Raw genomic sequence first — 144,179 nt, 5'->3', positions numbered from 1 at the left:
GTCGTGTAAAAATGTTGATATATTCTAGAATTTTTTATTTATTTTTGAAGTTGAAATATATGTTTTTATGTCTTCTAATGAAAAGCAGTACCAAGCGAGCAAAATTTACATAATTAAATTTCCTTGGAACACGAATGACAATATTAGTGAAATTCTAAATATTTTAAACGATTTATCTATTTATACTATTATTTTAAAGTAATTTTTTGCATTTGAGATCTCACGTTAAAAGTTATAGTGGTTAAAGCCAATGATACATTTGATGAAATTTTATATATATTTTATGATATAACTAAAAACGAATTTTATACTAATAATATTAGATTTATATGTTATATTAACAAATATATTGTTTAAAATAAAATAATTCTTATATATTATGTTGTTATCTGAAAATAATATTATAGCAACATGATAATTCTTATAGAGTAAAAACTCTATAAATTAATAATGTTGAGACTATAGTATTTTATTAATTTATAGAGTTATTAATTTACAAAAAATATTTTCATTTTTAGATTTTTCTATATTAAAATATATGTTTTATACATTAAGAAAAATATTTGATTCAAGTGTATATACATTAGTTAAAAGTTACAATCTTATTATTTTTATTATATTATTTGGTGTATAGAAATATGTTTCATAGAATTTAAATGTGGTTGTAGATATAATTTTACTAAATCTCATCAAAAGATATGAAGTTTTTAAGAAATTATAAAGATTACTCCAAAATTTCCTTGGTTGGGGATTCTAGTCTTATGCCGATCCTCCGCTTCCATGCCGTGATGATGATAGGTCAACATAGAGAACCCAAGCAGCATGTGGATTTGGTATGCTAATTTCGAGCTCTGGTGCTAGCTCTATTAGGAAGTCGACGAGCACCTGAGATTTGGCGCACGTTCTATTTTTGTATTCGATGTCGTATTCGCTAAGCTCGACTGCCCATTTGGCCATCCTTCCCGATTGGCTTGGACTATGGAGTTTGTTCCGTAGTGGTTGCGTCGTCATTACTGCTATTGAGTGCGACTGGGAGTATGGAGGGAGCTTTCTTGCCGAGATCACAACCGCCATCACCAGTTTTTCCAGGGTCGGGTATCTTAATTCGGCATCGTCCAAGGTTTTGCTGATGTAGAAGATCAGTTTCTGCTCCCCACATTCTTCTCTGACCAAGACACCGCTTACTGCCGATCCAGTGATTGAAACGTATAGGTATAACGTCTCCCCTTCCTCCGGTCTAGCGAGGAACATTGGTGTGGTCAGATATTCCTTGAGTTCAGTGAAAGCTTTCTCACAAGCCTCGTTCCAGACGAAGCGTTTGTTTGCTCAGAGCAGTTGGTAGAATGGAAGGCATTTTCAGTCGATCTTGAAATGAACATGTTGAGTGCTGCGATTCGGCCCGTTAGTCACTGAACTTCTCTTGTGTTTTTTGGTGACATTAACTCTAAAATTGCCGCGATCTTCCTCGGGTTTGATTCTATTCCTCTATTAGTGACGATGTAACCCAAGAATTCTCTCAACGGTACTATGAAAATACATTTTCCAGGTTCAACTTCATGTCGTATTTGTTCAGGACCGCAAAGCACCGTTGTAGGTTGTCGACGTGGTTCTCTGCTCTGAATGATTTCACTAGCATGTCCTCGATGTATACCTCCATCGTGTTTTCCAGTTTTTCTGAGAACATGTAGTTGAACAGGCGCTGGCATGTTGCTCTGGCATTTTAAGACCGAACGGCATGACTTTGTAGCAATAGATTCCCCTATCGATTATGAATGATGTCTTCTCCCGGTCCTCTGGCTGCATTAATATTTGGTTATATATGGCGAAGACGTCCTTGAATGAAAGACTCAGTTCCGACCGTTGCTTCAACGATGCGATATTTCTTTCGCTGCCTATCCCGACACACCGTTCCGGATGTCGGGGATCGATGTTGACTTGCTCGATTGTTTCCCTCGGGGGTTCTTCTGTCGTTGCTCGGTTTGCGTTTCTCTGCTTATGATTGCATGGCATGTTTCCCTAACTTCTCCCCCGTTAGGTTCTATCATTGAGCAAGTGATATACCTTGGATTTGACCCGTTTTTATCCATGGTATATAAGTATTTTACTATATATATATATCTATGTTTTCTACTCTTCTAGGTATGTTTTCAGGTTCAGGTGCATTTCGGAGTAAAGCTATGACTGTGGAGCATCTTGGAGCTTAAAAGACATTTCACCCGAGCTGACCACGTAGAGGTCGACGAGAGGAAGAACAATCGATCGATGCGCATCAGTGCTGACGATCGATATCAGGAAATGCCTCGACAGATGAAGATTAATATCAATTGATGTACACAAGTACCATCGATCGATGTCGAGACACCAGACACGCGACATTTGGATTCAGCAGACTTAAAAACCAAGGCCAAGCCAGATTACCAAAATGCCCTGACGAGTTTTTAACCTAGTAGAATATATACTGCCTAAGTGTTTTGACGTCATGAGAGCTTTTTCTAGACCTAGTATTGTTACAAGTTTCATTTGGGAGAGAAGATCACTTGTGATTGGAACTCCTTGTTTCCATTTCTTTTCATCTATACTATGAGTTTCTATTCCTTTATTGTTATGAATTGCTTTGCTATGTCTGAGTAGTTTAATTATTAGATCCAGGGTTCAGATAGGTTTGTGAGATTATCCCCAAACTATAGATCTGTCTTGTTGTGATATTCATGATAGATTTGTATTCATTGCTTGTTTTAGCCTTGCTAACTAGAACTTGATCATAGGATTGCATACTCAAGCACCCTTGTTATCCCATCCTGACATCTATCTATCAATATTAGGACTGCTAGAGAGGGGTAACCGCCAATTTAGTATCTTAATAGGGCATATCATACTCGCGCATAGGCCTGGCTAGAACCCGTCGATCGATGTCTTCAATTGAAATTCGATCGAAGTTGGCAAAGGTGTATCGGTCGACGTCTTAATAGACCATCGATCGACACTCTCTCGTTGTCGGCATACTAACCGTTGGGACACGAGATCTAGTCTGTTAACCAGTAGTACATGCAACAGCTGATCACTGAGTTAAGCGATTGAGCTCTAACATATCATGCATGCAACAGTTAGGCATCTATAGGTATTATAATCTCCAACACCTGAATAGTGGCCCTGCAACTAATATCATTTCCAACCAAGTTACATTTATTATTTACTCGCGTGTTACTATTACTATTTCATTTAAACATTTACAACCTTTAGAATTAATAAACACTAGATTTAATTATTCCCTAGCTCCTTGTGGATTCGATCCCTAAGTACTACATCTGAACCTCTTTTGATGAGAGTAACACTCCTTAAGATAATTTGAGTGGTATCAGCAAGCCCGTGCGACGCCTTGGCTCCCTTGATGGGTGTATGTTCCGATCACCGTAGCGAACTTCAGTTATTGGTGATATGAACACGGGACCGCTTCCTTTGCGTGGAGCCACAGGGTTCCCAGGATGACGTTGTAGACATCCAGTTTATCAATGATAATAAACATTGCAATTTTCGTTACCCCTCCGACTAGAGATGGCAATCACGGATCTGGACCGCGGGCCTGGCCCGTAAAGGACTGTCGCGGAACGGTATTGGGACGAGGTTTTCTAGGCCCACAAATTTGAGGGCCTCGCGGGACGGGTCTTTGCGGGACTGGGTCTTTTGCGGGATGGGCTTTTTGCGGGACTGGGCCTTTTACATGGATCCGCATTTTTTTCTTTATTTCTTATTTTACCTAAAAAACGAGAAAGAGAGTGAGAAGAAAGCGATTCTTGTGATTTTTCCCCCATAAAACATGAGTTCCGGCGATGATGATTCGAGCTCCAGTGATGATGATTTGAGCACCGGCGATGACGACTCCAGCTCCAGCGATGACGATTCAAATTCTTGTGGTGTTTTGATTTGGTTTTCTCTTTTTATTACACACAACTATGAATTGCTTTATTACAATGTCCACTACTGTGAAGTGGTGTTTTTCTTAAATTAAATTTGTTTAGGAGAAAAGTTAGTTGTACATCACGTCACTTGTATAATTTGCAAAGTAATTCACGAATTTTTTTGCAATCTAAATAATTAAAAAGAGTGATGGTTTGATGAAGAGATACAACACTTGAGCCAAATTATTACAAATACAACAACTCAATCAGATTCAAACTTAACAAAAGCTTATGCTTATAACAAAAGAAGACTTTTAGCTCAAAAACGCAAGCACAAACGGAGATTTGTGGCATTGATTTTGATAAGGTTTTAGTGAAGCTTAATGAATTCTCTACAACTCTCTTACACAACTCTTCTAATTGAGCATTCATAAAAGAAACTGTAACAGGCGGTTTAATAAGGAGGCATCCCGCGGGACGGCCCGCGAAGGCCTATATATTTTGCGGTACGGGTTTAGGCTGGCATTTTAAAGACCACAGTCCCCGCGGGACAGGCCCGCTGTGACCCGCTTGACGACTAACCCGCCGCGGTACGGGACGGAACGGGATGGGTAAATTTGTTTGACATCTCTACCTCCGACCCACGTTGGACAATTTTATTAATCATATCGACATGGAGGTCTCTCCGGCGAAACTCGTCAATGGTCGTACCTTTGGTTTATATTTGTATCCCCGGAGTTCCATCTTTTGGAGGGTTTCCCTGAAGATCAGATTGACTGAGCTTCCGGTGTCCACCAATACTCTTTAGACCTCGCAGTCCGCGATCATTATTTCGACGACCAGAGGATCGTTGTGAGAAAAGTTAACATCGTTCGCGTCCGACGCTTCGAAGGTCATCGCGCCAATTCTAGGTAAGGGAGGTCTAAATATATGTGGATCTCTTCGAGCCCATGTGTTCCATCGGTTTGTGGTATCGCCCTTTCTTTGGTAAGCGCGGATATATCCGACGGAATCGTTGCATGCTGCAAGTCCTCCTATGGTTACGTTTATTCTCCTGTGTAGGTGCAGTGGAGGGGGGGGGGTCAATTTCTTTGTCGCGTCTTCTCTTTTTGATCTTTAGGTTGCCGGTTTGACTGGAGCCTCCTGGCGGGTAATGTTGCTTCAGATTCCATGGCGAGTAGACGTCGGGTCCCGGTATATCATAGTCCTTCATTTTGATTTTGCCTCTTTGATATTTTCCAACGAGAAGTTTTTTTAGGTGCCTACATTACGTCGTTTCATGCATGACGCATTGATGGTATCAGCAGAATTGTTGTCAATGTGAATGAGGGGTATCATCGTGATAGTTGGGAGGTCTGGTTATTGGCATATCTTATCCGATGTATCAATTTCTTGCCCTGTTACCATGGCGTCGCCTTTTGGGATTTTGGCTGTTGCTCCTACCTCGCGGCGTGCGGCCTTGCTGACCGTCCGACGTGCTGGTCGGTATGCACGTTTGTGATGGAGTCGGGTCGGTCGTAGGGCGCCGCCGAGCTAGGAGGTCTCGGAGGTGTTTTTCCGAACATGCGGACTTAACAATTTTAAAAATAAATACATTAACAATTCAAATACTATTAAAGTAATTTATTATTCATACGTTCAAAATATTTAATAATAAATTAATAACAAATGCTTTTTTATAGAATTTTTTTCATTATAACATAAATACTTTAGTACGTAAACTAAACTAGAAAACACTCATGTGTTTTGAAATATTTTATTAATCAACTAAATAAGGAATTCTTTATGTATGAAAAAAAATTGCATAATAAATTATCTTTTATTTGCATAAAATAAATTTGAAAACACTCATATATACATAAAATTATATACAAAAAATAAATAAATAAATATATATATATATATATAAGGATTTATCTAGCTTTTACAAATATATGATGTAAATAATTTACAAATAACAAAATATAAAGTATTTTATATAATGCTAATTATCAAATCAATTAAATTCGTTTTTTATTTATGATTAATTATATAGTAATTTTTAATTATTTATTAAGGCTAATTAGGACTTTATAACATATATAAAATGTTTTTTAGATAATGATTATTGTCGATGAAATTTCTTTTTAATTTATGATAATTATAATATTAACAAATGTGATTATTCATTAAAAGTAGCATCAACTTTAATCAATTTAACTTTTAACGTCGAATGCAAAAAAATAACTTTGCAATACTTATTTAGATTTTACAATAATTTATTTTATTTATTTATTTTATTCAGTTAAGTATATGTTAGAAAAAATAGCAAAATTATAATAAAAGTGAATGAGGACAATATGTCTGATTTTTTTTTTCGTCTATTTTGCCATATCGCTTGATTGATGAAAAATGTTAAGACTATTTGATGTGTGTCACGATGATAACGTAAATTCTAAGAAAAATGTCAAGTCGATTAACTTATTAAAAGCAAAGTTGCTAGACCTATGGAATGTAAGTGAGACCGCACGAGTTGTGCCATAAAGAGGAAAGACACGAGACCAATTATAAAATTTAAGGGTAAGATACATAGAATGTAGTCCAAAAGCTTGAAATAATAGTATTAAAATGAGGACTTACTACTTTTTGAATCCTTGCAATGCTTGAAATCATGTAAGGTAGTACTAAAGTTCCAAATCATTTCTATTTGTGTAACTGCAAGTACTCGGAGGTGTTACAAAAAAAGTACTCGGTAACTTTACAGATCGATATATCATTGTCATTGATGACAATAAATACAGTTTATTTATTTCTTATATTAAACTTAGGTAGGTGTCTATATTTTCAATTTGATTTTTACAGTATATTATTAAGAATCTGTAGCAAATTTGAACGTAAATAATTATTCACTGCAGAAGACTCGTTGTCAAAAAGACTCGTTGTGGAAGGATAAATGGTATTCAGAATTCAAAATAATTTTTTTTATGGTTATACTTAAAACAAAATGTTGATTTATTTTTGCTCAGCAGGTATTTCTACTTAATTATACCCAGTCACTAAATATTTGAATATTTTAAAAACGTGGGAGTATGTTTTGGATCTAATCGGTTATTATAAATGATTCATCCACCTTTTACACTATTATAGCACATCTAATTTTCTTATTTTTTATTTTTACATTTCAAAGTTGAGGCTGATTTTTTTTTGTTGAACCTTCTGTCCAGTACGTATTACGTACAGTAAATAAGATACTCAACAGTTAATTTTGTATTTTATAAGAAAAAGAGCTCTTTCGTTAGAGTTTAATTTTTGTAGGTCATCATTAATTCCTTCAAGCTTGTAATAAGAAAAAACATTCTAAGCGCATATAATTAAATATTACTTTATTCTTTATTTTAGTTCAATATGATAAAGCAGTTGCAAAGCTGAAAAGTTGATCGACAATTTCACATTTTGTCTTTGTCATCATTATCTCAAGCATGCGTTGGTCTTTCATTTTCGGTACCATTATTTTCCAGTTATTTGGATTTGTTACTTACATTTTATGACTATCATTATCATTAGTTATCATGTTAGAAATGTAAATTAATTGTAGAATTTATTAAATAAAATATAATTAGATTTGATTTAATTATATTAGATATTCAGCATTAAGTTAAGAACATAGAAGTTTTATTCACAGAAATCAATTTAAATATTATTTATATTCTATGATAGAATGACCTAAAATATTCATACACACGCAATTCAGCACGAGAGATAGAGTTTTGACTGCTTATGGTTCTTGCTGAATTCATCACACTTTTAAGGTTTTTTAGTTTCTTTTTCTTGCAATCGTCTTTGATCAATCAATAAAGTTTTTCAAATTATTCACCATTGAATTCGAGCACGGTACGTGTCGAGTTCAGATTAAATAATTGACGCATTCTATAGAGATTGAACTCACATCCACGTATCAGATGCATGCGTAATTTAGCCTTTTGAAAAGAAAACAATTGGCATAATCTGTGGAGATTTATAAATCAACGCCAAGAAAATCAAAGTTGACATGAGGCGATACCAGTGGCACACAGACCACCCCGCCAATAACAGATCTCGCCACTGTGATGACCATGATGAAAGACATGATGGAGCTCCTTGCACAACAAGATGCCGCAAACAAAATAATGTACGATTGATCGCCTTGATGTCATAGGCACCAATGTCATGCTACTTGCTGCGGAAAACAATGAGCCCGAAACAACGAGAAGGTGACTCTTTCAAACAAATAACCCTATGGATTAGGGAGCCGATAAAACAAAAATTGGAAAATGGTCGTCCTCCAGAGCATGATTAAGGACATCATCTCAAAGATCCATAAAGTAACAAGTTCGACTCTTGAAAAGGAGCGTATCTTCGCCGTAACGCAAAAAAAAATCCTTTCAGAAAGACGATCACTGGCATCAAAGTTCGTCATACAGACAAGTTGAGAATTAGATCCTTCTTAGGAGATTCTAATCTTAGCGGTCACATGACCACATTCAACATAGCCATGGGATGAACACACTTTAACGATGAGGAGAAGGGTGCCATATTTTGTTAGCTGTATGTGGAAAGTCTCAACTGAGTCGCTATGACATGGTTTTTCAAACTCTCTGAGAATTATGTAGACTGCTTTCGTGATCTATCCACAAAGTTCCTCAAGCACTACTCCATGTTCGCCCGGCAAGGAATTTCAGCGACCGATCAATGGAAGATGTCGCAAGTGCAAAGGAAAAACTCCAAGAATTTATTAAAAAACTTAAAAGATTGGTTTCCAAGATACACGTTCCAAACGCTACAGTCGTGAAAGCTTTGCGAAAAACACTCTGGATACACTCTCCCTTTAAAGCAAAGTTGTACGTCAATAAAACTATAACATTGGATGATTTACTTCATCGTGCCAACTGCTTCATCACCATGGAGAAAGACAAGCACATTTATATAGTAAGGCATAATACCATGAAGATGCTGGCCTCGAAGGTGGCATATACTTATCAAGAACCTCAAAAACATTCTTCTGACGAAAAGCATGACAAGAAAAATACGATTGTGTACTCCATCGTCGAGAATGATCTCATTGACTCAGCTGCAACCGCACCAGACAGACCATTAAATGTTTGAGATATACTGGTAGACCGATTGGCTCCTCAGACCTATGACAAAACTAAGTTCTACAATTTTCATACGGCAAAAATACATGATACCAAACAATCAAGGTTACTCCATGATACACTCATGACGGCGTTCAACAAAGAAATATTAACGCCCAACCGTAACAAAAGCTTGTCAAAAATAAGAAAAGCTTGAAAAAGCAGATATAAAAATTGCAATAAGTCCCAAGGCCATCCCAAGTGGATCAACCCAAAGATCAAGATGTATCCGCTCCACCTCGGCGTGATGACCCGGCTTTGGATGAATAAAGATCACAGATCACTCGGCGTATCAATGTAATCATCATCCTCGTCATCAGAAGAGAGTTCATGCACCCAAAATCTGCATGATAAACTCAAAAGAAAATTGGCAAAGACAGAGCCAGTTTTGTGAACAACAATCACTATCACCCAGTTCAGTCGGCTAACACTACCGAGGTTCTCATAAAACTCAACACGAACAACTGGGACGCATCAGTCAGCCAACCTGAAAATTTTGATAGTCGCCAAAAACTAGGCATGAATGATCAGAATAATTCTCTTACTAATCTCGGCACAAGCGATCTTCGCCAAAACATTAAACATTAGCACAAATGGTCAATACACCTCTGAGACCACATATTTGAGGGAATAGCTTAACCACTCAAAACTTGAGGATTTGAGAGAGAAAATCAGTCAAGGCAAATGAAGCAAGAAAGAGCAGTCCAAAAATCCTCGCCGTATAAATTTGATCTTTGAAGGATCATATGCAAAGAATCAGTGAGGTTGGTAAAGGAGTACCAGGAAAGGAAACAACAACAACAAAAAAAGTACTCTACCAATCCAGAGGATTGCTTCCAGCCGCATTCTCCGAAGTGTACACCACCGACATCGATACGACGCATAACAATCCTCTAATGGTGGAACCAGTGCCGTGAGAAGAGTTTTAGGGACCTAAGGCAAGTTCTAAAAATAAACTTCTTTACAACTGTAATAAAAATAATTTTTTAATATGATATATTATTTTCACCAAATACACAAGTCTAATACTGTAAAAAAATAAGTTTATAACAAGAATATATTATATAGAAAAAAATACATGAATTCAGAAAATGAGTTAATTAATTTTCGTAGAAATGTTTTTTTCTTAAATAAGTTTAAACCACTAGACTATAAATTATTTTAAATTTTAGAACCCTAAAAATAGTCATATTAATCGGGGGTCTGAGGCAAATGCCTTTTTCAATACACTGTAGGCACGCCTCTGAAACTCACAATCAGCACCTGCGAGGCACTCAAGTTTTGATTGAGTCTGGAAGCTCGGTCGATCCTTTGATCAGTCAATAAACGTCGTAAAATAACTTATCATTAAATTCTAGTGTACTTTCATTACATATTGAATTAAGATAAAACAATTAAGTAAAATTTTATTGGTTGGTTTGGCTATGGTACCAACCAATTATGTATGAAAGTATATATTCAATTTAATATATCTATATATACTATAGGAAATAATATAAAGTGGAGAAATAAGATCATAAAGATAAACATTTACAGGTTGGTTAGGCCTGGTTCAATGCAAATGAGATGAGGCAACCAACTCCACAAGACCATAGTAGTGATGAACCTCAAGTCTTAAGCTTGAGTAATATCTGCATGATAGACGGGTCATGGACATCTACTTCACAGTTCAGCGGGTGTGGATGGGCGTGGATGGATAACTTGGGGAAGGTTCAACTCATGGGGACACAAAATTATAGTCGAAGAGAGTCTCCTCTTCACTCAGAAGTAGAAGTATTGAGATGGGCGATGGAGAGCATGATGAAATATTCGACATGTCAGAGCTTTGGAACAGACTGCAAAGACTTGATCACCATACTTAAGGAGCCACAAGATTGGCCAAGTTTTGCAACAAAACTGGAGAGGATAGAGACTTTGCAGTTATGTTTCCCAGACTTCAAGATTACTCACATTCTATGAGCACAAAATCAGATTTCTGACTCTTTAGCTAGGATGGCAAGATCTTTCCATAGAGAGCTTCACGTTGTTGGTTGTTTTATTATGGTCTGGTTGCCCGGACTACCTCAAGTTTGGGTAATAGAATGACCTTTCGTTATTAAAAAAATGGTTGGTTAGGCTTTTGTCAAACATAAGAAATCTCTCTCTCATTTCCATAAGGTATATTTCTTTTTTCTTTATTTACTAAAACTCATATTTCTTAATAAATGGTAATTTGAAGTACGAAAAGTTAGAAGACTACCTATATAATTTTTTCTTGTAAAATGAGTTTTAATTTTTTGTAACATTCCGATTTGTAGTATATCTGAAAGGTTTAATAAAATTTATTAGGTTACAAGTGTCATCAAAGTGTACTTACCATTTCGATCACACATTCAAAAATAACTTTAAAATTAAGTATTCATGAGTTGGAGTAGTGAAAGGATGCATGACCTATCGAAAAGTGATTCACAATATCGTGTGACTAAGTGTAAAGTACGGGAAAAATCATGTGGTGATTGCATGGTCAGTAAAACAAGACGTTTGAGCTCTACAAAAAATTAATGCACCGTCCGTCACACGAAATCTAGTCCACATGCCGAGTGAGCGAGCGTGGGAGGTCCATTAGCCATGGGCGGCCATGGCGTCACAAGTGGTATTAAATCCCAATCCAGACGAGTGTTGAATCATGTTTGGGTTCACATTAACAAGGATAACAATCTTGTAACATTCTTTGTAGCATGGGAGGCCCATTAGCCATGAATATGTTGCGTTCTTTGAGAGAGGGTGAGTTGTAACATTCGAGTTTTGGTATTTTTGAAATGCTTAATAGAATTAATTTATCTACCTATGTCATCAAAGTGTACTTACATTTTTTAACACATATCCATAAAAAAATTTAAAGTTAAGTGTGCTTGAGCTGGATTAGTAGAATCATGAGTGACATATTATGAAGTGATTTGCGATACCGTGCAAATAAAGTCAAAGCACATAGAATCCACATAGAATGGGATCCACAAACCGAGTAAGCGGGCATGGGAAGTCCATTAGTCATGGACAGTCGGAAGCGTTACAAAATTGTTAATCTTTCCGTAAGTTTTATCGCTACCCGATATACTAGTAATTTTGGACAATAATTGCACTTTTGTTCTCATTTCACCTTTCACTCTAAAATGAAGTTTAGAATAAAAAATCAATTTCACTTTATAATAGAGTAATAAATAAAATTACTTTAAAAATTAGTAATTCATTTATTTATTTATACATTACTCTATTTTCTAATTTAAATAAAGTAAAATTGAAATTTAACTTACTTAGAATCATTTTATTTTAAAGGGACATCAGATCTGGCCGAACAACGTAGTGAAAAAAATAAAGTAACACATTGAAAATAATTTAATTTTATAATAGAATTTTTCTATTAAAGAAGTAAAGATAAATATAGAGATGATTAAAATAGTCTAAAATTTTCTATTTTTAGAAAGATACATTAGAATAAATTCATCTTTATAATATTTTTTTATATTTTAATGAAAAATATAGAAATGAAAGTAGAAATGGGTGGAAATCGCCTAATTGGTTATATATGGAAGTCTCTCTCTATGTCCATCATATCATACATATAATACAAATTTTAATCGTGACTGGTTGGTGTTCCCAAGATCTCATAGGATCCCACTCTCCTTTTGATCGTGTCCCACTCTCCTTTTGATCGTTTGTCTTTCGGTTCTTTATACGATCTTTGCTCTGTACAAAAGAAGCGCAAAATAATGTTGATTAGCTAGAAAATGTTGGATATTGAATGACAAATAGGAAGTTTGGATGTCTGGTTTATTGGTTTTAGGTTTGGATCATGTTTTAATAGTGCCAATGAAAAACTAGGCATGGGCATTTCGGGTATCGGTTCGGTTTGGGTATTTCGAGTTTCGGGTTTCGGGTAGTTCGGATAGGGACTAAAGTATCCATTTAGTACTTGACCTATTTTCGGTTCAGATAGTTTCGGTTCGGATAGTAAATGTAGGAACCGGAAAATATCCAAAAAAGTTCGGTTCTCATTTGGATCCGGTTCGGATAGTTCGGGTAATTCGGATAATTTGGATAAAATATCGGTTATTTAGAGTAAAATATCAAATAATTAGGATGATTTAGATAAAAATTTCAGATATTTCGGATAAAACTATCCTGATAGTTTCGGATACTTTCGGGTAGTTCAGATATTTTATAATAATTTAGTTATCCTCAACTATTTTCAGATACTTTTAATAGAATTTTAAATTAAAAAAATATATTTAGTTATGTTATATTTATATATAATTAATATTTTTATATATTCAGGTATCCGTTCGGTTTTCAGTTCGGTTCCGATTCGGTTCGGTTATTTCGGATATAAAAATATAGCAACCGTTCGGGTATTTGAGGATATTGGTCCGGTTCCGGTTTCGGGTATTTCGGTTCGGTTCCGGTTCGGTTCTTCGGTTCCGGTTATTTTGCCTAGGCCTAGAAAAAATTATGTAACATTTTATGTTTTCAATCCGTCTCCTATGTATGTGCGCTGTTTTATAATTTTTGTCTCCAATATATTTTTTTTACTTGTATGTCTTCCAAAAGTTTAGAAAAAATTGAAATGAAACGTTATATATACTGTGTTTGTTATTATTCCACATTTAACATGGACATCACCACCATCATCACCACCACCACCAGTTATTTCATTGACATCACCACCACTACCATGTAACATTGACATAACCACGGCCGCCGTTTGATAACGAGCATTTGGAAATGTTGCATGGATACATTATTGAAAATCAACTCTGGCCACAAGGGTGTCGAATACCGTGAATCAGAAAGAGACTATACTATTTATAGATGTTATATTCTATTATTTTGTATTGGTTATTTGTGTATGTGATAAAAGATCAGAGAAGATGACCGATTATTATTTTTCTCTATTATACATATAAAATAGATATGTAGCATGATATGTGTTATGTTTCTTGTCACTCCACCTGTAACATTAGCACTACCATAATTGTTTCATCGCTGCAACGTGTCCTCTCCTCTTTCACTTCACCACCCATAGTCTCTTCACCTTCTTTAAAAGTTCCAATGTAATATTTTTTGTTCTATTCTATTTGACTAATGTATAATAGAAATTTGATTTTACCGTAAATAAAACATGTATTATGTTCTGAAGTTGTATCATTAATATAATATTGGTTTATACGTTAACCACAGCACACCGGTAGAAGTGATTTATAAACTCAATTTTATCATTTTGTTAACCACACCCAAACAAATAATTTTAATTCACAAGTCTATTATATTTTCCATTTGTATATAGTGTAGTTTAATATTATAAAATATTATATGGGGTTAGCGTTTAGGATTGGAGTAATGTTTAGTATTTAGGGTTTGTGGATGAGATTATAATCTTATAGTACTTCAGTGATATGGAATACAACGGTGCATAAATATGTTGTTTAATAAAATAAACCGTTTATTGTAACATTTTTATATTTTAAATAACTCATCTCACTGCCTATAATAAATATAAATGAGGTAAATATCATGTTGACGTGGCTGACTCTTCTTTGTTCATATGGAATAGTTTTGAGTTTCCACACCATATGTTCTATGGGCACGTCAGTTCTTCCTGCATATGGTTACCAAGTAATTACAAAAGCAATATGTAAAATCATATGATTTTTGGCATAAAAGTTAGATTATACATTGCATCAAAGTTAATGACAATTACTTAATTTCTACTGCTAGATTGGTTAGTATGCAAATAAGCTCAAAAATAAATTCCCTTGGTTACAAGAGAAAAGGAAATTCTCTTTTTAGTATATCCTTCGTGTTTTATGGATATTGAAAGATATGTTAACTTTGTAAATATGCCGAATCGTGATGTAAATGAATAACGAAAAAAACATTTGATAGTCTAGTGACATAGGAACTTTGGACTGGTAAGCAATCTGAGTTGGAATATAAGCCCTACGCGGATCTAAACTCGTCGTTTACTGTTTATTTAAACTAAAAAAAATTATGAATAATGAGAAAAACGAAATAGACGAAGTTCATGAATCTGACATATATCCCCTCGTGATTTAATCTAACTCGTATGATTTGATTTGTCGTACGCCTCTCATATGGCATAAAACAATTGACTAAAACTCTGACCACCACAGGAATAATGACAATAGTGTATAATTTTTTATTATTAGTGATGTGTAGGGCAATCTAAACGAAACATTTATACGTGTTATTTCGTAATCGTATAGATAGTCCATAAGTTAAAGACTATTATTTGTGGGGGTTTAGTGGTCAACTTCGAATTGCAGTCAATAGTCATCGGTATAAATCTAGCAGACGTTTTAACATTATAAAACTTTGTGACTGACTGACTGTTGTTAAAACCCAAGAGAAAAAGTATTATAAAAAAAAGTTGGCTTATGATACTATCTTATCGATAGAACGATGAAATTCATGTATCTAAGTTGGCTTAGAATAAAAGACTGTTGAATCACTATAACGAAGGTGTTAGAAAAATAAAATTTGATGATGTAAATTATGTGGGTGTTGAAAATATTCAACATGTTGAATAAGAAGAAAGTGAATCCACCGATGACACATGTCACTTTTTTGAAAATTTTTGATTTTTTGATTTTCTCTTACTTAGGGGGTGATTGGTAGTTGCTGTAGGTGATGTCCACAGCCCTATTTATTTCTACAGCACCAAATTCAGAGCAATCAAGCTTTAAATTATTTTTTAAAACCACAGCTCTTAAAATAACCTACAGCTGTACAAGTGCTCTGCAGAGCCAAATATCCAAAGCAATTTTTTAGTGCTTTCAATAAAATTCTACAGCAATAAATTCTAAAGCCACAGCAAAAAATCTACAGATTTTTTTCTACAACAAAATTTTTAAAGCTACAGCCATTACCAATCAGACCCTTATTTAAAACCAATATTCACATTATAAATTAAATACTTTATTTTTATATTTTATACGATAATTTATCATTTAATTTTTTCTATAAATAGAAATTAGATTTATTTAATTTGGATATATAAAAGTAATTATTAATTAGTAAATAGGATGTGTGTTGAATGTGTGTTGAATGATTACATAGAAGAAAGAGAAGATGAGGTGAAGTGTTAAAAGATAAAGTGGAGGGTGTTGAATCTGAAAACCATTGTACATGGTCGTACATGTCATTATTCTTGTGGTGGTCAGAGTTTTAGAGCAATTATAAATAATCTCTGACAAAACTATTTGGATTTTACAGAGATCAAGGGGCATAATGTAGCATCCCCGTTTTGCAGTCTGAACTGGATCAGTCCAAGGTCGGACTGATCAGACGGGACAGACATGTTGGACATGTCATCGGGATAGTACTAGTCAGGTTAAGACGATACTGTCTGTCCAAACATAGCAGTTGAGCTTGTCGGACTAAGATGGACGGATTCAGACAAGGCAGCTGGACTTGTCTTCCGAGATCAGTTAGTCTATGTAAGGACTGACTGGATATACGTTCTGTTGGGGAACATGTACTGAACTGAACGTGTACTGGAAAGCTAAGGAAACTGATGGGAACGGTTATCCGAGGCGGTTACTGAGTGGTTACTGGAGCGGTTAGTAAGCAGTTAGCGAAGCGGTTACAAGGCGGTTACCGGAACGGTTACTAAGCAGTTTCGGAACAGTTTACCAGGCCGGTTAGAGGAGCAGTTCCTATACGCCTAACCGACTGGGACGGTTGAGACATAAACCGCTAAGGCTGTTATAGAGCAGTTGGAACTGCAGGGAGTTATGGAGAAACCGACAAGGCAGTTGGCCGAGGGAGAAAACCGTCCAGGACGGTTACGGACTGAAGGGGCGCGGGAGCGGTTGTGGACTGACGGTTTTGGAGTGGAAACCGTCCAACCACTGATTTAATCTGATTTTCGGGAATCAGAAAGGGTACATCTTTTCTGGACACGGTTCCGAGAGAGAATATACAGAGAAAAATAGAGAGAAGCACCGAGAGGGATGAAGTGCACGGAGAAGGGCTGATCGGGTCCTAATCTGACTGTCCGGCTATAGAGCGATGGTGCGTGCGGCGTAGTCTGAGTCGTTGAAGGCAAGCCGTGTACTGAATGATGGAACGGGTCGGGTTACTGAGGTATACGGCGGATACTGACCGTGGGACCGTGCGCAAGCCACATAATAGAGTCTGTCGGCTTAGTCTGTGCAGATCGGCGCCGTGTACTGGTGGTTCGTGTTCAATCGGCAGACCGTCTGGATACTGAGCGATGAATGGATTTTGATCGAGATATGCGGGTCTGAGTTTGATCACGGGACAGTGGGACCAAGTCTGGGCGTAAACCGTACCAGTTCTAGTACGGACTGGGTAGAATGGGATATGTAGCGATCTAGTCGCGGACGTACAGGAGCGAGTGAAGTGGAACAAAGGACTGGAGGAACGATGTGGTAACGTACTGATGAGGATCGTCTGGCATGGGGCACGAGTTTGCTGATGCGTATGGTTACTGACTAGATAAAGGCCGGTAAGGCTGAGTTTGGACGGACTGATCTAGGCTTGATCAGTGACTGGTTCTGGAACACTAGCAAGACTGGCGTACTATCTGTACTGGATGGCTGGTCGGAGACCAAGCCGTTTCGTCTGTTTACTTGTCACGTGGGGATGGTTGGCTGAGTGACTAAGGAACAAGGGGATTCGGTTAAATATCTGATCGAGCTGGCTGGATAAGAAGGATGGGAAGCATGAAGATAGCAAGGCAGGAGTGTATGGATGGTCAAGTAGACAACCAAGGAAGTAAGGTACATGTTTATAATACTGTCAGTCTTAGTGAATTGCTAGGATGCCGGATAGATTTAGCGAACACTGTGAACTGAACTGAACCTCATAGAGGAAAATTAGATAAAAATCCTAAGTGTTGGGAGAAATCGGGCCTCGACCTTATTTGGTCGAGGGAAGCGAACTGGGGTCGTACTGGCGGTAAGGAAAACTGGGTCAGGGCCTTTCAAGTGGTATCAGAGCGATTACGGTTCTAGGACAGATTTTGAAGGATGATACAAGATTTGTCTAGACCGAACAGACGCGGAAAATGCTAAGGGCGAGTATTGGAGAACTGATGAGAGACTTGATCTTGGGAGTGATCAAGTCGGACTTACACTTTGTATGGGCAAATGTAAGTTAGAAGTCTAACTGGAAAGAAGCTGGAGCTAAGATCATTGGTGAATGATCATATTGCTGGAATGAAGTCTGAGTTAAGATCTTTTGGAGACTGATTCGATTGCTTAAGGTGTTCTGGATAACTCAAGGGAGTTATCCAATAAATATTTTCTAAGTATTGGAAACAACCGAGAGGTTTATTTAAGTCAATGGATCCGAATTCTGAAGTGAAGAAACGGGAAAGATTGACGATGTGTATTCTGAAGCTGACTGGAGTTAGGATTGAATCAAGTGGCTCGAGGAAGACAAGGAGTTAATGAGTTTAACTCAGTATGGACATGATGTCCATAACTGAATCTGGAAAGAAGACTTCAGCGGAAAGGTTCAAGGCAGAATAGCCAAGTGGATGAGCTGAAGGTTGTGAACGGAAACAAAGTTGGACGGGTGGTCCGAGGATTGAGATGGAATCTCAATGAACTGGCTAAGCGATAGATGGATTGCTAAGAGATAACCTGAAAGAGTCAGAGAATCGGAAAACTGAATTGGACAATTCGTCCATGGAAGAGCCTAAGGACAAATGGCTAAGGCACTGATGCTGGAATGTGAGGTACGGAGACTTATATTCGAATGGAACATATGTTGAGAATGCTTAGACGGATCCTAAGATTTTCAAGGTAAAGGACAAGCTGGTATGGGAAAATCAAACTGGAAGTTTCATAAAAAGATTTTTGGAAAATCTGAGTAAGACTTACACTTAGAAAGTGGTGAGTGTACGTAAGTATGGATATAAGAACTGGACAAGGGAATTGTTAAGGTTGACTAAGCTTGATTTTCCTAGTAGGATTGTGCGGTCCGAGAGTTGAGATCATCGGAACAAGAGATTGGAAGTCAGGTGTACTCGCCAAAGACTTGTTAAGTGATCAAGAAACTACTCGGAGGTACAAGATGCTATAGATGATGAGTTGTGGTCAGAGTTTCAAAAAGTAGTAAATGATCGGTTCTTACCAGGAGCGTCTACATCAGGCAATGTACTTAGGGGCTGTGATGCTTGCTAAGGCTTGCTGGATTTTTGATGATGGCTCGAAGATTTAGGACGATCATCTGAGTTTAGATTATTGATTCCTTTCATGCGAGAGTCTAGATCAGTCTAGGTTCTTATGGCTGAGATGCTCATTTAGACTTAGCTGGATTGCTGGACGGCTGCTCGATGACTTGGAATGATAATGCCAGACCAGACTAAGTTTCTGTTTAACTAGACAAGTGGGAATGCTGAAACATTAGTGTTAGTGTTGATGATATGTCCTTAGGAACCGAGTGGGTTTGCTAAGGCATAACTGTACTGATACTGTCGGTTCTGGCGTCTATGGAAACCGAGAGTTTCCAAGGCGTGACTGTCTGTCATCGTGTGTTCTGTCTTGACGTCTGTGAGAACCAAAGGGTTACCAAGACGTAACTGTTATCGCATCGGTGGGAACCATATTAGCTCGCCATCGCGTGTCTGTATTATAGTCTGCGGAAACCCAATCTGATGTCTGTGGGAGATGTACCTTCCAAGACATAACTGTACTGTCACTGGAACTCAAGGAGTTCACTACTGTGGGTTTTCGATCGCGATGAAATCATGGATGGGAACAAGTGAGAGATTGCCATCACATGTCTGTAGGACGTCTGTCTGTTTAGTATAATGAACTGATGTTATTGAGAACTGTTGAGTTTTCTAAGACATAACTGTGACTGAGTCAATGGGAACTAGATGAATTTACATTTTCGAAATGTGAACCGGGAAGGACTGAGAGTCCGAAAGGAAAAACTGTGCAAAGGATCAAGTGTAGGGTCCGGTAAGAAATGTCTGTAAGGATCAAAAATGATCCGGAGGTGTCAATAAAAATCAGTAAAGATTTGAAAAGAACAGTTGTCGATCATAAGTGGTCAGGGACTGGTTAGAATCAGGGAGTGATCCGAGGAAACCACTGTTAGGACCAAGATAAGATTCATGCATTCTGAAAAGATTAAGTTCCTAGTATTCGGAGTTAGGCCATGCTAAGGAACACTGGAGTGCGAAAATCAAACAGTCAAGTCAGGATGGACAGAGACTCGTTTGGACTGAGTCCTAGAAGGACTAAGGTTAGGTTAGTGAATGACTGTGACTGGTTAAAGAAAACACTGGAAAACTTAGCTAAGGTAGTGAGTTTAAACTTCGAGAATTGAGGTAAACTAGTCAACACTGTTGGGAGTTATGTTCTCACCAAAGTGTGTGCCCAAACACCCAGAGATTTCTCGGAAGTTAGAACTACTATGCTTAGTGAGTTGGTACACTGAACATAGTCTGTTAATAAAAAAAAATGGCAAAGAGACCGGATCGAATAATATATATCTGAGATCAAATCAAAATGTGATTGTGATCAGGAAGTCTGGAACACAGTAATGGTCGAGTGACCGAAAGTTTGAGAATACAGTTAAGGCATGAGTGTCATCTGTTGGGATTCATTCCAAGTGGGGGAGACTGATCTGATTGGGTAGAACAAAGTTCTATTAACTGCTGAATTCGAGGACGAATTCATTCCAAGTGGGGGAGACTTGTAGCATCCCCGTTTTGCAGTCTGAACTGGATCAGTCCAAGGTCGGACTGATCAGACGGGACAGACATGTTGGACATGTCATCGGGATAGTACTAGTCAGGTTAAGACGATACTGTCTGTCCGAACATAGCAGTTGAGCTTGTCGGACTAAGATGGACGGATTCAGACAAGGCAGCTGGACTTGTCTTCCGAGATCAGTTAGTCTATGTAAGGACTGACTGGATATACGTTCTGTTGGGGAACATGTACTGAACTGAACGTGTACTGGAAAGCTAAGGAAACTGATGGGAACGGTTATCCGAGGCGGTTACTGAGTGGTTACTGGAGCGGTTAGTAAGCAGTTAGCGAAGCGGTTACAAGGCGGTTACCGGAACGGTTACTAAGCAGTTTCGGAACAGTTTACCAGGCCGGTTAGAGGAGCAGTTCCTATACGCCTAACCGACTGGGACGGTTGAGACATAAACCGCTAAGGCTGTTATAGAGCAGTTGGAACTGCAGGGAGTTATGGAGAAACCGACAAGGCAGTTGGCCGAGGGAGAAAACCGTCCAGGACGGTTACGGACTGAAGGGGCGCGGGAGCGGTTGTGGACTGACGGTTTTGGAGTGGAAACCGTCCAACCACTGATTTAATCTGATTTTCGGGAATCAGAAAGGGTACATCTTTTCTGGACACGGTTCCGAGAGAGAATATACAGAGAAAAATAGAGAGAAGCACCGAGAGGGATGAAGTGCACGGAGAAGGGCTGATCGGGTCCTAATCTGACTGTCCGGCTATAGAGCGATGGTGCGTGCGGCGTAGTCTGAGTCGTTGAAGGCAAGCCGTGTACTGAATGATGGAACGGGTCGGGTTACTGAGGTATACGGCGGATACTGACCGTGGGACCGTGCGCAAGCCACATAATAGAGTCTGTCGGCTTAGTCTGTGCAGATCGGCGCCGTGTACTGGTGGTTCGTGTTCAATCGGCAGACCGTCTGGATACTGAGCGATGAATGGATTTTGATCGAGATATGCGGGTCTGAGTTTGATCACGGGACAGTGGGACCAAGTCTGGGCGTAAACCGTACCAGTTCTAGTACGGACTGGGTAGAATGGGATATGTAGCGATCTAGTCGCGGACGTACAGGAGCGAGTGAAGTGGAACAAAGGACTGGAGGAACGATGTGGTAACGTACTGATGAGGATCGTCTGGCATGGGGCACGAGTTTGCTGATGCGTATGGTTACTGACTAGATAAAGGCCGGTAAGGCTGAGTTTGGACGGACTGATCTAGGCTTGATCAGTGACTGGTTCTGGAACACTAGCAAGACTGGCGTACTATCTGTACTGGATGGCTGGTCGGAGACCAAGCCGTTTCGTCTGTTTACTTGTCACGTGGGGATGGTTGGCTGAGTGACTAAGGAACAAGAGGATTCGGTTAAATATCTGATCGAGCTGGCTGGATAAGAAGGATGGGAAGCATGAAGATAGCAAGGCAGGAGTGTATGGATGGTCAAGTAGACAACCAAGGAAGTAAGGTACATGTTTATAATACTGTCAGTCTTAGTGAATTGCTAGGATGCCGGATAGATTTAGCGAACACTGTGAACTGAACTGAACCTCATAGAGGAAAATTAGATAAAAATCCTAAGTGTTGGGAGAAATCGGGCCTCGACCTTATTTGGTCGAGGGAAGCGAACTGGGGTCGTACTGGCGGTAAGGAAAACTGGGTCAGGGCCTTTCAAGTGGTATCAGAGCGATTACGGTTCTAGGACAGATTTTGAAGGATGATACAAGATTTGTCTAGACCGAACAGACGCGGAAAATGCTAAGGGCGAGTATTGGAGAACTGATGAGAGACTTGATCTTGGGAGTGATCAAGTCGGACTTACACTTTGTATGGGCAAATGTAAGTTAGAAGTCTAACTGGAAAGAAGCTGGAGCTAAGATCATTGGTGAATGATCATATTGCTGGAATGAAGTCTGAGTTAAGATCTTTTGGAGACTGATTCGATTGCTTAAGGTGTTCTGGATAACTCAAGGGAGTTATCCAATAAATTTTTTCTAAGTATTGGAAACAACCGAGAGGTTTATTTAAGTCAATGGATCCGAATTCTGAAGTGAAGAAATGGGAAAGATTGACGATGTGTATTCTGAAGCTGACTGGAGTTAGGATTGAATCAAGTGGCTCGAGGAAGACAAGGAGTTAATGAGTTTAACTCAGTATGGACATGATGTCCATAACTGAATCTGGAAAGAAGACTTCAGCGGAAAGGTTCAAGGCAGAATAGCCAAGTGGATGAGCTGAAGGTTGTGAACGGAAACAAAGTTGGACGGGTGGTCCGAGGATTGAGATGGAATCTCAATGAACTGGCTAAGCGATAGATGGATTGCTAAGAGATAACCTGAAAGAGTCAGAGAATCGGAAAACTGAATTGGACAATTCGTCCATGGAAGAGCCTAAGGACAAATGGCTAAGGCACTGATGCTGGAATGTGAGGTACGGAGACTTATATTCGAATGGAACATATGTTGAGAATGCTTAGACGGATCCTAAGATTTTCAAGGTAAAGGACAAGCTGGTATGGGAAAATCAAACTGGAAGTTTCATAAAAAGATTTTTGGAAAATCTGAGTAAGACTTACACTTAGAAAGTGGTGAGTGTACGCAAGTATGGATATAAGAACTGGACAAGGGAATTGTTAAGGTTGACTAAGCTTGATTTTCCTAGTAGGATTGTGCGGTCCGAGAGTTGAGATCATCGGAACAAGAGATTGGAAGTCAGGTGTACTCGCCAAAGACTTGTTAAGTGATCAAGAAACTACTCGGAGGTACAAGATGCTATAGATGATGAGTTGTGGTCAGAGTTTCAAAAAGTAGTAAATGATCGGTTCTTACCAGGAGCGTCTACATCAGGCAATGTACTTAGGGGCTGTGATGCTTGCTAAGGCTTGCTGGATTTTTGATGATGGCTCGAAGATTTAGGACGATCATCTGAGTTTAGATTATTGATTCCTTTCATGCGAGAGTCTAGATCAGTCTAGGTTCTTATGGCTGAGATGCTCATTTAGACTTAGCTGGATTGCTGGACGGCTGCTCGATGACTTGGAATGATAATGCCAGACCAGACTAAGTTTCTGTTTAACTAGACAAGTGGGAATGCTGAAACATTAGTGTTAGTGTTGATGATATGTCCTTAGGAACCGAGTGGGTTTGCTAAGGCATAACTGTACTGATACTGTCGGTTCTGGTGTCTATGGAAACCGAGAGTTTCCAAGGCGTGACTGTCTGTCATCGTGTGTTCTGTCTTGACGTCTGTGAGAACCAAAGGGTTACCAAGACGTAACTGTTATCGCATCGGTGGGAACCATATTAGCTCGCCATCGCGTGTCTGTATTATAGTCTGCGGAAACCCAATCTGATGTCTGTGGGAGATGTACCTTCCAAGACATAACTGTACTGTCACTGGAACTCAAGGAGTTCACTACTGTGGGTTTTCGATCGCGATGAAAGCATGGATGGGAACTAGTGAGAGATTGCCATCACATGTCTGTAGGACGTCTGTCTGTTTAGTATAATGAACTGATGTTATTGAGAACTGTTGAGTTTTCTAAGACATAACTGTGACTGAGTCAATGGGAACTAGATGAGTTTACATTTTCGAAATGTGAACCGGGAAGGACTGAGAGTCCGAAAGGAAAAACTGTGCAAAGGATCAAGTGTAGGGTCCGGTAAGAAATGTCTGTAAGGATCAAAAATGATCCGGAGGTGTCAATAAAAATCAGTAAAGATTTGAAAAGAACAGTTGTCGATCATAAGTGGTCAGGGACTGGTTAGAATCAGGGAGTGATCCGAGGAAACCACTGTTAGGACCAAGATAAGATTCATGCATTCTGAAAAGATTAAGTTCCTAGTATTCGGAGTTAGGCCATGCTAAGGAACACTGGAGTGCGAAAATCAAACAGTCAAGTCAGGATGGACAGAGACTCGTTTGGACTGAGTCCTAGAAGGACTAAGGTTAGGTTAGTGAATGACTGTGACTGGTTAAAGAAAACACTGGAAAACTTAGCTAAGGTAGTGAGTTTAAACTTCGAGAATTGAGGTAAACTAGTCAACACTGTTGGGAGTTATGTTCTCACCAAAGTGTGTGCCCAAACACCCAGAGATTTCTCGGAAGTTAGAACTACTATGCTTAGTGAGTTGGTACACTGAACATAGTCTGTTAATAAAAAAAAATGGCAAAGAGACCGGATCGAATAATATATATCTGAGATCAAATCAAAATGTGATTGTGATCAGGAAGTCTGGAACACAGTAATGGTCGAGTGACCGAAAGTTTGAGAATACAGTTAAGGCATGAGTGTCATCTGTTGGGATTCATTCCAAGTGGGGGAGACTGATCTGATTGGGTAGAACAAAGTTCTATTAACTGCTGAATTCGAGGACGAATTCATTCCAAGTGGGGGAGACTTGTAGCATCCCCGTTTTGCAGTCTGAACTGGATCAGTCCAAGGTCGGACTGATCAGACGGGACAGACATGTTGGACATGTCATCGGGATAGTACTAGTCAGGTTAAGACGATAATGTCTGTCCGAACATAGCAGTTGAGCTTGTCGGACTAAGATGGACGGATTCAGACAAGGCAGCTGGACTTGTCTTCCGAGATCAGTTAGTCTATGTAAGGACTGACTGGATATACGTTCTGTTGGGGAACATGTACTGAACTGAACGTGTACTGGAAAGCTAAGGAAACTGATGGGAACGGTTATCCGAGGCGGTTACTGAGTGGTTACTGGAGCGGTTAGTAAGCAGTTAGCGAAGCGGTTACAAGGCGGTTACCGGAACGGTTACTAAGCAGTTTCGGAACAGTTTACCAGGCCGGTTAGAGGAGCAGTTCCTATACGCCTAACCGACTGGGACGGTTGAGACATAAACCGCTAAGGCTGTTATAGAGCAGTTGGAACTGCAGGGAGTTATGGAGAAACCGACAAGGCAGTTGGCCGAGGGAGAAAACCGTCTAGGACGGTTACGGACTGAAGGGGCGCGGGAGCGGTTGTGGACTGACGGTTTTGGAGTGGAAACCGTCCAACCACTGATTTAATCTGATTTTCGGGAATCAGAAAGGGCACATCTTTTCTGGACACGGTTCCGAGAGAGAATATACAGAGAAAAATAGAGAGAAGCACCGAGAGGGATGAAGTGCACGGAGAAGGGCTGATCGGGTCCTAATCTGACTGTCCGGCTATAGAGCGATGGTGCGTGCGGCGTAGTCTGAGTCGTTGAAGGCAAGCCGTGTACTGAATGATGGAACGGGTCGGGTTACTGAGGTATACGGCGGATACTGACCGTGGGACCGTGCGTAAGCCACAGAATAGAGTCTGTCGGCTTAGTCTGTGCAGATCGGCGCCGTGTACTGGTGGTTCGTGTTCAATCGGCAGACCGTCTGGATACTGAGCGATGAATGGATTTTGATCGAGATATGCGGGTCTGAGTTTGATCACGGGACAGTGGGACCAAGTCTGGGCGTAAACCATACCAGTTCTAGTACGGACTGGGTAGAATGGGATATGTAGCGATCTAGTCGCGGACGTACAGGAGCGAGTGAAGTGGAACAAAGGACTGGAGGAACGATGTGGTAACGTACTGATGAGGATCGTCTGGCATGGGGCACGAGTTTGCTGATGCGTATGGTTACTGACTAGATAAAGGCCGGTAAGGCCGAGTTTGGACGGACTGATCTAGGCTTGATCAGTGACTGGTTCTGGAACACTAGCAAGACTGTCGTACTATCTGTACTGGATGGCTGGTCGGAGACCAAGCTGTTTCTTCTGTTTACTTGTCACGTGGGGATGGTTGGCTGAGTGACTAAGGAACAAGGGGATTCGGTTAAATATCTGATCGAGCTGACTGGATAAGAAGGATGGGAAGCATGAAGATAGCAAGGCAGGAGTGTATGGATGGTCAAGTAGACAACCAAGGAAGTAAGGTACATGTTTATAATACTGTCAGTCTTAGTGAATTGCTAGGATGCCGGATAGATTTAGCGAACACTGTGAACTGAACTGAACCTCATAGAGGAAAATTAGATAAAAATCCTAAGTGTTGGGAGAAATCAGGCCTCGACCTTATTTGGTCGAGGGAAGCGAACTGGGGTCGTACTGGCGGTAAGGAAAACTGGGTTAGGGCCTTTCACATAACCCGAAAATGTAAATATAAATTATCACATTGAGAATTTTACTTAGACATAAACAATATGTAATAGATTTGGAATATTGTCCATTTACTGTCAATTAATTTTAATTTGGAAAGTTATAACATTTAACATGGTATCAAAACCCCTAAATTTAATTCTAAAAAAAATTTTAGTACATCGATCTGCACTCTTATAATTGCTCTCAGATCCAATAATAATAATATGCAAGATTAATGATTAAAAGAGCTATTATTTCGAAAGAATGTATAAAGATTATGTAGAGATTAAACCTTAATGTTTAAAAAGTTTGTGAATATAATTTTTTTTTTTTTGCGAAAGATGCATGGGTCCAAAGCCGCCATCCGCCCCAATGTCAAGGTTTAAAAACACTTTGCAAAAACATGGCCATGGTGGTACATTTTTTAAAAAAAGCTGGTGCGCTGTTGATGTAAACTTCTTGTTATTTATAGAATATTTGTTAATTTAATTTGTGGAATTTTTTTGGGAGTAACAAGATTCTATAAATAAAATAAGAAGATATCATTTTTTGTTACCCCAATAAATCAATTAGGCCGCCTGACTTGTGTCGAATAATGCATACTTCATTTTTTACGATAAAAGGTGTTTATTATTGCAAGATCGAGATTTATTCTTCAGTATTTTGTAATAATGCTGCATATCACTATCCATATTCAAATATGATAGAAAATGCATGTTTGAGTATTGATGGTTGTTTCCTTCTTCTTCTTCTTTTTTTTTGTTAAAGAAGATAACGTAGTAAAAAGTATAATTTTTTTTACTAAATAATTATTTCTTGCATATTTTTAAGTAGGATTTTACATATTTTCATTCTTTTTCACTAGTTATAATTAGTTCATTTATTTTATTTTCTAAATAACCCAACATCATTTATTACAGAAATACAAAACATAATTTATCTTTTAGAGAAATTTCATTAATTATTTTTACCATAATTTTATTTTACATGTTAACTATGAAAATTTGACATATTTGAATAAATTATTCTATTTGTGACAATAATTCAAAATGGTTAAGAAAGATTTATTTAAAAAAAAAAATCTTTATAAAATTAGTTAGATATGGATATTCTCTTATACGATTGGGTAAGTGTTGTCTTTTCGGATATTAGGTTTTTGAGTTTTGAAATTAGGCTCCGTTACGATATTATAAATTTTCTGGTGGGTTTCTAGTTGGGTCATCCTATGTTTAGGTAAATTCAGTTCTGATGTGTAGAAACCTAAAAATATCAAAAATAACCTATGTGTCTAAAATGAGTTAGGATATTTGTACAAAAAGTAACTATATTGTCTGATTCAGTTTGAGTATTTTGTATCCAAACTAAAAATAACTTGAATAACAAAATAACCAACGCAATCATATTATCTTATTCGATTCGGGTGATTATAATGTATAGGCGTCTAAAATATTCAAATAACCAATATACAATTAATTTTATGGTGACACATATAAAATATATAACACTAATTGTTGAAAACAAATACTCTCTATGTTTCACAAAGTGTGTCATTTTATGTTATTTGTATGTTTTACAAAAGGTGTCATTCTACATTTTCATGCAACATTATACATTAAATTTATCTTTTACCGTTTTGAATAGCCAATATATTTTTATTTAAACCATTTTAATTTAATTAAGCATACATTAAATAAATACATTATAGTTTGTTACTCCCACTGAATACAAATATATGATGTTTATGGTTTTCCACACATATTAAAAAACAATAGATATACTCTTTTGGTTATTACTTTTTGATTTTATCAATAAAGTTTCACTATTCATAATTTCGTTTTTAATTTATGTTTCTTTTTAAAGATAAATAAATTAATTATATCATAAAATATCATACATTTGTATACAAGATAAAAAGGTAGAATATCATATATTTGTATACAGAGGATGTATACAATTTTTTTTAATCTCCGTGAAATGTGTTGAAACACCCACACGGATGTGATGATCAATTTATAGTAGACATTTGCCAGCAGACACATTTGCACTCCATACCTTATTTCCCTCCAATTTTCTTCGTCCCATCATTACCATTTTCCCTCCTATTCTATGGTATCCTACTTTTTTAGTATATTGAGCTAATTTGTTCTTATTTAAATCCAAGAAAGGTAAAAGGCGTGTATGAAACACTATGGCCTTTATTGGTAATATGCGGAATGACATTAAAAACCGCAATTCCACAAGAATTTATCAATCAATTTTTTTTTTTGAAATACAACATAAAACACAAAGACGCGGATTTTGTGTTTCGCTGACAATAATACAAAATAAATTCCATTAGTTGAAAAGGTGAGGTTTTAGTAAATTTTTTGTGGAATCAACTTTTTCATATTGTTTAATTATATGAAAATAATATTTTAAAATATTAACTAAATATTATAAATTATGAATAATTATGGAATACACAATACTAATATATAACTTCATTTTAAAATATATGTTAATGTATTATTATTAACTAGTGTTACTCCCGTGCTAAAGCACGGATCAAATTTATTGTATTTTAAATTTAAAAAATGTGTGGTCTCTTTTATAATTAAATAGAGCAATTTATATAAAATGTTAACTTTCTGTAACATTCACCCTCTGTAACGTGAATATACTTTATCTTCTTTAAATTAAATTATTAATTGCAATAATTTATAGGGGTTAAAATCAGATATTTTTACTTCTAGTATTTCCAAGTACTCTATATTTTTCTCATTACCATTTTTTGTTGTGGCTGTTAATTTTCATCCAATCAAAAAGTTTTGAAATTTTTTATTTGCCTCTTTTTCCCAAACGTTATCAAAATCATCACTCATATATAATTTCCTATGAATATAGAGAAAAATCGAATGGATTAGTAAAAATCGACAATATGTTTATAATAGAATAAAAGTGCTTATTGTTACCTCATGTTTCTGACGTAAATTGCTCAATAGTATTCAAGATGCTTACTGAATTCTTTCTTTACATTTTCTTATTGGTTATAGCAATGTTCTCTAGCTCCAAATTTTGTCGATGATTCTTGAAATCCTTTAAGAAGCAAGCATAGTAACAATTTCTTGTCAATTGCTTTCCAATACGTTTTCTGCTTTGGTAGCAAATTGATAAAAAATTTCCTAAAGATAAGTCACAAATCAGATATGAAAATCAGTTTATAGATAAAAGAAGTAGAAAAATAATTTGTCACCTTCATTTACTGATAAATGGTGAGAAACTGGCGTCCCTGTTAATTAAAGGATTTCAAAAATCATCGTGAGAATGTAATAACTGTCACAAAAAGATGTTAGAAGCAATGGAAAAGTACAGTGGTAATTAAATCATTTCTAAAAAGATTATTTCAGAAATGATAAGCATAAAAACCATGAGAATATAGACAAAAAGGGATATCAATAAAAAGATTGAGAAATTCTTGTCTATTTTGATCGTTTAAAAAGTTGCAGAGCCACCATATGTGAACCTATGAGAACATGAAGAAAAAGGAAGAGCAATCTGGTGGAGTTTGAGAATAACTTAGTCGATTGATATATTTATTTTTTGACATCAGTCGATTGCTATTTATACAGAGAAAAAACAGTTTGATAATGAAGAAGAAAATTGAAACCTGGGATGAAAATTCCGAAATAATTGGAATTTAAGTAGTTAGAGTTGCAGAAAAAATAGGGAATGAAATAAAAGAATTTAATCGACAAACTTTTGTTAAGCAATGCCATGTGTCAGAAATTTAGTGGTGAGGTGACTTATTCTTTAGTATATAAGGAATGTATTTGGAATAAGATGAATAGTTAAGATAAAATAAATGTTTTGGTTAGATTTAATTGGTATTTTTATCATAAAATTATATTTAGTTATTTATAGCTATTAATTTTCAATAGATTAAATAATGTATTAGTTCTTTTTTAAATAATCTATATTCCGTAATTTCGTAAAGTTTATCCAATTGTTTAGAAAACTATTCCCAACTTTTTCAGCAGATTTCAAAATTTTCAGAAGCTTAATTAATTTTCTGCGGCTGAATTATCTTTTTCCGCGATTCTGTGATTAACCATTATTACCAATCGAAACCTAGCTTTTACTTTTAGTTTTAGCGTGGTGAAACAATAGTTTGTTTAACACTTCTTAACAAAATAAAATTAGAATGATACAAAAAGAATCTAATATCAATACTTTGTTTAAATGCTGTTACCTCCATTAATTAGCATTCTGATTATGAACAAATGTTTAATTGTGCAAACCATAAAATTTCCGGCTTGTTTCTTAGAGATTTTTAATTATCATGGAAGTTCTAATAGAAGACTGAGTTTAACTCTTAATTTTTTTTAAACCATTAATTTTTTTCTTTCTAAACCTAAATTGTTTACTTACCCAAAATTCGCTTACGGTTGCAAATAAAACATAATGTGGGCCTTGGCTATTTTTTACTAACATAAATATAAATGTAAAGTCTACCATTAAACACATTTTTTTTTCTCAAATAACTGTGTAAGGAAAGAATGTGTAATGCAAAAAAAATCATTGGGTACAAAAAAAATATGTGAGTATCTTTTTTGTCAAAAATAGGTATTTATTTCTTTGTATTTGGTGTGACCATTGTATTTATATATTTTGAATTGTATAGATATCGTCGATTCCAATATATAAATACATGTAGCTATATAATGACTTCTTATTTATATTATTTTATATACAAATTTGTTTTTGATTAAATTTTTAATGTGCCTGATCAAATTTTGTCAAATTTGTTTTAATAAGATATATTGCTAGAAGACATGTGTAAGTGTGATAAAAAGGATCATAAATTACTAAAAATTAAAATTATACTAATACTTATTATGAAATTGATATTTGTAATGAAAATGTTTAAATACATTATTTTATAAATTTAAGACATAATTCTCAAACCATAAAATATATAGTTTGTTAATATAGACGGAAAAGATCAAACTTTGAAATCTAAATGTTTTGTCGGACATTAAATTGAGGTAGAATGAAATTAAACTAATAATTAAAAAATTATATCATGATTATGTGAGTACCAAAAGTTAGACAATTATTCATGATTATGTGAGTACCAAAAATTTAGACAATTATTGAGAGAAACAAAAAAATATAAAACACACATGAGTCTAGAGTCGCCCAAGAGAAAAGTAAGGAGCAGCCACGACCGGAGTCTTTGTTCGCACTTGGGTCAACGTTTTCGAGAAGATAGGGAGAGACGAGAGAGTGAGACATTCTTGTGGACTATATATACTACCTTGCAACAACTAGTAATTAATCTAATAAATTTTTATAGTGTATAAACATACGATGGCTTATGGTTCTGAAATTCTGTTTGGGTGCACGGTGCACTATGACTTAAACAGTATGGTCTATAAAGCTAAAAGTGTAGTTAAGTAACATACAATATAAACTCAATAAAATAATATTCAATAAATTAAAAATTGAGATAAATTAATTTTCAAATTAAAATATAATATAATTTGATAATATAAAAATAACACTCTTAGAAGAAATTAGGTAAATATATGATTTCAATAAAATTATAATTAACAATTACCATATATATTCCTCATCAACCCTATATTTCGTAAGTGAAATTCTCATATTTTAAGGACACTGATGGAACCAGAAGCAACAACCCTTATTGAAAGTATCCCGTTAAGTCAATCTTCTACGTTAGACAGAAACGTATGTTATTTTACACAGTCAGAAAATATACGATTAAAACTGAATATTAATTAGAATATCTCTATCTAGCAAGGCTGGTCTTAGGCAAAATCGGATGAAAATTCACCTAGTCCCTAACTATTTTGAAAAATATTACATAGACATATGCCCCCAAATTTATAGAAAAACCTTTAAAGTTTAAATTTTTAATTGAAATCTTAATTAAATCGCCTATAGTCTCTGAAATCTCTAGGCCGTCCTTACTATCCAGACAGACACTAGTTTTCAGGCCTGATAGACCCTTCGGGTACACACATGGAAAATAAAATGTTCCCCAAGGGTAGGATATTTTTTTGGCAAATTATTCAGGTTGTTTACCAGTCAGGAAGAATCTTCAATCAAGAGGAATAGAATGTGATTTCATTGTCAAAGATATAGAGCAAAAGAAGAATCAATAAATCATGTTTTCTTTGAATGTGCATCCGTTGTTCAGATCTAGATGTTATCAAGGATACCCACACACCCATGTAGCTTCTTTTTGCGTTCAGTTTTCATGAACATGGATTATTAATTTTGGAGGATTACGTCGCACTTAAAGATGCATAATTTGCCTGGATTCTTTAGTACATCTGGAAAGAGCAAAACGACAAGCTTTTAAATAGAATTGATAGAGATCCAAGATACATGATAACTTGCGGAAACAGAATTAACATTGTGAAGGAAGCCAAATCTCATTAGGGTAGAGTGGAACCCAACCATTCAACGAATCAGAGAAAGTTTCAACGAATGTAGGAACTTTCGCGATCTCACATGTATCCAAGACTCAAAACACAAAGTCATACAGTCTTGCACGTGGAGTTAGATGTCAACCAACCTACTTCGTTTTCATCGACATTCAGTCCTATATTTAGTTAGCAAAGTCTTAACCTAGTCTTTTTATGCTGGTAACCAAAAATACCACCTTCAAAGCTTACATAAATTTTTATAAAAATTTAAAATAATGTTTGTTTTATTTTTATTTTAATAGTTTAGGGTTATTTTGTAAAAGTACATTGAAAACACATTTATATTATAAATTGTTTTATACATAAAAATAAAAAATAATAAGAAAGAGATTAAAATACATCTATCAAATTTAATAAATATATAATATTAAAATACTTTTATATTAAATATAAAAATTATTATAAATATATAAATCTATTTTAAATTATTATATTAATAAAATATCATAATTTTAACACTTATAAAACATTTACTGTATGTTATTATATAGGGTACTCTCAAATGATTTGAATTAGATTTTGTATAAAACGTATTGTTGATGGGATACAAGATTACGGGTGCCAGTTTTATATTTATTCAGAATAAAATAATTTTTGTTAATCAAGTTTATGTTAATATGCTTAAGTTATAGATATTTAAAGACGCCATTATATAATAACATACAGTAAAAAAAAAGACGCCATTGATATTATATTTTGCATTTTTTTTTCAAATTGAGTTTGTGAATATTAGTTAGATTTTACTTTGCATATATTATTTGATATTACATACTTTAATCATGAAACATCAAATCAAAGTATTTGTTGATTTGTCAGATCGAATTTGAAGGAATTAAAGGTAAATTGACTCCTCAAAAAGTGGCGGATCAAGCATATTATCAAACAAGCCACCTTGTAAATTTGGTAGTTTATATTCCATACGAAAACATGCAGATTTAGATTGTAGTACTCGGATATTTAATAACTAGCCAAAAAGAATCCATTAGAGTGTTTATTTGATTGTGTTTTTGATTAGATTATCTTACATAATATCAGTATCATCGTGTAATATTTTTGAACTTTGATTAGATATGATGCGTCTGGTCATCCGTAAACCTCTTACGTGAGATGGAAACACGAATTTTTATGATTTTTCTTTTTTGCGTTTTGGATTATGACTTTCAATTTAGGATGATCTTTGTTTTATTACAAGAACAAAATCTTTGACTGATGTGTGATGTTACATGCATTACAAGTGAGATTAGATTTGAGGAATTTGTATCATTAATATGAATTTAAGGAAAAAAATCACCTCGAATAATTTTTTCTTCTCCTCGAATAGTTAGGTAGTTATGCATACTTAATCTTATATGTTTGGCTTAACGAGCAATAGAGACGATGAACTTTTCAAATTCGGCATCTTGAAGATGACTACAAGTCTAGGAGCGATAGTAATAGTTTCTTTTTTTCAACAACTATTCATTCGATGTGGTTGCGATTCGAACGGTGTCGTGTATTAGACTCCTTACTTGTAGACCTTCCTCGTTATTTCCAATTAAAATATTTGGAAAAGAGAAAAAATAAACCAATTGAAGTGCATAGATAGAGAGACCCAAAAGGAAAATGCCAAATGAATCAATCTCATAAAGAAAAGTAGATGGTAGGGGTCCACTATAGATGTGCTCACATACATGCTCCACGAACTGCTGTTCCTTTTTAATTTAATTTAATTTTTATCTATTTGGATGAATAATTTTATACATCTTATCTATGAGACTATGGACATCATCGCAGATACTTATTTACATTTATTTATTCATTTCTCTTCTTTTGCGCCTATAAATAGCAACCCTCTCTCATTCTCTCAAGTACTCTGACATCAAAACAATCAAACAACTAGCTACTTCAACCAAATACTTTCAAAGAAGAGAGAGAGAGATGGAGAAGAACATTAAGTTTCCAGTTGTAGACTTGTCCAAGCTCATTGGTGAAGAGAGAGACCAAACCATGGCTTTGATCAACGATGCTTGTGAGAATTGGGGCTTCTTTGAGGTACAAGCATATATATTATTATATCTAGCTTTTTGAGTTTGTGTACTTAATTGGTAATACGGATCTTTTTGTTTGGTGGTTAACTTGATTTTCCAGATAGTGAACCATGGTTTACCACATGATTTGATGGACAACGTCGAGAAGATGACAAAGGAACATTACAAGATATCAATGGAACAAAAGTTCAACGACATGCTCAAATCCAAAGGTTTGGAAAATCTTGAGCGAGAAGTTGAGGATGTTGATTGGGAAAGCACTTTCTACCTTCGTCATCTCCCTCAGTCCAATCTCTACGACATTCCTGATATGTCTGATGAATACCGGTACATATATATTTTTTCTTCATAAAATCAACTTTAAATCATATGTTATGGTAACCAAAATATATCATATGTTATATCCCCTTTAAAAGGGCCACTCTGCCTCTTTTACCTATATTAAAAAGATTTTTGTGATATTTTATTTCTAAACAAAATAACTATACTTTGTTAGCTAGTAAAAACAGTTTTAGGGAATTTGTTTCACTTTAGAACCTCTAATCCTTTTTGTGTAATGAAAATAAAGTTGAGAAGAAACGTCTAAAAATTTAACACACTTATTTAAAAAAGGCATACTGAAATGTTTTTATTTTGCAGGACGGCCATGAAAGATTTTGGTAAGAGATTGGAGAATCTTGCTGAGGATTTGTTGGATCTATTGTGTGAGAATTTAGGGTTAGAGAAAGGGTACTTGAAGAAAGTGTTTCATGGAACAAAAGGTCCAACCTTTGGGACTAAGGTGAGCAACTATCCAGCTTGTCCTAAGCCAGAGATGATAAAAGGTCTTAGGGCCCACACTGATGCAGGAGGCATCATCTTGTTGTTTCAAGATGACAAGGTCAGTGGTCTCCAGCTTCTTAAAGATGGTGACTGGATTGATGTTCCTCCACTCAACCACTCTATTGTCATCAATCTTGGTGACCAACTTGAGGTATGAATATGTTCACACCACATTTTCAAAAAATCTTTTGTTAAAAAATCCAATGTTCGGTATTGAGTATTGGTTTGGTTCGGGTTTGATGTAACTGGAGAAAATAATTAGTAAATGTTATAACAGAGATTATTAAACTAGAAGAGCAACGTTTCCAACCTCAAATGGCTTTGGCACATTTATTTGTATTGTTCTCAAATGGTTTCTTCGGAAAAGGCTAAGGTTTAACTGGAAAATATTTTCCTTATTGAATGTAGGTGATAACTAACGGCAGGTACAAGAGTGTGATGCACCGTGTGGTGACTCAGAAAGAAGGAAACAGAATGTCAATTGCATCTTTCTACAACCCGGGAAGCGATGCTGAGATCTCTCCAGCTTCATCGCTTGCCTGTAAAGAAACCGAGTACCCGAGTTTTGTTTTTGATGACTACATGAAGCTCTATGCTGGGGTCAAGTTTCAGCCTAAGGAGCCACGCTTCGAGGCAATGAAGAATGCTAATGCAGTTACAGAATTGAACCCAACAGCAGCCGTAGAGACTTTCTAAAAACAAAGTGGAGTTTGAGCGAAAGCAAAGAAACAAAAATGTGTTTTGTGTTGTGTGTTTACGTCAATAAGTTAAAGACTGATATTATTGTTGATATAATTAAGATGTCTGGCGGTTAATTGTTGGTCAATGGTGTTTAAAGTGTGGGGTGTTTATTTATGTTTATGGAAGATGATAATAATAAAAATAAATAATATGATAACTGTTCTAAGAGATCTAATGTGTTTAACATCAAAACAAGTGAAACTCTCTGTTTCATAAATCAGAAGCTTAACATCAATGAATCTAAATAAGGTTTGTCCTCACAACAGAAACTAAAACAAAACAAGATTGTTTGAAAATTTTACAAAACAAGTGCCCTCAAAAATTCATCACTTTTCAGGTGAAAATCATTCGCACAATCATCATATCCAACATAAGTTACAAATGGTTAAATCTTCCCACATTTTTGAGGTTAATTTTGTAATCATAAACCATTTATTATTCGAGAATTGGTTTCCGTTTCATAGCACATGACATCAAATCTCTAGTTAACCTATTAGAGCCAGGTTACCAAAATGGAAAAGTAGAACTTTGTATGAAGGAGATGACAAAATGTATTTATGAAACGTTCTCTTATCATTCACGGTTACAGAGTTCAAATGTACAGGACTGAAAACCTTAGCTTACAGGACATGTCCTGCATAAGTCAGACGAACAATCAAAGGCTACAAATGAATTTGACAGCTCAATTAAATTTCTTTACTGGATCTGTTATTCAAAAACATTTCTAACAAATTTTAGCCCATTTTAATAATAGGCTCACAAAACATCATAATTAATTATTATTGAGCTGAAAAAGTCACAGGCCCATCACTGAAACGAACGGAGTAACATATCATTTAGGACATACAAGCTTTTACGTGTAGGGTCATCAAATACCAAACAAGTTTCTGCAGCTTTAACGTGGTTCCGTTGTGGGTCACCACGTGTAGGAATCCACTTGGTAAACATATTTTATCTGAATGATAATAATCTAGTACGAAAAGGTCGTGAATTGGATCACTCACGGATTGTTCACGAATGGTTGTCGCCACGAGCATGATTAATGAAGGATTGTTAGTGTGAAATTTTTATCGAAATATAAGAAACCGTTTTTTGAGTTTGAAATAAAGAACCTAAAAATCAACTCTTAAATAAGAAAAGTAATGTTTCGCCTTTTGCACAGTTGCTTCAGTTCATATTACCCAACTAAATCGAAAAAAGAAAAATATCATTTAAATTATCGACTTTCAAAAATTTCAAAGTTTGTTGAAATAATTCATCAATTTATCGTAAACAAAAATTTTTTTTCAAATTTTATTGACAAACTAATTTAATCATAAATTTTCGTTGACCATAAAATAGTTTAGTCGTAACGTTAATTAGCACTTATAGTTGAACAACAGTCTATTATGACTTTTAAAATTGATGTTTTTTTGGCACAAATATAAATCAACACTTTTCCAAAACATTAGATTATAAATATTGAAAAATATATTTTGAATAACTCAACATTAACAAAATAAAATTATAAATAAGAAATAATTCAAACAAAAAATATAAACGCTTTTAATTTCGCAATAGAAAATTTTCTATAATTTTCATTTATATTATAAATATTTTTTTAATATATCATTAATTGAATATCGAGTTATAAAGATCTTTTAATTGAGTATCTAGTTATAAGAAAAAGTTATCGGTTGATAAATTCTTCATGATTCTTTATGTCTATAAATGTGTTACAAGATTCTTTCTCCATTTAATGCAAAATAAGATTTACCGAAAACTGTTATGATCCAAAATGTTGCTACATCAATGGAATCATGAATAATCCATTTATCATTAATTTTATTCTTCTGAAAATTAAAAATATATAATACTCTTTATGTATCACAGTAAGTGAGTTTTAAGATTTTTGCACACCGATTAAGAAATTACAAAAATTTATTCAATCTTTTTTATTTGTATAAAAATAACAATAAATATAAATAATTCAATCAATAAAAAAATCATACTGCAAAATAAAAATAGTTAAAAACATAAATTGCATTTACTTTTTACATGGGAACTTAAAAACATCACTTAAAATGAAATAATTTTTTTCTTTTAAAACACCATTTAAAGTGATACGGAGGGAGTAATATTTTACACACAAAATAAAAAATTTGCCAATAAAACTATGAAACACAATCCAATTAGAACTATATGAATAGGCACTAAACGTGACATAATTATCGTAAACGTTATCATAAATAATTATAAATTTCTTGATAGTTACTTAATAAATAATTATTAAACTAATGATATATTAACTAACTATTTTGTAATATAAATTAAAATATAAACTTTATTTTGAAGAAAATAGTGAAAAGTTATATTTTATTTATTATATATTCATATTTATAAGTGTTATATTGGGCTTTTGGCAAAAATGACTCAAAGTCAAACACAAAACTAATCCATGATTTTTTTTTTTGAATTCTCATTAGCCCTATTAACCCCCAAAAGTTTGAATTATTCACGAAAATACCATTATTTTTGAATTTATTTTTTAAAAAATTGTTGTTTTACTCAATCATCCTCGTCTTCCTCTTTTATTTACAACATTGCCACTGTTATCAATATATCAACCACCATGAACAAACAATTTCAAGCTCTAAATGCACCTAAAATCAACATCTACATTTTCATATTCTTATTTCTTACACATACAAACAATTTCCCTTTCACTTCCTCTTTTATTTCATCTCAAAATCCCAACTTTTTATTTCAAAATTTATAAGCTTACTAGAGTTACTCAAGTTCATGATTCTTAGTCAAGAACGAGTAAGTAACTTTCATTAAGAAATGATATGTGCTTAGAGAAGCTAAACATGAACCTCATTGGATCTAACAATGATTTTTGAATATTTTTTTCCAGATATATTTGCTAGAAGACTTTCGTGTAAGTATTCTACAATTAGAAAACTTATACGGAAGTCTTCTGGTCAATGTAGGTGTTAGTTTTGCAATCAATTTTATGTCTATTTTTTGGAGACGACTTCTCTGGAAGTCTTCTAGGATAAATATGTTAGTTTTGCAATTAACCCGTAAGTCTTCTAGGATAAATATTGCGTCAGAAATTTGACCAACTAACATATTTATCTTAGAAGACATCTCTGGTATTTTTAAGATTTTTTCAAAAACAAAAGTAAAACAATATTTACAAAAGAAAACTTCCCAAAAAGTCTGATGTAGAGTAGACTTTTCTGGAAGTCTTCCTTTGTAAATTTTTAATTGCAAAACGACCTAAATGAAAGACTTCGTATCTTTTGAACGACTTTTGTGAAAGTTTTCTACGTCAATGTTTAATAAAATTTCATTTTCTCTAAAATTATAATGACTTTTTAATATTTTCTTGTTAATTCATGTATATTAGTCAATAATGGGGCTCCTGAATGAAATTAATAACTTAATTGGTTATAATTATGAGGTTACCAACATTCATGATAATTAATATTTCTGGTTTATTCCAGAAGACTTACGTGCAAGTCTTCTACGTTAGTTTTTGTAAATTTGTTAAGTAACTTAAAGATATATTTTTTAACTTTCAAACGTGTTAAGTAACTTCAAGAATATTAAGTCATATGGTTTAATGTGTCTTCTTAAATCATAAGATATACTTTTTAACTTTCATGAAATTTAATTGTTCAATTTTCATTTACAATTTGAGCTATCCGTTTAAATTTAAATTTTCGCTTAAAATTTAAGTCTTCCGAAGATTTACCAGAAGACTTCGAGTGAAAGTGTTATATGTTCTTATCTTATGTAATTTTTGATCTTTTATGAATTAAAAACTATGTTTTTGAGATGTCTTCTCCCTTACTTTAGTAAATTTGACTAATTTTTTGTGTTATGTGTTTTGCTATTGAAATTGTATATAACTTCAATAACGTCAGGATAATATTGTACACATGAACATATTTACCAACTTTTCATTAAAACCTCTTCAAATTTGTAAAATAATCCACAACTAAAAGAGCACACTTACAAATTACAACACAATTCATAAACAAAACTATTACACTTGAATTTAGAAATCATTCCTCCACATAGATAAGTTTTGACTCCACTTGACATACACATCATAAACTTTGATAGTCCTCGTGTTCAGGTTTCAGGTTTTTGAAGACTCCGTGGAAGACTTATAGAAAGCCTTCCACGAAGATTTCCTAGAAGATTTCGTGGAAGACTTCCAGGAAGTCTACCTCAAATTTAAAACTTTCATCTGTTTCAACACACTCAGATCTGTTTACCAGAAGATTGGACAGCTCCTCCACTTTGATAGCTCCAGATCTGAAATTAAATCAAAGATTCTGGACATAATTTGGAAAAAAAAATAAGAGTTTTAAGTAACAAAAGGTTACCAAATTAAGAAAAAATCATAAATGGAGACTTAATAAAACGCCCAGATCTGTTTTCCTGGAAAACATGCATATTCAAAAGCATTCAAATGGCTTCAAAACATAGAAAAACTTGAAAATAAGGTAAGAGCATTAAACAACAAAAGAGTTTTCTAAAAGTAAAAGTTTTAAGCAACAAAAAGTTATCAAATGAAGAAAATCATACACAAAGACTTACCAAGATGCTCAAATCTGTTATGAAAGTGGAGACATGGAGAAATACTCCACCAGAAAACTTAGGCCATTAAATTTTAAAAGACTTCTGAAAAGATCTCCGAGAAGACTTAGCCCATTAAATCTTGGAAGTCTTCCATGTCTTTCTCAGATCTAAAAAACTACATATCCAAAAGCATTCAAATGACTTCAAAACATAGAAAAACTTCAAAATAAAGTAAGAGCTTAAAATAACAAAAGAATTTTTCGAAATATAAGAGATTTAAGCAACAAGAGGGTACCAAATGAAAAAAAAATATGATTTATAAATCTACCTTTAAAAGAGTGTAAGATGAGAACCATAAAATGAAAAACCTGCAAAAACAAAATAAATCAATGAGAAAGGCATGAGATAAAAATGAGAAATTAATATAAAGCTTGATGTGTTTATTAGTTCAAAGAGATTAGAGAGAATTTGGATAGTTTTAGAATGAAAAACATTACATTTTTGTTGCAGCCCTTTGAGAAGAACAGAGAGAATGTGTAAATTTTCTTTATATAAGGAGACAAAAATTCTAATAAGGTTAAATATTTTTGATTCGCCTAGAATGAAGTCTTCTATACATTATCTGTTGGAAGACTTAAGTCACCTGAACCCTAAACTTAAAATAACTAAGTAAGTAGAAACAAACACTTCATAAAACCTAAAATCAAATTTAAAAGTGTTTTTTTTAACTCTGATTTATTATGATATTACAATTATGAGAAAGATTACATAGACGAATCGACAACCGATAATACTACTTGCCTTATGAGGATCTACGCCTAACTGCATCACCTGAGCCGTCCAACGAAGACCTATGCCTGACCAGATTTATTTGCACCATGTTGAAGATCCCTTGTAAGTCTTTCTTCCATAGTCTGCATAATTGTTTAATAAATTGCTTTATCCAAGAATTGAAACCTGGACCTCCTATAATGCGCAATCTGCAAGAAATTGCATAGTCTGGGATTTGAACCCCATACTTGGATATAGAAGTTTTTAAACCTTAACCACTAGGCTACGGTGCTTTCACAATTTAAAAGTGTTTAATATATACAAAACTAAGCATAAGTTCAAATTTAATTTTTCAAAAAAAAAAGTTAAGTTTCCAAAATATAACCCTAAAAATACAGAAAATACTACAACATATGTTACCAAGCCCTAAATCAAAGAATACCATAACACACTACATTCACTCATCTATGTTGAAAACAATTCAATTTTACTAGATCTTAATTTATATCATTTACAAATATTTATAATTACATGATTCAATTTTACCCCATCAAAATATGTTTTATAAAATTTATAAAGTATTTTTAAAATCTACAATATGAGGAAGTTTTCTCGCAGAAGCCTTCTTGCAGATAAACTTACAGAACCACATAAAGACTTCCCGGGTGATATTCGTAAAAATGAATTCTGATTTTTTAGTTTGGTCATAAGGGTCTCATTATAATTTCACAAGGTTTTTGGGTTACTTTTGCATTCGATTGAAGTTGAGTTTGATTTTAAGTTTAAAATCAAGTTTTGAGTCATTTTTGGCAAATATCCATGTTATATTTGTGCCAAAAATATTGATTTATATTTGTGTAAAAAATAAAATCAACTTTGAAAGCTATTTTAGGCATATTGTAAGTCAACTTTAACTATTGACTAATGTTATGACCAAAATAGTATGATCAACGAAATTTTATGATTAAATATGGCTTGTCAACAAAAATCGAGTATTTGTTTTTGTTTACGAAAAAGTTGATGTTTTATTTCAACCAAAATTAAAAAATTGATGATTAAATGACATTTTCCAATTTCAAAATCAAATTAATTTAAAAGTAGGGTTTGCCAACGCTGTAAAGTTCTGCAAAAATAGTTTGCCAATGCAATGCCAAAACAAAAGTTAAAATAAGATAGTTCTTTTTAACGTACGGATAATTATGCTATTGTAATCTATAAAGAATATTACATACACGAAAATTTTACTTTCAACAATTTTATCAGCCCTATAAAAATTCATGTATCACTGCATTATTATGAACCGTCCTATGAGACTTCTTATAACTTTTGTACTCTATAATATGCATAATTTCCATTCTCTGAAGTTTGAATCCCATACCTTATAGCGAAGAAACATTAATGAATGTTTAGTTAAGCCGTTAGACTAAAAAAAACTTTCAAAAGACAAGATTGTTTATCAATAAAAAATTCTATGGAAACAAGATACAATAGTGGTAACGGGTAGCCGAGTGTCAAAACCTATTTTAACCCCACTAACGTTTCAAAATTTCAATAAATATTTTGATTGTAAAGAAGTCTATCTTCATCTTAATTGTATATTTTACATTTCTATAATTTTTAGGATAAGAATTTATTCTAGAGCATATATTTGCATAAATAACCGGTTATTTACTGTTCTCATTGAAAATATTAACTCCATTTTAAATCCCAATCAAAGTTACAGTTTGAATAAATATAATTTTGTTTTGTACAGTATATATCACTAGGATAAACCCGCCCTACGGGCAGACGAGTAAATACATTAAATTTTTTAAAATATTTAATTTATTTTTAACTAAAAGTAGCATTAACTTATCTAAGCAGATTGAAACCCAAGGATAATGGAAAGAAAGTTTTATGTTTTATTTACAGAGTTTAGCATTTGTATTTGTTTTTGTTTGTCTTATGTTTCTGTAAAGCATTTTTTTAGCTGAATAGTTGATGTAATTTATTCAGTTATTAAAATTTTATGGGCATTTAGTGTGTCTCTTTTGAAAGATGATTTGTATTTCTTCTTTTCAATTATTAACTGATGGTATTTATTTTAACGTTTCAATATCGACACTATTAAAACAGAAGTCATGATTTAGTTCATGTGTGATTTTTTTTTTTAATTTGGACAACCTTTAGAAAGTTGTTTAAATTATGTTTTCTTTAAATATTTCAGTTATTTGAATATTCTATAACAAACAAATCAAATATATATTGCTATATTTTCTCTCAAATTGTATCTGAATAAAAATATTTTCATATCCTTTTTACAATATAAAACATATTTCATTTTTCATTAAAATAAAGCTTTTAAATATTTAATCAATTTCGAATTTGTGTAAAATAAATGTATATTTCATTTTTCACTTAAACAAAAATTTAATTTTTTAATTAATTTCGTGTTTATTTGAAAACTAAATATATATTTCATTTTAACTAAAAACAAACTTTTAAAATATCTAATTACGATACTAATTTAATATAATAATTTTCAATTAAATTTTTGATCCTTAATCAATAAGATTTTTTAATTTAGAATTTTATATCACATGATTTAATATAGGGCAAATCTCCAAAATAGCACCTTTCTAAGTTTATATCACAAAAATAGCACTCAAAAACTAAAATAACCAAAATAGCATTTTATCTTTTGAAAAATTTAAAATTTTTTATTTTTCAAAATTTGAAATCTTATCCCCAAAACCTCACTTCTCAACTCTAAACCCTAAAACCTAAACTCTAAACCCTAAACCCTAAATTATAAACCCTAAACCCCACCCCTTGAGTGCTATTTTTGTGACTTTTGGACTTGAGTGCTAGTTTGGAAACAAAAACTTGATTTAGTGCTATTTTGATCTTTTTCTCTTTAATATATGCTATCACTGAAAATCCAAAACATATAAATTAAGTTACTGCTTGTGAACTATAAAAAATAGCTACCATATTAAAACCATATTTAATATGGTTTGGTTCGGTTTATATACCGTCAGTTTTCGTTTATTCGGTTTTATACCAAAAAACTGTAAATATATTTATCTTTTAAAATATTTTTTGAATTTTACTTTATAAGATTATATATCGGCTTTAAATATAGTTATAACATGGCGATATTTTGGTTTTTAAATAATTTATTTTTCATTTTACTATATAAATAATCAGTAAACATATTTAGTTAATAACTGTAATAGTTTTATAGAATAAAAGTAAGAAATATCAGTAATCCATAATACTATTAAACAAAAAAGTAAAAAATATGTTTTTTTTTAATTTTATAAAAAAAAATTGAACTTAAAATAAAATATTAAATAACAAAAATAAACATTTAAGTAGGAAGAGCATACCAATAAAATAAATTAGGTATATATTATTTATTATATTATATAATTTACATATACTTATACTATTATATTTTAATTGATCGGTTTATTCGGTTTATTCGGTTTGATCGGTTTATATACCAAACCATATCCATATACCGCGGTTTCTTAAAAATGACATCCATTCGGTATATTCGGTACTACCAAATCCAAACCATTTTTTCTATTTCGGTTCGGTTCGGTTTTAATTGGTTCGGTTTTACCGGATTGAACACCCCTAGTTCTTAGTGTGTTTGTTTATCCAAATCCGAACCGAATCCTCAAAGATCTGAATCGAATACGAAATCCCAAAGAGACCCGAAAACGAACCCAAGCGACCCCCCCTAATCACTATTATATATCTTATATGTGTCATCATAGGTTACAGAGCTATGTGTTATCATATAATTAATCATATTTTATAGGTACCATCAAATAATTTTTTTTATAATTAATAATATTTTATAGGTACAATCATATAAATAATCACATATATTATATTTTTAAATTTCAAAGTGAAATATAAAAACCATAATTTAAGCTTGTGTTTGAAATTGGGCTTTGTATTGTATTTTTCTTATATATATTGAAAACATTTTTAAAATGGTTATTGGAAAATATGTTAGTAAAAATCAAATTTTGAATATATGTATATGTTTGAATGAATTTTTGATATAAATCAATTTTAAATTATTATTTTGATTTAAATATGTATATCAAGTAACATAAACTCATTACTTTTTAATATAATGTAATGGACTTCTAATTTTTTTAATAGCATTATTTTTTTTCCTAACTTAATGCTATCCATGTTTCCAAACAACACTATTTTATTTTTGAACTGCTATCTATGTTGTCAAACAAAATTTAAACTCTTCTACTTTAATAAGATAGATTTATTATCATATTCTAAAAAGATTATCAAAATTTTCAAAATTAAGCATTAAATGTAATTATCCATGTCACATTTAATATAAACCATGTCACATTTATTTAGTGAAAATGATGGTAAAGATGACATGTGTCAAAATTACTTTGCAAATAATATCTTGGATTGAATGTTATGTAACAATTTAAGTAGGTAACTTGGTGACTAATTAATTCAGTTCCAATTTAAAAAGACACCAGTTGGCATTAACATTCACAACACAACCCGAACAAGATTTGATTTGTTCTCATGAGAAGTTATAACTCTTTTCTCTAGCTCAAAAGGCCAACTTTTGAACAAAGCAATCACGAGAAACCTTTGAATATCTCTTACTTTGGATCCGTTCCTTGTTCACTTGGTTTCTTCTTTAACTTCCAAAACACAACTCGTATCATAACCTCTCTGGTGCTTTTCCATCTTCTCGTGTCTTTTTCCCCGGAAAATTTTCTCCCTCCTTTGTTGATTTTTCCCGGAAACTTTCCTTGTTCTTCTATCTTCTAGGAAAAAAGAAAGATGAAACCCATTTGTTTCCTTCTCTGTTTCTGTTTCCTTCCTGTAAAAGTCTCCTCCTTTTGACATAATCTTTCTTGGTTTAAATTATTAAAAACCTCTCTTTGAACATTTCTTTTCCCTGTTTCTGTTTTTGTTTATTTCCGAGAAAATTAATGAAACGGCGGCTATATTATCGGGAGATCCTATCGAATCCATGTTTCTGAATCAGTTCATGCACTTCTTGAAATCTATTCACACTTTCAGAAGGAAAACCCTAGTTTAACAAAACCCTAGATCCTCTGCTTTCAAAACCCTTCCTTGTCTTCCAAGCAAACTCTCCTCTGATTTTTCAACATGCCTGGTTCATGTTTCAACCCGTTTCGACGGTCTCCAAGATCCAAGTTCCCTGCAGAGGCTTCCTTCCCGGCCTTATCCGCTAAACCGTCTTCATCGAAAACAAACCGGTATGCAGAAAGTGAGACGATGGAGAAGAAGAGATTCGACAGTATGGAGTCTTGGTCGATGATTCTTGAGTCCGAGAACGTGGAGACATGGGAAGCGTCTAAAGGCCAAAGAGAGGAATGGACCGCTGATCTTTCGCAGCTCTTTATCGGAAACAAGTTTGCTTCCGGAGCGCACAGCAGAATCTACAGAGGGATCTACAAACAAAGAGCCGTCGCTGTGAAGATGGTGAGGATCCCTACACACAAGGAAGAGACAAGGGCTAAGCTCGAACAGCAGTTTAAGTCCGAGGTTGCTCTGCTTTCTCGTCTCTTTCACCCTAACATCGTCCAGGTCAAAAATCTCTCTATCTTTTTACCAAAGTCTAAACATGTTTTTATTAGATAAAGTAAGATCTTGGTTAGAAAGAAAAAAAAACAGAACAAAGATCTTGTCTTTAGAACATATAAGTCTCTAACCACTAGTTTATTTTAATACATAGTTTATTGCGGCGTGCAAGAAACCTCCTGTATACTGCATAATAACTGAGTACATGTCCCAAGGGAATCTCCGAATGTATCTAAACAAGAAAGAGCCGTACTCGCTATCTATCGAAACTGTACTAAGGCTGGCTCTAGACATCTCTAGAGGAATGGAGTATCTTCACTCACAGGGTGTTATCCACAGAGACCTTAAGTCCAACAATTTGCTTTTGAATGATGAAATGAGAGTTAAAGTTGCAGATTTTGGGACTTCTTGTCTTGAGACGCAATGCAGAGAGGCCAAGGGTAATATGGGAACTTATCGATGGATGGCTCCAGAGATGATCAAGGAGAAGCCTTATACTAGAAAAGTGGATGTTTATAGCTTTGGGATCGTTCTATGGGAACTCACCACTGCCTTGCTTCCGTTCCAAGGCATGACTCCAGTGCAAGCCGCATTCGCAGTCGCTGAAAAGGTCAAGTCTCTGAACATCTTGTTATCATTTTGTGAAAGAACATTGAGATTGTGTCATGTGTGTAGTGTTTGCTTGGGATACAAGTCATACTTGAATATGTTACGTGCATGAGACACTAAATATTTATCTATTAATATGAGCAGAACGAGAGACCGCCATTGCCGGCGAGCTGTCAACCAGCACTAGCTCACCTGATCAAGAGGTGTTGGTCGGAGAACCCCTCGAAGCGGCCGGACTTCTCAAACATCGTGGCGGTACTAGAGAAGTACGACGAGTGTGTCAAAGAAGGGCTGCCTCTGACATCACACGCAAGCCTTACGAAGACTAAAAACGCTATTCTTGATCGCCTTAAAGGCTGCGTATCATCCATCAGCTCAACATCGTCCTCCTCCTCTGAACCTGAAAATGCCTAGTAATTTAAAGTTGTTTAAGTACCATAAACCACTCTCATTGTAAAGATTACTGTTCTTCTTCTTCTTTTTCTTTCATTAGTTATTTTATTTCATTATTCATCTACGCGATGTTATGATTCGGGTTCCTCGTAATTTTAATTAAACTGGATATTTACAGTTTGTGTTCATAATTTTTGTAGGTTTTTTCTATTTTCATTCTTCAAATCTCAATGTGTACTTCTTTCTAACATCATCATCACCGGAAAAACTCCAAAATCTTCTTCATCTGCCGAAACTATCTCCTTGTAAACCTCATATTGCTTTGTATGTTATACTCACATTAGATTATCCGTCAGAGACGGTATATGTGCTAAAGCTAGCTTAATTAATAGGTTCAAATCATCTTTAACCGGGTTCATCTCTAATCAATAAATCATCTTAATATTCTTCACCGAGTTCCGAACTCAACACGAAGACTTCTTCTTTCATTACGTGCCGAGTTTAGATTAATCAAAAAGTTTTCGGGGAGGGAATCAATTAATCAAAACACATGATCACGTAAGGCTCGTTTGTACATCTAGAAGATGCATCCATATGGTTCATCTATATGTTTTATCCAGATGAAACATCTGGATGTTGTTCGTTTTTTCATTTCATCCATGCATCTAAATGAATTATCTGAATGCAGCTATGTTCCTTTGCTTTTTATTTTTTAACTTACATGTGCATCCAGGTGGATTTTTAATAAAATGACTAAAATATATTTTTTTATGTTTCGGCGGAAAAATAGCAGTATAACATTTTTACGGTTTTGGCGGAAAATATTTTTGCTGTTTTTTAGAAAAAATGTGTTTTTGATGAAAAAGTGCATTTTTGTGATTTTGGCGGAAAATACGTTTTTATGGATTTGGCGAAAAATAAGTTCTTGCGGTTTTGGCGGGAAAAGTACGTTTTGCGGTTTAGGTAGAAAATGTGTTTTTGACGAAAAAGTGCGTTTTGAGGGTTTGACGGGAAAAGTTTTTTTTCGCGATTTTGGCGGAAAAATACATTTTTGAGATTTTTGCGGAAAATGTGGATTTTTGATTGACGGTAAAAGTGCATTTTTGCTTTTTTGGCAGAAAATATTTTTTGCGGTTTCGGCGGGAAAATATGTTTTCCAGTTTTGGCGCGAAAATACCTTTTCCAGTTTTAGCTAAAAAATATATTTTCTAGTTTTGGCGGAAAAATGCGTATTCCGGTTTTGGCGGAAAATACGTTTTCCAGTTTTGGTGGAAAAATACGTTTTTCCGGTTTTGGCGGGAAAATGTGTTTTCCTGTTTCGGCGAGAATGCGTTTTCCGGTTTTCGTGAGAAAATTGTGTTTTCCGGTTTTGGCGAGAAAATGCATTTTCTGGTTTTAGAAGGAAAATTGTGTTTTTCTGGTTTTGACGAGAAAATGCTTTTTGGGGTTTTGGTCGGAAAATGCTCTTTTGGGGTTTGGCGGAAATATGCGTTTTTGGGTTTTGGCTGGAAAATACATTTTCCGGTTTTGGCCGAAAAGTGTGGTTTTACTGGTTTGGCTGTATAGTGTGTGTTTTATGGAAATGTGCATTATACGCTTTTTGAGGAAAAACACATTTTGCGGTTTTGGCGAAAAAATGTGTTTTCAGTTTTTGCGAGAAAAATATATTTTTTGGTTATGACAAAAAAATGTATTTGCAAAATAATAGGATTTACGGTTTAAAAATAATATTTTGATTTTAAAAGGTCATTTTTGTCATTTATCATTTTGAACTAAACTAGATGCATCTACATCTAGATGCACGATCAAGACTCACCTTTATTTGGGTATGAATTTGAGAAGAGTTTTTAAAAATTCAGCTGGATGATCCATCTGGATGTAGCATTGTAATGCACAAAACGAACATCGATTTGCATCTTCATCCGGATGGATCACACGAACATCACCTAACTATATGCACAATGTTATGCGCGACTGACATCAAACGTGGACTAATCCAGATTGGTACATAGTGGTAGATAACGCTAACCAAAATGGCCTTTCAAGCAACTGTCATCAATTGGACTGGGAGAGAGAAAAAATGGAAGAAGTCATCATCAACCTCATCACACCCTTCTACAACTCGCCTCCGCCACTCAAAGGCAGATAAAAAGCAATATCATTTACTTGCGCTGAGGATTTGATGATTTGATGATTTAATGACGAGATGTTATCCCGACGGAATAAAGTTTCTTCTCTCCCCAATGACAATAAATTTTCAGATCATGAACTAAGATATGACCTATTTCGAGCTGTGTTTTTCTTTTGGGCTGGTTTAAAACACAATCTTGATTAATGATGAAAAAAAATCTTGATTAATAATGTTACATTTTTAAATAAAGTTAATATATGCGATACCTCACAATTAGTGTTAGATATACTACATATGTTTTTACGCATATTGAGTTGGGGATCTTGTTAGAGTAGATGCACCCAGAAACCCATGTAATTTGTCATATAACATTGTTTCTTTTTAATATTTTTAATGACTATAATACCCTTATCTCTATCTCTCTCTTCTCTATTTTATGTGTTCTAATCTCTTTATCTCTCTTACAAATTCTTTAAATCATCTTCTAATTCAACATAAATCTTTATTTTTTTATTCTGATTCTTTTGACACCCATAATGCTAATCTTATTATCTCATCCCAATTCCAATGTTTCCAATTTCGAATCATAATCAACATTTAGATAATATATACGTTAGTAGATATTTTATTATTTACCTGCTATTATTTAAATTTTAATGGATTCTTAATCTATACATGAAGTGTTAGCTGTTACAAATAGATTTGGAGCTATTTAATAGATAACTAATTAATTGTTAATAGTTTCATTAACTGATATATGATTTGTTAGTCGATACATTTGTTTGATACATAGATTGTTAGATGATACTGAAATTATTAGCGGATATGTTAGTTGGTATGTAGATTGTTACATGCTATGTAAATATTTAGCTGCTAGATCTAGAGTTACTTGTTTTCGACAAAGTATAAGGGCATTTTCGTCTGCACAGTGTCAAAAAATTACTCATTTTTGGGTTATCTATAATTATGGGCATTCAGCAAATTTGGACCTTAATTGGGGATATTCCACACATTGTCTCATCTTATTATTTATTATCACTTTTTGGGTTAAAAGATGCGAATTAAAATCCAATAGATAACGCAACATTATCGTTAAAAATAGGATTGGTTACACATTCTTATGTGAAGTTTGATTTTTCTCTTTTGGGTTTTTATTAGGTTTTTATAAAACAAAAAATGTGAAAACAAGGATTCATGGTTTCTTATATAACTTGAACTTCTAACATCACTTGAAGCTATAAAGAAACTCTAACAAAAGAAAAAGAATAACACTTTTTAGGATAAAAAGAAAAATAGAAAACCAATTCAAGAATTGAAGAACATATCAAACACCCACAATGTATCCTGCCAACTAAGATAAAAATGCACTGCATCACCTCGTCAGTTTGACGAATTCGTCATAGCTGACCCAACCATCACAATCAACATAAAATGTTTTGAAATAACGAGCATCCTCATCGGTTTCTTTTTGCCAAATAATTTTCAACTTATATTTTTGATAGTCCGCTGCAATTATGAAACCATTCTGGTTTACATCGAACGGCCAAAAAATTCGAAAAATATCTTTCTTTTCCTTCCATGACACTGCTTCTGTGGCAAACTTTTCCACCATACCTCATCTTCTATATTAATACTGACACACAAAAAAAACAGTACGTTATTAAATTATGGAAACTTCACTATCGAATGACAAAAATGTTCTAAATCATGGTGAAATTTCCCTGTAAAGGCATCAAAATTTTTGTTCTTCAGTTTTAAAGCATATAATTATAAAGAGTTCAGAATTCCTCACTTTTCGTCGTTTTCGATGAATTTGACGAACTCATCAAAGCTGATCTGACCATCATTATCAACATCAGCCGCCTTGATGATCTTACGAACTTGTTTATCGGTTGCTTTGTCCACAATCTTACGAGCTTGTTTATCGGTTGTTGACATCACATATCGAAGCTCATGGTTAGTTATGAAACCATTATGATCTAAATCGTGAATCCTAAACTTTTCCTTAAGCTTTTGAATTTTCAGTTGTTTCAACATAACTGTGGAAATCTTTTCGAGCATCGCAGCATCATTAGCCCTGACAAAAAGGAAAACGAAAATCTTATTAAATTAGTAGAAACTTCACCATTGAATCACATATATATTAAGAAAGATAAAAAATATTCTGGTTCATTGAGCCAAAAGAGACAGACAAGTAACAAACCAGGTACGAGAGTCTTCTCCAGTTATGGTTGCTACACATGTCAAAGCTTCTATCCATCTCTGCTTCTTTTCCTCTGTTGCACCTTGACAGGTTGTCTTAAATGTGATCCCAAAATCTCCCTTCTGTTTCCTTACATCCGACGGATCAACGTCGTAGAAAATCGGCATCACAATCTGCCCCGAAGATTCTTTGCACTTCAAGATTTCAAGCAGTTCATCTAAACAGCATCTCGAAGAAGCATAATTCTTCGAGATCAAAACGAGGGAAGCCTTTGCTTCTCTAATGGCTTGTATGAGTTTAGATCCAATCTGCTGGCATCTCTCCATCTCCTGATCCTTGAACATAGTGATTTTTTTCCTTTCAAAGACAATGTGTAAATGACTAAGGATTCCTTTACGAACATCTGGCCCATGGAAGCTCGGGAAGACAACGTGAGGCAAGGAAGAAGAAGCCGCCATGACAGAGATAGAGCAAAAGAGAGTTTGAAGAAAGTATAACAGTGGTTGATGAAACAACAAGTCCCTTGTTCATATATATAAGCGAAAAAACGTAAAGAGAAGAGGAAATGTCAAAGAAATGAGACTGTACTGGAAACTACTGGCTTATTTCTAGGAAGTCGTCGGGGACTCGTAAAAGTTTGTAAAAATTAAAACTAAGCATAATTAAATAAAGTTACAGTTTTGGTTCTAAGAGGTAAAATTCCTGTTTTGGAATCCTACCTCGTGCGATCCCTATTGAACTCGGTCTGTAAACTGACAACTGGTTTTTATATAGATATTTTGTCGGTACACTTGTTAAAGATTCTGACTAATAGTTACAATCTTAAATGTCTCAAAGGAAAACATATCTGAGATCGATCGATCTCCATTTTATGTTCTTGTATATCAAGTGTATTTTCCAAAATATATCATAACAAACTAAGTTCACATTTTTTTTTTTTGTTCATTTAGTTGTATCTCTACAAACTTATGAACGTGAATTGTTTGAGGTTAGAAGAGAAGAGCGAATGTCAAAAGGATTATTGAATGAGACCGTACTGGAAACCACGATTCCTCGGCGACTCAAAAAGTTTTTTTTTGGGTGAAATGTTAAAAAAACTCATAAAGACTCATAAGAGTTTTGTTTCTGGTGTACGTAGGCCTAGGCAAAATAACCGGAACCGAAGAACCGAATCGGAACCGAACCGAAATACCCGAAACCGGAACCGGACTAATATCCTCAAATATCCAAACGGTTCCTATATTTTTATATTTGAAATAACTAAACCGAACCGGACCAATACCCTCAAATATCCAAACGGTTCCTATATTTTTATATTTGAAATAACTAAACCGAACCGGAACCGAACCGAGAATCGAACGGGTACCCGAATATAAAAAATATTAAGTATATATACATATAACATAACTAAATATATATTTTTAATTTAAAATTCTATTAAAATTATCTGAAAATAGTTGAGAATAAATAAATTATTATAAAGTATCCGAACTTTTGCTCCAAAAAAAGTATCCGAACTACCCAAAATATCCGAAACTACCCGAAAATATCTGAAACTACTCGGATAGTTTTATCCAAAATATCCAAAGTAATCCGAAATATCCAATTTTTTTTATCTAAATCATCCTAAATATTTGATATTTTACCCTAAATAACCGATATTTTATCCAAATTATCTGAATTACCCGAACTATCCGAACTTGAACCGATCCAAATGAGAACCAGATTTTTTCCGGGTATTTTCTGATTCCTACATTTATTATCCAAACCGAATCGAACCCAAAACTATCTGAACCAAACCGAACAGAAAATAAGTCAAGTATTAAATGGATCTTCTAGCACCCCATCCGAACTACCCGAAACCCGAAATACCTGAACCGAACCGATACCCGAAATGCCCAGACCTAGGTGGAATTGTTAAAAACTCAAAGACTCATAAGAGTTTGTTTTCTTATAGCCGCCGAGGACCACTGGTTTGTTTTTATTGGTAAATATTCAGGATATGAAATTTTATTATTCATTTTGGTATAATTTATATATTTAACATATACAGAAAATGTATGGTCAACAAAATCGTAGACAAAAAAGTTGACGAAAAATTGTGGACGAGAAAACTTAGACAAAAAGAAATTATGATGGAAAAGTGATTGTTGTGAAACTATTGTATTGAAAGATTAAGTTCAATAAATTATGAATTATGCTTAATCTTGTGATTTGTGAATTTATGGTAATTTCATATGTGAATACAGTTTTCATGGTAATTTATGGACATGAAATGGTAGACATATTTTTGAATGTAAATATAACTAGATTTTGATCCGTATTTTAAAAGCGCATATTTGATTGTTGGATAAAAAATATTAGTTAATATTAATTACTATTTTGAATTATCATCTATTTATTCAGGCTATAAAAAAAGTACATATGTGTATCTTTGGTTTTATTCAGTGTTTTTATATCTGATCCGGTTCAGCGGTTAAGACGGTAAATCCATGGATTATATAAATCCATATATAATCCAGTTCGAGTTTAATGAAAAATCTATTAGTTAAAAATCAAATGAAACCTGGTAAAAATCTTAAAAACAGTCATTAACCCGTGACACAAACAGGTTGGCCCAGTAAAAGACTCAAAAAAATCTGATAATATACTAAAAATTCTGATTGAAATTTTATAGTCTCTTAAATATTACATAAAATCAAATGAATTATTATTTTAGTCTTTAGTGAAATTTTTACTATTCAAACTAATGAACAAAACTATATTAGAGAAAACCAAAATTTATTTATATATCAGTATTAGTTTAATTTTGTTATAAATATTTATGAGGAATATGTTTAAAGATGCCAGATCGTATTAGATATATTCTAAACTATTTGTTTGTTACTATTGTGAATATCTAAAACTTAAATCTACGATTTTTTTCGAAAAAAATTAAGATATGTTAACAACCTAATTAAAATATTTTTTTGGTTAAAAAGTTAAGATCTAGAGACATTAATGTTTGTTCTTATAAATAAGATCACCGTGATTTGTTTTCTATAAATAAGATCAATGTAATGTATCTGATATAAATGAGCCTTGAATGATCTCTTCCTTTAATTAAAATCTTATCATATGCTAAATGATAGGGCAAGTTGTTTTTAATATTTAGATTGTAGTTGTATTAAATATATTATATAATATTTAAAAAAATTCTACCTAGAAATAAGTTGGATGCAACTTTTGTGATTTTGTTTTAATAGTATTGATTTATAAGTGTATTTCTGTTTTAATAATATAGATATTTTAAAAATTCGTCTACCAAAAAAAGTCTTAAAATTCATAAAGAAGCCACTGGAAATGAAATTATAGCTGAAAAAATATAGGAAGAAGACGAACTAGAAAGATTTTAATCAAGGTGCTAAACCGTATAGACTTTTCATTTGGTTTAACAACTAAACTGAATTTTTTATTCAATTGGTCGTACATATTCCGTGTTTTCTTTGTTAAGAATGTAAATATCGTTTTATGAAACAAAATTTGAGGTTTACAAAATATAGGATTTTTAAAATTGGTTCCATGAAAGAAAAAAAAGTAAAATACATGGAAACAAAGATAATCTATAATTTATCCATTCAGCTTGGGAACGACCAAACGAACATGACTAGAGATAGCGATACAAACTTGGAAGACCCGGATGAGAGATTGTACAGAAACAGGCAAACAAGGAGACTCAAAATCACGTGAATGAAGAAGACAAAACAAACAAGAAGTGATTTCCTCCAGCTGTCTGAATATACATCATTCCTCTGAAGTAGCAGAAAAGACCGTTTAAAGACTGTTCTCAAGGTCCAAGCTGGGACACCGGTATGAACCTAAGGTCCAATACAAGACGGGAACAACAAAACCATGGGAGCTTAATAGCTCTCAACTTTCTCTACCGGACTTGTCCCCTAAGCGGTGAAGAGGAAGGGGGAACATCACTCCGAAGCCGTATTTTCTCCTCTTGAAGCCAAGTGAAATCCAAAACATCTTAAAACCGAGATGACTCCACTTCCTATGGCAGCAAGACCGGCAATAAAACCCCATTCTACAAGCAACGCCAATCTGAGAAAGGTGGGGAAGAAGCTAACATTGCAGACGTCCACCAAATAACTAATTAATATTCAAACGATCAGTATATCCTGTTTACAAAATGATAAAATATATTTGTCATTTGTAAATCATTCCAAATAACTAATATATTCACATAAAATTAGCTTATGAAATATCGCTATATCCTAAAAAAATTACATTAGTTAACCAAACATAAACAACTATTTTGAAAGGCCTTTTTCTTTTGTTACACAAAAGCCTAATTACCCGTTTCGTGCGCCTATTAGAGATTAATTGATATTTCCCGTTTTTTGGAACATTTTTTTTTGTTTTTGTTTTTCCAAAAATTAATTTTCATCCAATCAATATTTTTTTTTAAAAATGATAAACTAATTTTTAATCAGTTATCTATTTCTAAACAAAAGAAAAAAAAATCCATTTTTAAGTTTTGTTGCTTGAAAATAATTTTATATTTATTTCTTATTACCAATATTCAAAAAGCTATCAATCATGTTATCAAAAGATTGGCGATATAAATTGATAGTTGAAATACAAAAGATAAAGATATTTTAGAGGTTATTATCCATATAAATTCCCTAAATTCTTTTGGTAGAAAAAACTTATTCTCATAATTATTTTTGTTTATGACATATAATATATAAAACTATAGAAGTGTCAATACGTATACACTGAGAATATGAGAATATATCAGGCCAAGAGATAAGCTGTGGGAAATATGAGATTATATTAGGCTAATATTTCTTAACATATGTGCTCAAAATGTAACTTAGAGATATGTTGAGAAGATATTTGGTCATTCACAAGAAACCATAAGCAGAAAATTTTATGAACTGTTGAATGTTCTCGAAAATATGATGGTTCATTTGCTTAAAATTTATCTAGATGAGTTCATGCAATCTTTCATAGAGTTTCAACAATTTCTCTCGCTTCTTTAAAGTCGACAGGAACGGTAGCTCATCCAAGATTACAATACAAAAACATTACTAGCCTTACTTTTTTTCTTTTTGACAAACATTACTAACCTTACTTTAAAGAGTTTATCAGTGCAATCGATAGAACACATGTTCATGTCATTATTGTAAGAAAAGATTCAACAAATATGGAATAAAACCGACTTGAGTATGAATATTTAGCTATACATATTGTTTACATATGCATATAGTTATTCCGAGATCATCTTATGAGGCAAAAGTTCTAGCACTAACAATGAAGAGACCTCATCAATTTTTAACTGCACATTTCAAAAAGTATTATATATGGTATTCTAGTTATCCTCGTCGACTTAGATTTCTTACTCCATATATAGAGAAAGATATCATCCTGTCCGTCGACAGCTGAATGTTTCGATCTGGTTCGATTCATGATCACATCTGCGAACGTTTTTCCTAAACCACCTGGTAGTTATAAAAAATATTTAACAAACGAGATTTTTCATTACGATATGTTATTGAACAGACTTTTAGTATGTGGGATAGAAAATGACAGATTCTAAGAGAGAATCAAAGATACAACATACATATTCAGATAAGAGTTATTGCAACGATGGCTCTACATAGTTTTATTAAGCTATCAAATTTCAAAGATGTTAATTTTGATTTGAGATCAAATTTCTGCATATGTATAGAGTTTACAGTAATTTTATTTCGTATTTACAGTTTTTGATAACATTTTTTTCAGAATAAACATTTTACTTTAATAATATTTTTATTTTATTAATTTTATAAGTAAAGACTAAAAACTAAAAAAAAAAAAAAACTAACAACGTTTTCTAAAAACTAAAATTTACTGAAAAATCAAAAACTACAATTTAAAAAGTAAGAAAACAATCATCACCTTATATGCACCAACTTTCCTAACAAATCGAGTCGTGGAACCACAGAAAAAAAAATAGTTTGTTTAAACTTTAACCATATACAAAATACAAATGAAGCACCGATGCTACTGCATACGTAGATAGTAAGATACAACTTCAAACCTATTTGTATCAAATGACAAGACTTTAAAGAAAAAACTTCTACTTTGGACAACCTTCAAGAGGATTTACAATGCCAGAAAACAAATCTTAATCCAATTTCAAATTTATTGTCCCTAGAACTGATACAGATAAAAGGATAAACCAGAGTTCTTGGAGAATCTGAAGAGAAGTTTTGGGCAGTGGACACTATGAGTTACCGATCATTTGCCCTAATCTAGAGAAGAGAGCTTGTTGTTCCTCGAAGCTAAGGTTCGTCAATATCTACAATGAAACGACATCACATGATTGAATTGATTCGTTGCAAAACGTAATTAAGTCCAAATGTAAATAGACAAGTTAAACTACCTGGTCCAGTATTTTGTCAACCGAAACGCTTTGGGAGACGATAAATGACTGGAGATATATGTAAGCAAATACTGCCATTACCATCTGTGACATTAAAAAAAGATAAAGTCTGAATATGGATGCTCAAAGATGGGGGTAAAAAAAATGAAATCAAGTAAATAGTATGTATGCCCTGTTTGGTTTTGCATTTTTTCACATTTTAGCATTTTCAAATGAACCCATAGCCTTCAAATTTTTTCAATTTTACCACAAGTTTGATACCACATTTCAAATTTACTCTTTAAAAATAACTATTTCATAAATACTTTAAATTTGTGATAAAAGATTAAATTAGCTCTCTCAAGCAATTTCTCATACTAGTTTCACTAGAGTTACCTGGCAGTCCATTCTATCAGTGATTCCACCATGTCCTGGAATACTATCACCAAAGTCCTGCGATTACATTTTTTATGAATCAAAGGTTTTGTTAGAAGTTAGATGTGTATCTTAACACATAAGCGAAGCTTAGCTCAAATTTGGCTGGTTGTTGAATACAAACCTTGATTTTGAATGCTCTTTTAAACCCGCTAGCGAAAAACCCTCCGAAAGGTGCTATGATTGATGCGAACAAACCGAGGCATAAAGCATGCCATTGAACAGGAAGGACCTCCATTTCCTTCCAAGGAAACTGCAAAAGTGTAGTAAAAAGTTCAGAAAGTTTCCAGAAAGTCTGAACCACTGATAACAGTTATAATATGTCTTCTTGAACATGGGTGAGTTTCTTGCAAGCAATGCAACATTATACTAAAGCTTACCCATCCTGGAATCCACGCAGGTAGAGTAAAAGGTTCGGGTTTGAACAATGGATCAGCATCACATTGTAGCCAGCCGGTGGACAAATCCTGCAGAATGATTCACAGATCTACTATAAGCTCCCTCAACGATCAGGTTTAAGATAAGTGTCAATTTCGTTTCTTAAAGACTCACCTGACGAGGGCATGTCAACCATGGGAAACGACCCAAAACATTTGCCAGCTGAAACATTACACGAACAGAACATATTGAGGCAGAGGTTTGATGAAGATACAATGAAATGAATAGGGCCAGAGGTAACCAATACTCACAACAAATGCAGAGATGATGGTTGTGACAGAGGCTCCGATGAAGCCCTCCCATGTTTTCTTTGGAGATAGCTTTATCAAGGGCGTTCTTCCGAAGAAGAAACCGAAAATGTAAGCAAAGATGTCGTTGATTATAATTAAAGACGCTGGAAGAAGAAACCTGTAATTCAAAAGTAGAAACTGATCAATCAAGAAGACAATTACAATTTTAACAAAGAAGAAAAGTAAATCAGATTGGGGCCAAAATGTGAAAGTGTAGGAAGCAAGGTGGTCAAGATTATTATATGCTGAAATTGTTAAAAACGTACCAGAAGATTCCTTCGAATATGTTGGCGACAGTGAAGGAGGACTGAGTAAAGACGACTATCAAAATCATGTGGGTCCATGCATATTGGCCAAACTGGTACTTGTACATCTTCTTCTTCAATGTTAGAATGAACCACATGAAACCTGCAATTCATTATAATTATACATTAAAGCAGAGACTCCATAAGCAAGGGATTAAGACCCATTTTCGCAGATAATTAAAAACCAAAAAGAAACAAAATGATGGAGCAAGAGAGTAACCTATAATATACAAGAAGTAACAGATAGCCATATGGTATTTGATTAAGCCGGTGACAAGCCTGTAGAGGAACTGGTCAGCAGTCACAGTATTAGCTAACCGTTGACTAAGGATCCTGCCATACACGAAAAGCATGGCAGTGAAAAAGAAGTGCCTGCAGGAAAACAAACAAAGCAAGACGGGTTAAGAACAACATTATACATCTTCTGAGCCAATAGTCTAATAACTGTACCAGTTCAGCTGTTTGATCCCAGGGAGACATTTATCCTCAGGTGCTTTCCTCAGCAGATTAAAGAGCTCTTTGGCCATGAAGATCTGGATAACAAGCACCATGGCAGTGATATAAAGATGTCCCATATAGACAACCATGACGAAACCCGCAATCATCCATAGTGTAGAGTAAGTCCGGATCATGAAAGATTTGTACTTGTTTCGATCATTAACAAGCAGAGGGCTTGCATTCACTTTGTCCCCATCAAGAACCTAACCAAATACCACAAACCAAGACAAAAAAAAACTCATCAAACTTACTTTTAATTTTTTTTTTTTGCATTGATGAGCTAATTTACCATGAGTGTAAATAAAAAACACAGAGATTTCATCAAATTGGCTACGTTCACAAGTAAAAGAGAGATCTTTATTATTGGAAGCAACTTTTCAGAAGGTTACAAGAACACAAGATATATAAAATAGTAACGGACTCGTGGGGAGAGACCTTAGTAAATGTGACTAAGCTAAACACCGCAGCATATATAACAGATGTCCAACTAACTAATGCAACCGAGTCATAACAGATTCAAAGAGCATATGCAACAGTTAGTTATAACTGAAAAAAAGGAAAAGAAAGGAACCTCAGTGGAGGAGCGTTTTCGATGCCTAAGCCTTTGTACTGGTGTTGAAGGGGAGCTGCTGGTAACGTTACTCTCTTCTTCCATAGTGGCTTTTGTGTAAAATTATTGATTTCTTCCGAATTGAATCTAAGAGGAGAACATCTGTTTCCCAAAGAGCTTAACCATCAGATTCGAAGATGACACAAACTAAGGAACAGTTCAACGCATGCAACCAGGGTTCGATTAGACTCAGATTCCAATACAAGAGAGGATTTAATCACGAGATAACTTAATACTATACAGGAGTGAAGAGATTCGAAGTGTGGAAAGAGACGAATTCGAATTCAAAAAGCTGAATGTTTCGCGCATACCTCTTTCGCGAGACTCCCCCCCCAAGGTTTTGAATAGGCGGAGATCGGAGAAGCGCACAGCGACGAGAACGATGAGATTTGCAGAGAAGCGAAAGATAGAATAAAATAAAATAAAAAGGAGAGAATATTGTGGAGAGGAAAAGCAAAGCAAAGCGAAGCCAAGCAGAAAAAAAAATATCAGCAAGAGATCTTTTTTTATTCCTTTCTCTCGGAGAGAGAGAGAGTAAACACAAAGGCAACAAAAAATATCATTTTGATTTTTAATTATTGAACGTAACAAAACTAAAGAACTATTATTTTCTTACATTTTGGAATTTATTTTTGTTTTGGTCATACATCTGAAATTCTATTTTGTTGGCTTTTTCTATAATTTGATCCATGTAAATGAAAAGAAGATTTCAAATTATATAAGAAACCTAGTTGTAATCTTCTATCCACTTCTCTACCATTCCTCAGTCCTAACTGTTTTAAGCTTTTTAGTTTTTTTTTTTAATAACATATTATATTCAACATATATATAGGTTGGTCAAACTACAACTGTCTCTATAACTCCATATTATTGGTTGGGCTGTTATTCTCAAAATCCTGCCAGGATCTCTTTTGCTATTCAACAACCATTCATTGAAAGAAAGCCACTGGTAAATTTCATCCGTGGACACAAATGTGATAAGAGATTGATGTAGATAGATATTTAGAATAATTATTTAGTGTTTTATTTATTATTTGAATAATTATCTTTAATGTTTTAGGGTTTTATGATTTCTTATATATAGCCGTCTAGGCTTAAGTTTGTATTCAGTTTATGATTTGAATTAATAAAAGTTAAGAGATTTCTCTTTTGTTCCTTGTTTTCGGTAGATCATTGGTGATCTCAACGAATTTAAGAAGACATTGATCTTAGGCATTCTTAGACTAAATAAGATCTTTGTGATTATCCTAGTTTTCCGGGTATTCTAAGAATCAACGGATCTCTAGTTCTATCTTATAAGGCTTCCGCTACATCAGGTGGTATCAGAGCTGCGTTTCTTTGATTTCTCAATTGAAGACGATTCTGGATGTCATGGTGAGTATAAGCATCTATTCTATCCTGGACGAAAGTCTTTTTGTTGTGAGAGAAGAGAACCATGAGATCTATCGAGAGATCTATGGTGATCCAATCTATGATATATATGAAGACGATGTCCTTCATATTGACTTTATTTTCAAAGAGGGTTCCATTGAAATTTCGCGTGCAAAGTTAGGGCAAAATCGTATTGGTGAAGATTTTCTGCAGATTCTTAATTATCTGTCAGGTGCAAATTTTGTGCGAAAACGGATTTGTGAAGATTCAAGTTACAAACAGATCAGTGCAAAAATCGTGCAAAACATGCTATTGAAGATTCGAGGAAGAGTTTTTCTTGGACAACGTTTTGAATTCGAAGACTACGATCAAGATTCGAGGACGAATCTTTTCCAACCCGGAGAGAATGATGTAGATAGATATTTAGAATAAATATCTTAATTATTTAGTGTTTTATTTATTATTTGGATAATTATCTTTAATATTTTAGGGTTTTATGATTTCTTATATATAGTCGTCTAGGCTTAAGTTTGTATTCAGTTTATGATTTGAATTAATAAAAGTTAAGAGATTTCTCTTTTGTTCCTTGTTTTCGGTAGATCATAGGTGATCTCAACGAATTTAAGAAGACATTGATCTTAGGCATTCTTAGACTAAATAAGATCTTTGTGATTATCCTAGTTTTGGTTTCTTAATCAAAACTCAATCTGGAATCATGGAGAGTTTGTTCGTGGAAAGTGAACAAATTGTTTACATTGAGATTATTGGTGATCCAGTTTATGATATCTACTATGAGGATAACATAAACTTCATCAACGATCAGTTATCAAGAGACGTGGCCGTGAATCAAAGTCAAAGCATGATATCAAGAGAAGATGTCCACGTGTGCAGCCATTCCAAGCCAATTGAAGAAGGTGTGTTCGTAAGGAGCATGGACATATCAGGGGTTTTGTCTCTTTATCATAACGAATACATGAAGATAAAATTTCAGATCCTTGTGATGTGTTTTGCTACGGTAGATGTGAAGATCAAATTGATGGTGCAAATTGAAGGCTTGCTTAGAGATCAAGCTTTTAGATACAAGGGTGAGTTTGTGAAATTGATATGTACTCTGTCGGCGGCTGTTGCATGGGACAGTGATATGGCGCAGGGACATGTTCTTACGTCTTGTTATATTATTATGGAGAGTGCACGTATTCCACAATTCTTCATGGCACGTCTGATACACCGTTATACAAAAGTCAATATTGATGAAGTATGTCAAGACTGCTTACCTGCGAGTCAAGAATTTTGTTATTGGATGGCTGGAAAATACATATTATTTGAAGACCACGGTTAAGATTCGAGGACGAATCTTTCCAACCCGGAGAGAATGATGGAGAGAGAATATTTAGGAATATTCTAATATTTTAATTATTTAAAGTTTTATTTATTATTAGGATAATTATCTTTATGTGTTAGGGTTTTTATGTTTTCTTATATATAGTCTTTGAGGCTAAGGTTTTATGCAGATTATTGATATTGATATTTTATAAAAGAGAGGTTTGAAACCCTTTATTTCCTTGTTACGGCTAGAACTCGAGAGTTCTCAACGAATCAAGAAGACTTTGATCCTAGGTATTCTCAGACTAAATAGGATTCATTGTGTTATCATAGCTTCCGCTACATCAGGTGGTATCAGAGCTGCGTCTCTTTGGTTTTTCAATCGAAGAACGATTCTGGATGTCATGGTGAGTATAAGCATCTATTCTATCCAGGACGAAAGTCCTTTTGTTGTGAGAGAAGAGAACCATGAGATCTATCGAGAGATCTATGGTGATCCAATCTATGATATATATGAAGACGATGTTCTTCATACTGACTTTATTTTCAAAGAGGGTTCCATTGAAATTTTGCGTGCAAAGTTAGGGCAAAATCGTATTGGTGAAGATTTTCTGCAGAATCTTAATAATCTGTCAGGTGCAAATTTTGTGCGAAAACGGATTTGTGAAGATTCAAGTTACAAACAAATCAGTGCAAAAATCGTGCAAAACATGCTATTGAAGATTCGAGGAAGAGTTTTTCTTGGAAAACGTTTTGGATTCGAAGACTACGATCAAGATTCGAGGACGAATCTTTTCCAACCCGGAGAGAATGATGTAGATAGATATTTAGAATAATTATTTAGTGTTTTATTTATTATTTGAATAATTATCTTTAATGTTTTAGGGTTTTATGATTTCTTATATATAGCCGTCTAGGCTTAAGTTTGTATTCAGTTTATGATTTGAATTAATAAAAGTTAAGAGATTTCTCTTTTGTTCCTTGTTTTCGGTAGATCATTGGTGATCTCAACGAATTTAAGAAGACATTGATCTTAGGCATTCTTAGACTAAATAAGATCTTTGTGATTATCCTAGTTTTCCGGGTATTCTAAGAATCAACGGATCTCTAGTTCTATCTTATAAGGCTTCCGCTACATCAGAGATTTACTTCCTCAGTGATTTGCTACATGGTTTAATTTATACAGTGTTGTCTTTGTTATTCCACAGCGTTTTCTGCAAACAAAAAATCGTAAAAAAAAATAATAATAATAAAAAATTGTTTGATTTGTTATGATTTTCTATACATAAATTAAACGTGTTAAAAAAAATACATAAATTAAACAACTCAGTTGCTAGAGACTAGAGTTATAGTTCATTAGTTTGCATGGGAAAGAAAAACGTGCAAGTAAAAGTAGGTGGTTTTGGTATTTACTGATCTACTAGAAAAAATTGAGATTGTTTTTTGCTAAATTGTAAATATCATATAATGAAGGAAAGATCTTACAAGGTAATATCTTAGTTCTGAACCATCTTGGCAAAAAAGAAGAAAAAACAAGATGGTACATATAATTGAGACTATCCTAGGTCCCTTATCTCATCCACATGCTCATAAGGGGTCTAAATCTCTTTCTCAGCCTTCTTGCTGAGATGATGTTCTTTATCTCTTTGTCAATGCCTCGGAAAACGGTTGAGGGCGTGATGGATACCTGGTTGTGCACAAGGTTGTTTCTCTGCTTCCAAAGGTGGAATATGACTGATTGAGTTGCTAGCTTCCTGAGGAGGTTTAGGCTGCAGGAATGGGCGCTTCTGATCCAAGACAGCAATTCCGACCAGTTGGTGATCGTTGCTGTAGGGGATAAACAACGGTGGAAAACTTCCCTCCAGACATCCCGACTGTACCGGCAAGTTAAGAGAAGGTGGTCCCTTGTTTCGTCGTGACAGGAGCAGAACGGGCATGCTGGTGATATTTGCATTCCCCAAGCCGCAAGCCGGGACCTAGTAGGAAGTCGATCATAATTCGCTATCCACATTGTGAAGCTGAGCTTGGGGATGGCCCCTTTGAACCATACCACATCCAACCAATCTTTCACTTCCTCTCTAGGCCTTAGCGTTTCCCAGGTTTCTGAAGACCTGAAAGTGTGGAGAGAAATATCACTAGCAACCCATTCATATTCATCAACAGCATTATCATTTAGTGGCAAAGTTATGGAAGTGAGATAGATATGCAAATCGACTTCCTGTTGAGATCGGGGATGAGGAAGGGCCCAGGACGAGTCTCTGATTGCGTCAGCAACGACCGCTTCCTTACGAACTCGCAAGCACCTAGGTCCTGCGGGACCAATGTGAGTGATGAGCTGGCCGAAGGGAGTCCAGACGTCGTACCAGAAGCTTGCTTCCCTGCCATTTCCAAGTCTCGTTCTGATGAAGCGTAGCGCGATCGGTCGTAAGTCAAGAAGCTTCTTCCACATCCAAGAGTCCGAGGCCGACGCCGTGATCGTCCAGAAGGAATGCTCGTTAAGATGGATGTTCCAGTGCCAATCAGCCCATAAAGAAGGTGATTTGGATAATAAAATCCAAATAAACTTTAGGCAAAGTACATGATTCCAGGTTATAAAACTCCTAAGCCCAAGACCACCTTCCTCTTTGGGGAGACAAACTGTAGTCCAAGCTATTTTTGCAATGGCCCTCTTGTCAATGCTTCCAGCCCATAAAAACTTGGAGCAGAGCGATTCGATGAGTTTAATACAACCTTTGGGCAGGATGAAAGCGGACATCCAGAAATTTACCGTGCCAAAAATGACCGTCTTGAGGAGTTGAAGTCTGCCCGCAAAGGATAGTAACTTTACAGCCCATGACTGGAAGCTAGCAGTGAGCTTAGTCATCAGCGGGACGTATTCTGATATTTTCAACTTCCTACACATGAGAGGGAGGCCAAGATATCGAATCGGGAGTTGACCAGTGGGGAAACCGTAGCTAGTGATGGCCGCGGTTTCAGTATGGTCAATAGCCGAGGTAAACAGCTCAGTTTTAGTGGCATTCATGTGGAGACCAGACCACGAAGCGAAGTCGTCTAGGCACTCTGAGATGCCATGGAGGCTGTTACTAGTTCCGTCAAAGAAGATCATAACATCATCGGCAAACATGAGGTGAGAGATCTTAAGTTCCTCCGTTCTAGGATGATAACCGATATGGCCTGCTTCATATCTGGATAAGAGCAAGCGGGACAAGCATTCCATGGCAAGAACAAACAGGTAAGGAGAGAGAGGGTCCCCCTGCCGGATTCCTTTAGAACTCGTGAAGAAACCACCAGCAACACCATTTACCAAGACTGAGAAGGAGGCGGTGGACAAGCATTCCGCAATTAACATGATGTAGGTCTCTGGCACGGCCAGCGCACGCAGAGAGGCTAGTATGAAGTCCCAGCGAACGCTATCAAATGCTTTCCTTAAATCAACCTTAAGCATACCTCTCGGGGATACGGTTTGTGAGCTGTAGCCATTGACAAGGTCCGTTGCAAGGAGGACGTTTTCCGCGAGCAGACGTCCTGGGAGGAAAGCCGATTGTGCCTTTGAGATCATCAAAGGAAGAATCTCCTTCAACCTAGAAGCCAGCAGCTTGGATATGACTTTGTAGACCGTGTTCAGACAAGAGATTGGCCGGAAATCAGATGGTAGAGATGCATTCGTCTTCTTCGGTATGAGAACCATATTTGTCGTGTTCCATTGTTTCAGGAGCCTTCCTGATTGAAAGAATTCTAGAACAGCTTCAGTAATCTCCGGGCCAATGATAGGCCACGTTGAAGTGAAAAACTCGGCCGAGTAACCATCTGGCCCTCCCGTTTTATTTGACGGGAGTGAGAAGAATGCTTCCCTAACATCAGCTGCAGTGAACTCTTTTTGGAACCCATAGATTTGTTCTGGAGAGCATTTGAAATCGAAGAGGATATTTAAGTCGCTCTGCTCAAACATTTGCGGAGAAACAGGGGCGCCAAGAAGATCAGAGAAATAATCGACACAAAGTTTTTGAACTCCTGCTTGCGATTCCACCCTCTCCCCTGACTCTGAAAAGAGAAAATGGATGTGGTTCATGGCCTGTCTCGTCGAAGCATATCGATGGAACAGAGTTGAGTTTCCATCGCCAAAGGAGAGCCAGTTTATCCTGGATCTCTGGAAGAAGAAGGAAGCTTCAGCAGCCGAAAGTTCCTCCCATTCCTCTAAGGCTTTTAGCTCAGAAGCAGCGTTAGGTGTAGATGGAGCCAGAAGCATCACAGATTGTGCTTGAATCAATTTATCTTGCGCCTGAGCCGTTTTTTTCTCTATGCCCGAGTAGTTGTGCTTGCTGAACTCTCTGATGGTGTTCTTGAGTATTTTGAGCTTTCTGGAAACCCTAAACATGGCTGATCCTGTAACATTAAACGAGAACCAACTAGTAAAAACCGTCACAAGGAAATCAGAGTTTTTAAGAAGAAAGTTGTAAAATTTGAATGGTTTTTTTGCTCTTATCCTGTCGGGTTGGAGACATATGGAGATAACTGCATGGTCGGAGAAGACTGGGCTTCCAAAGAGAGCCACCGAGGATGGGAAGGCGTTGTACCAGTCATCGTTAACCAGGCATCTGTCAAGCTTCTTTGCCAGCGGGTCTAACTTTCGTTTGTTCCACCAGGTGAAAGTAGTGCCTCTGTAGTTTAGGTCTTCTAGGTTTGCATCGAGAAGGCATTGGTTCAGCTCCCTAATTCTCTTGTCCATGTTTAGGGAAGGCGGCACGGAGTGCTCAGAAGGGTCTCTGATTTGATTAAAATCACCGATGATCAACCACGGTTTCCTGTCCAAGCCGTGTGCAGCTTCAGTAGCTGTGATCTCATTCCACAACGAGGAGCGCAAGACAGGGTCGTTAGAGGCATAGATAACAGAGATGAAGACCTTAGTCTGAGCATCGGATGGCCAGGTGACTTCAGCAAAAATCATCTGGAGGGACTTAGATAGAATAGTAACCAAAATAGACGGATGCCAAACCATCCAGATTTTTCCCAGTGGCGAGAAGCCGTAGTTGTCTTCTGCAGACCAGCCTGGAAACAGTTGAGAAACAAATTTATTCATCTTGGGTTCTTTGACGTGTGTCTCAAGAATACCACCAAAAAGAGGAGAGTTCCTCCTACACCATTTATTTAATCCGCTGCGGTGACTAAATTTATTTAGCCCGCGTACATTCCAGCAAAAAATGTCCTTCGACATAATACTAATTGGGTTTGGGGCCCCTGCCCCTGTTATCCTTCAGGCCTGAAAATTTCTTTTTGTTCCTGACCAGCTGAAAATCCGGTTCAAACCGAGAGAGTTCACCTTCCTCTAACTCTGAATCAGAGGTGTCAACATCCGAAGAGTCTGGCTGGATGTCAGAGTTTGAGGATTTCGAGGCGCGAGAAGAACTTCTTGGACGCGTTGACTGGAGGTAGGCTGGAGTAGCACTTGATTCACCCTGGACTTGATCTTTTGCAGTGCCCAAAAGGGAGATATGGCCTGTCACTGTAAGGGCCTGATCTGATTGATGAGGCACTAGGGAAGCTTTTGCGGGATCAGTGGTCGGCTCAGCAACTCTCCACTGCCGCTTTTCCTTGGATTTACCTCTTCGAGTCTTCTTCCCTTTAGGCTCGTGCTTGCGGATTGTCGGGCAGTTTACAAGGTTGTGATTTTTCGAGTTACAATGAGTGCAAAGCAAAGGAATTTTCTGCACAGACGGACATCTCTTAGTAACATGCCCAATCTCTTTGCACAGATCGCAGACCGGCGGCATCCAAGGACTAGAGACCAAGACCCTGCTGATTTCACCGGATTCAAACTGAACGTTCACTGCTTCAGGTAATGGGACCCGGGGATCTATGATAGTCCACACTTTAGCAACCTCCAGGTTCGTTTTGTTTTTCGTCATAGGATGAAGGTATTTTGGGTCACCCACAAGACCAGCTATGCGTTCCAGTCCGTCCTCGTTGAAGAACTGAAAAGGAACTTTCCTCAACTCTAGCCAGATCGGTGCTGACGTTAGCTCTGGCTTCGCAGGCACCACTCCAGGCTCCCATTTGTCGACAAACATGGTCTGACCTTCAATCTGCCATAGCCTCTGATTTATGACCCTGGCTCTAGTCGCTGCGTTTGGTATTCGAAAGAGGAAAGCGAACCCTTCCATCTTGGAAACAGCGATGTCCCGGTAGTGTTTGCTCCAGATCCCATTCACTATGTTATGAAGAGTGCCCTGAGATGGAGGATCCGAATAGAACTGGCCAAGCACAAACGGTTCCCACGATTTCATGTTCTTTTCAATAACTGAGTTTGGTATTTCGATACAAGCTTCACCCGAAGGAAGCGTAAAAGCTTCTCCTTTTTTGGATAGTCTCTTCCCCAGACCTTTGGCGAGGTTGCACCAATCGTTTGCTGGGGTAATTTTGGGGGCAGGGTTCAGGTTCACAGCCTTCGGATCCTTTTTGCCATCCTCAACTGGGGTCTCCTTTGCCACATTCTGGACACCATCAGCGACCGACTGAATGGCTGTCGTTTCAAGGGGGTTTGGAACCACTGAGATTTGGTTCTCAGGTGTTTCAGGGACAGGATGCGAGCTCAAAGACACAGTCTTGGCATCAGCATTGTCTGAGTGCGTGGTCCCGGTAGGGCCAGAGGCAGGTCTTTCTTCCTTGTCCGACATCGAGGGGCTCTGAGGCATACCATCAGTGCTCGACTTCCATGAATTAGACGGAGGAACTTGGGTGGTTGATGGAGGATCCGACACAGTCGCGTCGATCACAGCCAAACAGGGGGGGGAATCTGGGCGGGCCAGACCCAGATCTGGGCCGTCGTGAGATTGAGATTGTTTAGAATTTTTAGAATTGAGATTGTTTAGAATTGAGATTGTTTAGAATTTTTCACTAACTGAGATTGAAGGGTGATGTTTGATCACAGCCAAAAAATTGAGATTGTTTAGAATTTTTCACTAACTCAGGGCCATCATGAGTTATACGGATGAAGGGTGATGTTTTAAAATTTAGGCACACCTAAAATTTGTTTAGTAGTCCATTATAATCCTTTTGATGAAGTCATATTATAAGCAAGTGAATGAGTGATCGTTCTTTTTCAATTGATGGTGATGAGGAGAAAGATAAACGTCTTTGCGTCTTGCGATGTGATATCGGCTATTGTAGAAACGATGAAAAAATGATAAGAGAAGATCGAGAGAAGGAACTTGATCAAGCTAACATGCGTTAAACTTGGTATCAGTCTGGATATTCAAGTGGGTCTGGCTGTTCAGACTCACAGAAGAAGGCGTCATCGAGTTACGAGTTTGAACATGATCAAATATCATATACAAAATTGCGTGCACATGGCCTTACACCAAGGGATGATGTGAGGTTGTGAAAAGGAAAAGGAGATACATTAAAGCCAATTTTAGCAGCGCACCCTCATTATGCATTACACTGAGAATTGATTCTTGTATGCCACTCCCATTTACTATGTTATCACTTAGCCTAGCCAATACACAAAAAGGATGTTTACAGAATATTGAGTTCATATATTCTACCAAGGATCCGCTAGAAACTCAAGACTACCTATACTTTAGTTGTAGATACTGATAGAAGATATGGAATGATTTAAATCTATAGCTTCTTGGTTTATATTGCACAATTCAGTAAAGTCGGAATTTTTTAATAGATCCTATTGGCTATCCAGTCAGTCAGAGATATGAAATTTTGTAGATAATTCACGAGACCAGCTTTATCAGTTCCTTATTTTTTATGTTTTTCAAGTCACAGTTAACTCAAGTTGACGTGAGAGGAATGGGGGAAGACATGATAATCATCTATAAGCCCTCAATACGACTCATACAAACCATAGACTAACAAGTACGTAATAGGATGGGAGGTGGAGCATAAGAAAGTGCTATAGATGCATATGGTTTCCTTTCGAAATGATCCAAAGATATATAGATCTTTCAAATTATCAATAAATTTTTTATAACACAGTCCAAAAACAAAAGATGCAACGTTTAGAAACAAGTTTTTTCTCTTTACAAACATGATCTTGGATGTGGAAAAAGTTACTCAAGTATAGAGACAGAGCAGAAAAAAATTCTACAAAGTGGAAGTACATAATGGTCACAAGGCATCTTTCTGGTTTGACAACTGGACATAACAAGGCTGTTTAATGGATATTACAGGCAGGAGCGGAGTGATCGATATGGGTACACCAATCAACACAACAGTAACGTAAGTATGGTCCATCAGATGAAGGCGGAGACACAGGGATGATCAGTTGCAAGAATTGAGCAACTCCTTGTAGCTAAAAATCAAGAGCATGACCAATTGGTAGAAGACAAAGAGCTATGGAAAGCTAAAGGAGACACCTACAAACCAAGATTTCGTACAAAAGAAACATGGAACCCATCTACGGGTTCATCACATCACTGGAGGTTCAATGGCATAGAAGTATATGGTTTGCTCATGCAATTCCTCGTGACGTTCTGCATTTGGCGTGCAGTCCACAATCGACCAGAAGCATGTGACAGAATGGGCAAGTGGAATGCTGGTTTCAGCACCGTCTGTGGTTTCTGGCAAGACCCGGTATAGAGACGAGAGATTTTTACTTTTTGCTTTTTGATTTAATTTTTAGAATTTTGAATTTTTAAATTTTTAGATTTTCTAAAATTTTATGAATTAGTTATTATTTTTAAATATATCTACTATTTAAAAAATTGACTTACAAGTTATTTTTTTAAATCTTACAATTACTAAAAGAAAATACCTCAGTTTTTAATAAAATAGTACCGATATACTATTAACAATGTATGTTAGTTTAAAATAAAGTAAATGTTAAACAATTAAATTAATTTTATTGATAAGTTTATAAAAAATGTTCTTGATATAAATTTATATTTATATTTTTACAAGTCTAATTATATCTAATTATAAACCACTGGTCTAGTGGTCTTCACTAGAGGAGGAGTCACCATGTTGGTCTAGGCTAAGGATTAATTCCCTTCTAGTACGAGATTATTAACCCCGCATGTGGTTACCGCCAATTAACATGGGGTGAGATCGACGGTCCTCCAGGATTCCTTCAGCGGCAGTATTATTAGGCGTTAGTCAGGCTCTTTAAGATTTCTGGATATCTAGATCATCAAAAAAAATTAATTGTCAATGTTCTTCTTTCTCATTGAACACAAATAATTGGTGAATTATATGTAAATTAGTTTCTATTATATTTTTCATAAATATATGGATTTTGTTATACACGTTGGTGAATAGATGTAAATGTAAGGAGGAGGGTGATCATGGATAAATATGAGAAAAATTGCTATTACATAAAAATCTCTAAAAAAAATACAATAATACAAAAACCAACGTAAATTGCTAAACTAAGAAAACACAGCTTTTGGTTTATGTTTAGAATTAGGTAGTTATTACAAAAACTAGTTTCCCTAAATTTTAGAAATTTTTTTTTTTTTTAAATTTGATTGGAAGATAAAATAGTTTCAAAAAAAAACATTTTAAAATTTAGTAACAATCAACACCTTATTATATTCATGCTCCTTCTCATTCAGAATATCTAGACTTCTCTCACGCGCAACCCTGCTAGGAGATGATTTTACTATAAACTGGAGGGAAATCATGGCTTTCATCATGGACTCTACAGGCGATCATCTCGTAACGGTCATTAGCAAGTATGTATGTCTTCCAAGTCAAGGTTCATACCATCTGGCGGGAACGAAATCCTAAGAGATATGACACTCAGGACAGCCACAACGGAACAACTCATTCGTTAGATCGACAAACATGCCAGGAATCGCCTCATTTCTTTGTAGCACCATCAGAAAGGAAAATTTGTTAGCAGCAAGACCTTGAGCTGGCCTGTCTGTTCAGATTTAACCCTCTGTTTTCTTGCCTCTGGTCTGTAGTTTTGCTGTTACTAGAAAGTAGAAAAAAAATGATGAAACAAGTTGTACAAAAACATTTTTTTTATTACAAACTAATTTACATTCTATCCAAAAAGAAACAAGTTTTGAATTAATTTAATTTTACAATTATAAAAAAAGGTTCAGGAAGCAAATCAAAATTTTGTTCTAGCTGGAAAAATCGATCATATTAAAAGTTCGTATAGGTACGAAAATTGTGATACCGGTCTAGGTTTCTTGTTTGGAACTATAGACTATGGCCATGTTTGTTTGCTCACCCAGGTGATCCAGCTGAACTTTTAAAAACTCATCTCAAATTCTCATCCAAATGAAGGTGAGTCTTGATGGTGCATCTGGATGCAGATGCATCTAGTTTATTCCAAAATAATAAATGACAAAAATGATTTTTAAAATCAAAATATTATTTTCAAACCGTAAATTCTATTTTTTGCATATACATTTTTTTGCTATAGCCAAAAATGCATTTTCTCGCAAAAACTGAAAAATACACTTTCCTGCCAAAACCACAAGATGCGTTTTTCCGCAAAAAATCTAAAACGCACATTTTCATAAAAACAATTTTCGGCCAAACCAGTAAAACCACACTTTTCGACCAAAACCGAGAAAACACATTTTTCCGTCAAAACAAAAAAAAAATGTATTTTCCCGCCAAAACCCAAAAAATGCATATTCCGCTAAAACTCCAAAAAGCATTTTCTCGCCAAAACCGGAAAAACACATTTTTTCGCCAAAACCAGAAAAAAGTATTTTCTCGCCAAAACCGGAAAACACAATTTTCCCGCCAAAACCGAAAAAATGGAATTTTTCCACCAAAACCGGAAAAACGCATTTTCCCGCCAAAACTAGAAAATACAATTTTCCCTCCAAAACCGGAAAAATGCATATTCCCGCCAAAATCGGAAAAATGTATTTTCCCACCGAAACCGCAAAAATGTTTTTTTGGCCAAAATCGCAAAAAAAAAACTTTTCTCGCCAAAATCGTGGAAAAAAACTTTTCCCGTCAAAAACACTTTTCCTGCCAAAACCGCAAACACACACTTTTCCCGTCCAAACCACAAAAACATATTTTTCCGTCAAACCCATAAAGCGTATTTTTCCGCCAAAACCACAAAAATACACTTTTTCGCCAAAAATACATTTTTCCTCAAAAATCACAAAAATAATTTCCGCCAAAACCGTAAAAATGCTATTTTCGGCCGAAACGTAAAAAGTTATATTTTAGTCATTTTATTAACAAGTCCACATACATGGAGATGGATGTTAAAAATGAAAAGCAAACGAACATAATTGTATTCAAATGATTCATCTGGATGCATGGACGAAATGAAAAAACGAACAACACCTAGATGGAGCATCTGAATAAGACATCTAGATGGATCAACTGGATGCATCTTCGAGATGTACAAACGAATATGGCCTATGAGATATTGATATAGTTTTTACACATAGATACTGTTTAATATATCCAATCAACCAACAAAATCGTAGAACTGTTTGCTTGTGGTTTTCCTGGAAATTCTACCCAGAATGTTTGCTGCTACTAAAAACCAAAAAAGTTTAGTTGACTTTCAATTGACAATTCTTGTTATTTCAGTATTTAAATAAAAAACAAATTAACATATATTTTTATTCAGTTTTATTTTATTTATATTAAAAATTAAAAAAGAACTATGAAGTCTTCGTTTTCTTACTAGTAAATGAATAGTACTCATCAATTTTTGACGTAATGAAAAAATAATTACATTAAAAAAATATTGTGGTATATAAATATGTTAAAAATGGTAGTTGTAAGTGGTTTTCACTGTGGAAGTCTTCTATGCGGTTTTCTTATATGTATGGAGACCAAAAGTATCAACTTTGAATAGTTTGTATTCCTTAGCTTTCATCAAAGCGCTTTCCAGAAAAAAAATTGTATTCCCTAACTTTCATAAAGACTCTTTCTAAAAACATTTTTTTATTAAAGACAACTGTTTAGAATTTAGTAAAGAAAATGTGAACTGATAATTTCAACAACTGATTTCCAGTTTCATTCTATAAAGAGATAATATAATACTACTAATATTTAGAAAAAAACATATAAGTTGTATAAAATAAAATTTTAGTTATTATTATTTTCTATCAGTTTGTGATATAATTTTGTTAGAAATGAAATGACTACAGTATTTGGATATCCCAAAATAAATAGAGAAGAAGCCAAATGATCTCAGAATTGCTGGACACATGGCCTTACCTGTCAGGGTCTGTTTAATTCAATACATTGTCTCCCGAATATTATAATATTATTTTAGTAGCTAGCCGTTATTTATAATAAACTATGGCCTTGAATGAGAACTGCGGGTAAACAAGACGCACCCTACGGTCAAAAATTATGTCACCATTCACCTTGTTTTGTTTGATATTAATTGTTGCATATAAAAATAATTAAAATAAGAAATGTGACTGTAGCGGGATTGTTTTATGTCTGTACCGCACGTTGAGACAAAACTTGAGTAATAACGTGTGGTTTGTGATACTGTTGTCAACCAGTATATTAAAATTATTGTTTATTGTTATTAGTTAATTAAAAATGTAAAGAAAATATATGCAATAAACCTTTCTTATTTTCTATTTCACCTTTTAGACAATATTTAAAAAGTTAATAAATGATTGTGTTTTGCAACTTCACCAGTTTAATGTTTAAGAATAAAATAATTCATTACGGATTAAGGATGTATATTTCTATGTGTGTTTTAGTTTATAACTTTTTATAATTTATATCTTAAAAATCTCTCTTAAGAAATTAAAATACAATAAATTATTGGCTATAAAACTCAGAAATAACATATTTATATTTTAGATATATAAACTATTTTTTAAAAATAATATATATATATATATTAAAAATTATATTAGTATTACTCATTTTGTTGTTTATAAAATATAAATATATTATGTATCCCGCAGTTACACTATTCATTACACAAGTCGCCATTCACATTTTGTTTTAAACCGCTTCTTTTAGACGAACCGCACTTGTCCCGCAATATACGTTTTTCTAACACAAACCGCACACAAACCGCACCGCACTAGCTAATCCGCTTGTCCCGCCCCGCTCAACCCGCTGTTACCATTCGGAGCCTATATGATCTGACAAAGAAAATTAAATAATCTGACACGTAATTTTGTTTTACTTAAAATGTTTTTTCTTAATCCATCCATTTTGAAATGATATAATCCTCTTTCAGCAAGAATGATTAAAACGTCAGTTTAGCAAAATCGGAATGATGCATAATTAGAAAACTTAGCTTGACCCTGTGGCCTGTGGGCCTGTCCAAGGATGACACGTTTAAATCCGTAACTAAACCAACAATTTTGAAAACCTTACTACAAAATTGATTTAAAATATAAAAGGTTTATACTTATACCACACTTTTTTCCTTATATGGAAATAGTTTATAGTAACAGTAATACTTATGGATAAAGTTTTTGAACTAAAGTGGTTGTTTTTTTTTTTTTTGTCAACAAAGTGGTTGTTTTATAACACTCTCAACTGATCTTAAATATCGTTTATGTCTTCAGCTGAATCCCTACGGTAATTTATCATATATAGGAAAAAAAAATAGACGTGTTATGTATGATACACATTATAGCTCTCAACTCACAAGATTAGTGAACATGGCAGACAACAATCAAATTAATCTTCGTTGTTATAAATTTTCGAAAATCGTGAGTTAAAAAAAACGCTAAATCTTTTCTATTTCAGTTGTCTTCACTTTTCATTTAAATTAATTTTAATTGTTTGTTTTTCTTATCATAATATTTGTGTTTAATACTATGTATCTTCTGTTCATGTAATAAGTGTTACACTCCGACTAAAAGACTTAGTGTGGTCAAATTTCTCTTTTCAGATTAGCTGATTTGAAACTGAAAGCGTGTTGCCCTAAAAGTAGTTATCCTAGTTTTTTTTACTCGAACGTGGTGTCATATGTAACTACAAATGGAATTCAGTGTGATTGTTCCTTCCATACAGAAGTAGTATAAGGGTTTAAGTGGAACAATGCCCTAGTCCTATATTAGCATTTGACTATGTTTTGGTTAATTGGTTTAAGACATTTGCTAATCTTCATTGCCAATGTTACTAATATAGTAATGCAGGTGAAGCGAGTTTTCTTCATTTGTGGTATCTTTACGCTGGATTTTGTAGAATGCTGGTTGTTAGTAGCTAAAGATATTTAAAGATATGTTAAAAAAAAGATATTTAAAGATTGGAACTTCCGATTTAATTTCTCTTGAAATTGTATTATTATGTGCTTCTTTTTTTGAGAAATTATATTATGCTGTTGTTGTTTTCAACTCTTTTAATTCCACTTATTTTAGAGTTAGAAGGAACAAGTTAATCTTCTTAATTCACATTGCTTTACTTTTCTGGAACGTTGTATCATAAACTTCACATAGACTTCTCTCTTAGAATTCACATTTCACGTTGATGTTTTGCCTCCTATAAGTTTGCATTTTTAGACATATTAATGCGCTTAGATTGCGATTTTCGTGTTCTTCTGTGTTTTCTTATTTTTAAACAGACAGAGGAACTCTTCCCCAAATATCTCACGAGGAAGCGCTTTATTTAGAATATATGGTGATAATACTAGAGATGGTGTAGTAACAGCTAGTCTAAGCTTTTCTTACAATGCACAGAGCGTTTTGTATAATGAGTTAAAGAAATTCATTTGTAGCTTAAAACAGAGGAATGCTTACCAACAACATGTGTTAATTAGTACTCTACAATGAATTATATTTGAAGATATGTTATATATATATATATATATAACGTAATATACGTTGCAACAGACATGCATCCAAGTTTTTGTTCCGTGGCCACGACTTTTTTGAAATCACCAGTTGTGATTCCGTGTCCTTTTGAGTTATTAAACAATTTTTGATTGAATTATCGATAGACGCGTTTTGTAGGTCTGTGACGGGTTATTATATTTTGAGAGAGAATCTTTGGGGACATGCATCCAAGCTATATAGTTAAGTCGGTGACGGTGGCTCTATCTATGGCCGCGTAATTAAAGGTCAGTCTCTTGTCTCCTCTGTATTTTCCTCGACGTGCCAACTTGTCATTAATCAATACAAATAATACATAAACAAATAGAAAGATACGACTTCTGAAATCATTTCTGACTGTTTTTATAAAGAAGCACATGGAGATCTTAGATGTCACAACTAGTGAGGTGGGTCTCTCTTGTCCCATGTTCTAACATTATTCTTTCTCTCCCTCTTAAAACTTTTCAATTTTCATGTTTTGAGTTTTCAAACTTTTGAAAACAAAGAACAATGTTGTTGTTACCTTCTCTTCGTCCCTTCTTCTTCCTCTTCATCTTGTTCTCCGCTTGTTTCTTGCATACAAGAGCTCAAGAAGGCCAAGGTGATATAAGTAGTGACAATATCAAGGTTGACCCGAGTCTCAAGTTCGAGAACCCGAGTCTTCGTCAAGCCTACATTGCTCTTCAATCATGGAAACAAGCTATTTTCTCTGACCCTTTTAACTTCACAGCTAACTGGAATGGCTCGGATGTTTGCTCTTACAATGGTGTCTACTGTGCTCCTTCCCCTTCTCGTCCGAAGACCCGAGTCGTTGCGGGTATTGATCTTAACCATGCCGATATGGCTGGTTATTTACCTCCTGAGCTCGGTCTTCTCACTGATCTTGCTCTCTTCCATCTCAACTCGAACCGGTTCTGTGGAACAGTCCCTACCACGTTTAAACGCATGAAGCTTCTCTACGAGCTTGATTTGAGTAACAACCGTTTTGTAGGGAAGTTCCCTATAGTTGTCTTGTCCTTGCCTTCCCTTAAGTTCTTGGATCTCCGTTACAACGAGTTTGAAGGTGTTATACCGTCCAAGCTTTTCGATAAAGAGCTTGACGCCATATTCTTGAACCATAACCGGTTTCGGTTTGGGATACCGGAAAACATGGGAAACTCTCCGGTTTCCGCTTTGGTTCTTGCTGATAACGATCTTGGAGGTTGCATACCGGGAAGTATTGGTCTAATGGGGAAGACCCTTAACGAGATCATCCTCTCTAATGATAACTTAACCGGTTGCTTACCACCACAGATTGGAAATCTTAAGAATGTGACGGTTTTCGACGTCAGCTTTAACCGGTTAAGCGGTCCGTTACCGTCCAGCGTTGGAAACATGAAGAGCTTGGAGCAGCTCAATGTTGCTAACAATAGGTTCACTGGAGTTATCCCAAGCAGCATTTGTCAGCTCTCAAACCTTGAGAACTTCACTTACTCTTCCAACTTCTTCACCGGTGATGCTCCGAGATGTGCGGCTCTTTCGGGAGACAACGTGGCGGTTAATGGATCGATGAACTGTATCGCCGGTAAAGAACGTCAAAGATCAGCTAAAGAGTGTTCTTCTCCAGCCTCACGCCCTGTTGATTGCAACAAATTTGGATGCAATAATATTTTCTCTCCTCCTCCGTCTTTTAGGATGTCGCCCACCGTCCGAGTACTTCCTCCACCACCTCCGTCTTCCAAGATGTCGCCTACTTTTAGAGCAACACCGCCACCGCCTCCGTCTTCTAAGATGTCGCCTACTTTTAGAGCAACACCTCCACCGCCTTCTTCTAAGATGTCGCCTTCTGTCAAGGCCTATCCTCCTCCCCCGCCTAAGTATGAGCCATCTCCGCCTCCTCCACCTTCTTCCGGAATGTCGCCTACTGTTAGAGCATACCCTCCACCACCACCACCATCTCCTCCTCCGCCATATATTTACTCATCCCCACCACCACCACCACCATCACCTCCGCCACCATCTCCTCCTCCACCATATATCTACTCATCTCCACCACCTCCTCCACCATCTCCAACCTACGTCTATTCATCTCCACCACCTCCACCTGTAGAATACTATCCACCCACAACGCAAAGTCCACCACCACAATATTGGCAAACTCCTTCACCAAGTGAACCCTATCCATCACCTTCACCACCTTACTATCAATACAACTCTCCTCCGCCACCGCCTACTTCCTACACCGTTCAATCTCCACCGCCACCACCACCCGTTGACTGCCCACCAGTAACAAATTCTCCCCCTCCACCACCGGTCTACTATACACCGGTAATACAAAGCCCGCCACCTCCACCACCGGTTTACTACACGCCGGTAACACATAGCCCTCCACCACCACCACCAATGTACTATCCCCCGGTAACACAAAGTCCTCCTCCTCCACCACCGGTGTACTATCCGCCAGTAGCAAGCCCTCCTCCACCACCGGTATACTATCCGCCCGTAACACAAAGTCCACCACCGCCACCACCTGTGTATTATCCTCCAGTAACACAAAGTCCACCACCACCTCCACCCGTGTATTATCCCCCGGTAACACAAAGTCCACCACCACCACCACCACCACCGGTATATTATCCTCCGGTAACACAAAGTCCTCCACCGCCACCACCAGTTTACTATCCACCAGTAACACAAAGTCCTCCACCTCCACCGCCGGTTGAGTACCATCCTCCAGCAACTCCAAACCACTCTCGACCACCACCACCACATAAGGGATGCAAAGACGGTCCAAGTAACGAACATCACTACCAAACACCAACACCACCTTCTCCACCGCCTCCATCTTACGACGACACGCCTCTACCGCCAATTCACGGTGTCTCTTACGCCTCTCCTCCTCCACCATCAATCCCATACTACTAAGTTTAAACAATGCATTAACTAGTAGTCAACGCAGACGCTAGTCACAATGATCAAATTCTTTTGGCTTCATACCTATTTGTGTGTTTTTGGTTGATAAGAGACATTTGAGTTATTCTTTTTCCCCATGAATATTTTGTTCTTTATATTTCTTGATTAAATAGAGAATGGAGTATATATTTTCGGTTTTATAATTGGTTACCCATCATATATGTATTTTCTTCGATAAATGTTCAGTATAAATAAAAATTCATTTCACAAAAACCTTTTATTGCTTAATAAAATTGGGGAATTTTCGTGTTTACCACATTGTTAATATCATTATTCATGTTTACCACCACTAAAGAGATATTTTCAAAAATATATTATTCATTAAAAAGCAATATACTCTTATACCTTTGCTCCATATGTATATAATAAATAATAATTTAAATAAAAATAAAATATTTTTTTCAAAAAAACTTTTATTATTTTTCAAAAAAACTTTTTATTTTTTTTCAAATTTTCTTTTTGAAATTCGAAAATTATTTTTGAAACTATTTTTATTTTTTATTTTTTATTTTTTATTTTTTATTTTTGAATTTAGATATTTATTTATATATTTATTATAATCCTAAAACTTTACCCTAAAACCCTCAACTTTAAACTCTAAGGCCTCGATTGGTAGAGCTGATTGCAAAGTAGTAGCAGTATGCTACAAAATCAATATGCTTTCATAAATGGAATTAATATTGTGATTGGTAGAGCTGTAAATGATTTATATATAAAATTAATAAATTATATAATTAGTTTTTTTGAATAATATAAATATGTTACATTTATAACAAATATATTTTAATTTCTATATTTTTATCGAAAATAATAAATTCTATTATATTTAATTATATTTTAAATGCAAAATAATTTTATTGAATTAATTTTTAAAAAAATATTTTTAAAATTTTCATATTTTATTTTAAAATTTAAAATTTTATTTATAAATTTTTAAAATTATGTTAAAAATAAATTAAAATTTAATATTTAATATATTCAAAAAAAATATTATTTCTTTTGTTTTTTAGTTTAATTTTTTAAACTAAACTTATAAGAAAATTGAATTTGATTTTTTTTAATTATAAATTTTGGATATAAATATCATTTGTGATATTATTATAAAAAATACAACAATTTTATTTAATTATTTTAAGATTTTATATATTTTAAATACAAATGCTCTACCAAAAGCTTCATATGAAAACATTGAATAGAGAGTATTTGGAGAGCATTTGCATCATCTAAACGCTATTCTAAATGCTTTTTAAAAAAATGTTGATTGGATAATGAGGAGCATAAAGCTTATGCTAATGCTCTGTCAATCAAGCCATAAGTCTAGATTAGTTAATCTAAGATTATAAATGACATTTTCCTTCTTTCAAAGTAAAAATAATTAAAATAAACATGAAAAGTGGTATTATGAATATGGTATTTTTGGCAATTTTCACTAAAATTTTAAAATCTTCGAAACTAAAAAGAGGAAATGTTATGATTTTTTATAATGGAAAGAAAAACGACTCTTTCTTTTATCTTTGAGTCCTGGCCCAGATGACAACATATAAAAAATATCAAAAATGAAATAAACATTTTCTAATGGTTAATATTTAAAGTTTAAATTATATTTCAGATAAAAATTAATTTTTTTATTTTGGTGTATCTTTACTTTTTGATTAAAAATTTGAAATATGTTTTAGACTCATTGATAAAGACATATTTAAAAATATTAAATAAATTTTCTTATATTAACTTATTATAAAAACATAAAATTGAAATATGATAGAGGTATGTTTGAACAATCATAATTTTTTGTTCACACCTTTTGGAAATGATATAAATAGAAATTAATATATATTAACTATGTAATATTTGATAGAAAAAGCTTGGAAATAAATAATTAAAATACTTTAAAGACTCAAAACATGATTGGATATATTTAAGGGCAAAAATAGGTTGAATATTTTTGATACATTTATAAAGTTTTCTATTGCAATATGTGAATATTTATTTTTATAAAATGAGTTCTCGTGCAACATCGCATGAATTCCTTATTTAGTGTAAATAATAAAATATAGTTAAAATATAATTATTTTGGGTAAACTTTATAAGTTTTTAAAATAGCAAGCATTATTAAAAATAATAGTAAGTATTAATAATAGAATATACCTAAAATATTCTATTTTGAAAATAAAACTGAGGGAAGCCATTGAAGTAAAATACAAACTCATTTTAAAGAAAATGAATGTATGTAATATTTTTCATAGTTTTTAATAGCATAATTATCCATCGTTTAAAATTGTTTATATCATTAAATAGAGAAAGTATAGATAAAAAGAAGAAAGTTGGTGCCGTTTTTTTTTAATTAAAAAGTTGGTGCAGTTTTTTTTAATTAAAAAGTTGGTGCAGTTTATAATCGGTTACTGTACCTACATTTCAAAATAATGTTGCTCTCAAAGCTCTACAAGATATCGAAAGATCACAAGAAAAGAGAAGAGGAAAAACTCCATAAACACTCAAACGAAATCTCTTATTAATGCTCGTTTAATTAAAAATAAATAAATAAGTTTTCTAGTCTGCAAAGTTGCAGGGAAGATAGAAAATATGTGTTATCAAAAGAGCTTTAGTCATATAGGTTTAGACTGGAGAGAATGTTGAATTCGGTGGATCATTGCCAATTCTTGCGGATGTCGAATGTGTAGTTGATTTCCAAGTAGCACTTATTATCGTCATCAATAAACTGATATAAACAATAAACTAAATAAGAAATCTTAACATTTATTAACAAAGCAAAACATAATTGCATTGGAACATATTAAGATGTATTTTCCTGATTTTTTGTTCATGTGTATGAAACATATACCTTAGTTCTTGCAGAATAGGATCCTCTAGCGAAAATACCAGACGGTGTTATTTCTTCAGGCATCACATGTTGGTATGGCTCAGCTTGAGGACTAAACGTCCCAAGCATTGCTTTCGTACTATCCACTATCCAAAAGAAAGAGACACCAAAACATCAAAATAGAACATTAAAAAACATTTTTAACACTACCTAAGACACAAGAAGAAAGACAAAAATACCCTTGACACCGGTTTTCCAGACGGTGTTGTTATAGCGAAGGCCCGAAACAATATTGTTGGTGACACGGAAGTTAAAGACAAGTGTGTACTTAGATCCTTCCTTTATGGTGAACCAAGGACCTTTAGGGTTAGGCAATCCATCATCGGGTATCGTTAATACCATGTCTTCTCTGTTTGGAGACCTAACTGTTAAGTCTAGTATCTTTACTACTGGATCCGGTGTCTCTGCATTTCATTTTTTTTGTTAATTGTGTGTTGACATAACAATTTTAGTGACATAACAATATATATATATATATACATATATGTTACACAACTGAAATTATATAGTTATGGACTTTATGCCACGTATTTAGCGTTAACTGAGACTATAGTGTAAGCCAAAATGTCATGTGAAATTATATGATACTTTTTTTTAACATAGAAATTATATGATACTTTATTGCAGCTACCATTAAATCATATATATGTTGCGTTTTAATCATAAGATATAAACCGGATTTTGGATTTGGTTTACCTCCTACATCTTCCAAATCCACCACGCCGATTAGCTGTTCCTTCCATCTCCTCAAGCTTTCATCATCCTAACAAATTTTGGCAGAAAATATAAGATATTAACATTAGCATAAACATTACGCTTTTATTATCTGATCAACAGTTATTAGAAAAGTATTTACAGTATGCTAATGTTCTCAATGCTCACATATGAAGTTTTTGATAGAGCATTTGCATATAAAATATATAAAAATTAAAATAAATATATATATATATATATAATTTTAATATATTTTATTATAATATAAAAATCTGTTATATCCAACAGTAAAGTAAATGTTAAAAAAAGAATTGTAATTAAATATTTTTAACTTTTTTTTAAAGAATAATATTTCACATTTAAAATATAATTTTATGATTATTTTATACATGAATCATTTACTGTTTTACCAATCACACTATTAAATACATAAATGAAAGCATATAGCTTCTACAGTATGCTGCTACTGATTTATCATTAAATCTACCGATCAAGACCATAGCATGAAATGAAATATTTAAATGTACCCTGTTCATACATTAATATGCCAGGAATCTAACCTTTTTAATTAGTAATAACCAAATCGTTATCCAATTATTATGTATAAACTTGTATTAATTTAGATCTTCGTCTATCAATAACTTGAAAAATAACAGACCTTGTCTTTCTCAAGCTGTTCTTTGAGAGCGATCATGGGACCGAGTTGGGGCTTCTTCTCTTCGTCTTCGTCATCATCTTCTGTCGGAGAAAAAGAGCTATCACTGTTCTTTCTGCTTAGCCCCATTTCTTTGTCTGATGTCTGTCCTGAAGCTTCCCCTCCCTTCTTCTCATCTTCCAACTCCATTATTGATTCTTCCAACCAAAACAAAACAGACAAAAAACACACAAGATCACCTTCTTGATCTAATAAGATCTTAGATAATGCCAACCTTTTGGTTTGAGTAAAATGCAAATATGGCTCTAGAGAGAAGAGAGAGGAAAAGGAAGAGTTTTGGTGCTTTTTGTTGAGGTATGTTTATATATGGAGCTTGAAGAAATGGTCATGTGGTGATCCTATAATTTTGTAAATATCACTCTGAAATTCAAAATTTGCTAAATATGTACAGTCTACATTGCAAATATATTTGCATGGTTACACATTGTGAGGATGGTCTCTTGCTTGCTGGCTTGCAAGTGGAAAGAGTTTAAACATATACAAACTGAGAATAAATTCGCCAAATAGGAGAGGGAGGCTAATAGCCAACCTTATTGGGCTCTTTTATTAGTTTTATCAGCGCGCGCGCCCATCTACAAGCATAATAGCTTCCTTGTGAGATATCAGTCCCGATAATGCGAGTGTGAAAAGTAAACAAATTTTTTTATACAATAAATCAAGGAAATATAAATAAATAAATATTACGCAGAACATACATTTAAGTTACCAAGAATAAGATGATCATTTGTAGATTTAATGGATTTTTTGTTTGTCATAATATATTTGCCCAAACGTCGACACTAGTTAATTCTTCACTGAGGTCAGAAATTACGTGTTATTGGTTGCCATGAATTCCTGATTTTTTCTTTGATAAGTGAGAAATATTTGGAAAATTATGAAATTTGATTGAGATGTTTGAGTTTGTAAGTTTGAATGGTTTTAAATTTTCTTAGGATATTATTGATAAGAATAAAAAGATAGTGCAAAAGTTTTGTATGAAGGAGTACCAATGTTTACGTACATCTTTAGCGTAACCAACTTAAATGGTGATTCATTGATATATATTATTGATAGTATGATTTGATAATATATTAGTGTACGTTGCCTTTCAAAAAGAAAAGAATATATTAATTTATTACAATTTTCTATATAATAAATAAATACAAAATATATGATGTAAATGATGATTTACATATAGTGACGATCAAATATTACCCACCAATATAATATTTTTTAAAGTATTAGGCTGCCTTAGAATATACTCTCTTTTTGCTAAGTTTAAAAGTTATAATATAGGTTATATCTATAATAAAAAAAATATTTCATATTAGTCTAAACATTCATATTTTTTAAAAATATACAATATCAAACCATTTGTACTGCCTAATTATTGTCTAGATAATCAAATATATGTTAAGTTACTCCGTCAACCTTTTCATATGATAAACTGTAAAGTTAATGTAAATGACTAACATTCATGTGAATATCATACGATAATAAGATATTGTAATTGTAATCTAATATTATTTTATAATACTAAATAACATACGGTTTATAAAAATGATAGTATTAAAACATATACAATCAATACTCACATTTGTTATTTGTATTAATGATATTACTATAAAATGTTATCAAAATAACATAATATTAAGCATCATTTTATATTAATAAAAGTTCTTGAGGGGTTTAAAGTGGAATCTTCTATTGAATTAGATTTTATAAAATATTATAAATCAAGTACACTAAATATGTCTCTAGTGCATGGTTGATTAGAGATGATCCTAGAACACATTCCCCCGTCTGTAATCTTCCGATTACCTTAAAATAGAAAAAATAAAGTGTTATAAAACGCAAAATGTCAAAATATGTCAGAAAAGCTAAATATACTAAATAATACCATAGTAAATTATGATATTATACTAACCTATTTCGTTATAATTGAGCCACCAAAAAATAAGAGCTATGAAAGTTGCAATGTCATTTCTTAATCTCATCATATTTTGGGTTAGAAATTCCAAATCAATATTCTAGAAGCTTGGCATTCCAGCTCTACGCCAGTTAAATTTTTTTTTTGAATCACACGACCACGAAAATGTATTATTTGAAGAGTTTTCACGATAATAAAGCAGTCTAGCATAAGTTACGCTTCCTACTAAAACTACAATGGGGATTGAGTAAATTTCATCAATATTTGAAAAATATGACACATATGTAGTTGATATAACTAAAGTAGAGAAAGAATATCACATATTGTGGAGTAAATGAAGTTAAAAATTACGCAGTACAGCTTTATCAAAAGAGACAAAATCATACATTATTTTTTGCAACATTAACTATTAAATCCATTTGGTCTAACACAATCAAACATGCATTTTAAACAATTCTACTAACCATATAGTAATTTTAATATCAAATCCATTTGGTTAGTCAAGTTAACGCATAACTAAGTTCATTCAAGCATTTTAACATACATCTTCAGTGTATTTAATCTAGAATCTAGACTAAGAATAACCAAGTCCATTCTAGCGTTAAAAACACTAAGATAGTAGGGAAACATGTAAAATCTACATGTAAATCTAATACTAAACATCTTAGAGCATGATTAATGGAAAGTTCTTAGGGTGAGGTTTTTAGCGGAATATAAGAAACTGTCTCTTAACTTTTAACTAAAAAACCTAAGAACCGGCTCTTAAATAAGATATTTAAGAGCCGGTTCTTAGTTTTTTTAGTTAAAAGTTAAGAGGCAGTTTCTTATATTCCGCTAAAAACCCACACTAAGAACCCCTCATTAATCATGCTCTTAATCATTCATCAAATCACCCTAAATTAGCATATCCCATAGATTCAAGAGGTGGCTGCTCACAAATCATCTTGAATACACTTTCAACCCAAAATAATTTGAAGCATAATCAAGCTTAAGAAGCATATAATCACAAGAGAGAAAGTAGTAAATGCATAAATACCAAAATATCCAAAAGGTATTATGGCTATACAATAGATAAAAGGATGATCTTGTTCACTTAAGGCAAGTCATATTTATACTAAGAGGCTAAAAACTTGAAATCAACTAGGTTAAAGTGGTCGTAGCGGTCTTGGATCAACTGCTAGGAGGATCCGTCTGGTACTGGTGCTGTAGCAGCCTTTGCCTTGGCAGCTATCTAGGCTGTTACATGCGTTCGAGACGTCTTCAGGGTAATTATAGCGGACTAGGTAGAGGCCACTAGACCAAACCGATAAGGAATCCATCTTCTCATGGTCAGGGTAAGACAGCTGGCTTCAATTTATATGCTGCATGGTCAAAATGTGGATATCTGAAGGAGGAGCATAGCAGTCTAGAAGTCTACGTAGACACCGTTAGGATTGGGCGTTGTGGTTGTGTTCTCTAGCGGTCACTCCTCGACCGCTAGTCTTCGCTGCTACAAGTGTCCACGATTCCAAATTCTTCAAATCATCTCTTTTTCTTGGTTTCCAACTCTAAATGCTCCCATAACATGTATACATGCTCCAAGAGTACTCAAATGCAATATGAAAGTGCAAAGAATCTAAATGAACCTATGTAAGCTAAGTACAAGAGAAATGATTAGGTTAAAGTCCATAAAATTTAATACATAAACTGTATATGTGTACAAGTATATGTTGAGAATATACATCAAAATTTATAACATGATTTCGAACCAGAATTCAAAAGCATATAATCTATAAAGTTTTGATTGTGAGAACCACATGATTTAAAATGAACAAAGATTAAAATTGTGGTAAGTAAGAATGGATTAGTTAAGCTAATCTCGCATTAGCCATGTCACCAAAATTTTAGAACATAATCTTATGGTGAATAGAGTAACATTTGATTTACAATATACATCATTTTGTCATGTCACATTTTAGAACCAATCAATATATCTAGTTAAGTGTATTCTCAGTTAATAGTATGATTAAACACATTGTTCTTTAGCAAATTTCCATTATCGAAAACGCTCCCGCCTAATCGAGAACTCGCCTGGTTAAAGGTTGATTAAAAGGTCAATGTGTCAAAGAGGTGTTGTGCAGTGAGTTTAGGCGATGAAACATTTTTTTTGCAAAAATCAAAAAAATTGTGTGCTAAATATTAGTTTATATTATAGATCTATCATATTTCAATAATATCCATAAGTATCAGTTGTAAAAGCTTCAAGATTGTGAAAATTTTGTAAAACGCAATAGTATAGGTCTGAAAATCGCAGAGAAAAATGTTTAAGATGAAGGCAAAATCGTCATTTTGTACTCATTAAATGAAAATCTTCTAAATATGAGTCATATGCGTTGCTTTTGGTTCAAAACTGGGGCATGAGTGATATGATATGTGATCTCATTGTCAGTAACTCACATATGCAATATATATATGTATTATATGTAAAATATCCTAAAAAAAATCTCCAATTAATTTCTGTTTAATTTCCAATTAGTTGTTTAGGCACTAAATCCGGGTCAATCACATGTGTTACGCCTAGTGCAATTTCAAACATGGACTAATTTAGACTTTAACACCAAAGTCCATTCTCTTACTTTGTTTAGCTATACAACATAACACTAAATAAAATAAAACCCATTTAAGATTTGTTAGCTAAATCTATTATATCTTAACATTTACCATCGGTTAAAAAGGTTTGATTTTGATCATTAACGCAAGAAGTTAGTTTTACGTCATGGTGCAACTTTTTTGGGGAGAAATGATCTATGACATGTCATAGTATTATTATCAGTCCACTGATCCCGTTGTATTAGCCCCGAGCTTCCTGGATGTAAAAAAGGAAAAAAATTACTTTAAGGCGTCATCGGTGCAGAACGAAAGGACTCAGAATCCTATCATCAACATTTGTGCATGTGTATGTATCTATGAGTCTATTGTAGAGTTGCAGATATTAACTAAATGAAATATTACTTTTCTATAGGAACCATTTTAGTTGCCAAATTTGTTGTGAATGATGCAAAAAAATAGAATTTGCTTTAGTTAAAGAAATCATAACTAATAACAATGAGAAGTAGAGACTAGAGAGCCCTTTCCAGAAATATTTATACTAATATAGTATTTCTATCGTCTACAAATTTATCTAATTTCAAAATATTATAGAATAATTAAATTAAGCACACAAGAAAAATCAAGATAAAGTCAAATTCATGTTATGAATGGTGTCAGTATTCTTTTGCACGTAAATAGTAAACCCTTAATTCGATTTAACGCTTCAAACAGTAAATAGTATCCATTTTATAAATAATACTCATAGCTAGGACTTAGGAGGCAAAGACCAGACCACTATGCTGACATTGTAAGTTCGACTCCTACGTTTTGCGTGTGAGAAAATAATCAAAAAAAATATAGCATGGTAAATAGTATTTGAACGTCTAACAGTGAATGTCTTTATATCATCTTTTTATTCACAGTATTTTGGTATCATCCAAATCTAGGATATTCACCGACAATAATATATTGTCTTCATGTCATGTATCACAATACTGTTTTTTGTTCTAAAAAACATATCTTGAAACTACATCGTAATACTCGATTGTAATGTTGAATTTAGTTAATATCTTCCAAAATTATCAAAAAACATTGTAATTTTTCAACAAAAAAAACATTGTAATTTCACTATTTATTTATATAAATCGTATCAGTGGGAGAACAATAACACCGTTTCATTCAACCATGACTTTTTTTTTTTTTTTTTTTTTTTTTTTTGGCAACGTCATTCAACCATGACTAATTTCTAAAAAAATGTTGATAATCTGCTTACATATTGTTTGTCAAGATTATCAAATTTTTTAGCAAAAAAAAGGTTATAAATTTACACATCTTACAAATATATTATGACAATATATATTATAACAGATATACAATCAGCTTAGGATTCACAAACAACTTAATAGAACAGATCATATCAAGAAAGAAAATTAATTTTCTCAAAAAAAAAAATTAGAAAACATAAAAATATTCGATCTTTAATTCTTAAGTTTAGCTGTGGTGGCCAACTATTTGCTGACGAAGAGATTCTAACCAGATGGGACCGAAATGAACATTTAATTATGGTACCAATCTTAACATGTGGCCGACCAATAATAATTGACAGGTGGTAAAGTTTTGACCGCTGATCTAAATTAGTGCTTAAATTAACGATTAAGAATTAACACATATTCAAGGATTACGAGATAATTATGCTTATATTGTCCGACTTTAGGATTACACATATTCAAGGCATGCCCGCATGGGGTCGTTTCACATAATTCTGATGCCAAAAGTGAATTATTTCGACCTTTTCTTTAGATCTGAAATAATAATATAAAATCATAATTTAATTTAAAGTGTAAGAGGAAGACCAAGCTTTTTCCATCAACAAAATCTACATTTATATTTTTATATATAAAATTAAAATTATTTATTCTTCATATTAGAACATCTCCAATCTACATTTATATTTTTATAAGAAATAGGAAAACTGCACAAAAAGGATTTTTCTATATTATATGCTTATATAATATAATTTTTCTCTGTTATTGAAAACATAGAAATAGAGTATACTTTCTCAATAATTCTCTTTACAAAAAGTATCTATTTATTATAAGAAATATATTGAAAACATTTTTTTTATAATATAGTTATATTATTATGTACGTTAGATTTGTAATTGTAATGTTATTAGGGCATCTCTAATCTCATTTTATTTTTTACTCTAAAATAGAATTTAGAGCAAAAATATACCAATAACAGTTTATTTCTCACTCTATAATATAATGAAAAATAAGTTTACTCCAAATATAAAATAATTTGTTTTTTTTATTTATCACTCTATTTTTTACTCTAAAATAGAATACTTTTATAATAAACTCAAATTATATTATAGAACTGATTTATCTTAGCGTAAAAATTAGATTAAACCATTTTTTTATATCCGATATGAGTCCTTTCTTCTGTTACTAATTAAAGTATTCTGAATATCTAATGATTATTTATTGACTTATTGATAATTTACACCATTTCCATAATAAAATAAAACAGTGGGTCCCACACTCATGGCCATCTTAGCCGTCCAACCTTTTTTCTTTAATAAGCTTTTCTGCTGGCCGACCTTTACAGGTGGTGATTACGTGTCCGTGCCCATCTACTGAAAAAAACAGCAATCTGATTACAATTAAAAAAATAGCGATAATTGTAGTTTTTTTTTTGCGATAATTATAGTGATAAATTGATACTCCATCTTCTAATGGCGCAGACAATATGATCCGTTCTTTTTAATGTAGAAGCCATTTTAAAAAATGATAATATATTCAAAAGTTATTAACTTTTTCATGTTGGTTAAATATTATTTTGATTAAGATTTGACTAATTTTTCTTGCTTTCGGAATTAAGTCACATATCTTCCTTTCTTTTCTTAGTTTTCTGGATTAGAATTTTCATAATTAGCATTTCTAAACTAATTTTCTTTAAAATTGAGGAAAATTTTAAGTATGCACACTATTCATAACATTTCTAGTGAAAAATATAGACACAAGTTCGTAAAAAAAAAGAGTTATGGTTACAACTTACATGATACAAAAACATCTGTTGTCAAAAAATACAAAAAAAAATCTATGAAGGAAATTTTAATTAAAATATATATACCGAAAACTACTTTAATTATTTGTTTAAAACAAAGAAACAATTGAACAAAAAAAGGTGGGGGTGGAGATTTGATCTGACGTGGCGACAGATATGTGGGCCCATTTTCAAGTGGAATCCTACCTGGCATACACTCAAGTGTCAGCGATCGGACACATGCACAATGAAATCAATCGAAGTAACTTGTCGCCATGTCATTATCAGTCAAAACATGGGACCCATATTTTTGCATTTGTTGGTCCCACCCACCGGCCTATACTTGTCGTCAATAATCCACGTAGATTAAATAAAAAGTGAAAACAAAAACGATAACGCTTATTGTTGGGTAAAGAAATAGAAAACTCGAAGAACCTTTTCTTTTTACATTATAACAACAAAACTAAATAAACAAATTGTTTTCCATGTTATCGGTTAGAAATAAAAATGAAAAACAAGTGGGTAATATTTTCTACAAAGTAACAACTGAATGATTTAATAATACATCGGATTAATATTTGTTATAATAATTTAAGCAAAAACAAAAAATATGTGTTATAATAGATGCGAGAATATAAAGTGAAACAGGTGAATAAAACGCAAAAAATTAACATTGTTTATTTGTTGATTACGTCTACTATGGATAGCTTTTTATCATTATGACTTGAAAGTATTTTTCAGATTATACAAGAGTTAGTATTCCGGTTCTGAAACTACCAGCCATATACGACGATGATAGCTTTTTTTTTTTTTTTTGAGCAGATACAACGATGATGGCTAGAAGTATTTTTTTTTGGAGCAAATACACGAAACTCGTTAAAAACAAATTTGTGAAGGAAAGAGCTTTAATTAGAACATCAATAATTCAATACTAACTAAAATTTAAGATTATCAGTAAAACGAAAAAGGTAGTTAGCAAACAAATTATGCTGATATTCAGTTATTCACTGCCAAAATATTCAGTCTACTAAAAATGTCACTTTCAATCCAAAATAAAATTGGGAAAACTGTTTTTTTAGAGCAAAAAAATGGTAACTATGTCCCTTTAGACTAATCTATATTTTGTGTCATATTTTCCTATAACACCCTTTAATATTTTTGAAAATAAATTTAATAAATAGATTTACAAACAAAAAAAAATTGGAAAAATAGTAACTTTCGATAAAATACCTATATGAACTTAGTGATATTTTTTCCAGTTATAAAAAGTTAAAATTATAAATTTCATATTATGTTCTAAATAAAGAAGAAATGACATTCTACGAAGTAGAAAACGAAATCCACTTTTTTCATTGAATCTACAATGTTTAGAATATGTGATCTACGTAAATAGGAGTATTCTAAAAATATTTAGAATACACATTCCGCGCTTAACCTATCGTTCTAAAATCTTTAGAAATCAAAATCTACACATTAATATAAATCTAAAACACGTAGAAACCGACTTCTACAGATTTACTATAAATCTAAAACATGTAGAAATCAAAATCTAAACATTACTATAATTCTAAAAAACTGTAGAAACCGATTTCTACATATTAGTTGTATTCTACGGATAAGAAATCAGTTCCTAAAAATATGGAAACAAAATATTTGGGAATATTCACTTTTATATTTTGAAAAAAAATCGATTTTTTTTTAAAAAATAGAAAAACGAAAAAGGAACAAAATAATAAAAAAAAAACGAAAAAGGAATAAAAATTACAATTTTAAGGGTATTACTGCCATTTTGAAAAAAATTAATCTAATGGGACATAAAGTAGTATAGATTAATATAAAGAGACATAGTTACTATTTGTTTGCTCTAAAAAAACAATTTTCCCAATAAAGTTTAAGTAAACGATTCCATATTCCCTTATGAAGAAACGTTTAGCTAAAAGAACAACCATATTTGTATGTAAAATCAAATATTTCACTTTATTGTGTCCTAACTCCTAATATACCTAGATCTACCCGGTGTTATGAACACATATGAAGCCAAATAATGTTCACAGGATATAAACATATATATATGTACTATTTGACCTTGTGCTTTTTACATTCCATGTGATATCTTATCTGAATCAGTAAATAATTTGCTTTGTACAATGTTAAGCAAACGCAAAAATCCAAATACTAGAGTTTATAATGACGTTCCTTTTCTAATATCGTGCAATATATCTCAATTTAAACAAAAAAAATAGATTATAAATATAAACGATCTATATTTTTTCTGTCAGCATAAACGATCTATATATAACAACATTATAAGAAGAGTTCTCATCAATTACTTCAACATTTTAATAACAGTACCAACCTTATACCAAGCATCTAATCTATTATGAATAATATTAATTCCAACCACCTTTTCATCAATTGTTTTAGGGATCAACTTTTCTAAGTGACAAAATTGATGATATAATCTGATAATAATACAAAGAATTAATGGGGACTCTTGTGAACACAGTTGTAGTGTCTTATTAGGATACTCTGACCCTTAAGGTCACCACCAATATTTTTTTAAAAATAATCATCCTTAGGATAAAACTAAGTTGCTAAACATTAGATTAACTATGTATGATCCGAAATTTTGGTATAATTTCAGTGAGAAGAATTGATGAAAATGATTTCAGAACTTGAAGAAAACTGCGCATAACGGTGGCTCGTGTGTTCAGACGGTTTAAACTTATAAATAGTGCTGCTAAGTTGACAAGTTACCGGGCTTAAAGTTTTGATATATTTACTTTAAAAACATATATAATGAATACGAGTCGACCAGCATGCTCGGCGGTTTTTTAAGATTGTCAGGTCGTATTTTTAATAAGTAAACCAATACAACTCGACCAGCATGCTCAGCGGTTTTATATCGCTCCAGGCATGCCGCATGCATATCAGTCTACCTCATGCAATGTATATTAAACTTGAAGTCATGGGTTTTATAAAATGTTTCTTCTGAAGTCCGATAACTTCTAGAGGTCGTTCAAAAGCAGAGGTAATAAAACTTTTCACATATAGTACCGCTCATCTCTCTTTCTTTTTTTTTCTTTCAAAATTGTAACGCTTATCAAATAATGTGCCACTCACTTTAGGACCTTTAGATTCCTTCGTTTTTTTTGGGTACCTTGGAATTATCATACAATCGCTATGAAAGCCGCTTTGACCATTACCAATCCGTTTAAGAGTTTTTAGTTAACTATGTTTAACAGTGTTAACATTGGACGGGTCGTCTAACCGAGGTGACTATGATCTCGGTATTTATGTCATAATATTGTTTCGTGATACACCCCCCCCTATATAGCAATCCGATTTTGTATAAACTTTTCAAAATTTAATTTCAAATTTTTATGGTATAAAAAATTCAGTGCACAGATCATTTCAACTGTATTATATAATCCCACCATTAACATGTATATAATTTCTCCTCACCCGTCATCACTTTCTTCCAAAATGTATAAAATCTGATATAAAAACGGTTTGGATTTACCAAGAAGAGATGTTGGAGGAAATCCGGGATTCTTCATACCTAAGACCACAACATGTGATATTAGTTTTGTAATTCAATTCTACAACATTTAAGTTTTATATATGATGATTTTTCAGTCGAACTGATGATACTGATAAAAGATTTATATTACATTAGACGAGAGTTTAATTTCCTGCTTACATAAAAAAAAAGATTTGTCTTAAATATTTACAACTAGACGTTAATCGCAAGTGGTGTCTATCATTAAGACAAACTGTACATGATATTTCTTTCTCAAACAAATATACACCAAAAGCTTCTTTTCATCTCATGAATTATGATTGCAAGAGAATATTAATTAAACTCATACTTATTTTCTTTTATAAAATATTTTTCCCTTACAGATATTTAAAAAAAAAAGATTCTATAGTACTGCTTTTTTAGTATTGTTTCTACTATAAATTAACCATCTCCTCAAGCAACACTCTTCACACATCAAAGCATCACACACACACACAAACACACACTTTCTCTTCTTCTTTTGATCTTTTCCTCTTTTCTACACATTCAAATGGCCACCGCTGATGTATGCATACATATGTTCTTAAATTTTGCAAACCCATTTCTCATTAGTCTAAAGTTTGATTAGCGATCCAATTCTAGATTCAATGTTTTCACTTGTCTTAATCCACTTAGATGCTTAAGTTTACACAATATATACGTGATCAACATCATTAGAAAATATCATTTCTTCTGTGATTATATCAAATAAAAACGTTACACAGTTTTGAATTGATCTATGTGTGACAATGGTTTTGCAGGTTGAACAAGTGACTCCAGCCGCAGCTGAGCACGTCGAGATGACACCACCAAAGACAGTGGAGCCTGAGGAAACCGTCGCCGCCGTTGTGACCGAGTCTGCTCCAGCTCCGGTAACAGAAACTGAAGCTCCCGTGGAAGAAACAGAGAAACAAACCGAAGAAGCAGAGGAAACCAAGAAGGAGGAAGACGCTCCCGTCGAAGTAACCACTAAAGACCTCCCAGTGGAAGAACCAGAGGAAACCAAAACAGAAACTGAAGAGATCAAGAAAGAGGAAGAAGCTCCCGTGGAAGTAACCACTAAAGACCTCCCTGTCGAAGAAACAGAGGAAACCAAGACAGAGACGGAGGAGATCAAGAAAGAGGAAGAAGCTCCGGTGGTTGTGGAGGAAGAGAGCAAAGCAGAGGAAGTCGTAGAGCCCAAGAAAGTGGAGGAGGAAGAAGTGAAGACAGAGGAGACTCCAGCAGTTGTGGAGGAAGAGAAGAAGGCAGAAGCAGAGGAGGAGAAACCCACTGAAGTAGCAGCCGTGGAAGCCGCCGTGGTTCCAGCAGAAGTTGCCGTGGAGAAGGCTGATGAGTAAATCTGAAAAGAAAGAAGTAGACACTATTCGCTACTTTATAAGTACGTTTTGCGTCTTTGCGTTGTTGTTCTGAGTCTGTCACTCTTGGTGGCCCCTTTTGCATCATCACCCACCCTCTCTTTATTCCCTTTCAATGTTTAATATTATGAATCCTCTTTAAATAAACGAAACTCATCTCTTGCTCATTGGTCCTACAATCATCACTCTGAACTAATATCTAAGCAAAAAAACTTACAAAAAGTTTCAGAAGCTTTATTCTCCAGTGAATATACCCATCAACTCAGCCACAAGCTCCTCATCATCATCATCATCATAATGTTTCCTCACATACCTTTTCAAGAAATCCTGATCTGTACATACCAAAACAGTCGACACCGGAGGGAGTTCACTTCTGATCAACCCTTTGGCAATAAGAGCTTTGATCACATTACACCTAGGTACCATCCTCTTCTCCATGCTGTATCCAAGCACCTGAGGATACGAAGCCACAGCCTTTAGTGTCCAACCCATCTCCTTCACAACAAACTCGATCTTCTTCTTAACCGTCTCAACAGAATACCCAATACAAGGAGGAAGACGCTTGACCATCATAGCAACATCCTCTCTGCTGAAACCTAAACCTATGAATGTCTCAACAGAGTTCAATATATTCTTCTCTGAAACACCAATGCACTGAGGAAACCTCTTCACCACTAACCGGACTTCCTCTTCCAACAGTCCACACTTCCTCATGGTTTCGAAGTTCAGAGTTATCTTCCTCTCAGAGAGTGTCAAGAAAGTCGGAAACTTCTTGAACATTACCCATACATCTTCCACGGCAAACCCTAAACGCTTATAGACGTTCACTTTCTCCTCCATTGCTTCCTTGTTCAACCCCTTGACAACCCTCAACGCTTCAAGAAACTTAGGCGTAGTTGGATCAAAACCCATCTCAAGAACCTTCTTGAGAGACTCCTGAAACGTCTCTTTCCCACATACATGTGGGCACTCTGAGATCATCAAAGGGAACAGCAACCGTTGCGGCACGCCAAGATCTCTCAAAGCCAAAACATTTCTGAGTTTATTCTCTTGTTTACCTCTCTGTGGGGATAAAGTTTCCACCTTTGAGCTCTTATCCGCTTCCATGACCTCTTTAACGAAGTCATAGTACACGCTTAAAGACCTGTCCTTTGACAAGATCTTTGGAACTTTCGAGATGGTTTCAGTGAGCTCTGAGGGTGAAGATACTTTTGACTGTAAAGCTTGAAGCTTTGGAGCGAGAGACTTGTCAGCATCTAGTGTAAGGAGCAGTGGGTAATCTGTAATGATGGTGGAGATTTGAGAATCTGTGAAGCCGTGAGTTCTCAAGAGACTCAGAACTGAATCAGGGTTACACTTGTTGTTGAAGCTGACTTTCTTTGAGATTGATTCTGCTAGCTTTGGGGTGAAACCCAGTGATGCAACGAGGTAAGAGACTGTAAAGCTCTGACCTTTGCGAGCAGCGGAGGAGAAGGAAGTGAGATTCAGTGAGAGTCTACATTTCTGCAACCTTCTCCCACGGAGTATCAGAGAATACATGACAGAAACAGAGCAAATGTTTTTTTTTTTTTTTTGTGAGTTTTTTACTTGATAAGCCCTAATATCTCGTGTACGGGCCTTACTGGGCCTTGTGAAAGAACCTATCTGCTAATGACAGATGAGATGAGTCCTTCCTAGCAAAGCGATAAGAACTTTCACTGTCCAACAGTGTATCTTACGTTTTAAATTGTCCTGATGGAAATTTTTTTAACACCGATTAATTATGTTATTACAAACTATAACAAACGTTACATAGACGATAATACAATCAACAAATCTACCTACTTTATGAAATTTATGTCTAACTGCATTACTTTAAACCGTCCTATAAAATCGATTATTGATGGTATACCTTGCCCATAATAAATATATTTTGTAAGCTTTTTCTCTAATATTCTGCATAATTCGTCTTCTACAGAAATTAAAATTAAGACTTTCTAAATAGAAACATTAATGAATTTTTGATCAAAAAAATAATAATATTTTTTCTAATATATTTATTTAATAAATATGCATATCTATGTATGAACACCAAAAAAAAACATCACCTAGTTTACTATTCAAATCTGAGATTCAAATAAGAAGTCATTTTATTCTTAAAATATATAGATATACATAGATAGTTTTTTATATTCTGTTAAGAATCTCACCCTAAGAACCTCCATTAATCATGCTCTAATTATTTATAACTGAAAATATATAAAAATACATGATTTTAAAAGAAATCATTAATAAAAAAGATAGCAAAATTCATATAACTTACTTTGTATGTGGTTGTATTTTTATTTTAGTTACTTGCGATGAATAATATTTTAGAAACAAGTATTTAATTTTGACAGATAACAACCTGATTCTAGTAATTTGCAAGTATTAATTTTTGCTGGGTACTTAATATAGCAAATAATTGTTTTAAATAAGTGAAACCCAAATCTTAAAGAACAAAATTTAGATATTTTTCTAGGGTGACCCTTTAAATTCACATATTTTTCTAGGAACAATCAAAGTGTCACGTAGATAATTAATTAAAAAATATTAAATTTATTTTAAAATAATTAAAAAAAGAATAATACTAATTTTAACAACGCTAACCCCGCTAGCTAAACCGTAAACCCGAAATCTTAAATTCTTCACCTTAAACCTTAAATTTTAAACTCAAACCCTATACCCTATACCCAAATCCTAGACCCTAAACCCAAACGTATACTCTAAACCCAAATACTAGACTCTAAATCCAACCCGTAAACTTTAAATCCAAACCCTATACCCTAAACCAAATCTTAGACCCTAAACCCAAACCTTATAGCGTCAAAATTAGCGTTATTCTTTTTTTTTTAGTTATTTTTAAATAAATTTAATATTTTTTAATTAATTATCTACGTGTCATCTTGATTGGTCCTAAAAAAAGTGAATTTAAAGGTTCATCCTAGTTGAGTGAGGTAAACCAAATACTTAACCTCCAAAATTAATGAACAAGACTAGGGTGAACCATTAAATTCACTTCTCCTCTTATTACCGATCAAAATACCACCTAGATTAATAATAAAATAGATTAATTTTATTTAAAAAATCTGAAATAATTGAAAAAAAATAATAACTCCAGTTTTAATGATGCTAACGCCACTAACTAAACATTAAACTTTAAATCTATACCATAAACCCTAAACCAAAATCCTAAACCCTAAACCCTAAACCCTAAACCTAAACCGTAAACTCTAAACCCAAACCCTATACCCTAAACCCAAATCTTAAACCCTAAACTCAAACCGTAAACCCTAAACCCAAACCCAAACCCTATATCTTAAACCCAAATCATGGACTCTAAACTCAAACCATATATCCAAACTTAATGTCTACACCCTAAACTCAAATCATAAACCCTGAACCCAAATCCTATATCCTAAAGGTTTGGGTTAATGTTGATGTTGTTTCTTTAGAGTTTAAGATTTGGGTTTAGAGTCTATGTTTGGGTTTAGGATCTAGGGTTTAAGTTTAAGGTCTAGAGTTTGGGTTTAGAGTTTACGGTTTGGGCTTATGGTTTAGGATTTGGGTTTAAGATATAGGGTTTGAGTTTAGGGTTTAGAGTTTGAGTTTAGAATTTAGGGTTTAGAGTTTAGATTTAAGGTTTAGGGTTTAGAATTTAAGATTTAGGGTTTAGTTAGTGGCATTATAGTTATAAAAATGAGTGTTATTATTTTTTTCAATTATTTTAGATTTTTTTATTTAAATAATGTATTTTATTATTAATCTATGTAACATTTTTTTATTGGTAATAAGAGAGGAGGTGAATTTAAAGGTTCACCTCAAGAGTGAACTTAAGTTTTGTTCAAAATTAATACATACTTGGCTTGTGCCAAAATCTACTTTATATGTGCTAGCTTAGCTTTCTCCCTCGAAGAATACTTATCTCGAAGCTCTCCCTCCCCTCCCCCCAAATTTTCTTAAAACGTCCTCTTCAAAAATCATTACAAAACCTTTATAATAACAAAGAAAAAGTACACAAGGGAACAAACGATTTCACGGACTCTTTAGTTCGGAGACAGTGATCATAATCTGTTTACACTTTAGTCACGGGCTTGACCTTGAAGTTTGCATCGGACCAACAACAATCCAAAACAAAAGAAACATTTAAAGTTTTTACTGAAAAATATTCCAAAATTTCTTAGTTGTAACGCAATAAAATGCTCCAAAAATTTCTCGAAGTTTGGAAACTTTTCTTCACTTTCATACCCCACACATGTTGGTACGTACCATAGCAAATAATCAAATCTACATGCACTCATTACTAGTGGTTTCCACCCCTACAAGAGTCACGGGTAACACTTAAGTTTCACCTATATATTTACATGTTTATTTGCAAAAATATCAGACAAACAATGCAGTAATATTAGACAAACAAATAAAGTAGCAAATAATGGGTTCGAGGGTTTCGGCTTCCTTCTTCATTTTCTTGATCGCCACGGTCATCACATTGCCACCAACGATCCAAGCTTGCACTCCTTGCACTCACCCTCACCCTCCTGTCCCGAAGCCTCCACATCAAGGTGGTGGTGGTGGTGGCGGCGGTGGTGGAGGCGGTGGCGGTGGAGGTGGAGGCGGTGGCGGTGGAGGGGGTGGAGGTGGAGGCGGCAATCCACCACATCACGGAGGAAAAGGTGGTAGTAAACCGCCACATCACGGTGGAAAAGGTGGTGGGCCGCCGCATCATGGTGGTGGTGGTGGTGGGCCACCACATCATGGTGGAGGGACATCACCGCCGTTTGTTAGACCTCCTCCGGTGGTTTATCCACCACCAGTGGTGAGGCCACCGCCTATCTCAAGACCTCCTCCGGTCGTCTATCCACCACCAATGGTAAGACCTCCTCCGGTCACAACTCCTCCAGGAATTCTCCCTCCGATCATTAACCCACCTCCGGTCACAACTCCTCCAGGAATTCTCCCTCCAATCACAACACCTCCAGGACTTCTCCCTCCGATCATTAACCCACCTCCGATCACAACTCCACCACCATCCTCTGGTTATCCACCGTATCATGGTGGTCCACCTTCTGGAGGAGGAAGTTCTCAACCAACGTGTCCGATCAACGCATTGAAGCTTGGAGCTTGTGTTGACGTTTTGGGAGGTTTGATCCATATTGGACTTGGAAATCCAGTGGAGAATGTGTGTTGTCCAGTGTTACAAGGGTTACTTGAGTTAGAAGCAGCCGTTTGTCTTTGCACAACCATAAGACTTAAACTTCTCAACTTAAACATCTTCATTCCTCTTGCACTTCAAGCTCTCATCACTTGTGGAATCAATCCTCCTCCTGGCTTTATCTGCCCTCCTCTCACTTGATAACAAACAACGTACGATATATCAAGGGTTTCGAGGCTTTTGAATAATCTAAATATTTATATTTGTGTTCCTTTTGTTGAAGATCAGGGTTTTTTATTGTCTAGGGTTTTAACAAGTGCTGTTTTTAATTTGTTGTCCGTTGTCGTTGTTGTGATGATTAAGCTAGGGTTTTTGCGTGGGTCTTCTTGAGTTGTTTGCTGTAATCTTTCATTTTGTTTTGCATCTATTTGAATCTTTAATCCTATTAAGAAAACCTTGCGAGACTTATTTTTGAGTTTTCTAGACTAACGTCCCTCTCTACCAAGATAAAGGTATGCCTGCAGAAAAAGAAGAAGGTATGCATGCAGATATGGAAATGTGTGTTTACATGTACGTACGGAAAAAGCTTTTGTGATGAAACACAATGATAAAACGGTCAAAATATGTTTTACTCGTAATATTCTTCTATCAATTTTTTTTTGGTTCAGGAATTTTCCTCTAAAACATTTACGAGAAAGAAAAAAAATCAACTTAAGTCACATATACATGAAAAAGTGTGCGATAAAAATTTTAAAAATGTTCAAAAAAAAATATACATGAAAACGACAAAATTGTAATTCCAGAAAGAAATAAAAACGTAAATTATTTTATCTAGCTATTCAAATCCAAAATGCACGTAGCTTCTACTGTTCCACAGTCTATGTACCTACATAGTACACAACATGTATACGATTTTTTTTCTTCACACAAGTTAAGGAAAAAGGGTTCACGGGCTCACCATCAATATAGATCCATTGAATTTTGATTGTTAATTCTGGACCATCCGAGTCGGAAATGACAGACAACACACCATAATCTCACCTTTCTAGCACGCAGACTGAAGGTCTAGATTTTTATTTTTTTTTGGATTAGCCTGTGAGTATCCTGAGTTTATGAAAAAGTTCATACAATTTCTAGAGGGAAATACAGTTTATAGACAAAACTTTTTTTCTGGATATTTAAATGAGCCAAAAGCAAGAGTTTAGAACATCTCTAATGGTGTAAATATCCAATTAATTTCTTAGTGATGAAAATTTAATAATGATTTAGTTTTTATTTAATTTTTGTATTCTATAAAAAGACAGTTCAATTAAAGATATACATCTGTACTTAAAACTTTAGAACCAGTTCTTTAAAGGGAAATTGCACCATATATACATGAAAAAAACTTAAATACACTAACTAACCAAAATTCCTTCTCTCTCCTACTTTATCTTCCTATCTCTCTCTACTCTCTCTCCTAAAATCTAATTTTCATGTTTTTTTGTTATTTGGCAAATAAGCCCTTCTTTAAATGGCTCTTGCAAGAACTTCTTCTGGCACATTTTTTGCTTTTTGATTTTTTGATTTTTTTTTAATTGGTTAGAAACTCATCAAAACCTGTAGTTGGAGTTGGCCTTATATCTATATAAATATCCATAAATAATGTGACTTAATTCCGTAAAACGTATCAAAATCTGAAATGTGTTGCATCATTTTACCATTCAATCACAAGATCCATAGTCTCAGTTATTTGTTTTAGTAATATTTTACAATGTGTGGAGCAGAGAGACCGAATAAAAACAATTTGTACAAATAAACTTTAATAATTTATCATTTTAATCCTAGCATTTTAAGGTTATCAGACGTCTGTGATTCGTTAAATCGATATATTGTTAGTTGAATACTATATTGTTAGAGCTAAATACTATATTGGGTTATATTTCTGCTTTTTTTGTTGAGTTATCATGAATCATCCGAGCAACGGACAGAATCTGCGTTGTCCTTTTATCTAATAATTGTATTTCTTTTTAGGGTTTGTTTCACGTATTAGCTCTAGAATTACTACAGTTATTCCCGAGTAATAGTTACTATTAAACAAATTATAACTGATTTAATGAATCATTTATAGTTTCACAGTCTGAATTCGTTCATATTTACACATGTATGCCTTAATCTTTGAGACAAAAATATGACTATTGGTAGGATCAATCAGATAGCATTCATAAATCAAGGTAAAACCATATCGTATTCTCGCAAACACAAAAAAATAGGAACAGACGAGGACTTGACCTTTATTTTTGTCCGGAGACAAACATGTTTAATGGGATAGAATTTTTTTGAGTCACTGAAATAACCTTTCCGCAACCGAAATCTCATCAAACATCTTATTCACCTTTGCGAACGATATATAAATTAAGCAATAAGATAATTCAAATATAATTTTCTGGATAATCAGTTCTCCTAGATCAAAATTTAATTTATTTTCAAACTATATTACTTAAACTACATTAAGTGAAAGTTGGTGCTAACCAAATCACAAAAACAGTTTCAGTTATTTATTTATAAACACAACATGATGTACCCAAAACAGTTTTTAGCTTAGACGTTGTCTTCCCTTCTAAATTAAATATTTACGTATGTGGTTTGACACCATACTATCGAATCTTTTCAACTATGCCTATATTTGTCTTTTTGTTTGTTTTATTACTAGATCCAAGTGAATGAGGTATATTGAAAATATTTTTAGCTTAGACGTTGTCTTCCCTTCTAAATTAAATATTTACGTATGTGGTTTGACACCATACTATCGAATCTTTTCAACTATGCCTATATTTGTCTTTTTGTTTGTTTTATTACTAGATCCAAGTGAATGAGGTATATTGAAAATATTTTTTTCATACCCCTATTTACTAAATTTTCTATTCATGGGGGATAAAACTATGATATCTTACAGACTTACACGCAAATGATAAAATTTATAGATTCTCATGACACTACGAAAATAAACCAGCTATTAGTAAAGGATCAAAGTCTGACTGAGACACAGTGTAATATAGTTTTTTTTTGTGTGGTACTCTTGGACAAAATTAAATTGGTTTCTCATTTTCTCATGACAATTGTGGAATAAATTCATTAGATGGAAGTGAAGTTCGAATGGGGAAATTGAAAAAAAAAAAGACTCGCTCAATTTTTATTTATTCTAATAGAATATTTTATTTTTGGTAATTTGGAACCCTTCTGTAACAGAAATAATAGTAAATTAAAATTTAAAAATATAAAAAATATGAAACCATTAGATACATAAGTATGACTATTTATATGTTTAAAATTATTATAAAAAAATAGTGAACCCATACTTTATTTTATATCTTAGCTAGGGATAGAATACTCATTCTAGCTATCTAATTAGTAGTTGATCAAAAAAAAAAAAAAAAAAAAAAAAAAAAAAAAAAAAAAAACTATCTAATTAGTCTAGAAATCGGATACTAAATATTATACATGGATCTATCATGAAATATAACGCAAACAAAATTTTCTTGTATATTCTATCTTAGCTAGAATTCATTAAGTTATACTCTATCTTTTACTTTATGTTACGCTTACGAAAAAAAATTTCCACCCTCTCTCAAGTGTTCTGCACAACGTAGAATACATATTATAGCCAAATCACGAAAATATGAAAACTTCCATATTTCGGTTATATATTTCCTAAATCTACATTAAATCTCGCACAATATCTTCTCTCTCACGTTTTTCTCTCCCACAATCTTTAAATAAATTAAATTTCGAGCAAAGGTAAAAAAGCGTAGATTTGTCGTTCGAGCACACCACCCGTAACAACATCACAAGGTAAATAACCACTATGACACAAAGACTCTTGGTACCACTCATGCTTTAGACCTAACATAATATTAGGCAAAGGTTTGTCTTAAAGTATCAAGAATCCATCATATTTACCTCAATAGTTTGATTCCTGCATGATAAAGAAAGGACCACGATTCAAGTATTTCTCATGTATGTATACACAAAGATAATTTACCAAAGAAAATCGGGATCCAAGTGTGACATAAGCAGAAGCTGTAGCATGAGATGCTCATATGTTCTTGCTATTCATTTTGTCTTTTTTTCTCTTGTTATCACAACAAGTCTCTTATGCCTTTCCCAATATTTTTGTACTTTCAAGTGTCTTACGAACTTCTTTTGGGGACAAATTTGATAAATACATACGATTATGATGTCTCAAAAAGTGGCTAAAACTTATATGTTAGACTTAAGATATTATAACTTACAACAATGTTTACTCTTGAATACTTTTAACACATTATGCTCTGATTCAAAAAATCATTACACTTAGCACATCAACATTTGTTTGCAAGCTAAAAGTAATTTGTATCCGATGAGCTACTCTCATTTCAGAACGTTCATTTATCTCTGATTTTCAAGAGTAAATCCGGCTGGTCTATCTTAGTATCCATATCCTACAACAAGACAAAGTCAAAGAGATTCAGAGATAAAGAAACATGAGTTCTGATGTTATTGTCCAAGCTTCCATCAATGGATTCAGAGTAATAGGAATAACCTGAATTGTCCATTGAGTTGCCTGCAGAAACTGGTTTAGGCTCCTTAATCTCAACAACAACACATTCAGACATCAAGAACGTTTTTGCAACTGAGGCCGCATGTTCCAAGCAACTGAAAAATGCATAAACTCACTCATGTTCATGGAGATCTTTATCATCAAACCGTTCAGTAAACAGAGAATAGTGTCACTACAAGAAAACACTGAGTTAATGACACTCAGAAATGTTCTTTTTCTGTCGTTAATCATGATTTACGTCAAATTTACATCATCCCAAGAAATGTCCTTAATGTGCATGTCGTTAATTTTATCAGTCGCTTAGATGTCATTAATTAGTGACATATTTTATTACGTGTTTCTTGTGTCCTTATTTGCAAAAGAAAAAAAAAACTGACTTTTGTTTTTCTTTTTTTTTTCCTTTTTTTTTATCAGGCTCGGGGACTAAAACACGATAGAACAATTGTATTATCCACTTGCATTGGTGTCACATCAATTGTAACAGGTTGCAGGAATGTATGCTTTGGGTAAGAATTTGCCCACTTCACCAACGAGGGAGAGACTGATTCATCATTCACCGGATGTGACCAGTCAACCACATAAACGAAACCATATGAAAATCTAAATTCAATATTATATAAATGAAAAAAACAAAAATGGTTCATAACTCACGAACTTGCAGCAACGCAAGAGACCTTTCAATAATATAGACACAAAACGTGAAAAGGATTAGATCATAAAGAATCCCAAATACTGATCACGTTCTTCTTTAGTACAATCCATAGAACTATTTTTTTCTGATGACCCTGGTATTTGGAATCTCGAGAGAATCCGACTACCGCCAATGACCGTCTACCGGAACTTAACGAGGGATTTGTCGAGACATTCAGGAAGGCTGGTAATCACCCTATGTAAATCCCACTAGTGGCCACACGTTAGTAGGTTTCTCCGTATTGAATCCGAAGATCCCTCAAGAAAATCACCTCCCAACAGCACTCGAACCCATGATTTCCCAGATTGAATTTAACCACTGGTACGTGGTTAAAATAGAATTAATTTTAGTTGAAAAGAGATAACAATTTTTTCTCATGAAAAATCTAGAGTTCTAAGAATCTATAGAATTAATTGCATACCAAATGTAAAAGAACTTTAGTTTTTGATGAAATTGATGATACCCAAGGTGAAACAACTTTATGACGAAATCTGTACAGGAGTGTAAAAACAAAGAGGGAGAAGATGAAAAGAGATTAGAGACGGAAGAAAATAGAAGAACATCGATGAAAAAGTAAAGATTTTCCAAAATTCTAAATCGCCATTGATGGGTTAAAAATTAGAGTAAAGTTTAAAGTTTACCTCTTTCTTTTTTTCTCTTTCTATTTTTTTTTCATTTTTATTTTCTAATGTAAAATAAAATTAATTATGAAAATTATTATTTATAATTCAGATTAATTAGTTAATTAAAGGGTATTATGGTATTAACATAAATCTAAATCTTATTTTTCTAAATAATATTTTAAAAGTTCTACGGGGACAAATCTAAGTTTTAGGTGTCTATTTTTTCCAATTTAATCAAAACTAATTCTAGGGTGGAAATACCTTAATACCTCCCTTTCAAAAAACGCCTAGTACCTCTTCTTTTTGTTCTATAAAGTTGACCGTCTCTTTGGTAAGTTCATCCTTGATTATTCCATATATACATATACCTCTTTTCATTTGATTTATTCGAACCCCTATCCATTTGTCAGTACTCAGTATCACTAAAATGATAAGAGGTTGACACAAATTTCGTCTTACTCTTACATACAAAGAATTTTGGTTAAACGAACAGGTGTCAATTATCAGCGAACACAAAGCAGAGTCTTGACACCGCATCCATATATACACGAGTTGCCCTTATCAACTAATAAATTACCTTTGATCTGATCTGGTAATCAAATCCATCTATCTTATTCTTATTTTAAAACGATTATTTCCGTGTATATTTCGCTTGATCAACGTGGTCTGATAAGATTTAATACATGTTATATAACGATTATGAGATCATAAAGAGTATTAAACATATTATTTATTAATTTAAACAGCCAGTACAACAACACCCCTGTGACTGTATATATAAGAGAACAAAATAAAAACAAATGTGAAGTTTAGAGTTGTAGAAATCACATACACACATACATATTCATACATAAACACACAGAAATATTACAGAATCTATATTACATATATTATCTTGTCTATCCAAACAAGAAGATATGTATGTTGACATCAAGTGGTGGTTGTATAATTATAATCTTGATTAGCATTGGAAACCAGGGGGAACCTTTTTGCTACAAACATTGAGAAGCAGACTGAGTGAGATAGGGATGTTCAGGTTGATCCCAAGGATGTTAGCCTTAAGCGCGGTGCAAAGACAAGCCGCGGCTTCAAGATCAGCAAGTCCTTTGATGAGGGTGCAACATGGCTTCACAGGTGGCTTCCCAAGGGTGATGTTGAGTAGACCGCTGAGCACGTTGGCGCAGACTCCTAGTTTAAGAGCGTCTCTAGGGCATTTGGCTGTGACAGGGCTAGGGGTTGGAGTTGGGGTTGGTCTGGGTTTAGGGTTAGGTTTTGGCTTATGGGAGGGGTGAGGTTTTGGCTTGGGAGAAGGGCAACCGCAGTTACCGTAGGCAGAGATTGTTGTGCAGAAAAGGATGTTCAGAATCAAGAAAATGGCTAAAAAGCTTTTCGTTCTTGAAGCCATTGTTAAATTCCTCTTTTGGTTAGAGACAAAAGAGTCTATGTTGTGTGTGAATTAGAATGAGGATAAAATGAAGAGTTCGAGTGGCTTTTATAGCAGCTTGAACTTGAAGCATGGGCCAAGATGTTTTATGACCTCTTTCATATATATAATTTTATCAAAAAATTGGTTACCTTCTTTTTGGATTACATAAAAATGATAAATGAATATCCTTCTTAATTAAGCATAACGCATGGACTCTCGGATCTGGATTGGACAAGATCTCCTCTAAGCAGTTAAACTAACAACATTTGCATGATCGTATATTATGTGATCGATTGATATAATGACATATAGTGGCAAATTGACAAATGAAAAACCTGGAATATTGTGTGTGTGTTTATTTTTTTTTGTAAATTTGCATGATCGTATATATTACGTGATCATTGATATAATGACATATAGTGGCAAATTGATAAATGAAAAACCTTGGAATATTGTGTGTGTGTGTGTGTGTGTTTTCTTTTTTTTTGTAAATTAATGTATAAGTTTTTCACCTTAGTTTCAACTGTTTCATAGAACATTTTTTGTTACAAATTGTTTAATTAATTAATTTTATCAAGTCAGAAGTTCAGTAACAATAATGTTAAACACAGTGTCGGCCCGGTCTCAAATGGTGCCTAAACCGCATCAAAAAATGATGCCACGTTAATACAATCTTTTCATTATATTTTAAAATATTATTAGATTTTATTTTTGCCAAAAATACAAATATCAATAAAAAAAATTCTCCATAAACCATTAGTCAACTTGGAACAATCAAAATGTGTTAGACATTTGGTGTTCAATTAATATTATCGACAACCCATTTATCTTTTATGAAATATAGTTGAACGGAAATATTTTTTAGCTTCAATTTTGAAAAACCAGCAACTAAAACAAATATTGTTAGATAAATAAGTGTTTGGATAATAACAATCCGTTTTCTTTTTTGAAATTATAACATCTCAACCTTTTTATAACCTTTTTAGCAACATTACTCAAATATTAAAATTCCATGAATATATCCCCTATATATTAATAGAGAAATATTTAAAAATTATAAAATGTAATTTATATTAATTTAAAAAATGTCATGCTGAGTTGTCACATAATTAGAATGTTAGTTTTGATTACATGGCGGATTGAGAATCAATTAAAAATTTTGTTAGTACAAAATTAAATTGCTAGAGAATATTATATTATACAATATGTCCATTATGAACCATTCATTTATCAACTTGAAATTTATTATATGTTTTTTTCTTAAATAACACCTACAGAATTTACCTAATGTGATTAAAATATATAAGGCAGTTAATGATTATAAATAATAAAGATTTGCTAACAATCTAATTAATTTCTATCAATTTTGTTTAATTATTTATTTTTAAAATAATTACACAATTACATTAGTTATATAATAAAAATCTAGATTTTTTTTTGTATATGTTGTATTTTGAATTTTTCAAAACAAGTATAAATTACTAAAACTGTTAAAAGTCTCACATAAACTTTTGAGATCAAGGTTTAAATTTTTTTCTATAATAAGATACAATGATCATAAAATCATATCAATATATAATTTTAGTTTAATAGGTGTTTATGTTAATATATATATATATATATATCATATCGTTTAAATTAAACTATGCATCATATGAAAATACATACTTATATTTTAATATTTGCATTGAACATATACTGAAAATTTAATATTTTAATTTTGAAATCTTTATTTTTTTTAAATGATTATAAATTATTGAAACCACTAAACAATCCACTTTTAAAAAAAATGGTTGGTGTAAAATTTTGTTACATAGATATGCAAAGAATCATAAAATTATGAGTAGAAACCTCATTTATAATAAATATTCATATTAAAAGTATACTATATATCTATGTTAATATCATTTAAATTTAATTATATATCATATTCGATATATAAGATTGATTGTTTTGATTTATTTACCTTAAAAGTGCGAATAAAGAAAAGCGATCGTTTGATTTATATGCGCAAGCCAATTTAATACATAATATTAACTGTTTTTTAGTTATTTAATATGTAATTATTATTTTATTATTTTATAATATGCAGAAAACATAAAAGTAATAAATATAAAATATTTATTCTACACAAGGCGAGGATCTAACCTAAGTATGTATCACTTTAATAATTTTAAATCTTAAACTTTTCTAAATATCAGGGCAAAACAAAAGAACGAAATGAGAATAAACTAAAAAATTAATATTTATATCGAGTAATAACCAAAATGAAAAAAGCGACACAAAAAAAGAAAAATATTGAAATAGATAGGATTGGCACGTGAACGTAATCTTCTCATAACCATAATTAACTTTTAAATTGCTAAATTATGATATAACACCGAGCTGGCATAGTTTCATTGTAACCAAATAGTATGTCTGGGATTCTTCGGCATAAACGTTAGGTTCTTATGCAATAAGCGATTTTTTGACCTAAAATATTTTTAAAAATAGGATCAGCTCATGAATAAAAATATTATGTAATTAACAAAATTTTTTTAAAGAATTGTTTAAGGGCGAAAAATATTAGTTCGATCAAGAATATAAATTTTAATCTTTTTATACGATATATCTATTAAATAATTTTTATATAAATTTATCATGCGCAAAGTGCAGCACTAGAATATCCTAGTTTGTCGTATCCTAGTAAATATATAAACTTAAACTTAGAGAATAATAAACACGGACAACTCTGTGAAGTGTTTCAAAAATAAACACGGAGAACTATAAAATCAATTTTAGGAGTACAAGCCAAAAGGTGCCGTCGTCGCAAAGGTTCAAAGCAAGGAGGAAGTGGAAGGCAAGTGATTTTTTCATAGCCTTTCCAAAAAGTCGTATGTAAAACAGAATACATCGTTAAATGTTTTTATACTGAAATCTCGAAGTTGAGGGAAAAAAACTAGATTGAAGCCATGTGTGGATTTTTGGATTGTTATGCTCCCTAGATTATGATGAAACTCATATTCTTGAACTTATCCTTTCTTTGAGTAATAATTTATAAACAATTTTTCTCTATATCATGTATGACAAAGTTTCAATCCAATTGCTCTAAAAACTAGGCATAGCATTGAAAAGGAAACGTTCTGACATTTAGATATACTTGAATATTCTAATACTGGTTTTCAGGTATTTTGCGAAGGAAAATATGCTTGAAGTAGAGAAAAAAGATAGGAAAAAAGACGACTATCTCAAGGGGTATCCCTAGAAAGACAACTTGAAATTGCATGTGTAGTATCAACCAAATCGATGGAAACCGTGAATCAAAGATTGTGTCTCGTCTTGCTAAACATGTTCTTTATCCCACAATCGATTGCTTTGAAATAATCCAGTTGTTTCGTTCAAATTCCCATAATGCATAAATTACGGTTTGCGATGATATACGCCTCAGGGAGAGAGTGGAAGTGTTTTGAGCCATTGCATAAACATTGCCTTTGGAAATATCCACACTTATAAACTATAGAACGTCAGGGTATACGTATATTTTAAATTTTGACAATCAGTGATATATATTCAACCTCCATACAATAATGTTTCAAAGATATTAACCACCATTCCAATTGTGATACTCAACCTCCATACATTAATGTTAAAAAAAAAAAATTTAAACATTCCCAATCGTGATACTCAATCTCCATACATTAGTGTTTTTTTTAGAATTTAACACATTCTTCAGAATATGTGATAGCGAAATTCATGATTCTATTTTTTGCCTTTCACAAAACCGTTGAAAAATAAGATAAGATGATGAGAAACACACTCGAGGTCTCCTTCACGTAGACTAATACCAAAATGTCTTCTTTACATTATGCTCGTGTCCATACGTGGTGATAAAAGATTATCCATTTTACGGATTGTGTTTTATTTTTCGTCGCAGATTTTGTGCTTCTGTCTTTAACTCACTTAAGATTTCTGTACACAAAATTTATGTAAGTTTTTTTTTAAATAGTGGAGATTATACATTTACTTTAGATATTGGATAGTTTTTTTAAGAAGTTCTCTGTTTTAGTAAGAAACGTCAAGGAATCCCACAATAAAGATTTTCGCGAAGTAATGTTCAAAAAGAAAAAGACTTTCGCGAATAAAGAACATGCTTGTACAAAACGCGTAGATATCTATTGATAAATATTAGTACGTCTTGCTCCTACCAAAAAAAGTATATTAGTACGTCTTGCTATTAATATCTCGTAAAGTCATAGTTGGAGTTTTTTGTTCACATAAGTGCATCAGCTACATACTTACATTAGATGTAAATTAGACGCTAATGAAATGCACATTTTATAATAGTATTCCACTTTGGTTAAAAGATTCAACAATGTCAACTCGAGTGAATAAGTTCATTGTGTCAGTGTTTGTCTACTATGTTAGGCTTTAGCCCATCTCTTTGGCCCAATAGCTCAATGTTACCGAAACCCATGGTCATTTGTTTGTTTGGATACCTCCATGCAGTCCTGGGATTGGGACTTGCATTTAGCATCTAGACTTTTTTTTTTGGTTTTAACGCAATTGTACTATTATAAACTATAAGATATTACATATACGATTTTACAACTAGTAATTTTATTTATGTTATGAAATTTACATTTGACTGCGTTACTTTAAGTTGTCTTATAAAATTTACGTATTTGTTGCTTCATGTTGAAAATCTTATTTTTATGATCGAGTAGATTTGCATGAATTTATTTTTTTCTCATAATTTTCATAACTTATCCTGTGCAGCTAGTTTTCTTATTATGTCCTCTACATTTTAATTAATGTTTCTTGTTTATTTAGTCTCATTTAATATGTCAATTGTTAATATGTTCTTTCTTATACTGAGATAACCATGTAAAGAAGAACTCTACCAGTAATTATATATCTATAAATTATTCTATGAGTAGATTTGCATGAATAATTTATTTATATGAGTAGATTTGCATGAATTTTAATATCTCTTTGACAAAAATGTTTTTAATAGCGTATTTATTTGTATTATTTAGGTTTTTCATTATTAATTAAGTTATTATGGTTATCTTGTACTTTTGATTAGTTAAAAAGAGATGGGTGAGAAATTATAATTGTATAAAAATATCTTCAACAGCTCTTTATCTATTTACTTTTTTAGAAGTTTTGCTTTCTGACAAAATTTTATTCTTTCAAATGCTGTTTGTTTTTTTCAACCTAAATCTTTATAGTTATTTATATTTAACAATCGTATAAATAAATTTTAAATAATATTTTAGTATTTATTATTGTTATATTTTTATATAAATATTACAGCTATAAATACTTTATTACTATGTTGTATTATTTATAGTTACATTTAAGTATTTATTATTACGTCTCAATATTTTTTTCTCAAAAAATATGAAGGTGGCCTTTGGAAAAACATACATTCAACCTCTTATTTTAAGAGTGATTCTTTCGAGAATGCTTGTTGGAGATGTGATAAGAAATGATATATGAGAATTATTGTGATTGCAAACAAACAATAAATATACTTTTTCGGTCAACCTACACATAAACAGCGTACGTTCTTGTCAGCGTACGTTCTTTAAATTCTTGAAATATGGGGGGGTATGGTACAATTTAAACTCTTTAAATTGGATTGCATCAAGTGTTTTTTAAACGAACTGGTCGGTTGATGGATTAATTTCTTTACAAAATAACTATTTCTGAAAATGTCCAATTTAACATGTATACTGCACTAATTATGAAAATGTTTTGATGAACTAATAAATTTTCAAAAGAAAAAGTGATTATTGCAAAGCTTTTCTGAATCGGTGAAAAAGTTCAGATATATTTATTTTCTTTAGATTATAGTTAAATACTTGTTCTACCTAGCACAAAAAATTAACTTGGTTTTCCATTTGAATCTGCCTCTTGATTTTTGTAGGTTAGTAGTATCTACTATTAGTATCATTCAGGACAGCTAGCCAGTTTATATTCTTTCACAAAATCATCACTGGCACTAACTAAGACATAATAGAAATAGGTGAGTTAAGTGAATAATTATCATGTATTTGCTTTCACATTATATATATATATATGAACAGATTAAAAAGGCACGAATGATTACCCGTAAGTATCCTAAACTCCTAACAAATACCTAAGTTTATATATTTGAAATTTAGAAAGGGTGCTAATAAATAATGGTATTGAATTACATACCCATTTGAATACATATCAACAACAAACAAAATATTCAAAAAGATTTTTCAAAAAAAAAAACGCTATATGCAACTTAATTATGCACGTCTAACTAGTGTCATTAACTTTGATTGAGATGTTTTGGTTCATCCGGATTGTATTCGAAATTAATTAAATTAGTTATTGAGCGTTAAAAATAAACTGAAAAGAATTTGAGCACCATTCCCGGGGGAGACCAAGAAGATTCTTAGGGCAAAGCGTGAAGTTAAAAGGCTGTCGAAAATAAAACATTACGATTACAAACTTGCATCTTTCACAAAACCCTAGCTTCCTCCCAACCAAACTTCCTTCTTGGCACTCCTTTTTATTTCTTCCAAGCCCCATACGTATTTGATTTCTTTAGTTCTTTATTTGGATCTCATAATCATTACACACTTTATAATATATTATTACTGCTCATGCAATTTGAATATGAAAGTGAGAATAGAAAACTAAGCCCTAGTTTGCAAAAAATAGTCGCTGAGCTTCTCCAAGCCACAACGATAGTTTGAACTTTGAAACGATCATCTTAGTCCTAGTGGGTATAGTGTATTCCTTTTTTTTTGTAACTGGGGTATAGTGTATTCAATATATATATATATATATATATTGGTTGTGGTTAGAAAAGACTATATATATTCAACATCGAGTATTTTAGAAAAAAAAACTTTCAATAACGAGTAATCTAATTAAAAAGCGTTGTTTTCTAAGGAATTGATATCTAACTAATGGATTTTGACTAGTTAAATTTTTGGATGGAGATCATAAGTTTTGAAATTGATCTAAAATTCTATAATATATGAATATACTTTTCAAAAAAACTTTTCAAAAATAAATAGTTAGGGTGTTTTGAAAAGATTTTGAAAAATTAAGGATGTTTAGTATTTAAATACCTTGAGTCAAGTATGGACATGAATTCAAACCATTTATGATTACGTGCGGAATGGGAGTATGTATTATTCTATTGTTTTGTTTTGATTTCTTGTATTATTTAATGGAACTGCTTTAATTAGGTGTTTGCATATTTCAACGTTGTGGCCTCCTCATGCTACTACGCGACCCACTCTCCCAAAAGTTTTCACTAAAAAAATATTTTTACCATAAAACTTTTAGTATGTACCATTTTTAATGCTTATGTGATCTGTGCTTTTCCACAAAAAATTCTTGTAGAACAGTTTTATTATTCTTAATGTGTTCCCTTTTCAAATGATATATCCAACTATATTCAGCTGGCATAACTCTGGCTTGATTGATGAGATTCGATTAAGTAACATTAATAAAATCTTCTTAACATATGTATATATAGACGTACGTAGCTGTGAATTATATGGTTTGTCTATACTTTAACAAAAAGTATAATTTAACTACAGAGAAGACATTTTTATTACTAGTATATATATATACATATAATTAATAGCATATACATTTAATTATAGACATATAACATGAGTAGTTGAGACATAATGTCACAACTAATCAACAGTGACTTATAAGCATTTGTCATTGATTAAACAAATGCCTACGTAGGTTAAATAAGGCTAATTGGTATGATTAGGGTAGATTATTATAATATAATTAGAAATATGTGATAAAAGAAGAAGCAGAATAAGAGGGAGACGACAAGGAGAAGAAAATGGATGTCATTATATGAGAATTTCAAAAATTTCAGTGCGATTTGTTTTATTAGCTCCTGGTTGGTGATATCTTGCATATTTGCATTGTTTTATCCATTCATCCATGAGCATTTTCATCATATAGATTAGGATTCAGACATGTTTAGGTTGCATTTTGCATACATGAGTCTCTATTAGGTACTGGAGTACCACATGAGGTTATTTGGAGCTCAAAAGAGGTGAAAAGAGTGATCTTTGGACGAGCACAGCCGGAGCGACCTCTCGGAGCGACGGCATGAGGTCGCTGTGCACCACATCCCGGAGCGACTCATCCAGAGCGACTGCACAAGGTCGCTCGTGTTTTCACGTCTGGAGACACACATTTACACCTCGGAGCGACCTTCCAGAGCGACGTGCTGAAGTCGCTCCCGAAGCTCAGAGCGACCATACCAGAGCGACAGGGAGAAGTCGCTCGCGTTTTCATCACCCGGAGATGCTCAGAACGAGCCCGGAGCGACCTCTCGCAGCGACACAGCGAGGTCGCTCCCGAAGCCTGGAGCGACTTGTCGGAGCGACGGGCTGAGGTCGCTCCGTGTTTTGTTTCTGCTCGAACTTGTGATTTCTCAAGGGCATTTTGGTCATTTCATTATGCACGTTTTTATTTTCTAAACCTATGTTTTATTACTCTGTAAGCCACCAGGAGGCAGATCATCTTTGTTCTTAGAAAAACCACCAAAAACCTTTGGAAAGGGATCTCTTTGAATGAATTGATCAGTTTGTTATTGAAATTCTGTGTTCCTTTTATTTCCTGTATTTCTCTACATGATTAATCTGAAATCCAATATGGGTTTAAGAGGAATCATGGAGATTAGTGAGTAATCACCTTTTGAATTCATGGGTTAGGGAGATTAAGGGTGATTAGGTTAGAGCTAGGATGTTTTAGTGTAGATCATTCATATTTCCTTGCTAGTAGAGTAATCATAATGCATCTTCTGAGTTGGCCACTCAGTTGTTGATCCTTAGGCATTTCTCACCCGAAAGGTGTTCGATGAAATGCCCGAGACAACTCTTCTAGGCTTTTAGTATACTTTGCCAAAGACATTTGTTGTTAAAGGTACTAAGATAGCTAATAGACTTGTTAGTAATGATTGCTTTCATATTATTCAACCAAAGACATTTGATGTTTGAGATATGTTAGCAAATGAGCATTCATCTAGACATAGAGTTTGCTTAGAATTGTGTCTAGGCTTAAGGTTGATAGTTTGATTGATCATCTGCCATCCTTAGTTCGATACTTGATCACCCAAGGTCTAATCCCTATACCCATGAGTTCTCTTTTCCTTTAGTCAAGAAAGTATCATTCTGTTATTGCTTTCTAGTTTTAGTCATAGTTTAAAACCCATCTAAATCATTGGTTGCACTTAGATTAAGTGAGTACTTGCATTCTCAGTGCTTTGATATCCCTCAGAACTGGTTCGACAATCTTCTATACTACAACATTTGTCTTAGGAGCCTTGAAAACTCCTAACATCAAATTGGCGCCGTTGCCAAATTCTGAGTAGATTTGAACATTGAGATTTAGTCACTTGCTTGAGACTAAGTCATTTTTATTTTCTTTTGTTACTGACTCTTCTTCACCTCCCTTTAATCTACAGGTGTATGAACTTGAGGAGCAGGGGTCCATCAAACCTAGTTCCAAGAGCAGCAGACATCAGGGCTTTAGAGAGAGAGTGTACTAGAAAGAGAAGAGAAGAAGAACATCAGGCTCAATTGCAGAGACTGAACACTGACATGGGAGACGTCCATCAAGAAGATGCAGGCGTCAATGGCGCTAACAACAATGGCCCACCTAACCAACAGCGAGCAGCTCGCCCCATTGGCACTTACGACCGTCCCAGCATTCATGGTCATAGATTGGGAATCCGAGCACCCGCCGTGGCAGCCAACAACTTCGAGATCAAGTCAGGACTCCTCAACGTGATTGAAAACAACAAGTATCATGGCTTGGCTCTAGAGGATCCATTTGATCACTTGGACAGGTTCGACAGCTACTGTGGGTTGTCAAAAACCAATGGTGTGTCCGAAGATGCCTTAAAGCTCAAGCTATTCCCTTTCTCTTTGGGGGATAAGGCACGTCAGTGGGAGAAGTCTCTACCCAGCGACTCCATTACCACTTGGGATGACTGCAAGAAAGCATTCTTGGAGAAGTTCTTCTCTACTTCAAGAACTGCTAAGCTGAGAAACGAGATCTCGAGCTTTCAACAGAAGGGCTTGGAAGGTTTCAGTGAAGCCTGGGAGAGATTCAAGGGCTATCAAGCTCAATGCCCACACCATGGTTTCTCTAAGGAGAGCTTGCTGAGCACATTCTACCGTGGTGCTCTCCCTAAGTACAGAGCCAGACTGGATACAGCTAGTAATGGGTTCTTCTTGGGGAGAACTGAGGAGGATGCAGAGGAGCTGGTTGACAACATGGTTAAGAGTGATGCAGTCTACAGTGGAGACCACGACAGAAGCAGTAGAACTGAGGATAAGCAAACGAGGAAGGAGTTGAAAGCTCTACAGGATAAGATAGACATCCTCCTTGCTGATAAAGCTACCCAAGAGCAGCTGCACTTTGTCGGCAACCCAAGCCAAGAGACACCAGCTGTTGTCCATGAAGTTGAGGGGTTGGAAGGTCAAGAGGAGTTGTGTTTCATCAACAACAATGGTAGCTGGTACAAAAAGGAGCCCAACTTTCAGTACAACAACTACCAACAGAAATCCTACCCAAACAACCAACAGAGTGGCTATCCGCCAAGAAACAACCAGCAAGGCAGCTATCAGCCTCAGCAAAACCCCTCGTCTGGTTCCTCTGCTCCTCAAGAGAGCAGCACTGATACCTTACTGAAACAAATCTTGGAGTCTCAGACTAGAAGTGAGAAGCATATTGGTTATGAGTTGAAGAACCTTCATACCAAGATTGATGGGAGCTACAATGAGCTCAACAACAAATTCTCACACCTTGCTTCTACAGTCAGGAATTTAGAGAATCAATTTGCTTCCATGAACACTCACCAGAATCGCCAGCAAGGATCTCTACTTGGAAAGTCTGACCAAAATCCCAAGGAGGCCAAAGCTATCACCCTTAGGAGTGGTAAGCAGTTACCTCCTAGAACCCTCACCAAGGATGCTGAGAAATTAGGTGAGGGGGTTGCCATCAACATAGATGATGAAGTCGTGATTGTTGATGAGAAGATCAATGACGAGATCTTGGAGAAGATAGTGGAAGCCAAAGGTAAAGGAAAGGTTGGAGAGGAGAAGAAGACAGTAAAGGATGGTGAAGTTGTTACTCCAGCAAGTGAAAGTTCTTTTGTTCCTCCTCCCTATGAACCCAAACTTCCATTCCCTGGTAGATTCAAGAAGCAGCTGCTAGAGAAATACAAAGCTCTGTTTGAGAAGCAAATGAGTGAAGCTCAGGTTGCAATGCCCATCATCGATGCTTTCATGTTGATTCCTCAATACAACAATTTCCTGAAAGATGTTGTAGCTGCAAAGAAGAAGGAGATGGAAAGCATGATGACTCTTACCCATGAGTGCAATGCCATCATCCAGAGGCTTGATGTTCCAGAGAAATTAGAGGATCCAGGAAGCTTCACACTACCTTGTGCTCTTGGACCTATGGTATTTGAGAAAAGTCTCTGCGATTTGGGAGCTAGTGTCAGCTTGATGCCTTTGTCTGTTGCAAAGAAGCTTGGATTCACTCAGTAGAAGAAGTGTAGACTCTCTCTGGTGTTAGCTGATCGTTCAGTGAAGTATCCTGTGGGCATCTTAGAGGACCTCCCTGTGAAGATTGGAAGGTATGAGATACCTACAGATTTTGTGGTGCTTGAGATGGGTGAGGAGGCTCAAGATCCATTGATTCTAGGAAGGCCATTCTTAGCTACAGCAGGAGCTATTGTTAATGTGAAGGAAGGCACGATTGATCTCCATTTGGGTAAAGAGAACATCCTCCACTTTGACATCAAGAGGAAAATGAGGAAACCAACTGTGTTCGGGCAAGCCTTCTACATTGAAGAGATGGACACCCCTGCTGATGAGCACCTTGAAGAGTTACCACCTGAGGACGACGAGGAGGGAGCATCTCCCTCTACTCATTCCCTATAGAAGGTAACCCACCACACTCCCTTGTATATACCATTTCATTTTTGCATATTAGTCTTCTTTTCGGTATCTCTCTCTCTACTTGACGACACAGAGACTGTGTCACTCAAGTTTGGGGGAGGTACCAAGTATTTGATCATGTTTGCTTTGATGTTGTTTCATTGAGTCATGCATGGCATACCTATTTGCATAGATAAAAAAAAAATCAATCATTTAGTTTGCATCATTTGCATTTTTAGGAGAGTCTAGAGCATATAGGTTGCATTCACTTGCATTGGGAGCAATGATTTGAATGCCTTGTAAAGAACACTACGTTGCACTTGACTAGCTTTTGCACCTCTCAAAAAGACTTGTATGTTTCGAGCCTTGAAAACTCTTCCTGAAACTTGTTGATTGCTGAAACTCAGTCTTTGAAGCCAACTACAACCTTATTAGAAATGAATGAACTTAATGCTTCTTGCTTAGGGTCCCTTGTGTACCGAGTCATGGCTATACACACTGGAGTTGTCACATCTTTTATGCCAATCTTTTTGACAAACTCTAGTGGTAGACCACTCCCAAAACCTTTCCTTCCTTTTAAGCTTTCATTGTTTGATGAGTGAGGCCTTCTTCGGAAAGTCTTACATGCGCATAATGTTGAGAGTATCGGGAACGACAATGCTTGATCTTCATTTTTGCTAGATTGGACACTCTTTTGTCTAGCTATAGGTGGGAGGGTGAGTGTTGTGATCATGATTTGGGAGAAATGAAAAATAAAAAGGATAGACTCTTTGTGCTTAAGTGAATTGATTTTCTGGGATAAGTAGAGAACCTCTAGCTCTAGTTTTGAAAAGTCTTGGCCCCCAACCTAAAAAAAAAAAAAAAAAAAAATATATATAAAAAAAAAAAAAAAGAAATCGAAAAAAAAAAGAAAAAGAAAGAAAAGGGGGCTAGCAAAGTTGTTAGGAGCTAAGAAATATTTTGAAGTTGTGAAAAATCCCTTGTAGATTTCAAAGAGAAAGAGCTGATGTTTTTAGAATCTTTTGGTGAGAGATGTGAGTTGGGTTTGACATTGGGGAATGATTGTGTAATTGTATGTTTGGGAAAAGGGTAGAACAATGGAGATTGAGCATTGTATGCATGAGTTGATCCCTTTCTTAGATATATTATGTGCAATGTCAAGGCTACTTGTTTTGAGAGTAAACCACCTTAAAGATCATATGTTTTGAACCTCTTGAATCACTTGAATAAAAGCCTTCCCTTACCCAACCAAATGACTTGGACCAACTGACCATTTGCAAGAATTCACCTGATGTTTTGTGCTTAATGAATGTGAGAGTTGGTTGATTTGAATGTGTGGATGCTTGATGATGAGTGTAAGAACAAAAAGAGTTAAGATAGGCCTAGAGAAGCTAGAGTGTAATAAGAGAGTGTGCTAGTTGTGTTTCTTTTGGCTATGTGCTCCCACCTTCAACCTCTCTTCCTATGAGTTCTAGAAAGTTCACTTGTGGACAAGTAAAAGAACAAGTTTGGGGGAGTTGATATCTTGCATATTTGCATTGTTTTATCCATTCATCCATGAGCATTTTCATCATATAGATTAGGATTCAGACATGTTTAGGTTGCATTTTGCATACATGAGTCTCTATTAGGTACTGGAGTACCACATGAGGTTATTTGGAGCTCAAAAGAGGTGAAAAGAGTGATCTTTGGACGAGCACAGCCGGAGCGACCTCTCGGAGCGACGGCATGAGGTCGCTGTGCACCACATCCCGGAGCGACTCATCCAGAGCGACTGCACAAGGTCGCTCGTGTTTTCACGTCTGGAGACACACATTTACACCTCGGAGCGACCTTCCAGAGCGACGTGCTGAAGTCGCTCCCGAAGCTCAGAGCGACCATACCAGAGCGACAGGGAGAAGTCGCTCGCGTTTTCATCACCCGGAGATGCTCAGAACGAGCCCGGAGCGACCTCTCGCAGCGACACAGCGAGGTCGCTCCCGAAGCCTGGAGCGACTTGTCGGAGCGACGGGCTGAGGTCGCTCCGTGTTTTGTTTCTGCTCGAACTTGTGATTTCTCAAGGGCATTTTGGTCATTTCATTATGCACGTTTTTATTTTCTAAACCTATGTTTTATTACTCTGTAAGCCACCAGGAGGCAGATCATCTTTGTTCTTAGAAAAACCACCAAAAACCTTTGGAAAGGGATCTCTTTGAATGAATTGATCAGTTTGTTATTGAAATTCTGTGTTCCTTTTATTTCCTGTATTTCTCTACATGATTAATCTGAAATCCAATATGGGTTTAAGAGGAATCATGGAGATTAGTGAGTAATCACCTTTTGAATTCATGGGTTAGGGAGATTAAGGGTGATTAGGTTAGAGCTAGGATGTTTTAGTGTAGATCATTCATATTTCCTTGCTAGTAGAGTAATCATAATGCATCTTCTGAGTTGGCCACTCAGTTGTTGATCCTTAGGCATTTCTCACCCGAAAGGTGTTCGATGAAATGCCCGAGACAACTCTTCTAGGCTTTTAGTATACTTTGCCAAAGACATTTGTTGTTAAAGGTACTAAGATAGCTAATAGACTTGTTAGTAATGATTGCTTTCATATTATTCAACCAAAGACATTTGATGTTTGAGATATGTTAGCAAATGAGCATTCATCTAGACATAGAGTTTGCTTAGAATTGTGTCTAGGCTTAAGGTTGATAGTTTGATTGATCATCTGCCATCCTTAGTTTGCATATTTGCATTGTTTTATCCATTCATCCATGAGCATTTTCATCATATAGATTAGGATTCAGACATGTTTAGGTTGCATTTTGCATACATGAGTCTCTATTAGGTACTGGAGTACCACATGAGGTTATTTGGAGCTCAAAAGAGGTGAAAAGAGTGATCTTTGGACGAGCACAGCCGGAGCGACCTCTCGGAGCGACGGCATGAGGTCGCTGTGCACCACATCCCGGAGCGACTCATCCAGAGCGACTGCACAAGGTCGCTCGTGTTTTCACGTCTGGAGACACACATTTACACCTCGGAGCGACCTTCCAGAGCGACGTGCTGAAGTCGCTCCCGAAGCTCAGAGCGACCATACCAGAGCGACAGGGAGAAATCGCTCGCGTTTTCATCACCCGGAGATGCTCAGAACGAGCCCGGAGCGACCTCTCGCAGCGACACAGCGAGGTCGCTCCCGAAGCCTGGAGCGACTTGTCGGAGCGACGGGCTGAGGTCGCTCCGTGTTTTGTTTCTGCTCGAACTTGTGATTTCTCAAGGGCATTTTGGTCATTTCATTATGCACGTTTTTATTTTCTAAACCTATGTTTTATTACTCTGTAAGCCACCAGGAGGCAGATCATCTTTGTTCTTAGAAAAACCACCAAAAACCCTTGGAAAGGGATCTCTTTGAATGAATTGATCAGTTTGTTATTGAAATTCTGTGTTCCTTTTATTTCCTGTATTTCTCTACATGATTAATCTGAAATCCAATATGGGTTTAAGAGGAATCATGGAGATTAGTGAGTAATCACCTTTTGAATTCATGGGTTAGGGAGATTAAGGGTGATTAGGTTAGAGCTAGGATGTTTTAGTGTAGATCATTCATATTTCCTTGCTAGTAGAGTAATCATAATGCATCTTCTGAGTTGGCCACTCAGTTGTTGATCCTTAGGCATTTCTCACCCGAAAGGTGTTCGATGAAATGCCCGAGACAACTCTTCTAGGCTTTTAGTATACTTTGCCAAAGACATTTGTTGTTAAAGGTACTAAGATAGCTAATAGACTTGTTAGTAATGATTGCTTTCATATTATTCAACCAAAGACATTTGATGTTTGAGATATGTTAGCAAATGAGCATTCATCTAGACATAGAGTTTGCTTAGAATTGTGTCTAGGCTTAAGGTTGATAGTTTGATTGATCATCTGCCATCCTTAGTTCGATACTTGATCACCCAAGGTCTAATCCCTATACCCATGAGTTCTCTTTTCCTTTAGTCAAGAAAGTATCATTCTGTTATTGCTTTCTAGTTTTAGTCATAGTTTAAAACCCATCTAAATCATTGGTTGCACTTAGATTAAGTGAGTACTTGCATTCTCAGTGCTTTGATATCCCTCAGAACTGGTTCGACAATCTTCTATACTACAACATTTGTCTTAGAAGCCTTGAAAACTCCTAACATCAGTTGGCAGCTTCCATTCTCTTTCTATTCTTCTATTCTTCCATTTTGTTTCTGTAAATCTCCAAATTTTAAAAGATTCCATAACTACGGTACTACTGCTAACCCCTATTTTATAAAGCTAACGATATAATAATTTTATAATAGTAGGATGACAAGTAACTAAGATATACGCATATCCTAGCTAGAAACATTTATATTTCTATTCTATGTTCATTCTGTATATATCTAGTCTTTACTTGGTTTGATTTCAGAAGTATTATGTTAACTCATGAACCCGTAAGAATATGAATTAATATTAAGAAAAAAAATCAAAGAAAACGAAATCATTCAAGATGTTTGACAAAATTTTGTTCTTTTTATCAATTCAAAAAAGGTATGATTGATCAATGATTGATTCAAAGACGACAACTATCTGTTCTTTAAAAAAATCCAATGGTGTAGGAAAATAAATGCATCAAAGACAGTTGTGCTTGGTGTGAAAAAAAAAACAGATTTACTTTTGTTCAACAAGGAGTTAATTTTCTGGTTAAAATTATTGGGTTGTTTAAAAGAATTTTGGAGATCATAGATTGTGTTAGGACTTAGGAGGTGTATAATTTTAAAAAGGTTAAATTATATGATACAGATTTTTCAATATGATATATGTGTAGATCCTGTTTTAGGAATGTTAGAGTCCACTAGTAGAAAACTTCTCAATCCTTAAAATAAAGACAAATGTAGATTATGACTAAGAATTCTCAAAATTTGTATGAGACTTCTAAAATATACAAATATATATATAACAGGGTAATGAATGAGTAACATTTCTTATATATTAATTGATTAACATTTTTTAGATTGTAACATTGATTACTATGTTTAAGTGTCAACACCACAGTTTTTTCATAGTCATGTATATTTAAATTATATTTGAATTACTTAAGTTACTAGAAATATTAAATGATTACCATCGTATATAATATAGTGAATGATCCATTAATCAAAGATATTTTTTTTTGAAATATCATAAGTTGGCTATCATTTTTTAAAATACACTCAATCAAAAATACTATAACACTAAGTTAAGCTCCGCGCCTTGCACGGAATGAACATTACATAAATAAATTATTTACATATTATATGTTTTTATATATTATGAAATAATAAATATATATTAAATAACTAAAAGTCAGTAACTATTACATATACAATTAAATTGGTACGAACATATAAATACATTTTATTAATCAAAATAATACTTTTTTCTATTTGATAGAATATGTAATTAAATTTAAATGATAACATGTTTTTTTGATCATTTGTATCTTTTATAGCAAAAATGTTAAATTACTGATAACAAAAATTTCATTGTGGGATTAATAGTTTTAATAAGTTATAATTTAAAAAAAATTAAGTTGCCAATGTTCGTTAAAGCTTTTATCACAAAAAATTATTCAAATTAAATTTTAAAATTAAATTATTTATGTATTTTATATGGTATATAGTTTAATTTAAAATGATATATATATATATATATATATATTTAATCTTAATAATTAATTAAATTATAATTTTTACTTATATGACTTTGTAATCATTTGTATATTGTCACAACAAAAACTTTAAACCATGGATCATAAAATATGAATGTAAAAAGTTTAACAGTTTTAGTAATTTATAGTCGTTTAAAACAAATCAAGATATAACATATGCAGAAAAATATAAATTTTTATTATATGGTTAATGTGATTTTCTAATTTTGTTTTAATAATTTAAATTTAAACAAATATGATAAAAGATACATTAATTTTTATCAAATATTTATTATTCAAAATCATTAATTGTCATATATACTATAGCCGCATTAGGCAATTCCGTAATTTTTATTTAAGTAAATAATAAAGAATATTAATCATGAAATTATGGTTAGTTTAATAAAAATCTTATTATATAATTAGATTGACCAACATATTTCTCTAATGATTCTAAAAATCATCCTAGTGATGACACATGGCTACAAAAAAAAGTTGTAATGTTTCTAAATTAATATATAAGGAATTTGAGTTTATGGTTTAGTATATTGGGGGGGGGGGGAGGTGTTCGGCTTATAAACTTATATAATAATTCTTAAATATTTATTAATGATTTATTAGGGTTATTTTAATTTTTTCATCACAAACTTCAATTTTTTAGGAAAATGGTTATCTTTGAAGGGTAAATTTAAAAGTGGTATCAAATTTGTGCTAAAATTGTAATTCTCCCCTAGTCAAATGTTCATAAATAAATCTTCCACTTTCTTTACTTAAATAAAATATATGAAATTACCTAATGTGATTTAAAATAAATATGAAATTAATGATATTGAATAATATATATTTATTGCACTTTATACTAGGCCTGAGACTTTTATCTGATATCCAATTCGGATCCGATCCGAAAGTCCGGATGTCGAATCCGGATCCAGATAGTAAAATGTTGGATACGTCAAAGCCGGATCTGGATCCGTATATCTTGATTTTTCAGTCTGGATATCAGGATCCGTAAGTTTTATTAATAACTATTTCAAAAATAGTAATATATATATATATATATAAACTAATTTTATTTAATATATTTTCATTTTTATAATAGTATATATATATATATATATTTATATATATATATTATGTAAATTTTGTAATATTATACATAGAAATAATTAAAAACATTATATATTTTTTAAAAGTTTTAAATTATTGTTAATATTTTATAATATTAATATTATTATTTTATTTATTTTAAGGATCAAAATCCGGATCCGGATATTCGCCGGATATTACAATTTTTAGAATGATATCTGACACTCGGATATCCGAGAACCCCAGATCCGGATAAATATAGTAAAATTATGGATCCGCCGGATAATGATCCAAATCCGGATACCTTAAAATTGCTCGGATATCCGATCCGTCCCAGGCCTACTTTGTACATCTTCTATCATTAATTTCTTTTTATTATGAAATAAATTGTATATGTTATATTTTGAAATATTTAAAAATTTTATAAATGATTAAAACTGTTAAAAGTTACACACTAAAATTTTGAGATTAATGGTTTAAGAGATTTGCTATAAAAAGTAAATGATCACAAAACAATATGAGTATGAATCATCACTTACTAGATATTTAGATTAAAAATATATTATGTATATTTCAATATCATATAAATCTGATTAAATATCATATTAAAATCATAAAATATTTAATTTTAAAGTTTTAGAAATATGTATCATACTTAAACTTATTAAGAGCTATCTATTTACAAATATTTAAAAAATATCTCATTTTATGTCGGATGAAAATTACTACCTAGGAAGAGCATCTCCAAAAAGACTCTCTATTATGAAATTATCAAAACTCTAAATTTGAAGTGTAAAAGTATTCTTCAACAAAAGCAAAACTTAACTTCAAAACTATTTGTATTTTATACTATGGTTCTTATATTTGTTATAATCAATTTAAATTCATAAAGTTTTTGTAGATAATTAAGCACATATATAAAAATTTTATATTAAAACATATATTTTAAATAGAAACAACATGATTAATACTAAACTTCAAGAAAAATACTATATTATTCTATAAAGTTGTTGAAATCGGATGGTCTTAAACTCGTAAGTATATTAGATCTGAACAAGAAAGTAAAAGAGGAAAATAAATGTTTCAAAAAGACTTAACTTCTATCGATGATATTAATACTCGTGAATACATTTGATCTGAATAAGAAATAATCGTACAAAAAGACATCAAAACAACAACAACCATTTTTGGTTACACAAAATTTGTTTAGACAATATTTTAAAATTTTTGGAGATTCTAGATCAAATTTACATGACTATTAGTGTTGTTGTAATATTTAAATTTGTGTAATAGTTATATCTTCATGTAATTCTTAGAAGCTTTCTTGTTGTTAATTTCTTTTTGTAGTGTTGTCAAAATTTTGCTTTAAAATATTTTAAATTTCATGTGTGAAACTTAAATTTATAAGAAATTGAAATGTTACGAGATATAAAGGATAAATACAATAAACGAAAAAATATTTAAAAATTATAAATGTGATGTGTAATTGTATGGACCAAAATATAAATAAAAATATGAAACTTTAAATTTGAAATTTTAAGGAGTGAAATTCTATATTTTAAGTTTCACTCCTCAGACTTCAAATTTGAGGTTTTGAAATTTTTTTTTGAAAAGAAAAAAATTACATATCTAAAGTTCTAGAATGTCTTTGGAGATGTTCCAAAGAATTGGTCAGTTGTTTCCGTTTTCAGCTGGTATTAACCGATCGAATATCCACGTTAATATAAAAGGATTAAGGTAACTATAATTTAATTTGTGTTAAGCACAAAAAAACTATAATGTAATTTGTCGATATGAAATCTAAATACTTATTGAATAGTTCTGGACCTCTTGGTCTGACAGAGTTTTTTTTTGGGTCTAAATGTTAAAGTCTGACAGAGTTACAACTTACAACCCTCATTGATTTCGAAATATGTTTGTCATCGACTAGAAGATCCAGATATCATAATTGTATTTGTACTGAATAGAAATTACATGTGAAATCCTAATGTTGAGATAAAAACAAAACAAATAAGTGATTTTGAAAAATGTTATTTCTGTATATTTGTGATCCATTTATGATAAAAAGACAAGAATCACAAGACTGTACCAAAATAAAAACAATAAAACCCCACTGTCAATTTTTCCCTACATTTATTTCCGTCTTGTTCCTTGTATATTATCTTACATAAAATCAAAAGCAAACTTTCTGAAACTACAAAAATAAATTTGTTTTCTTCCATTTTTGATACGCAGTAACTAATTACACAAAGAGGTGGTGGGGAGAGGATAGAAGACTACCAAGATAAAAACAGTAAAATTTTCGTTACATTTCTTTGTGTACTATCTTACCCAAGATAAATCTATTTTTTACAAAATCAAATACTTTTTTCATTATTAAGAAGACAAAATTACCCACCCTAGACGTGACTTCCCTTTGACAATAAAGGGTAATATTGTAGTTTACTCCAAGCTCAACTTACACATTGTTTTTTTGAACAAATACCCAACTTACACTTATATTCACTATTATCACCATCGCGCCCGACGAAGCTTTCTTTTGCTTTTGTTTCATATGCTTCAAAGTTCTTTAGAGCGAGCTAGAGAGAGAGAGAGCACACAAAAAAAAAACTAGAGACTTTGGGCCCGGATCTTGGATATGTCTAGCGGGTGGGTCAAATCGTGGCAGTGCAAGTCGAAAGCTTTCGATGATGTTTACAATCCGAGTCCGATACATCGAATGTCAAGCTACAGCTGCAGAAGAAGCACACAGAACTTAAAAGACGTGATCAACACTAAAAACCCCAAACCCAAACCCAAACCCAAAAAACAAGAATCCGACCCGGTTTCAACCCCTTCGACACGGATTCGATCATCTGTAGTTCGTGACCCGCTTTTGCCGACACTAACAGAGCTTGCGGAAGGCCATCAGTCTCGTAACGTCGTGGAGATTATTTTCCAGACAAGCTGGGGCCCGAAACCGTTTCCGGGTCGGATCGATATGATCTTCAAAGTGCAAAACGGGTCAAAGACTTTGACCCGGTTCGAGGAGTATCGTGAAGCCGTGAAGACTAAAAGCGTCGGGAAATCGCGTGAGGAGAACGCGCGTTCGGTCGCCGACGGGAACGAGACGATGAGGTTTTACTGTTTGGGTCCGAGTTATGGCGGCGGCGCGTGGGGGATTCTTGGAGGAAAAGGCGGCGGCGCGTCGATATATACGTTCGCCGGGAGTTGCATGGCGCATGATAAGGCGGGTGGAGGTAAAGGGAGGAAGGCGATGCTCGTTTGCCGGGTTATAGCGGGACGAGTCATGAAGCGAAACGAGTTGAAGTACGACTCGGTTGACTCGGACGTTCGATCTCGGTTTGACTCACTGAGTGGTGGCGACGGCGAGTTGCTCGTGTTCGATACACGTGCAGTACTGCCTTGTTTTCTCATAGTCTACCGCCTGTAAAAATACGCAGTTTTATTTTATTTTTTCTAACTTTTGACAATTGTAATTTCATTTATCAACGCGATTTTCTCCTAATGTTTAGGGAATTTGTTTTCCGATGCATAATTTGGTAAAAATTGTGTTGATAAATGTTAATTAATTTTGTCTACAAAAAAAAATGTAACGAGAGTTTTTCTTAATTAATGCGATTACATACTGAATCTTTCTGAGATTAAATACTGAATAATTATGAAAATAAATACTGAATAGTTCACTGGCTTTTACAATGTCATAAATAGATATTATCACGCAGCCAATTGTTATTTTTTATACAGTTGGGTGTTTAGATACACGTACATTCAATGCTTTACATATAGTAAATCTTTGATTCCCTAAAATCTCTGTACGTTACTTTCACAGCTACCTTCCTTAAATGTGAAAACTGAAAACTATAGTTGGAAATTTCAAAATTTGTAACTTTTGTTAATACTGTTTACAAATAAACTTTTTCAAATTTTCACTGAGTATTTCAAGAAAGAATAATCAGTGTAAACTGTAAAGTGGTTCCGTTTAAAGAGCATTTGTAAAAGATTTAAAGTAAAAAAAAGGAAGAGAAAAAGAGTAAAATTTGAAAAAGAAATCATGAAAGTTTTATTTGAGGCACATGGACAATTACATCGGTGAAACTCGAGGCCTGCCGTCAAGAAAAAGACGAGTATCTGAAGTTCAACAAGCACGTTAAGACCCATTAGGCCCATCAATTCATTTTCGCTCATATTCATTTATATGAAAGCATAAAGGGCTAAAACAAAAGAAGATGACATGCCTAATTCTTCACCACTTTACATCTAAACTCAGTTCACTAATTTGAGAAGCTAAATAAAAGAGCCGCATGGCTACATATGTCTGCATGTTCGGTACACATGTTAGTCGACGAGATGAAGAAACTGTTGTTGACGCAACCGTCGACAACAAATTTACGATTTGCCAAGCTACCATCACTGGTCTTGCCCACCTTCGCCTGAGATTTCTCTTTGCAGTTGTTAACCAATAGCCGTCAAAAAAATCTTGTATGGATTTTTGAGGAGGAGATTTGGGAATCAAAGTTCCGTCAACTTGCTTCAGTCCGCCCGTGAGAAGCTCCGTCTCAAGCCTGACTGCCTGAGACATAGGCCTAACCTTAGGTCGTGAATGTTTTCTGTGGGATGAAGAGACCGCATGGCAGAACAGAAAGTAAAGACATGACTAGTTTTCTCGCTATCACCCTCAAACGCATTTTTGCTGTTAATAGTGGTTGTTGGCGTTTTATAACAACTACTCAACCGCTTCAAACCACTCTAAACTTTTTAAATTCAAAAGCTCGTTCCAATTATCGTTTGCAGTTGCGGGAGGATATATATTTTTAAACAATATAAATACAAAAACAAAAATTAAACTAAAATAATAGAAATACTAAAATATGTCGACAAAAAAGAGCTACTAAAATATATCTATTATATTTTAATTTATTTTATAAATTTTTAGAATAAAATAATTTTCTATAATTTTTAAAATTTTAAAAATATAATTTTAAAAATATAATTTTTTATTTATTATAATATTATGATGTTTGATATTTTTTATAATTATATAAAATATCAATATTGTTAATTTATTATTTAACTTCTGTTGTATTTGGTGGTTAACCAGTTATAAGTATCCTACAAATGCACCAATTTATAACCGTAGTACTAGTCATACAAATCTCTTAAAACCGCTTAAAATCGCAACCACCCACATCTGTAAATTTCCACAACCACAACCGTTGTAGTTACACGAATCAAGTCTTAAGTTACTAATCAATCAACTTTCTGCTATTAATTTTAATAAATAAAATTATAATATTTTTTTTAAAAAAAATACCTCGGGACAAATTAATTCATGGACCGCACTTGGAGTTGAAAAGAGTTCAATATGATGTGTGGTTAGTTGTATTGTTGGAAATAAACTTCTTTATTGTTTTTAATTATTGAAAGTGTACAAAAGGATACAAATATAATAACTAATATTTTTTCTCTATAGTATATAAAAATTAAAACTTAATTGTATATTATTTATTTTAGAAAATTAGCTATGTTAAAAAATTACTATTTATTAAATAAGTTATAAATTAAATTTTGAATTAAAATAAATATTATAATTTGTTTAATTTTTGGTTAAACGATAACTAGCGCAATTATATATTTTTTTAAATAAGATATTGACTTTAAATGTATAGTACTAGCATATTAAATTCATATTTCAAATTAAAAAAAAATTAAAATGAAATAATTTTTCAATTATATTTATATCATTGATTTTTTAGTTTGTAAAATATAATATATTATTTCTGTAATGCAATTCTACTGTTCATTAAACATGTCACTATTCACATATATTTTTTTCAACCGTTTATTTTAGACGAACCGCAATTATTTCGTAACATATGTTTCTCTTCTACAAACCATACTGCAATATTTAATCCGCATGTCTTGGATTGCTCAATCTGTTGCTCAATTCGTGGTTACTATTGAGATCCTAAACCAAGAAGGTAAACTCGATGAAGATATTACTCCCATAATAGAATGAAGGAGTAAGGTACGAAGAACATCCAAGATCACTTGATTGCACACCGGGATCTGAAATTATATCTACAAAAAGAAAATTAAAGAGTCACTGGTGCGAGCTAATAGATTAGAAGTTTTTTTCAATCAACCCAAAATCGATATCAATAATATTAAAATAATAAAAGCATGAAGAACACAGTTTAATTTGAGTTGAAACACAACAAAATCTCATATTAAAACGAGAATATTATTTAACAAAACAAAACGATCAAGCTCAATAGGTATAGTCCAAACTCAAGAGTTTAAAGAAACCCTCGTTAGTTTATGATCGATCAAAAAACAAAAAGAAATAACATTTTCCCTCTGAAATTGATTTATTGAATCACCTCTCACGAGTCTTGAAATTGTATAAAATAACCAACGAATCATTTTTCATATGTTCAATGAGAATTTGAAGATCATAGACTTGGAAAGCTTTCTCGGGAAAACGGCTTTTTCGTGCCTGCACCATAGGTCTCTGAGAAATTACATACCTGCACTATTAGGATGTCCAAAAACATACCCGAACTCGTTAAACATTTGAATTACATGCCCAGATTTTAAAAGCCACGCTAATTCCGATTTTGATTTAAACGCTGTTAATTATTTCTTAACGGTGATGATTAGGATGCTTAGCTGGTGGATGAGTCAGCGTAAACACTAAATGGACCAAACAAAATTAAAAACGTAATGGGCCAAGATTGATATTTATTGGACTGTAGCCCTTAAAATTTGGGTTCCTAACAAAACGTCGTCGTTTGTTTGTAGTTGTCTTTTTTTCTATTTCTTCTTCTTCCCCGACGAAGAACAATCTCGTCGTCAGTTGTAGGTTCACCAGGAATGTCTCACTCAGTGAAGCCAAGCTCGTCGTCGGTGTCTGGTATGTGAATCAATTGGTTTGGTGATGTTTTTCTTTCTTTGTTACTGTAAATAATTTTAAAAAAAAATACAGGTGGAGGAAATTGGAGAAGACGTCGTGGAGCAAAAGAGAGAGGAATACCGAAATTTTGTCGGTGTGGAGAAGAGGCCATGATTCAAACATCAGGAACAGCTAAAAACCCTGGGAGGCTCTTCTATTGTTGTCCACATGGATCTGAAGGGGTAAAAATCTCGTTTCAAATTTTATTGTTCTATCGTTTAGGTCTCACTTGTTGGTGTGGGTGAGAGGAAGGTTATATTGTTCTATTTTTGCAGGATAAATTCCATCTTTTTACATGGACTGATGAATGTGTGGTGGAAGAAATTGAAGATTTAAAAAGTATGATGAGTGATGTAAAAAGAGAAAAGTCGGACTTGAGAGTTGAAGTTGTTGAATTGCAGAAGGAGCTTGAACAGATTAAGCTATCTCTCGAGAGAGACAGGAATGGTTATTGTTGTTTTTTGTAAGATTAGAATTTCGGTTATGTAAGGATTTGATGTTGTGTTGTTTTGTTGTTGTGTTATTATGACTATTTCATCAGTGTTTAAGAGTTTTATGATGTCTTTTGTAATATTAGAATGGTTATGTAAGGATTTGTTGTTGTGTTATTATGGCTATTAATTTCATCAATTATTTCACCAAAGTTTAAGAGTTTTACGATTGAGAAACAAATACCATGACCTTAACAACAGTTCTTAACAAACCCACAACACAAAATAGAGAGTATCATAAGTGTATGCAAACACCAAAACAAGCAATGAAAGGAAGTTACCAAACACATCGATAACATTACACAAGTACCAAAACAAGCAATGGCCGACTCATCTACTAACACAACATAATAACCATCAAGTGTGACTTGGCTGCGTTTGAGTAGGACCTTCACAGACATCTAATGCAATCTCCTCCTGTGGTCTCGTGGTTTTTTGCTTCTTAGGTGGTCGAGGCTTACACGCAACTCCAACATTAGGGCATTTAGTGCAGTTATGCTCAGGAAACCCACAACGAGAACAATGCATAATACGAGCGTGTTGAGTTACCTTTTTCCCCTTAGTAGGAGACTCATTAACTCCTTTGATTCTTTGTTGAGCCTTCTTCTTACGCCCTTTGGATTTTTCTCTCGGTGGAGCTTGTATTGTTGATTCACCAGACGGTTTCCAAAACTTGATTCCCTTAACCGGTTTGATCGAGTCTGAGTATTGTTGCTGCCACTTAGAAGTCAAATACCAATGAGAAACCAAATTGTCAGTCTTATATGTCTTCTTCTGATCCAAAACGACACGAAGAGCATGTCTACATGGAATCCCTGTTAAATCCCACCTCCTACAGCTACATGTCCTCGCCCTCATATCAACCGCATATTGCATAGAATTCTCAGAAACTTCAAACTCACCAGTAGGTCCAGGAAGCGATTTACAGTACTTCCTATGTCTTGTCTCAGATTCTATCATTTTACTAACCTTCAAACTGAACTTTCCCTTGTGTTTTGTGAGCTTGTTCTTCCTTAGATTAATGCGCTTCATTGCAAGTCGTCTCATTGTCTCAAGCATCTCAACCAAAGGCATCGCTCGTGCTTTCTCAAGCGTCTTATTGTATGACTCAGAGTTGTTGTTAAGAGCATCTTCACAACAACATGTCGTTGTAAAAAAAGCCCTACAACAAGTTTCTGGGTTCCTGGCCATGAACGCTTCATAGACATCCTTGTCATACTCCTCTAACTCCTTCATACTTGCTTTATAGTCGGCCTCATTGTGGCTTTCCACCACACTCCAAAACAATTTTTTCATCTGAGGCTTGTTCGGGTAAAACTTCCTTAGATTCCCATAGATATGCCTTGCACACATCCTGTGCTCGACGTTTGGTAACTCCTCATCCACAGCTATAAGTAATCCCTAAATCCAAACAAAAATGCCATAAGCAATTGAAAAAATACCATAATTTTTTTTTAAGATTATGAATGATTATACATACCTTTTGTCTATCTGAAACAAGGGTAAACCCATCACCATTTCCAAGTTTTAAATCAGTCTTCAGCTTTTGCAAGAACCATACCCATGTCTCTGTATTCTCTTTATGCACCACAGCCCAAGCAAGAGGGTAAATCTGATTGTTTGCATCTCTTCCCACTGCAGCTAGAAGTTGGCCCTTAGCCGTTGTTTTGAGGAAGCACCCGTCTATCCCAAAGATTGGTCTACAAGTGGCTAGCCATATGTCTCGCAGAACAGCATAACAAACGTAGAAGCGATCAAAAACTTCAAGTTCACCAGGCCCAATAACGGTTCGAAGGTCTGTAACTGATCCGGGATTTGTCCTGTCCATAACCAAATCGAATTACATATGTTATAAGACACATAATTATTGAAACAAAAAGAAAAAAAAATAAACAATTGCTTACTTTTGAATTTCTATTTCATAGTCTTTAATCCTACGAAATTGTTCATCATGCTCATCTTGAATGAAATCCAAAGCTTTCTTCTTCGCCTTGCGACATTGGTCATGAGATGGATTCAAGTCATATCGTAATTGAATCTGTTCTTGGAGTGTTTTAGGCTTCATTTCCGGATCCTCCCTCACTTCATTTAAAAACATCTTCGCAATGCGTGACTCCGACAATATCTTGCAGTGACCATCTTTGAAACAACTATGGACATCTTGGAATGTCTTCACCATCCATTGTGAAACAGATTCTTCATACGACAAATATATCCTCCAAGAGCATGGAATTTCTCCTTCATCGACTTCTACTCCACATCTTGCCTCTGATTTTACACCTCCCCATCTAGTGAATTGGATATTCCACCCACCCTTTAATGCATACTCAAACACAGCATCTTTGAAGTCTGGTATACTATCAAAAACTTGCCTTATGTGTAGCTCTCCACTGCCTCTCCTCCATCCGTCATAAGGCCTTCGATGTTGTTGTTCCTCATCGTCAGAACAAGGAGGAGTGTCTCTGTAATTTTCATTATCTTCATCATCAGAAACCTGAGCTATAACAGCTTCAACCCGAGATTCTTCTTCAAATTCATTCTCTCCATCTTCATATTGCACCTCTTCTGTCTCGCCATTACTTTGGCCTCCCTCTTCAACCTCTTCATTCACTACTTCTTCATGGACGTTTTCATGCTCCATAAAAACTTCTATATACTTTGTCCAATATGAAGCTTCACACATCAATCGAAATGTGTCACTACCATTACTCAAAATTTTCAGATCCTTCATAGTCTCGTATGGTAGTTTGAACCAGATTCTTTGACCATACAAAGATATAGGGAAATCATTAGTCAACCCTGTAAACAAAGCTTGAGCCTGGGTTTGAAGCACATGACGTTCCCCACCAACATATGTGATCATTCCACCTTCATTAGTCTCGAACTTCCCACGATAATATATTTGAAACGTTGTATCTCCTTCTTCACTGAAATTTTTCAAAAATAAACATACCATCAATTAAACCCCAATCGACATAATAACCTAATTTTTAAAAGCATCAATCATAGATTTCAGTGAAGAGACAAAGACAAACAAAACTTACCTCATTTTTTAGATGAGTTTAGGAACAACCCAACTTCTCTAGCAATCTGGTTTCTTCAATTTTGTTTATTTCTTCACTGAAAGAAATTTCTGTTACTAATATTCGTTGTTTTGTTCAACGCAACAGAGGAGAGTGGAGACGTAAAAGAACGACGATCTTTTGTTAATTGTCCAGTTTGTGAGGGTTTAAGCCCAAACATAATCAACTTTAGCCCATTTTAATCTCAATTTTGTTTGGCCCATTTAGTATTTACGCTGACTCATCCACCAGCTAAGCATCCTAATCATCACCGTTAAGAAATAATTAACAGTGTTTAAATCAAAATCGGAATTAGCGTGACTTTTAAAATCTGGGCATGTAATTCAAATGTTTAACGAGTTCGGGTATGTTTTCGCACATCCTAATAGTTCAGGTATGTAATTTCTCAGAGATCTATGGTGCAGGCACGAAAAAGCCGTTTTCCCAAGCTTTCTCCTCTACCTTTAAGGCCGTTAAATGTTTAAAAATTAAAACCCAATGTCAAGGCTAGGCAGATTTTTACTTCAAACGTTTTTAAAAGCATCAATGTCATTGTAGTGGTCCTAGTGGACATTTCGTAATTGGTATTATGCACAAAAGATACAGTAACGCCCCGTTAATATATTAAACCCAACTTATATTGGGCCTGAGCTTACCCCAATGATCATTACTCTTTCTGTGTAAAGATGTTGCAAATATAAATGCAACCACGATCATAGGGATTCAAATCGATAAGATAATCCTCTTGGTTGTTGGTATTTGAATTTTCATCTATTTAATTACATTTTAAAAAGGAAACTATTCTTACAAGGAAACTAATGTAAAAGGAAACTATTCTAAATGTAACTAATCTTAAAAAGGAAACTAATCTAATAAAAAAACTACTAATTAATCTAATCTGTGTTACCAAATAAACAATTAACATCTTAAATGCAGATGAATTAACATAATTTATTTATAGAAACAACTAAATATGGTAAATTATATTATAGAAATTATAATATACATATAATATTATATAACCAATTATATAAACAATCCTCCTATACATTAAAAGAGAAGTCACTTTAGTGATTTTTGCTGACATGGCATTAATATAGAGCTTCTCAGAAAAATTGTTATAATTCTATTGGTCGATTTTTCTGAATTTTATTTTTCATTTATTTTAATCAATAGCTTATGTAGACAAGCCCAAAACTATTGTCGATTTCGTTAAGCCCATATATAGTTAGGGAATAATAATTATCGATTTAGTTTAGCCTTGGGTATCCGTTCGGGTTCGGATCAGATATTTTAGATTTTTGGGTATTTCGGTATAGAGGTGTAGAACCCGTTCGGGTATTTCTGTACTTCGGGTCGGGTTCGGGTATTTTTAGTTCGGATTCGGTTATTTCGGATCGGGTTCGGATATTTAGATTTTGCAGAAAAAAATTAAAATTTTCATTTCTCAAGTTTCTTATATTTAAAAATATAACTTTCAGTTAACTAATTTTTTATTTTTAATAGATTGAATGGTAAATAGATTTGGACATAACATTTTAAAACTAAAAAGACATTAATTTAGTTATTTTTTTTAAATTTTGGATGTAACTTTTTGTTAATTTTTGAAATAAAAAACTTGACATGCATTTTAAGTGAGTAGCAAATCATTTTTTTTCCGTAATTGTATGTATATCATATGAACTTAAAGTATGTGTAGTATCAATATAAATATTTTATATAAAATGAGAGATGTAAACTAGAAATATAAGGTTAATTATACATATGTTATGTTATCTTCGGATATCCATTCGGGTTCGGGTATTATCCGTTCGGGTTTGGGTATCCAATCTCTCCTTATTCAATACCCGTTCGGGTATTTTTGCTACTTTGATTCGGATTTCAGTTCGGGTTTTTCGGATCAGGTTCGGATGCCACTTTGGATATCAGGTAAAGTGCACACCCCTACTAATTAAGTTGTTTGTTTTTAATAACTTACCTTTCTAATATGAATTACTTGCACAAGTTGAAATCATTAAATATGCAAATAACTTATTGACAAAATTTGTTTTTAATAACTTACCTTTCTAATATGGATTACTTGCGCAAGTGGAAATTATTAAATATGCAAATCACTTATTCACAATATGGATTACTTGCGCAAGTTGAAATCATTAAATTTTATCGATTTAGTTTACCCTTGGGCAAGATTTAGAATTAAGACAAATATTAAAAACTTTCCTTATTATTCAAACGGTAAACTTGCGCATGTTGATATCATATTTATTATATTGCTTACAAAATATTTTAATGTTTCTAATTAGGTTGTTTGTTTTTAATAACTTACCTTTTTAATATGGATTACTTGCACAAGTTAAAATCATATCATATGCAAATCATTTTTTGACAATACACATTTAATATCTTTCTTTAAACGATTTCATTATTTATTGTGCGTCATTAATATGAGAAATAAATCGACTGTATATATATAGGAGACACCCAAATTCTTAAAATACAAACATTCTCTTTTCATTCTTTAAAGTATTATTCACAAATCTCTTCTCTCATACTATTAAGGTATTACGACGATCCTGCTTGTGTGCTAAGAAAAATGTGTTTAGACGCAAAAGCTCATCATCTTTAGAACCCTGAACTCAACTCTTTATGTCTTGTCTCCAAAAAACATGTTTGGTCTATTTTTCCATGTGTTGAATATTGGTAACGACAATATGGTCTTCCCTTTTTTAGTACTTTCTCTTTTTTTGTTGAATATAGTCCGGGAAAAGTATTAGAATTGTATTGTTTAGTAATACTATCTTATATCATTTTTTTTGTTGAATATACTATTTTATAACTAAGCTAGCATTATGTATTTTTTATTTAATTCATGAGGTCATTTTCTGACAGCAGAGAATTTTTTGGAATGGCGCAGAGAGGAAATTTCTCAGCGATATATAGGAAGGTTCAACTGAAGCCGCTGAAGTGGGATGGTGAAGGCGAAGAAAAAATACTCGTAGAGGCCCTTATGATTCTTAAATACGGCGGTGTTCTAGCTCATGCTGG

General features: G+C 33.8%; 13 protein-coding genes, 3 long non-coding RNA genes and 1 other non-coding gene across 22 annotated transcripts; 6 read left to right on the top strand and 11 right to left on the bottom strand.

Moving 5' to 3' along the window:
- Positions 1 to 9,094: 9,094 nt before the first annotated feature.
- Positions 9,095 to 34,976, bottom strand: LOC117127997. The gene is made up of 2 exons (XR_004451063.1): positions 30,183 to 34,976; positions 9,095 to 30,025 (listed from the first exon to the last, which is right to left on the bottom strand). It is a non-coding gene; the product is annotated as an uncharacterized LOC117127997 (long non-coding RNA).
- A 238-nt stretch (positions 34,977 to 35,214) lies between these two features.
- Positions 35,215 to 37,202, top strand: LOC103838399 (1-aminocyclopropane-1-carboxylate oxidase). Its single transcript, XM_009114835.3, has 4 exons — positions 35,215 to 35,475; positions 35,572 to 35,798; positions 36,111 to 36,444; positions 36,702 to 37,202. The coding sequence occupies exons 1-4, from the start codon at positions 35,362 to 35,364 to the stop codon at positions 36,987 to 36,989; spliced, it is 963 nt and encodes a 320-aa protein (XP_009113083.1). The 5' UTR covers positions 35,215 to 35,361; the 3' UTR covers positions 36,990 to 37,202.
- Positions 37,045 to 42,372, bottom strand: LOC117127998. The gene is made up of 2 exons (XR_004451064.1): positions 41,417 to 42,372; positions 37,045 to 41,345 (listed from the first exon to the last, which is right to left on the bottom strand). It is a non-coding gene; the product is annotated as an uncharacterized LOC117127998 (long non-coding RNA).
- A 4,170-nt stretch (positions 42,373 to 46,542) lies between these two features.
- Positions 46,543 to 49,211, top strand: LOC103838398 (serine/threonine/tyrosine-protein kinase HT1). The gene is made up of 3 exons (XM_009114834.3): positions 46,543 to 47,984; positions 48,133 to 48,588; positions 48,732 to 49,211. The coding sequence occupies exons 1-3, from the start codon at positions 47,544 to 47,546 to the stop codon at positions 48,999 to 49,001; spliced, it is 1,167 nt and encodes a 388-aa protein (XP_009113082.1). The 5' UTR covers positions 46,543 to 47,543; the 3' UTR covers positions 49,002 to 49,211.
- Positions 49,212 to 52,288: 3,077 nt separating this feature from the next.
- LOC103838397 (disease resistance protein TAO1) lies at positions 52,289 to 59,064 on the bottom strand. Its single transcript, XM_009114833.3, has 3 exons — positions 53,315 to 59,064; positions 52,904 to 53,188; positions 52,289 to 52,744 (listed from the first exon to the last, which is right to left on the bottom strand). Exons 1-3 carry the CDS (start codon positions 53,770 to 53,772, stop codon positions 52,642 to 52,644), a joined length of 846 nt encoding a protein of 281 aa, XP_009113081.1. The 5' UTR covers positions 53,773 to 59,064; the 3' UTR covers positions 52,289 to 52,641.
- A 218-nt stretch (positions 59,065 to 59,282) lies between these two features.
- LOC103838396 (phosphatidate cytidylyltransferase 1) lies at positions 59,283 to 62,845 on the bottom strand. Of its 3 annotated transcripts, none has more exons than XM_009114832.3 (12): positions 62,599 to 62,845; positions 62,249 to 62,389; positions 61,630 to 61,880; positions 61,400 to 61,551; positions 61,141 to 61,282; positions 60,836 to 60,992; positions 60,699 to 60,746; positions 60,527 to 60,613; positions 60,271 to 60,399; positions 60,108 to 60,164; positions 59,733 to 59,816; positions 59,283 to 59,648 (listed from the first exon to the last, which is right to left on the bottom strand). In XM_009114832.3, exons 2-12 carry the CDS (start codon positions 62,330 to 62,332, stop codon positions 59,574 to 59,576), a joined length of 1,266 nt encoding a protein of 421 aa, XP_009113080.1. In that variant the 5' UTR covers positions 62,333 to 62,389; positions 62,599 to 62,845; the 3' UTR covers positions 59,283 to 59,573. The 3 variants fall into 3 exon arrangements, with proteins under 3 accessions (XP_009113080.1, XP_033135021.1, XP_033135020.1); XM_033279130.1 differs by having other exon boundaries at positions 62,249 to 62,374; positions 62,599 to 62,832; XM_033279129.1 differs by having other exon boundaries at positions 62,249 to 62,404; positions 62,599 to 62,791.
- A 14,427-nt stretch (positions 62,846 to 77,272) lies between these two features.
- LOC103838394 (leucine-rich repeat extensin-like protein 2) lies at positions 77,273 to 82,884 on the top strand. 3 transcript variants are annotated; one of them, XM_033279127.1, is made up of 2 exons: positions 77,273 to 81,751; positions 81,794 to 82,884. In XM_033279127.1, the coding sequence occupies exons 1-2, from the start codon at positions 80,230 to 80,232 to the stop codon at positions 82,621 to 82,623; spliced, it is 2,352 nt and encodes a 783-aa protein (XP_033135018.1). In that variant the 5' UTR covers positions 77,273 to 80,229; the 3' UTR covers positions 82,624 to 82,884. The 3 variants fall into 3 exon arrangements, with proteins under 3 accessions (XP_033135018.1, XP_033135019.1, XP_009113077.2); XM_033279128.1 differs by having other exon boundaries at positions 77,273 to 82,006; positions 82,181 to 82,884; XM_009114829.3 differs by having other exon boundaries at positions 77,273 to 82,884.
- A 1,097-nt stretch (positions 82,885 to 83,981) lies between these two features.
- LOC103838393 (rho GDP-dissociation inhibitor 1) lies at positions 83,982 to 90,185 on the bottom strand. The gene is made up of 5 exons (XM_009114828.3): positions 86,922 to 90,185; positions 86,246 to 86,312; positions 85,729 to 85,953; positions 85,511 to 85,635; positions 83,982 to 85,387 (listed from the first exon to the last, which is right to left on the bottom strand). The coding sequence occupies exons 1-5, from the start codon at positions 87,105 to 87,107 to the stop codon at positions 85,316 to 85,318; spliced, it is 675 nt and encodes a 224-aa protein (XP_009113076.1). The 5' UTR covers positions 87,108 to 90,185; the 3' UTR covers positions 83,982 to 85,315.
- An 8,203-nt stretch (positions 90,186 to 98,388) lies between these two features.
- LOC103838391 (probable serine/threonine-protein kinase kinX) lies at positions 98,389 to 99,590 on the top strand. The gene is made up of 2 exons (XM_009114826.3): positions 98,389 to 98,591; positions 98,827 to 99,590. The coding sequence occupies exons 1-2, from the start codon at positions 98,577 to 98,579 to the stop codon at positions 99,403 to 99,405; spliced, it is 594 nt and encodes a 197-aa protein (XP_009113074.1). The 5' UTR covers positions 98,389 to 98,576; the 3' UTR covers positions 99,406 to 99,590.
- LOC103838392 (transcription termination factor MTERF15, mitochondrial) lies at positions 99,473 to 100,971 on the bottom strand. The gene has a single exon (XM_009114827.3). It carries the CDS (start codon positions 100,960 to 100,962, stop codon positions 99,658 to 99,660), a length of 1,305 nt encoding a protein of 434 aa, XP_009113075.1. The 5' UTR covers positions 100,963 to 100,971; the 3' UTR covers positions 99,473 to 99,657.
- A 2,846-nt stretch (positions 100,972 to 103,817) lies between these two features.
- On the top strand, positions 103,818 to 105,063 carry LOC103838390 (36.4 kDa proline-rich protein). Its single transcript, XM_009114825.3, has one exon. The coding sequence runs from the start codon at positions 103,874 to 103,876 to the stop codon at positions 104,792 to 104,794; it is 921 nt and encodes a 306-aa protein (XP_009113073.1). The 5' UTR covers positions 103,818 to 103,873; the 3' UTR covers positions 104,795 to 105,063.
- A 3,412-nt stretch (positions 105,064 to 108,475) lies between these two features.
- Positions 108,476 to 135,846, bottom strand: LOC117127908. The gene is made up of 3 exons (XR_004450880.1): positions 135,835 to 135,846; positions 135,035 to 135,039; positions 108,476 to 109,267 (listed from the first exon to the last, which is right to left on the bottom strand). It is a non-coding gene; the product is annotated as an uncharacterized LOC117127908 (long non-coding RNA).
- Positions 111,199 to 111,992, bottom strand: LOC103838389 (lipid transfer protein EARLI 1). Of its 2 annotated transcripts, none has more exons than XM_033278895.1 (2): positions 111,396 to 111,992; positions 111,199 to 111,362 (listed from the first exon to the last, which is right to left on the bottom strand). In XM_033278895.1, the coding sequence occupies exon 1, from the start codon at positions 111,889 to 111,891 to the stop codon at positions 111,448 to 111,450; it is 444 nt and encodes a 147-aa protein (XP_033134786.1). In that variant the 5' UTR covers positions 111,892 to 111,992; the 3' UTR covers positions 111,199 to 111,362; positions 111,396 to 111,447. The 2 variants fall into 2 exon arrangements, with proteins under 2 accessions (XP_033134786.1, XP_033134785.1); XM_033278894.1 differs by having other exon boundaries at positions 111,199 to 111,358; positions 111,392 to 111,991.
- On the bottom strand, positions 121,962 to 122,068 carry LOC117128646. The gene has a single exon (XR_004452040.1). It is a non-coding gene; the product is annotated as a small nucleolar RNA R71 (small nucleolar RNA).
- LOC103838388 lies at positions 130,054 to 135,510 on the top strand. The gene has a single exon (XM_033278893.1). The coding sequence runs from the start codon at positions 133,265 to 133,267 to the stop codon at positions 134,057 to 134,059; it is 795 nt and encodes a 264-aa protein (XP_033134784.1). The 5' UTR covers positions 130,054 to 133,264; the 3' UTR covers positions 134,060 to 135,510.
- A 2,583-nt stretch (positions 135,847 to 138,429) lies between the features above and the next one.
- On the bottom strand, positions 138,430 to 139,900 carry LOC103838530. Its single transcript, XM_033278280.1, has 2 exons — positions 139,553 to 139,900; positions 138,430 to 139,473 (listed from the first exon to the last, which is right to left on the bottom strand). The coding sequence occupies exons 1-2, from the start codon at positions 139,898 to 139,900 to the stop codon at positions 138,430 to 138,432; spliced, it is 1,392 nt and encodes a 463-aa protein (XP_033134171.1).
- Positions 139,901 to 139,936: 36 nt separating this feature from the next.
- On the bottom strand, positions 139,937 to 141,228 carry LOC117127907. Its single transcript, XM_033278892.1, has 2 exons — positions 141,117 to 141,228; positions 139,937 to 140,999 (listed from the first exon to the last, which is right to left on the bottom strand). The coding sequence occupies exons 1-2, from the start codon at positions 141,119 to 141,121 to the stop codon at positions 139,973 to 139,975; spliced, it is 1,032 nt and encodes a 343-aa protein (XP_033134783.1). The 5' UTR covers positions 141,122 to 141,228; the 3' UTR covers positions 139,937 to 139,972.
- Between the last annotated feature and the right edge of the window lie 2,951 nt (positions 141,229 to 144,179).

This window comes from Brassica rapa, chromosome A09, assembly GCF_000309985.2.
Source record: "Brassica rapa cultivar Chiifu-401-42 chromosome A09, CAAS_Brap_v3.01, whole genome shotgun sequence".
Lineage (NCBI taxonomy): Eukaryota > Viridiplantae > Streptophyta > Magnoliopsida > Brassicales > Brassicaceae > Brassica > Brassica rapa.
This window is presented reverse-complemented; position numbering and strand designations above follow the sequence as displayed.

Coding starts and splice junctions, on each gene's coding strand:
- LOC103838399 (XM_009114835.3), top strand. CDS start 35,362: ATGGAGAAGAACATTAAGTTTCCAGTTGTAGACTTGTCCAAGCTCATT. Junction 35,476..35,571: donor AGAATTGGGGCTTCTTTGAG/GTACAAGCATAT, acceptor TTGATTTTCCAG/ATAGTGAACCATGGTTTACC. Junction 36,445..36,701: donor ATCTTGGTGACCAACTTGAG/GTATGAATATGT, acceptor TATTGAATGTAG/GTGATAACTAACGGCAGGTA.
- LOC103838398 (XM_009114834.3), top strand. CDS start 47,544: ATGCCTGGTTCATGTTTCAACCCGTTTCGACGGTCTCCAAGATCCAAG. Junction 47,985..48,132: donor TTCACCCTAACATCGTCCAG/GTCAAAAATCTC, acceptor TTTAATACATAG/TTTATTGCGGCGTGCAAGAA. Junction 48,589..48,731: donor CATTCGCAGTCGCTGAAAAG/GTCAAGTCTCTG, acceptor TAATATGAGCAG/AACGAGAGACCGCCATTGCC.
- LOC103838397 (XM_009114833.3), bottom strand. CDS start 53,772: ATGGCGGCTTCTTCTTCCTTGCCTCACGTTGTCTTCCCGAGCTTCCAT. Junction 53,189..53,314: donor GGAGAAGACTCTCGTACCTG/GTTTGTTACTTG, acceptor CCTTTTTGTCAG/GGCTAATGATGCTGCGATGC. Junction 52,745..52,903: donor TTCATCGAAAACGACGAAAA/GTGAGGAATTCT, acceptor TTTGTGTGTCAG/TATTAATATAGAAGATGAGG.
- LOC103838396 (XM_009114832.3), bottom strand. CDS start 62,332: ATGGAAGAAGAGAGTAACGTTACCAGCAGCTCCCCTTCAACACCAGTA. Junction 61,283..61,399: donor TTACTTCTTGTATATTATAG/GTTACTCTCTTG, acceptor AATGAATTGCAG/GTTTCATGTGGTTCATTCTA. Junction 60,614..60,698: donor GGTTGACATGCCCTCGTCAG/GTGAGTCTTTAA, acceptor ATCATTCTGCAG/GATTTGTCCACCGGCTGGCT.
- LOC103838394 (XM_009114829.3), top strand. CDS start 80,230: ATGTTGTTGTTACCTTCTCTTCGTCCCTTCTTCTTCCTCTTCATCTTG.
- LOC103838393 (XM_009114828.3), bottom strand. CDS start 87,107: ATGGAGTTGGAAGATGAGAAGAAGGGAGGGGAAGCTTCAGGACAGACA. Junction 86,313..86,921: donor AACAGCTTGAGAAAGACAAG/GTCTGTTATTTT, acceptor AAAATTTGTTAG/GATGATGAAAGCTTGAGGAG. Junction 85,954..86,245: donor GGATTTGGAAGATGTAGGAG/GTAAACCAAATC, acceptor AATGAAATGCAG/AGACACCGGATCCAGTAGTA.
- LOC103838392 (XM_009114827.3), bottom strand. CDS start 100,962: ATGTATTCTCTGATACTCCGTGGGAGAAGGTTGCAGAAATGTAGACTC.
- LOC103838390 (XM_009114825.3), top strand. CDS start 103,874: ATGGGTTCGAGGGTTTCGGCTTCCTTCTTCATTTTCTTGATCGCCACG.
- LOC103838389 (XM_033278895.1), bottom strand. CDS start 111,891: ATGGCTTCAAGAACGAAAAGCTTTTTAGCCATTTTCTTGATTCTGAAC.
- LOC103838388 (XM_033278893.1), top strand. CDS start 133,265: ATGTCTAGCGGGTGGGTCAAATCGTGGCAGTGCAAGTCGAAAGCTTTC.
- LOC103838530 (XM_033278280.1), bottom strand. CDS start 139,900: ATGGACAGGACAAATCCCGGATCAGTTACAGACCTTCGAACCGTTATT. Junction 139,474..139,552: donor TTGTTTCAGATAGACAAAAG/GTATGTATAATC, acceptor GTTTGGATTTAG/GGATTACTTATAGCTGTGGA.